The sequence below is a fragment of the Micropterus salmoides genome, unplaced genomic scaffold, assembly GCF_014851395.1.
Source record: "Micropterus salmoides isolate LMB-PRFRI ecotype aquatic unplaced genomic scaffold, ASM1485139v1 Ms_hic_scaffold_6, whole genome shotgun sequence".
Lineage (NCBI taxonomy): Eukaryota > Metazoa > Chordata > Actinopteri > Centrarchiformes > Centrarchidae > Micropterus > Micropterus salmoides.
This window is the reverse complement of record NW_024044348.1, coordinates 13094561-13216456: the sequence shown is the minus strand read 5'-3', so window position 1 is coordinate 13216456 and position 121896 is coordinate 13094561. Positions and strand designations below refer to the sequence as shown.

Genomic DNA, 121896 nt, shown 5'->3' with positions numbered 1-121896 from the left:
CCTTCTCTGTAGTTGTTGTTTTTGTTTTCAACTGTTCTACTTCTAATAGTTTAAAATTACTTAACATGTGTTTACTTGTGAGTGCACAGGGACTTCAACTTATTTTAAGCCATTCAGTGGTCAGACCTTTTCTCGATTGTACACAGAGATCTTCATGGTCTTCCTGTGTTTCACTGTTTGCTGTGAAAACAGAAGTAATAAAGGAAGTCTGAAACATCATATGTAGCCTACATTTGACATCTTTTGAGAGAGTATAGGATTAATGATCTATTGTTCAGACAGGTGTATTCAGGTCAGGTTATATATTTAAATAAAAAAACTTTTAAATAAATAAAATAGTGTATAACATAACCAATAATAAAAAAGAAATAGGCTAACAGTAAAAGAGAATATCGAAATCAACCCACACTAGACAAAAGCCAAGCTAAAAAGGTGTGTTTGTGGCATAACAACATATATTAGCTTTTAAGTTGTTTGCTGAATTAATCCCCGTGCATGAAAATATGACTGATGTATTTATTGATTTTAAATCTAAGCCACACGGGCACGCTGTTTGACTTGTCCTGAAAATGTTTGAGGAGACAAATGTCAAAGTAAGTGCAAGGCATGGTTTCATTTTATCACTGTGTAAAATCTTTTCGGGGTGCAATAATATAACGTTAAATGCTCAAATTTGACTCAGAAAAACATGGTTGAACTATGTGCGTAAGGATAATTCACCTGAAAGCAATCTTGTAAACCACTCCCTCCGAGTCATTGTAGGCTATATCACCTGACCCTGTGTCAACAGCAGTCAACAACACAGACGCCATCGTTCCTGTTGTGCTAAAGCAAGGCGAATCAAAGGTGAGGAAGTAACATTATGCCGACTGTGCATTGAGTTATGAATCTAGTTTATGAAAATTGTTCCTTGGTGCTGGCACTGCATGTCTCAAACACCCAATGTTTCATTTAGCGCATCTGATTAGTTAACGTAAAATGTCAGGACTTCGCAATGCCAGCGTACAATCGGCAAGCTAACCAGCTAGCTTATAGCCAGCTAACTGAGATGTCAACCGCAGTAGCAAACAGCTCTGGCGAGTTGAAGGGAAACAACAGTAGAACTATTCCGTTATCTTATGCGGACGAGGGAGGTATTAAATATTTAATGACAGCTAGCTAGCTTGCAACTGCAAAACGGCGTGTTTTTCCTAATCGATGTTACTAGCTAACATTAGTAACGTTAAATCGCTAAGGTTGTTTTGGGACGTTAGCTAACCGATAGATAACTTTAACGTTACCAAAGACATCCGATTTCATGTGCCACAGGTAACGTTAAGTTTCGACCAGGAACTGTTAACGGGGGAAAAAACGCAAGGGAAATGCTAATAATGCTAAAGTCTTCCGATGTTAATGTTTTACGATGTTCGATGGTTACGTTAGTTAACGTTAACGTTAGCTGTTAACTAACGTTTAACCTTCTTTGCAATTCGGTGGCGAAAAGAAGGCTCGTAAATTATCAATCAGCAAAGGAAGACGAAGCAGGCAAGGTAATGTTACCTCACTTCTAAAACACAAAACGTTAGGTTTTTAAATTCAGAGTGACTAACGTTAAGCTGCCTCTGCTCAGACTTTGTATTTAGTTAAATCAAATGTTAACTTTCCGTTATGGCTAACGTTACTAATGGATCGTGATAGTGAACCATGGGCATTTAATCAGGGTAAGTTAGTTACAGATCTTGTGGTCAGTGTTTTAACGAAGGTCATTTAAACCTAGCACTTTTGCAATATAATGCAATAAATGAACAGCTCTGCAAGACACTTCTCGTGAATGTTCTTTTTAATTGGACGCTTTTTCAAAATATGTTTAAGTTTTATGGTCATTGTGGAGGCTATGTGGTGATGTAGACTTTTTTTAAATTAAGCTCGTTAGATGGCGGTTGGACAAAACCTTAAGGACACCCTTCTGTACAGGTCGATACAATTCATCAACGCCACCACATTGTCAAAAATACCATTTCTCTGAAAGAGTTACAACATAAACTGGACATTATAAACTGTGTGAAGGTGGGATTAATTGCAGGGTTTTTGTTTATTAGAGTACCTTAGTTTTAGAAAGGTGCACTATGTAAACTGAGTGTATATATCCCAGAAGATGTGGCACCTGCAGCTTGCTGCAAAGCATCACAAGCATCAAGTAGTAGTTGACTACATTAAGTTTTGTTTGGCTTTTATTTTTTTATACTTTGGTTCTCTTAAACAGTTTTGTTTATTGTTTAATAATAAAGCATTTGTACTCCACTTAACATGTTGTTATGCAGTTGTGGGTTGCTAAAGGTTTGTATGAAAAGTACGGTGTTGTGGTTTGGAATATTCTTGTTATCTGGGCTTACTGCTGTCTGTTTCTAATGGGCCGCTGGCACGCTGAGCTATCTTTGACCACATGTGCTGTGGCTCATGTCCATGGATCCATATCACTATCAGGGAGTAACTCATACTGTATCACCTTATGTCAGAAACTCTCAACTCTCCCTTTCAGGACCACTGGTACATTTGGCTTTCAGCTAATGCATCAGTAGCACTTGAGAGAACATTACAGTTTAGTTGGCTCAGCACTGTGTTGGATCTAGTAATGAAGCTTAATAAGTGATCTCAGTTTCTCAACTTTTGTGGAGCACTTTGTTTACTTAGACACACACAAGTGCTACTGCTTGCTCCAGTGTCAAGTTCATGTGAAAGAGTTCATAGTCCCAAAAATAGTCACTGATACCAAGTCCAGGAAGCAGCATCGTGGCAAGTTTTTAGTGTTTACAGACATAGTCATGTGCGCCCCATCGGTATATCAGACATGCTCACACACCGCCCTGCCAAGCCTTGTTACTTGCCAGATGAAGAGGTCGCAGGCCCCTTTAAAAGGTGTACACTTCATGCCATATCTTGCCATTGGGTGGGGAATAATTGATGCGTTTGTGAGCAAGTTCTTCCTGCCAGCACATCTTAACTATCGTGTAATCCTCTTTGTATCGCAACAGGCAATCCGTGATGGACTCTAGGTCTCGCAGACTTCCATTTTGTCTGTCCGGCTCGAGGTCGTCCTACACATCAAGTCCAACACTTTCCTCCTCATCACTGGGCTCCAGTAGACTGTACAGTAGGGAGACGGTGCTAAATAATGACCGCTTCCCGAGGGCATCGTCTGCTTACAAAGCAGACCTGGACCAACAGGTAGGCTGACGGCACAGACCTCAGACTTATTGCAAAGAAAAAATGTCTAAAGGCTAGGAACCATGCATATATTTGCTGTTTTATATATAGTGTACATCCTGTCTATACATTTGCCTACAACATGTATAATTCAAATTTACTTCCCCACTGCCTCAGTATTCTCTATCCGTCTTGGTGTACTGCATAAAGTGTTTTAGATTCACAGTAGATTCACTTTACATGCTTGGATAAAACGGTCAAGAGCAACAGTAACAACAACAACTGCACTTCTTGGGCCTGAGTCCACATGATCCTACTGTATCTGTGTTTCTATACCACTTGGGGCTTAGTCATGTGCCTTTCTAGTGTATTCCAGGGGGAGGGCCTTCAAGTAAGCTCTTTTCTTGCAGGTTCCACAGTAGCTAACTACATGTGTCAGTGGCGCAACAGCAGACACTTTGGAGGTCTTTTTATAGGGCAGCCTGGATTCTTTGGCCCATGTTGTGTGTATTTCAGTCCTGCTCCTCATCAAGGCCCGTCTCAAAAGATAGTGTTACTGTTGACCTGGGCCCTGTCTGGTTTCTCCTGTACTTTCCAGAAGAGTCCAATATAGTTGCTGGCCGAGTGAAATGGAGAGGATTTGAGGACATCTACAGGCTGAAGTGTATAGCGTTTTCTTCCTTTGAAAATATCAAGGATGGTTTTTGTTTTGCGTTCAGCTGCCTATTCCACACCTGCGCAGTGTGTACCACAGTCGCTCTCGCGTATCAGTGGTAACGTGTTGGGCAGTAATACTGCAATATTACTTTTCGCAGTAAAGGGTAATGTAACGGAATGCTATTTCCTAAACAGTTACTAATCCAAGCAACACTGCGCTACTGAATGCACCAGCCCTGACGTGAATGCGCGACCGTGCTGCAGCTTAGTGGCACCGGACCTTAAGATCAAGTCAGCTGTTCGCCAAAAAGCTAAAGGAAGACTGGTAACAGGGAGAGGTATTTTCAATAGCTGTAAGTAACGTTATTGCCATTACTATGTCATAGTCTAAGATGCAAAGAACATTGTCGTCCGTTGTAAACTTTGTGCGACCAGTAAAAAGCTTTCAACTGCAAACAGTTCTACATACTTAATTAAAACATCAGCCATCACCCCCCCCCCCCCCCCCCCCCTTAACTATTAAGTAATGGGGGGGGGGTCTCAGTATATTTTCCTGCTTTTTAGCCCTTTGACAATCACATACCTGCACATGCTAGCATACAAAATGGGGAACCATTCATCAAAACATTGTTCCATAGCACCATTGGTGGTTGGTTGTGTAGTGTGGTGTGTTTGTTTTTTTTTTTTTGTAACTTTTTTTTTTTTTTTTTTGAAGAGTTCTCGTCTCCTGCGGCCGTCCAGAGACTACAGCAGCTCTGACAGTCTCTCCACCAGCTGGAAGTTGCCGTCTTCACTGACGTCCTCCAGCAGATCTTATGACCGCCCGTGGGCTGAATCCCCTCTCAGCAGCAGGAGCAAACTGGTACTTTGCAGGCAAAACACAGCCTGAAAATGTATTTTAGGGTAGAGATTAGAGGAGTATTTCTGAATGATGTCATTTGAAATGAGAATTTAATATTTAATTTCTGCCTTCATTTTCCTAGACTGATTCTGATGGGAAGTTGGGGATGCGTTCAGTTCTGTTAAACGCCAGTGATGATGGTGATTCTAAAAGAGCCAAACTGTCATACAGCAACAGAGGACTGTACTCAAGAACAGCCAGCACCTCAGTCGCTGGATCCACCTATTCCAGTAATGGGCTCAGCAGTGGCAGAGGTACATAATACCAGCAGCTTGTGGAGGTCATAAGCAAAGCTGTTCTTGAATTTTGAATGTGTATCCTATTGTTCTGATGTGATGAGGACATGAGAGGATCTGACATTAATTCCAACTGCATACAGTTTGTCCAGAGCGCACCCCTGCTACCTGGCTCGAGCTACACATTGCATTTCTTTCTGTTAGTTGACTCACCTGCAATAGAGGCATCTCCGCACCTCAAAACCTTTTGTGTACTCCTTTTGCTGAACAGTTACAGGTGAAAAACAAAATGACCCGCTGGATTCATCGTGGAGGTCATGCCACTTACTCTCACGGCCATCATCTTCTTCCTCAAAGCCGCTGTTGTCCAGGAGAGAGCTAGAGACAAAGAACGAGCCCAGTCTATCAGGTTTGGAAGAAAGAAGGAGGCCTCCTGGATTGACTTCCTCATTGTGTAGGCATATTTTGTGATGTAAACGCACACACAACCTGTCTAAGTGTTTTATTAAACATAAGCCAATCACACACAAGCTGCTCTTCTATTCCCTCATTTCAGATCAGACAGACCGGGTGACCTCCACATATGCACAAGGAGCTCGGCCTAAAGAGACTGCCTACTCTCCATCCTCCACTGCTAGAGAAGGCTCCCTAAATCGCCACCTCTCATCTTCCACATCTCACCGGCCTTCTCCTCTGGTGCGTGACTTCAGCAGCAGAACCCCAGCCCGTTTCTTGAACAGCTCATCCACCCTTCGCTCATCTCAGGAACAAACGGGAAACCTTAAATCCTCCTCGGATATCTCTTCCTCTTACTCCACCCACACCCCCTGGTACACCACTCCCCTTGCCAGACCAGAGGCCTCGCTCCCTCCAAGGCCAGCCCCTGAGGGTGCAGAGCCAGAGGGCCGTCGCTCCACTCGATGCCTGTTGTCCCGTCTCTTTTCACGGCGCTCCAGCCAAGACTCTTCTAGTGGATCTTCCAGTGTTCGCTCCCTTGATGATGACAGTCCATCAACTGGCGGAGAGTCTGTGGACAGTGACGAGGGAGCCAGGATGCCTAGTGTGGAGCCTGAAGCTGGAGGACCAGAGGTATCTTTAGGTAGCCTCAGGAATCGCAGAGCAGACCTCGCCCCTATCCAGGAAAACAACAGCAACGATGGCTATCGCAGTGGCCTGGCTCGGTCCAGAATGGGATTGTGGAGAGAGCCTGGCGTTGGCAGTAGTAATGGCACCAGCAGTGGAGGAGGCACCGGCTCCTCCTGGCTTTCCTCCTCCCTCCGTGGCCGCTGCCCTCCTCTCCTCTCTCGCCTCAGGAGACATGCAAGGAACGGGAGTGCACACTCAACTGCAGGCTTGGAAGAAGGCTACAGCCATCCGCAGCATTTACTGAGAAGGTGGGATAACCTTGAGCATAAAGCATCACAAGATGATGACGACGAGGAGGAAGAAGAAGAAGAAGAGGAAGAAGGAGCAGTTGGTTTAGAGGTCTTTGGCACAGGCCTTCCCTGCAGACGCGAGGATGAAACATTGCCTGAACTCGAAGATGCCTCAGTTGCATTCTCACCACGCCGCAGAGTCGGCATATATGAGAACATTGCAGTTTCTGTGGGTCCAGTGAGCGGTGTTGAGAGCCAACTGGATGTCCAGAAGGAGAAGCCAGTTTCCAGTAGGGATCAAGAGAAGCTGCGCAAGATCAAGGAGAGGTAATGGATTTTGATCTCCCACAGAATATGCATGCTTGTCCTCCTTTTGAAAATGGGAATGTATTAAACATTTTAATTACAAGATTATCAATTTATGCTGTATTAGTAAAAGTACAGTGAAACTGTCGGTCCAAGATGCGTTTAACCTAGCATAGCGTGTTGTTAACCTAGTTCAGTTAGAGGTGCCTTTCAGAACCTCAAACAGATTCATTTACATGTTGCATCTTGTCCATTAACATTTAATAGAAAACAAGACAAAATGAGGCTGTTGCTGTTCCATTTCAGCCCACTTATTCACAAACTGATAATTCAAAATTTAGCAATACACCTTGGACAATATCATAGTCAAAATTGTACTTGTATCACATCAGTTTTATCAGGCTGTACACAAAAAAAAAAACATGTACCCAATGTAGCACGATCTAAGCCTACAATATTATCTTAAATTAATATTGCTGAGGGAAATGGTCTCGGACTTTTTCTACACTAGTTGTCTTCAGTTGGTCAGATAACCAATAACCTTCTTCAGCTAGGCAAAATGCATCTTGGATTGATGGCATAAAGATGCCATTGATATGTATTGTTGTCCACTTCATCAAATACCCTCAAAAATGGTTGTTTAAGTCTTTTAATTTTTTCTTAAGTAAAAGTAGGAAACGGGAGGGACTGTATCAACAGTAGAGCTAAATATCGTCCTTTCCTGCTATAGACTGCTGCTTGAGGACTCTGATGAGGAAGGCGACCTGTGCAGAATCTGCCAGATGGGGGAGGAATCTGCATCCAACCCTCTGATTCAGCCTTGCCGCTGTACAGGAAGCCTGCAATACGTCCACCAGGACTGCATCAAGAGGTGGCTCCGCTCTAAAATTGGCTCAGGTAAATATGAACCTCTTAACATTTGCTGCAGATTCCACCAAAACGACATCTTGTCAACCAAGTCGATGTGTATTATCGTGTTTTTATTTATTTATTATTTTTTTTTTAGGCACAAACCTTGAGGCCATCACAACATGTGAACTGTGCAAGGAGAAACTGCGTTTGAACATAGACAACTTTGACATTCAAGAGTTATACAGGACACACGTGCAAGTGAGTCAGCATTTTACCAAATGAGGAAATGTATTTTGAAGAGTGGCGTTTGTCCTTCCAAAAGAGTTCCAGAGACTATTGGGTTATATCCTTTATTTTGTCAGTAACCTGCTGTATGTGTGTGGGTTATTTATTTTATTTTTTTCTTCAGTCAGAATATGATGAGTTTATCAGCAGTGGTCTCTATCTGGTGGTGCTGCTGCATTTCTGCGAGCAGAGGTTCTCTGATGTTCTGGGAGCAGTCGATGCAGCTGGGGTGAGAACACGCACACTTTCACAAACACACTTAGCACTACAGTTGATCATATCACATTAATCTTTCTGAACTTTGTCTGACTTTCTATTTTTTGCTGTCAGACTGTAGTGTACACAGCGTTCCTGGTTTTTCTAGACGTGTATACTCCTGTTTGCACTTAGCCTTCTTACACAGTGAACCACAAGTCGGTACTAATTTACACGATTTGAAAATGTTTGAAATGCGGTAGAATGCAAATCTTGAAAAGAGAAACATCTTCCCTTTCTCACCCAGTTATTCAACCTGGTGAGAATTCTTCATGAACACATGGACAATCTTGAAAGTATGTTGCTCAATCATCTCTCCTATGCTTATGTGTTTGTTGAAAGGCAGTCCTGATTTGCTGCAAGCGACCTGTCGTCTGCAATTGCCATGTTTAACACTGCCAGCTTTTTATACTGTAGATCGCTCACTTTTGTATTTTCACTTTTTATATATATTCTGGGGCTACAGAATCTGACTTACTGTCTCTGGATTGCAGTTCCCCATGGGGAAAGTGATGAGGAGATCAGAGACAACAGGCCATCTATTGAGTTTTCTGACCTGGATGACGATCTTGAAGAGGAGTACTAATTACGTGATACTGTTGGAATGCGGTTTAGAAAAGTGGGTCAGAGGATCTAAAGTCACAGGGCTACTCCATGTCATATGGTAGCGTACCCAGTTTTCCCACATGCTTTGACATTGTCTTGATTTAAAATGCAATTTGGTTTCTGTTTCTATGAGTGCACTTTAATCAAAATAAAAATGCAAGGTTTTTTTTTTTTTTGGTTATACCACAAGTGCTTTAATGTTTAAAGGAAAAGCAGACATTTAAATGACAAAGAAGGAAGACATTGAGAAGTGTCAGGTTTGTACTTTGGCTGTGATGGTAAGATGGATGCTTTTGGGAAAGAATATAAAAAGTGGTGGTTATTCCTTTTTTGTCTTTTCCTCAGACTTTTCTCCCACTGAGAATGTTTAAAAAAAAAAAAAAAAAAAAAACTTACCCCATTAACAAATTTTCTTCTTTGTTTCAGTGTTTGAAAATGGCTTTGTGTACAAAACTAGGTTCACGCTTTCAGTTTTGGGAATAAAGATCGAATGCAAACTACATTTTTCGTCTTGTTATATTTGACTCTGTTGAGGTTACAGGCACAAGTAGTTTACAGGGTGGTGCTGCTTGTTAGGACCACACTAACATTTTCAAGAGGGCTTACAGATGTTGATGGCTGAATCTTTGCTCCATTCTCTCCACTAGAGGTAGATTGATGTACACACAACTTGTAAGGTGTGAGCACCTATAGATTAGCCTGGTTCCAGACCTGTGAATTGCCATCGGTGTTCGATTTATTCAGCAGTCGAGTTTCATGCTACCTCTCAATGTTTTTAATAGGACTATTCTAACAGGAAAATATGCTCATTCTAATACATTATACAGACTTGTGAACAGTGATGGCATCTAGCTATAACACTGGTGAATAATGGAAAATGTAAGACACTGATGGCTGAATGACTTGGCTGAAATTAGGTTATTCATATAAGTATGAGTCCATGGAGTGATTGACAGATTTGTATGATGTAATCAGTTCAAGCGCAATCATGATGCCCAGTCCCTTGTCTGTGAATGATAGCAAATACTAGCTCTACTGTTCTCTTCTGTAGTACCATGTACATTCTGTTTTTGGGTGGATTTCCCCTTTTAAAATGCATCTCAAAATTATTTTCTACATGCAATAGTGGTGTATTTAACGTAACTTCAATGTTAGCTTAAGCTGGACTAATTGCATGTAAAGAATATACCAATATTACAGTTTACAATCACATTCACTACTTAAGATTTAAGACAGGAAATTTTATTTGAAGGATGCTGTACCTGATGTAAGCAGATCTATTAAGGAGTGGGTGGAGGGGTAAAAAAATAACCCACTAACATTTGGTTTACAATGGGTTAACAAGCCATATTGAGGCAGTTCCACAGACTGAAAGGAAAGCTCAGACTTTGAACATTCAAATGACTCAGCATCTTTGGTTCATTCTTAGTTATAAAACAAACATCACATATTTACAAAGCATTCCCAGCAAACAACAGTGCAATTTGAACATCTTCAGAAACTCTATATGTCATTGTGCTTAAACATAGGAGCTGTATCTCCGCAACATATTAAAGTGCGCTCTTGCTCAGTAGTTAAGTGCATTGCAAAGTCCAATCTACATAAACAGACAAATGATACAAACAGGCGTCTCATAAATTTTGAGGCTAAGACAGTGTCCTGCACATTTAAAACTAATCAGACTTAAATTTCAGATTTCAAGATGTTTCATTTATATATTGAAAATATAATAACCTAATCTGGTGGCTTAAAAAACATCTTTCTGAAGTAAAGATGTTAAAAGGCACAGTTTTCAATGACAATATCAGCTGCTCAGGCCAATAAAGTGGACCACAAAGTTCCACAAAACTATGTAAAGAGTTTCTTCCTTTTTGGCAGCATTGTGAGTATTTTTAGAGAAAATATCTAGATATATAACATAACTACAAAGTCAAAGAAAAATAAGTTTTACTGTATTTTCAGGTCAACTGGCCTTTTTAGTCTATTAATGTACCGATTAAATTGTTACTGACTTTAAATCACCTTCTGTAGAAATACAACTGGAATAGACTGAGTCATGGTATATACAGTATAAAACAAATGCACATTTAGTTTGTGATAGTTTGGAGTCACTAATACATCAGTGCAATTTAACCCCAGTTATAAGGCTGAATAAGAGTGTTTTGTCACGTTGCATATTTCTGTAAATCAACTCAAAATCTTTTTACTAATCCAAAAAACAAAACAAAAAGAACTCCCAGTCCCACTAATGTCAACGATCAACATTTCCCAGAAACCATCAGCCCATTCATTTAAATTAGATGTAAAACAGGGCTTTTAATAAACATAATTTAAATAACCCATATTAAGAAACAAAATTTGTGGATATTCACAATTCTCTAACAGTATTTACAGTTTTACACATAATTCCTTAAGCGGGCTGGAGCAGGATAAATAAATAATTTTAAAAAAGGGAAGACGGCATGTGCTCTTGCTGAAAAGTATTAAAATGCAAATGAGGCAGGCACTTCAATATTCCCTGAGGCTGATTACTTAAGCAAGCTCAGTCAGCTTCTGTAATAATACTTGTGCTGTCTGATTCATCAAAGGTCCGCTTGTAGCGGACAGTAGAAGAGAAGTGGGATCTTTTCTTCTTATAGATGACAAAGCCGATGGCTAAAAGGAGAGCGAGGACGACCACGATGAAGAGACCTAGTGCCACAGGAGAGCCTGCAGACTCTGAGGAGCAAAAATGAAGTATGTCATAAGTCATTCAGTGAGTTTTTTGAGTTCCCACTGAACAAGATATCATCGTTTAGTTGTTAGCTCAGACTTAATAATTAAAAAAGAATATCTGTTTGGGCTAAAACATGCAAAACCACTCTTGTTGTCAGTGAAGTTATGTAACTTTTGAAAAGGTGTAGCTTTGTGCTGAGATTAATTTAAAAATATGCTTTCTATGTATGTAAAATATGTATCTATCTTCTCATCTAACTCAAGGCAAAAAAGCAAATGTACGGTATGCATATTTCCCAAAATGTTGAACTATTCCTTTAATGCAGTTGTGATACTCACTTGCTTCAGTTTTGCAGACGACACGGCTGTAGCTATCCGTGCAGTTAACAAGATTCCAGATTCCTTTATCTGCTGCCATCATGACGGCACACTGGGGTTTGGGCTTCTTCCCAGTAATCAAGGCCCCAGGCTTCCAGTTAGAAAAAGACAGATCTGAGCCATCCTGCCAGGATACAGGCTTACCTGAGAGGAAGAACAAGGAGATAGTGAAAGAGGAAAAGGGAGCAGGACAATCATCACTGTCTCACAACACGAATCACAATATCCGAGTCAAATGCAATCAAACTGATTTGTTAAAACAACATGACGCCTGTTTACACATCCAGCAAACATGCAGCAACATAAGCATTTGTTTGGAGTCATATTAAATCCAATATTCTCCCGCCTTTAGCTTTCATTTTTGGTCTCTACCTGCTCTACCAGCTGCTTGCTGTGTCTGAAAACAATGCTGATGATGAGGGCAGTGAGGTAAACCCAAACAGTAAAGAGTTGTGGACCATAAAACCAATAACAATGAGCTGAAAGACACTGAAGTGCTAGAGCAGAGCACTGCTCATGGGGTCTGCAGAGGCAGGTGATGATTCTCTCTGTAGTCATTTCAACCCTTGCTAATATTGAGTGTGTCTTGAACAGCAAGCAGTAAAAGATCCTGCTCAAGGTATACAAGTCAATGAACAAAACTGTGGTCATACTCTTTTGAATTTACATTACATAATACAATATAACTTTGTTTTTTGTAGTAAAACAGGCTGTTGGTTATTTGAGGAACACAAAATGCAGTCAAACTCTTGAATTATATGTATGAATATAATCATAATTGAAATAGCTAAAAACTGCAGATTTGACCTTTGATGTTATCAAAATTCTCTGCAACAGTGTTCTGTTGCTTCAATTTCAAATGATGGGATTTACCTTGAGAATCGAAGTCCATGCCGAGCCACACTCGACTGGTGATGAGTGGGTCATCAGACATGTACTTTGACACAAAGTCGTTCTCCTCTGTGGACTTTATGGTCAGTAACTGAGCCTCTGTCAGCAGAAAAAAAGCAATTGGTGGACTACAGTTGCTTCAGATAAATACTAATCACAACCCTTCATACACCAAATAACAACTCACCCATGTTCTGACAGATGCCCCTGGCCTGCTCCATGCTGTAAACTTTGTACTTGTAGAAGCTCATGTTGAAGGCGTAACAGTTATCCTGATTCTGCACCCACAAATACATACCGTTGCTTTCAGGGCAGTGATTGGTCTTTGGGGCAGCCTGCAGTCTGGCTCCTAATTGTAACGCAGAAACAAGATGGTCAGTCTATCTATCCATCTATAGATCTATATTTAGATAAATAGAAACACACACACACACATACATAAAAACAAACACCAGCATCTTACTTTGGGAAGTGGTGGTGATGTTGGTGGTGTAGCAGATGGCTCCGTCTACCGCCATACTGCAGTTGGTCCTCACCCAAGCTCCAGCAGGGGTTACAAAAACACAGCTGGCCTCTGAGCTGGAGCCCTGCTGTGAGTCAGAGATGGTGGCTTTGTAGTCAAATGTGGTTCCATCAGACCACTCATAGACTGAGCCACTAACCTGCATGGAGAGAGAGAGAGAGAGACCATCACGTGAGCCCATCTGGTTTGCAGCTGAAGTGAAATTATGAGCAAAGACCACTATGCGAGAGCAATCCAAAGGGGATGTACTCAAGGTCTCTCAAAAAGATTCTGGTTAAGCATAATTCTTACATCCTGGTTTGATAGGCCAATCCAGAGCGGGAAGCCGTCTATCTTTGCAATGAGCTTCACGTGTGCGCTGTGCTCGATGTCGTGGACACTTGCCAGGTGACCTCCACGTAGACCACACTCTTTCAGAGCCTGGTACCAACTCAACTTTCGGGCTACAACCTCATAAGTTAAGTTGCCGTAATGTTTAAAATCTTCGGATGATTGGTTGTATTTCTGTTTTGGTTCTTGGGAGGGAAGGATTAAAAACATGTAATATAATTTTTAACACTAAATATTTTCAGGAATAATAACAACAGAGGTGGACAGAGAAATATGAATAATGTATGATGATGTAAAGTGTTATACACCAACCATTGTCCAGTTTGCAGGTCACGACAGTCCTTTGTTTGAACTCTGAGAACAACTTTTTGTTTGTAATGAGAATCCAGTTGCTGTCAACAGTGAGACCAGCTAAGAATGGTCCGTCCACATCTGGTCTGCCTCTTGCCCATCTGGAATATTGGACATTTGTGCCATCATACCACTTCATCTGATTGTCTACAGGAGAAAAAAAATACTATTAACCCTGGGATTATGATATACTCACACATACACACACACTAAGGACCAGTGTCGATATACTGTACGTGTTATTGCACAAGCCTTAAAACACTGCACTAGTAACATGAAGCCGTTACTACACAACAGAAGCAAAGAAAATCTTCATTAAACAATTCCACACAGTGAGGTATTCAGATTTTTAAACCATGTTTCAGTCTTCAGACCTTCATCAGGTAAATTGGTATCTGTTGACATATACACTCACCTAAAGGATTATTAGGAACACCATACTAATACTGTGTTTGACCCCCTTTCGCCTTCAGAACTGCCTTAATTCTACGTGGCATTGATTCAACAAGGTGCTGAAAGCATTCTTTAGAAATGTTGGCCCATATTGATAGGATAGCATCTTGCAGTTGATGGAGATTAGTGGGATGCACATCCAGGGCACGAAGCTCCCGTTCCACCACATCCCAAAGATGCTCTATTGGGTTGAGATCTGGTGACTGTGGGGGCCATTTTAGTACAGTGAACTCATTGTCATTTTCAAGAAACCAATTTGAAATGATTCAAGCTTTGTGACATGGTGCATTATCCTGCTGGAAGTAGCCATCAGAGGATGGGTACATGGTGGCCATAAAGGGATGGACATGGTCAGAAACAATGCTCAGGTAGGCTGTGGCATTTAAACGATGCCCAATTGGCACTAAGGGGCCTAAAGTGTGCCAAGAAAACATCCCCCACACCATTACACCACCACCACCAGCCTGCACAGTGGTAACAAGGCATGATGGATCCATGTTCTCATTCTGTTTACGCCAAATTCTGACTCTACCATCTGAATGTCTCAACAGAAATCGAGACTCATCAGACCAGGCAACATTTTTCCAGTCTTCAACTGTCCAATTTTGGTGAGCTCTTGCAAATTGTAGCCTCTTTTTCCTATTTGTAGTGGAGATGAGTGGTACCCGGTGGGGTCTTCTGCTGTTGTAGCCCATCCGCCTCAAGGTTGTGCGTGTTGTGGCTTCACAAATGCTTTGCTGCATACCTCGGTTGTAACGAGTGGTTATTTCAGTCAAAGTTGCTCTTCTATCAGCTTGAATCAGTCGGCCCATTCTCCTCTGACCTCTAGCATCAACAAGGCATTTTCGCCCACAGGACTGCCGCATACTGGATGTTTTTCCCTTTTCACACCATTCTTTGTAAACCCTAGAAATGGTTGTGCGTAAAAATCCCAGTAACTGAGCAGATTGTGAAATACTCAGACCGGCCCGTCTGGCACCAACAACCATGCCACGCTCAAAATTGCTTAAATCACCTTTCTTTCCCATTCTGACATTCAGTTTGGAGTTCAGGAGATTGTCTTCACCAGGACCACACCCCTAAATGCATTGAAGCAACTGCCATGTGATTGGTTGATTAGATAATTGCATTAATGAGAAATTGAACAGGTGTTCCTAATAATCCTTTAGGTGAGTGTATATGATACCAATGACCACCAATCAGAGGGCTCTAGCAGCATCTCCCAGCATCCATAAAAATTACAGTCAATAACCTCTTTGATAGTTCTGGGAATGTTGCATCTGTCTACAAGACTCTGGTGCGCAAGACCTTTGTTCTAAATTAGAAAGGAAAATAGATCTGTGGTACCTGATCTACATTGGACAATACCTCTAGTTTAGGTATCAGGATCTGTATTAGCTGAAAAATGTGTTACACCCCTATTACATATGTACTGTAGCTTGAAAAACAACTGTAAAACTGAGACTGATGTCCCTAAAATTTCCTACATGTACTGAACACATCTAGACATTTTCAGTAAAAAGTAACAAAACACAAACCGTTGACATCTTTGAACAGCCCCAGCCACACAAACTGGACCAAGTTTTGAAACGGTACGAGTTGCTGCCTAATAAACTCGTTCTCCTCAGCATTTCGGATAGTTAGGATGTCTGCATCTGCATCTGCAACATAAATGAATAGTCAATAGCAACTTTAGCAACATCAGTCTGTTATAGAAAGTCTCATGAGCAAACTTCACATAACAACATGTGCCCAATGTTGTAAAATTCTTACGAAGTTTTTTGCAGGTATCGTGAATCTGTCCTTTGTCAAACTGCTCCCATCTGGAGGCAACCAACTGGAAAGTGTAGCAGTTGTTTTTGAAGGGGATCCAGTTTGGACCATTGATCTTATGGGGGCACTTTACTGTGACATCCTCTGGTGTGGTGATGATCTCTTCTGTAATACATAAGTTTACAATTTTATTTAGATTTAAAATATTAGCATTTGCAGAGGGCGAAGAGGTTTTAGACGAGATGAAACTGTAAAGTTTAAATTAACAAGACTGAAAAGAAAAGGACGTACAAGAAGAAGAACAGAATCTACATCCTGTTACCACAGAGGATTTATAAGCCGGGTTGTACATTTAAACCCAGACAGCATTGTAACCATGTGATCAAAACATTTTGAGGCTAGCATAGCTACAAGTCCTTTTCTCCACTGCCATGCTGTACAAAGCCCCCCTATCTAGAAAAAACATTTCATACACCAGTACTTCCACCACTAACAGTAATGAGCTGTACAGTGTGTGGAGGTAAAACTGGCATTATTATTTATCTGTATTCCACATGTCCCACTCACCGTGTGGTTTGTGGCAGATAGCGCCTCCTAGCTCCTCCTCACACTCTGTGGCCTTCCAGAAGCCATCTGTATCCAGGTAGACACACGAGCCACTGGTGACATCAGAAGACCAGCGACTGAATACAGTGTGACTGTGGTCAGTCCAGCGATAGTGGATCCCACCCTGAACACAAAACCAAAGACAAAATAAACATCTTTAAAAAGAATCTTAAATATTGGATTAAAATAAAAGGTAGCCCTTCTTTTGTACACTTACGTCTTCGCTAAAGAGGCCGATCCACATGGGCATGTTCGCACGACTCACGTGTACAGTGAGAGTGGATTGCAGGAAGGCATCGCCCACACTTGCTAGTGTCATGTTATTAATTCTGCACTGCTCTGAAGCCTCTACCCAGGTGAGATTTTTGACAAGCAGCAAGATGGTGTGATTATTGACGCTGAAAGACTCTGTGGGGACGTGGGGCTCCTCTAGTTTATCTGAAATGAGTAAGCCTTGTGTTTAAGGAACATCAGGTCATGTAAGTTGTGCCAGAGACCTTTGTTTCTCCCATACCTTGGATGCAAAAGTATTTATTTATCTGGGCAATTTGTGCTTTTTATTAGAGTGACTACAGTAGGGAGAGAGACAGATGCAGAACAACATGCAAGAAACACCCCTGCCAGATTTAAACCATTGATTTCGGGTTTAATGATCAGCCCATCAACCCCTGGGCCATAAGCCCTAAGAGAGGATGATGTTTAAGCCATGCATTATTTACTGCCCTTTTAAATGTATTTTCCAGGGTTAACATATCAGGCTAAAATGTCTATATTTAACACCATATTAATCAAAATAAATGGTAGATTAAGTAACTTGACACTGAGCTTTGCAGAAAAATCTAGATAATAAAGTAGTATCAAGTAGTGTTGGAAGTGGAGATTTACCTGCATAGTGCTGGCAAATGCCCACATTTTGATACTGTGTGCAGGAAGAATAGTCCCAAGTACCCAGCATGGCAGAGTCGGGGTTATTGATAATAAACACACACAAATTCATACTCTCTGGATCAAATGTCTATAAAAAAAAGAAAGAAAAATTACAATGTGGATTCAAATATGGTTAAGTTCTCCTTTAATGAGAGCTACCATCGGCAAATGCTAACAGTAAAAACATATTGTATCTATCTGCAGTCTGTGGCTGTAATTCAGACTGGATAGTTTGAATAGTTTGCATTAGCACTCCTATAACAGTGCTGGACTCACATATATCAAAATCAATGCAGCAGAACCAGAATTATGTCTTTCTCATTCCACACACTCTTTTTCCTTTCCAAAACCTGGCATCTACATTACCCAAAATGCAACATGGCCACCGGCAGTTCAGTCAAGGATTTGGGTGTGTTATGCTAGTAGCAGCTAATGTGGCAAAGGCAACCATTTTCAAATATGCAGTAGTACCTCAACACCTGGTAATTGACTTTGATGTGTAAAATCCCAGTTGAAGAGAAGATAAGGGGAACTTACATTGACTTGTATAGCCTTGTTCATGCCCAGAAGCAGGGGGTTAAAATTTAAGTAGTTAACCGGGGACTGATCCACCCACTCAGGGTCTTCATGTTTGATTTTCAGACCAATCCATATCCTTTCCATATTTCTCAGGCGTGGCACAAGGGTAGTGATGAAGTCTAAAACACACACACAGTACACAAATGCTTTGTGTTCAATAGTACATATTTCTTATTTGACCAGCTCTTTTTCAAACATAAGAAAACAAAGTATTTAACATCATCTGAGTCACGCGTTAACCATGCTTGTCAGTAGTCCTCACCTTGCTCCACCTGATCTGATATTGTGACCAGGGTTCCCCTCACAGTCTGGCACTCCTCATTTGCATTCTTGAATGACACAGGCTTCATGCTGGCCATCAGTGTGTAGCACTGAAAATAAGACACCAGTAAAATAATCATTTGAGCACAGACATCTCACAAATTGTGTATGTTGGGCCATTTTTTCACGAGAATTGTAAGATTTTTAGTCTGCATTATCATCCAAGTATCAAAAAGTAAAGTGCGATGCAGTTTCTAACATGTTGATGCACTATTAAATGTGTTGAATGATCAGACCTTATTTCTGAAGGACAGAGTGTTATTTTCACAAGGCAGTCCTCCAGGCTGAGGCTCCAGAGGGTTTTTCTCCACTGATGTGATATTGTGTCTCTCACACACAAAGGACAATCGCTGCCAGCAACCGTGATTATGCTCTGCAAGTCAACATATGACAGTAAATCTGTGTATTAGTAACAGAGACCGTAAGAATCCCTATTATCAGTCATGTGCATCAGAAGTGTTTTGCTATCTGAAAGGATAAAGTCAGATTATTTCTTGCTTTTACTGGCTTATTTTGCCAAGTAAGTAGTTTCAAACAAATATTATCTACATATTTTAATTTAGTCCAGGTTAAAAAAAGGGGTCATGTTTGAAAATTAAATATTCATCACTGAATTGAACAAATCAAATTTGATGAAGATTCAAAAAACCCCATAGCTATCTTTTTTATAACATCAACACTACAAAAACACAAGCAAACAAAACCCACGTGTCATCAGATTTAGATAAAAATATTTTTCCATTTTATTTATTTATAATATACTGATTAAATACTATTATAGCAGATGTGTGATACCGATAATTAACAGAGACTTATTTCAAACTGTAAAAACAGCCTGACATAATAAGCACTCTGAGCCAACTGTAACTGTTACCTTCTTTGACTGAGTTATATGTTGTATAATATTATAAGCAATGCTCAAACAACATTGTAAATTAAAATATCTCCTTTGTCATAATTAGTTGTATAGAAACACTATGATGTTAACTCACCTGGAAAGATTTTTTCAGGGCTGATGGAGGTGCATCTGCCCAGAAAACTTGAATGATAAAAGAGCATTTGGTTGTACCTAGAACATAAATTATTTCAGTCATCCTCACATTTTACCACATACATACATACAGGTAGGTATAAACGTTATAAACATCTGCTTGATTGTATAAATGTGTGACTGTACTGGCTTACGTCATGGGGAATATTCGTCCAGGCTCTGTCATACTGACCCACCAGTTTTCCTTGGGAGAACTTGAAATCTGTTCAAAACATGAAAGCTTACCACATAAGTACATAATAATATAAACACATTCGCAACATTAAAACTACTTGTCTTAAACAGAGTTTATAAAGTACTTAACAAAAGACAAAGAAAACTTGTCAGTCAGTAATCAGTCAGTAATAAGGACACCAGGGAAGGAACAACAATCAATTAAAAGAAAATCACTTTAATCTGAAAAAAATGTGGGATTTTTTGTGGTACACATTTTTAGGATGTCTCTATTGATTCAGTATTGCACTTGCATAAAGTTAGAACTTGCAAGTGACACAATAAAAACTGGATGGTCAAAATTGATGCTGCTGATTGGTGAATTTTAATGACTTGTGAAGTAAGCCCTTTTGTGAAAGCTTTTGTGACATTAATATTTTTATTTTTTCAGACTAAAACTGTCCGCTTTCTATGACCAGAGGATAGCAGATACTGGATGTGGTAAAGGGATTGGAGGAAGGATGGTGGTGTCCTTTTTAGCCTTTACAAAACCAAAATACAAACACAAAAGTGTAAGGAATGGAATAAGCTGTGCATGTCTGCTCTAACATAAGCTGCATTCATTAGCATGTCTTACTAACCAGTTCAGCCTCAGTCTTTTAGCACAATATCATGTATGTAGCCATCAAGAACATTATTTAAAGCCCTATCACATTGTTCTTGCTTTAACATGAATTAGCAAGGGACATTAAAAAGTAATCTGGAGATAGTTTTCAACCATCTCAAAGAGTTTTAGCATTAGCTTATCCTTGGTACCTACAGCCGATTAAATCTGACAATGATGTTCTGTATTTGATAGTATTCCTATGAGCCTATCACTACGTGGCCATTTACAGCCTCCTGTCACTTACGTTTTTTAGGAGCTGTAGGATCTGTGCCACAGCATTAAAGCTAAGTGGTGAAGCCAGTTTGCTGCCGTTCGCACTGCAAAAGAGACTTGCCTCCTCAAAATTTAGCTTAGGCTCATTAACAAACCAAAACTCTGCTCCATCTACGAAGATAGACGTCTCATGGTGCCCACCTGAAATACACAACAAACGGATCTAAAATCTTGACAGTTATTTTTAGACAATGACAACAGACAAATTACACACAGCCACAGACTCAAAAGATAACTATACTTTCACAAAACAGACTCTGGAAAGACTTGGTTATTACCGGGATTGTACCAGTCTGGGTTCTTTGGTGTCTTTCCTGTTGAAGCATCCAAACAGAATGAGTTAGGAACAGAATGCAACCACAGACATACAAATAACAAGATCATGTACCATATGTTCTTTTTTTAATCACATATATATTGTGTTATATAAAACTGTACAATTACATCAACTGCTGTGTGGCCACAAAACTCTAGCGACATTACAAATCCCTTTAATTAAGCTTGATGTCTTGATGACAGAGATTAGCTCTTCACAAACAAAAAACTATTTTGCATATGTACACCACACAACAGGTAGTCTTACCGCGGGGTATTTGGCAGACCCACTCTAGCTTGGCATCACAGTGAAATGGTATGGCATAGAAAGGTGTGGGAGGTAAGTCGTGAAGCAGACCCACAATCAGGTATTTCAAAGTGCTCTTCATTGTCTAATGAGGACAAAAATTGTTTGCACAAATATTATCATAAAGGAGATATAGCAGATAAGCAGTTTCATAACTGACATTGCAGATTGCTGTTTCTCCCTGCTGTTCAGTGACAAGTTTAAGAACAGAATGTCTCGCTTTCTGACATCACCATCACTAACTGAGACAAACGAAATGAAAACAAAGGTCAGAGTCTGAGAGGCAAGATAAAAAAGTACTTCTTAAATGTAGGGAAACAGCAAGGGAGAATCAGCTGACACTCCCTCCTGTGTGAAACACAGGAGTCAAATAAACATGGACATATTATCATCACAGCCAATTTGATGTATGGCAAGTCCTCTCGATGTGAAAAAATAGCACGAGAGGAATTACTGTTCTGAACGGCTGTCCTTTCTGGGATTTTGTTTCAAGACAGCATAGTAGGACATGAGTCACTTGGGTCAGATTTCAGCTGTCGCTCTTTTCACGACTCCCGTAATTAGCTGAGCAGATGGCCTTGATTCACAAATCAAGCTGTACAGCATATATAACTAGATCTCACTACAATAAGATAAAACAAATAAATATACAGTAAGAGAAATAAGATAAGACAAAATTGGTTTTGGTAGTGGGGAATAATGGCAAAACAAATATCTATTTCTATCTTAAAGTCTGGATTTAGTTATGTAAATCCACCCAGCCCACCTTGAATGCAGTGCAGTCCCGACGGTATGCATCATCCTCATGGAAATCTTGGTGTAAAACATCCATAGATACCTGTTGTGGATACACTAAATGAACATACTTTGCACTGAGAAATGAAAGTACGGCGGAATACAACTATCCAAACCAGGTTAGTGTGTTTAGATGAAAGGTGTCATTTAAACTGCATGGTTCTACACTATTCACTTTACTGTGGTATCTCGAAATCCCAAACTGCTCGTCTGCAATTGGTGCAAAATGCCGCCGCAAGATTCCTCACAAATAGTCGTAAAAGTGATCATATCACCCCAATTCTGCGGTCTCTTCATTGGTTGCCCGTTAATTTCAGAACTGAGTTTAAAATCCTGTTATTTGTGTACAAAGCTTTATGCAACCAAGCACCTAGCTACCTAACTGAACTGCTACAACCGTATACTCCATCGAGAAGTCTCAGATCAGGCGAACAAAATCTGTTACAAGTTCCTCACTGCAGACTTAAACGCAGAGGGGATCGAGCTTTTTCTGTGGTTGGGCCTCGGCTGTGGAACAATTTGCCCTTAGACGTTAGGATAGCCCCTTCTGTGATCTCTTTTAAGTCACTTTTAAAAACGCACTTGTTTTCTTTGGCCTATAATTAAGGTTGTTTATGTATGTGTATCTTTGTATATACATATATCTATATGTATATGTGTGTGTGTGTATGTTTATACGTCCTTTCTGTTGTTTATTTTTGATAACTCTATGATTGCTTGTGCTTCTCCCGTTCTAAGCTGTTCTTATCTTTGCTGTACTGTTCTATGATGTGCTGCTATGCATGGTGTTAGTGTCTTTTAATTTTGTTGTTCTGTAAAGCACTTTGGTCAGTCATTGGCTGCTATAAAATGTGCTATATAAATAAAATGAACTTGAACTTGAACTACACTAGAGAACACAGTGAATAAATAATTGAATCCTGCACAGATACAAGTCCTATTGTTTTAAATTCACTTTGTGGGTTTTTAAATTTCTTTAAAAAATCAGTCTTAAAACAAAGGAAATATTATCAATATGTTAACTGATGAAATATTTCTTTAAAAATGACATCTTAAGATATGTACCGTAGGTCTTGTGTTAGGGAGGGGTCTAGGGCTAGGTTAATACTCACAGGCCGGTCATCGCTCCACTGCCACGAGCGATCGGCTGGGTTTCTCCTGTTCAGGCCAACCCAGAAGTACCGATTATCACTGCAACAAGAACAGCAGACCACTTTCATTCATGACACTTAATTATTTAAAATAACAAATAATTTTAAATGTAAAGGGGATGTTATGTCTTATTCTATGGTACAGTTTAAAATTCACTCAACTAAACCATTCACTGAACAAGTGTGAAATGTGAGTCAGGAGATGTTCAGTTAAGTGCTGAATGTTTGTGTGAACAATAAGATGAGGTTGAACTCTGAGGTATGCATGAAGAAAAATGCATGAAGAAAAATGCTCATATTTAGCATTCATCTCTCTGTTAAGTGACCAGTAAATGTAAATGCTCTGTATTTGTATAGCGCCTTTCTAGTGTTTTTGACCACTCAAAGCACTTTTACACTACATCTGCATTCACACATATTCATTCACTCAAACAGAAACCAACATTCACACTGGCAGAACCAGAGAAATTCAGGGTTCAGTATCTTGCCCAAGGATACTTCGACATGCAGCCCGGAGGAGCTGGTGATTGAAGCACCAACCTTCCGATTAACGGGTAACCCGCTCTAACTCCTGAGCCACAGCCGCTCACAGTAGTACCAGTCTGATAGGGACTTATTATCACCCATTATAACCCACTCTTCTGCATTAAGTGTGTATACAGGTTGAAGCAACAATCAATTTTGATTTGTTTATGTCTGAATGTTGCAAAATAGACAATGACAAAGTAATGCTAATAATGCTCCAAAAAGGAATACATAAAGTATGTGTGCATGCTTGCATACCTGATGGAATCCCTGATGATGCTGTGCAGCGCCCTCATCTCACCATTATTTGTGAAGCTGGGCAGGTTGGCTCCCAGAGCCTGACAGAACCTCTCAGCTTCCCCCCAGGAGCGTTTCCTGCTCAACCTTTCCTTATGAAACACCTGACAAGGTGAAACAACAATTTACAACAGCTAAAAAAAAAAAAAAACAGTACCAGTAAAGTGACAGACTGGATTGTAAAGAAAGCCACTTCAAGCGTCAGAAGTGACAATCTGTACAATAAGAAAGCCATGGGAAATACACAAGACAGATTATCATTCTGATTGGCCCAAAGCAGCTTCAGTAATAGATACTTAATATTAACATTATACAGTACTTTATAATGAACTACAGACTACTTTATACAAATGGTCATTTGTTTCCAACGATGAGATTTTGAAATGAAGTTTGCTCAACTACTAAACAGAGATAAATTGTTCTGTATGCCCTGGTTGGGTTTGTGTTATGCTTCAAGTGACTGGTGATAATTTCAAAAGGAACTTAAACATTTTTAAATTAAAAGAGTACAGAGAGTACAGAGTACAGAGTCAGAGGCACTAATCTGTAACTCCACTAAGTTTTAGTCTTCAACCCCAACTCCCCAAGGCCTGTGAACAGACTTTGATGTGTAAAATCAATGCAGTTCCCTTTTAACTCCTACCATTATCACCTTTGCTGAACAACTACGGCTCTTAATAGTGGAAAAATTCTACACAACCGCAGGTGTTCAAAGACACAATCACACACATTCGCACACATTCGCACACTCACCTTATAGCAGTATTTGATGTTTGGTCTGGACAACCACCCAACAGGACAGGTTGCATTGGGGTTCGGCTCTGGTTCTGGGGATGGAGGTGGACTGAGGTCTGTTCTACAAATGGTGCCAGCTTTAAAAAAGGTACAGTTCTTCACCTCCCACTTGCCCAGGGGTTTTGCGGTGGAAATCACTGCACAACCTCCATGAAGAGCTGAAATCAACATGTGGATGTAACACAAAGAAGTTAAATCTATTGTGTATAATACAGTTATGTTTAAACATGTATCTTATATGTATTTTAACATATATAATCAACATTCTACAATCTACAATCTAAATTTTGATGACAGGACAATTATATACATTACTGATAGAATCCATAGAAAGACCTTGATACAACGAAGAACTTATTATTTGGTGTAGCGCCACCATGTATTTATTTATATATTTTAAGTTTATGTTAGTGAGTACTAACAAGAGGATGGATATATTTAGACAAGGCTTCAGTATGCTACCTGCATTATTTTTATGACAAAGCAGTTTTTAATGACCAAAATGACCTAAAAGATTAGGGTCTAATCTATTGATACATCTTGTATATTGAATTTTAATATTCATGTATCTAGCAGTCTGTGAAAGTTCTACATACTGCTAGTGTTCTGAAACAGTGAATGGTAAAAGGTTATGGTTTTTATATGCATTAGTAAATCCGAACTTCCACACTAGAGGAAACCATCTTTTTATGGAAAGAGCAGCACATCATAATACTATTCTCTGTCATTAACTATGATACTGTTATGACATGGCTAGTCCTCTAGTTTTGTGCAATTCCTGCATTAGGTACTGAGTGGGGCAGCAGACGTAGTGTGGGTTTTACTAACCTGGTTCGGACCCGCCCCAGTTGGTGTATGTAACCACACCCAGGGACCCATCCTGGCTCATCCACTGGTACTCCCCTGTGTTCTTAATGTTCTGCAGCCCTATCCAAAAATACTGAGGTTCCTTGCTTATCTTCTCTCCAAGTAGATGACTGATAAAGGCCTGCTCAAACCTGCAAAGAAAAGTTAATATGAGTGATTTTTTCCTGCCCAAAATAGAATGAACAGTTAAAATGGATGGGTGTCAGTATGTATTTTTGATCAAGCAGTAGGGTCACCATCTGAACAGACTCCTACCTGTTTCTTATAGTGATGTTACAGCGATCTTTGAAGGATACTTGTCTGGTGTTCACTTTATAACAGGAGTTGCCGTGTCTGCTCCAACCCTGGGGTGTTGACAGGAGTTAAGACTTAAACTACATTCAAATTACAAGCAAACATGGTCCAATCTGTCACTGTCATGCGTAGTCCTAGTTCTGATACACGCCCAGTCCTCGGTGATGGGGCTGTACTGAGAACAGTCAGATCAGTATTCACATTTATTTTCACCATCACCTTAGTTAACTGACTGACCATCTGTTAGTTAACCAAGACAGTTTCGTTTTGATTTCACCCAACTCTTGGTTTCCGTCTGTGCTGCTTGCACAGCTACTCCATTCTTTTTCTGTTTAAGTTTCTATTTTTATTTTCATTTCTATTCATATTTTTAGCTCAAATGCTTCTTCTTATTATTTGATTCATTTGTACTCTCTATTTATCTGTACTTATCTCATTTATATAATTGCTGATGTAAGTATATCACACACAAGATACACATGTGTGGAAGCACAGATTTCACTTGCAAACATGGATGTGAACAAACAAAAAAAATCATATCTCACCAAAAACTGTGAATCTGTGAAAAAATGTTTACTGAGCATTAAGGCCTGTACATGTAGTCAGGACCTTAGTTACATGACGTTATGAGCTGACAGTGTCAGTTGCCGACCAAATAGAAAAGGTTATGCAAAATACTGCAGGCTTCCCTTGAAAAATCAGGTCATTTACACAATACTCACTTCCTCACATCCGGCCTTTGTCGTTGATTCCCTGAACTCTCCTTTCTTCTGACACATAAAAGGTAGCCTCTGTGTGCAGTTCCCAACCTTCCAACCATGATGCTGTAAAGAGCAGACAGAGGTTTGATTTTGCAACAGGGCGTTGCCAGTACACACACTCCCCACACAGGCCCAACACAAAATGACTTGATGCAGTGGGTGGGGTAACACAAAAATGCATGCACACTGATACATACACACCTCTCCAGAGTAGAAGACACAGCTGTTATCCTGAGTGGGCTGAGCTGGCTGGTTTGGGTCCCAGTAGGTGAAAGTGACAGGGGCTTGGTCGATCCACGTGAAGACAGTGGTGTTACTGCCCCAACCCATCAGACCGATCCACACATCCAAAATAAGTCCATCTGATGGACCATAACACACAAATACCTAAACTCAAACTCAAGGCAGCAGTGTGTAAATTAACTTGTTTCATTAACTCCACCGATTCGTGTCAGCACTCCTTCTCTACTTTAAATCAAAATTTTGAAAGAAGCCAAATACCATAAAAAATGTGAAATGTACATTATATTTTCACATAGAAAAGGAAATACTTCAGGACTCATTGCCTAGTAAAATAATATAAGAAATAAGGATGAACAATTCATTGAAATCATAATATGGCCTACTGCAATTTTCAAATGGCATTTTATTCTAAAGACTAGTGTTGTAGTCAAGACTGCCCAAACCAAGACCGGGACAAGACCAAGACTTTTAGGGGCTGAGACCAGTCGAGACTAAGACCGAGGGAGGGCGAGACCGAGTCAAGACCAAGACAAGTTCCCCACATTACATGACACACAATAATATGTGGAACAAGATCATTAGTACTTCTCAAATTGATCTGAAAGATCCATATTCCCATGAAAACACCTACATGCAAACACTAATAGCTGAAATCAACGTAAGCATCGCGGGGAAGGGTGGCAGTTGTTAATGGGAACACATTTTTAATTAGGGTTATTGGTTGCATTTGAAGCAATATGTTTTACTTCCAATAAAAGTTAGGATGTTAATAAATAAATCAGACAATGCAAAAGCAATTTATTGATATTCCCAAAGTTATGGTCTTCATCCCAAGTCTTCAATGTCCGAGACAGAGACAAGACCGATGAGTACAAATGCGGTCGAGACCAGTCTCAAGACCAAGACTGGTCTCAAGTAATGCAACATTACTAAAGACTTAAGAAAACATCTTTGTTTGGTACAGATCCCAGCAAAGATCACACCATAATTCATTTTAATATGCTTTTCTATGAAAATGAGAATAATGATTAAAAATAAACATTTCCTTTAATATCCCAAATCATATCTGATATTGCAATATCAGTCAAAATAATCGCAATTCGATATTTTTTCAAAATCGTTCAGCCCTAATTAGAAATGTGAAAATGAAGAGATTTACCTGCATGGAAATTAGTGCTGATCATCTCTTTGCTGTCAATGGAGTGGAAGCTAGCCAGAAAGCCTCCTTCTGTGTTGTTACAGTGCAGCTTGGCATCTGCCCAAATCCTAGGGTCCTTCACCAACTTGTAACACCAGCCATTCCATGGGACCCAACCGTCTGCACACTTCGTTTCTTTATATACAAAATACTCTGTAGAGAGGGAGCAAGGCAAATAGAGGATGTGAGGTGAAATCAGGTCAATTTTATCTATATATTGTAAAATAACAAATTTGACTCACAGGGCTGTATAATTTGTACAACAAGAAATAGAGAGGAACAGAAGAGCAACCAAGGAGGAATCCCACTTCCAGAACAGACAAACAATTGCTGTCATATGTACAAGAAGACACCTAGTTGCACAGTTAAAAAACAAAAAGAAGACTAAGAAGAAGAAGAACTACAGTATCGCTAGCAAAGCTTCTAAAGCCGTGTTTTTAGCCGTGCAAAGTCAAGGCTCTATGGATGGATGTTGGTCTACCACTGATGTCAGTATACCACTGTTCCAACCTGAAATATCTTGACAACTACTGGATGGATTGCTATTAAATATGATTCAACTTCCCAGGAGGATAAATTCTAATGACTTTGGTGAGCCAGATGTTTAAATGTCTAATACTTTGGTTAATGAACAAATATCTGCAAAATGAATTAAATTCCCATTAGCTTCAACTGTACGTGCAACGTCACATGTTAGCATGCTAACATGCTAAACTAAGATGGTGAACATGGTTAACATTACACATGGTTACATACAACCTCACAGAGCCGCTAGCATGGCTAGACTCTCAGTTTTAGTAAACGTATTGGTCCGAATACAACACGTTTACTTTCTCCTGGAAATTCGTCTTAAAAACTCACCTCGTCTTATTTTCGGGGGCTAGGACGTAAGTGTTAATGTACACCCACAACATGGCGCCAAATATCGGCAAAACGCATGTTGCCCTGATGACTGAAGTGTGTCACCTCTCACTGAAACATGGAGAGACACAAGCGATTGTGTCGAACAAAGTGGCTCAAAAGTAGGTCAAGTTAACCAACAGCTGAGGAGAAGTTATGATGGATCTTTTAAATAAAATAACGTTTTCAATATCTTTTTAAATATCTTTTTTAATGAAATGGTCACATTTAAATACTACATTGTAGGCCTACATTTTATTTTGCAGTAATTTAAATGTGACCATTTCATTTAAAAATTAAAATTAAAATTTTATTTTATTTAAAAGATGTTAAAAACATTCTTTATAAAAACAAGATTTGGCCTTTATAGAGTATTTTTCCAAAAATGAGTCTTTAAAAAGGGGGGGTCATCTTATAATTAGGGTCTTCTAATATTCGGACCAATATGGTATATAATGTGTATATAAATCCTGTTGGGGACTGCCACCCTTTTCCAGGAAAACACCTAAAATAACACATCCAAAATGAACCAGGAATAACTCCTCAACCATTTGTCCTATATGCACAATTCTGGTCTCCTTTGAAAGGTCAGAAGCAAAGGAATATAAATCCATTATAAATTAACATTTATTCCTAGCCTGGTCAAAAAAGCTATATTTTTAATGCAATAAACCATTAAAACCATCATAAGATAGATTATAATGCAACTGTATATACACTCTAATACACATGAAATGCAATTGTAATACTAAATAGTTACAAGGCAAAGGTCCATATTTTGGCAATATTTACTGTTTAAATGTTGACTTTATTGGGAGTTATCTTTAAAACACTATTTCTGTCCATACAACCACATTACAAATAACATAAAGCTTCCAAAACACTGAAATATTTATAAAAACAGTATTATAAACAATATTATTGGATACATTGTGATTAGAGATAACCAGATGCTTATAACTGCAGCCACGTATAGTGATTAGAGAGTGAATTTACCATTTGTATTTTGCGCGAAAATCGCATGCTGCCCCCGATACCGGGGGCGTTGGTGTTCAACAGGTTTTAAGTATGATTCAGAAGAAGTTTAAGAGCAGAGAGTGAAGGCAACCACTAACCTACCTGTTGTTGCTGCGTGAGAGGCATTGACACTCTTCTTGCAGATGTATGGCAACCGTTTGTCACACGACTCCGATTCGTAGTTCTGTTTGGAGTTCAGGACTCCACAATCTGACTCAACAATCTCGGAGGTGGATGGCATTCCTGTCAAACACATTCCCACACACAATACATAAAAATAAAAATTAAACACTGACAGCAGAGCAGAGGAGAGGCATTTACCTTCTATGTTCAGCTTATCAACTGTGTTTCACACAGAGAGGTGAAATAAAATAAACGTTTTATATTGCATTTATTACTCTACATAGTGATGCTAATATCAACATTGACATGTTGTAAATTATAGCAAACACAAAGAGACAAAGGACAGGTGGCTGCAGTATCATTAAGGTTCACACTGCAGTGTAAGAACACCACCAGAAGAAAAAAAAAACAGCAAACATTACCATAGATAGGATTTTTTATAAAGCCTTCCATTCAGTACTATTAAAGGGTTATTCAGCAACACTAACAATCCCAATGCCACACTGTGTCCAAAAACCCGGCACAATGAGCTTCTTTTCAACACTGGCCTCATTGTTTCTCTGACTGACACCAAGTTTCAGTTTATAGAATGGCAGCAACAACAGCAGATCACAACAGAGTGCAGGTTTTGGTGTGCAAGAAGGAGCAGGTGTTTTGGGCAACTGAAACTGGTTTACTGCTGTTCTGCAGAATCTATGCCTATAAAGTTGTTGTTTTTTTAAATCAGAAACTGTTCAACTTCAGCACTCCCCCCCCCCCCCCCAACACTTTCAGGACTGCAGGTCATTTACACAGACACTCTCAGAAATGGGGCAAGTAACACAGATTAAAAATTATATAACCATCATCACCTGTCTCCCAGCGCAGGATGGAGAGAGCGGAGCCATCTGACCACTGCCAGCCCTGAGATGTGTCTAACCGGTGAAGGCCGATCCACATCCTCTCAGGCATTTTGGCAAAGCCGTGTAAAACTGTGCAACAGTGCAACATCTCAGCACACAGGACAAGTAATGAATACATTGTAAAATGGAAACGATAAAGTCTAAGATAATATGAATCATCAACATAATTTGTAACAGTGAAAAGAACATAATAAAACACAAACACAGGGATGCACAGTAAATGTACTAGGAGAAGGTTTAGGAGAAGACTTGTTCAGCCCATGTGTTTGCTTTTAAAGTTACTGGTCACACTTGAGATGTAGTTTTCAATTTTCCAAAACAAGTTGGTGGCGAAAGTGTCACACAAAGAAGCAGTTGCAACTAGGGCTGGGCAATAAAACAATAATGATTCCTCATTAACAATATAATAAATGTTCAATATATAGTCAATAAATATTTGCTTTAATTCATTTGAATCACAAACAAATTAGGATCTAATTTTTCTTTTAAAATATTTATTTTGTTGAAAAAAGGGGCCTGAAAAAAGATTAACTAATCATATTTGTTGAAAAAGATAATAGTTTTAAATTTAAACTCAGACTTGTGAAGTGATCCACTGTTTGGCACCAAGTGTTTGTCACATTCTAACCATAAAGAAAAGTTTAACCACATAATTAACCATCTGGTTTCTTCAATTTTCACTCAGGAGCAAAAATCAGCCATTAAACTTGAAAGAAATAATGATTTGACATATATTGGGATAATTACTGACATTGTATGATATGAAGTGTTTTTATCGTGACAACATTCTTGGCCATATTGCCCAGCCGTAGTTGCAACACCTGCGGTCTCCAAAAGCTAACAGCATTAACTTGAGAACATGAGATATTTTGGATGCTTGCTATGTGACATCCTCAATATATGACAGGTCAGATAATAAATCAAGCAAAGTCCACACATTTGAAATAAAAGACAGAGCTGTATCTATTTTTAATATATCTGAAACAGTGCTTATGACCCACAAAACCAGAGAAGATCCTAAGGGGTGAAATGCATGCTTGAGCCTACAAGTCTGTTTACTTTTTAAAAAGGTTTTCTAGTGGTTCCTGCACTGTAACTGCAATTGAACTGTATTTCTGTTCTACTCTATTTGTATGTTATTCCATTTGATTTTATTCTAATCATTTTCTTTGCCTATGTAAAGCACTTTGAATTGCCTCTTTGTTTGATATGTGCTATATAAATAAAGCCTCGACTTGCCCGTGTCTAAATTGTTTTTTTAGCTGATGTCTTTGTAATAACGTACCACAGGAAACCTTAGCAAACCTTAGTAAACCTTGCAAAAGTCTGCAGACGATTTGCAGAACAAAGTGAAGCACGTATTCAGAGTGAGAAGTAAGTGTTAATGAGGACACTCATGCAAATAAATGGTTCACTCTAGCTTTTTCACTTTTCTTTTCTTTTCACATAAAGAACACTATGTTGGAACAACCAATCGACAAAAATACAACAAAAACCCCACTTCTGTTTCCTGAAATAGTTTGTTACCCAAACAGATGGGGGAAATTCTCACCCTTCAAAGTTCTCAAGCAGTATGAATACTTATTTTTAGTCATTTTTTCTCTTTTATATTCACCAAAAGAGTACTTTTATAGCCTAGCCAACTTCAATATTATTACAGTTTTATCATTTTTATTTATCCAACATATCCAGTTGATGATTTTTTTGTGCGTAAGAAACAAGAATATATGAAGAAGAAGAAGGTGAAAAAGAAATACTTAACAGTTAATCAGTCTTACAGGTTTTGGAGTGGAGATCATTGGGTTCTGACACACTCAGCAGATTAGCTCCCTGACTACGACATGAATCCAAAGCTTCCTGCCAGGTCACCGCGGCACTAGAAACAAACTCATAGCAGGATTCCCCTTCTGACCCAGCAAACAGAGTGTGGCAACCGTTCTCTGCAAAGCCAAATAGACAGTGTGAGTGTGTATTTTCGTATTTTCCGCTGGACTCAGCCTTGTGCACTCTACCAACTGAGTTACCCGTTCCCCATGCCAACATTTTAAAATACGCAGCTGAATTTCTCCATAGCCAATGTCTCATCAAGTAAAACAGCCAAAAATCATGAAACTTCTGATAATATAAAAATGCAACATGCCAGCTGTTAGACAGTGTCCCCTTTTTCCATCTTTCGCATTTTCGGATGAGGTGACACACCAGGACAGTCCAGGGAAATCTGCATCTGGGAGGCATCCGTGATGCCAGCTGCCATTGTGTTTGAAGGGGAACTCACAGGGAGCGCCGGCAGAGTTCCCACCAGTGGTGTAGATAACTGAACAATGAGGAGGGGTGAGCAAAGAGCAAAGTCAAAGACCTATTACAAGTCTCTGGTATTTGATTAATTTCTAAGAAAACACAAAAAACATGTCCTATGTGTCCTGAGGCCTGTGAGTTTTCCAAAACAGTCATGGATAAAGACATCTTTTATATTTTGGCGACAATTCCTTCTGAAATAACAAATGATTTATTTTGTCAAGATAAGTTATTCAATGAGAATCACTGTCACCTAATGCTTCTGTAAGTCGTACAAATGATAGTCAACAACAAATCAGTAGGTAATGCAGTTAAGAACCATGGACCATGAAGGTTAAGGACCTAAAATAATTCAACAGTCAATTAATTTTGAACGTAATATATAGTAACATTAGTGTATTATATGCATTAAATCCCTAACATTTTCTTCATATTTTTAAGGTGTTTTCATTTGATTAAATGTGCATCAGCAGACTCACGCAGTGAGCAATTTCTATGAAACAAAAGTGAAAGCCAGCTTTTATATTGCACTGCAACGCAGACATACTGCATGCACACAACAATAAAGCACACCCTAAAGAATTCCCCGAAAATTCAAGACAGTTTAAAATCTGAGATACTGCAAACCTGGATTTTAACACACCATGTTGTTACCTAGTTTAAAGAATAATGTAATGATAAATAACAATAACTGATAGGAATGAAGAAAACTGTTAGGTTACCTGACTACCTGTCAGGCTTTGTTTAAAATGTACAAGAACCTGTTTGGCCATGTGAAACAAAAGCCGGAGGAGGTAATATCACAAGGTTGGTTCAGTTCAGGAAGTGGATTCCCTTGTGTTGGTTACACTTAGCACAAACTGAATTTAACACCACTTTCATGTCCACACTGATAACTTACTCAAGCATTAGTCCTCAGAGCTCCATAATGGACAGCTTTAAGCACTCTGCAATGCTCAGATCTGCAGCTGGTAAGCAATTCTCTCAGATAAGCTAAAGGAAACCACACTCACCGCGATATGGCTTCTGGCAGATGTCATCCTGGGATCCTCCTATTACCCAAGTATCATTAGTATCACGTTTGGTGGCAACTTTGTTATCGCTGACCGTCAGGCCCATTTGATTAACAGTGTAAACAGCTCCATCCAGGCAATGCCAACTCAGCAGAACGCTGGAGACACAGTCAACCAGGGACAATTCCTTAGAGCTGATGTCCAACGCCAAGCAGCGGGACGTGGCCACATGAAAGAGATGGCGACCAAAACCCCACTTCCAGAGCTGAGACTTGCTGTTTGGGTCGCAGGAGGTGAGAGTCAAGTCTGCTAAATCCCCTGTACCCAGGCACTTCTCTGTGCTTGAGTGCTGTATGGTGAAAGCGTCATCGTCTGTGGTGATGGGACAGACAAAGGAAATACAAAATGACTAACTTTACCTTGACATTACCATCAAGATCTGTACTGGGCTCTACAATGAGTTTCCACTCTAAAATGATTAGTTTTAGTTAGTTTATGTGTTAGTTAGTTATAGAGTTTATGTGAACTCAGTAGACCACAAAGGCAAAATCACAAACAAAAAATTATTCAACAGCAAGGCATAAAGCTATTTCAGCCTCTTTCAAGCCTTGATTGAAGATATGTGAGGCCTGATCAATATTCTCCTGCTCCTCATTGCTACACTTAATGATGGATGTTTCCTGCAGTCATGTAATATACTAGACTCTCGTTTCGTTTTCTCGAGATCTCTAATTAACTCATTATCTATAAAATGTATGGCCTCTTAGGGCTTGAAACTGCATTTAGATCATTAAATTGGGAAAGACATTTTATTGAAGATACACATGTACCTCCAGTTACCTGAATACAGAGAAAGTGGACAGTAAGTAGGGACATATAGTAACTTGGGTAAATATAATTATGAGTGTTTACAGCAAAATATGAAGCAAATAACGTTAGATAAAAACACGCATAGGTAGAGTGCCTAACCACACAGGCTTTCTAAAATAGAAAACAATATCATATTACAGCTTCACTCTATAGTACTGCAGCCATTCAGGCTTATGTTATAACTTGCACTATCCTAAGCATAAATAAACATCAACGTTAGCTAACGTTAGCCTAAATAATTTGAGAGCTGTGGACAGATGCAGCCAGTGCAGCTAACACCTGACACACACGGAGCTACTAGGGGGAGGACGGGTGATTTGATTTGTTTTAACTTATCAATTTAACTAAGAGCTGGGTTTGTATATAAGTTACCACCCCGCCCACCACTTGTTGTAGTCTAACAGGTTTGCAGCTAATGTAACGCTTCTGTTGTCGAAGTTATTTCTCAAGTGAGTCGAGTGTGTATGGCTTAGTCATAGTTGAAAATACGATAAGAGACATAAGTGAAAGCAAAGTGTCGAAGCTTGAGGTAGATACTTACCAAAATCCGTAACGCTAGCTGGTGAACAAGTTCCCAAGAAAACTGTTGTCTCTAACACAGTCAACAAACAAAGGCAAAGTGTCGCTTCGGATAATTTCACCATGATGTCGGCAGAATCTGCCCCCACCCCGGAGTGTTGAGCTAGTCAACCTTTCAAAACTGAACTCCAAACCGATGTGATCAGATAATGAAACCTAACGCTAACCCAGTTCTCTCAACTGCCAGCTATGTCATACGGAGTCGCGCTCCGACATCACCGTCATGTTAGCGCTAACGAGAAGACACGACGAGACTTCCGGTTTAACATACAAAAATAAAATGATGAAAGGTTATGCATGATAAACACAAATATTTATGGTAACGTTAAGGCAAACTAAGTCAAACATCAAATAAAAACAATGCTTAATTAAAAATAAAATTAAATAAAAAATAAGTCAAAAGTATGACCTCAAAATGATAAAATAGGCCTTCACACAAAAATGACAAAGGTCAAAATTATGATAGTATGTTACTTACAAAGTAAGAACAGTATAAAATACTAAATCAGACTTATGACTTACTAAGAGAAGTCGAACATCAAAATGGCTCTTACCAAGTTAACTTAAGAATCACTAGGTCAGGCAAATTACAAGACATTACGTCAAAAGTAATACTAATGTTAAGTCAAAATTATGAAAGGCCTACTAAATAGGCTAACCTATTTCGTAGACTATAGGCTATCTCTAACTTGCATGTGAAATAACTGACACTAGGCTTTACTGACATAGTCAAAAAGGATCAAATGCCTAACTTCCATGTCTTCTTTTTGATTTCTTCCATTTATTTAAATTATTGTTGCTGCTGAAAATGTGTTTTCCTAATTTCCTAATTCCTAAAAGCGAAGAGACCATCACTTGCGTTTTTGTTGCTTATTCGTGTGCAATGAACTAATGGGTGTTTCTTTTTAAACGAGAATTTTTTCTATGATTCATTAAGGTAGGCTATATTGAGGTAATAGAAGTGATATAACAGCGGCATAAAATGGACATTAAACCATCTAGACCAGTGGTCAGCAACAGGCGGCCTGCGGGCCAGAACCAGCCTGCAAGCAATAATAATAATAATAATCATATCTGGCTCGCGGGCAGATTGCTTCATAGCAGAAAAATAAAAAATAAATAAATTCATAGCGGCTGGTGCTGAAATAGATCTCAGTCATGACACCAACAGTTACTTACACAATCACTTCCTCTTAAGTGATTGTGCCTCCAAAATAAAAAGGCGAGAACTTTTTGTGCAGCAATGCTTTATGACAAGTGTATTGAGAGCTTTTACTTTGAAGAGTTCCGAACGACATTCAAAATAGACTCTGGCTTACTTGACACACCTCTGAAAAAGCCGTCAGTAAAGGTGTAGTTTATTCCCCTTTATTTCCTCAGGGAAATGAAAATAAGCACCATAGGAAGCACACAAACTGCAGCACATGCTTTATTGTGAGCATGTGCAAAAGTGTCCTTATAATCAATTTGTTTAGGCTAACAATTAAGAAAGAAATACGCGCAATTAGTGGGAAGAGATCTTACAACCTTCCAAACGCACAAATAACATTAAAAGTTTTAGACTTCATCCTGGCCATGTAACGGCTTGCCGATGCCAGACTTATTTGCCGACCCCTGATCTAGACTATAAAAGAAGGTCTGAAGCATAGACTGTAGCTATATAAGAAAGTTCGAACAGTAAATTTCATGAAACGCTTTGATTTTGAAGGCGAAATTACTCGTCTTCCGATGTTGCCTTTGCATGTTCTTGCTCTTTCAGTGCTCTCCCTTAACATTCCTGATAGCCCGGAAATTTTCTCAAATTACCCACTCACACACCCACTCGGGTTGTTTTTCATCCACCAACTGTAATGCAAGTCAATTTTACAACTGACAGCAATGCAATCATCGTACACTGGCAGTTATGTTATTATTTGTAAACGTAGCAGCTGTTGAGGATATTCTAGGAAGAAATTGGTCATTCTATTGAGAAATGCTGCAGTCCTCCCAAAAAAGTGAAAGAAAAGCAAAACAATTGATAAGACTGAAGGATCATTTGTGGAGGAGTTCACTGAGGATTTCCTCTTTTTCCTTGGCTCTGATATTCACATCACTGTAAAACATTTCAAGTTAGTTTAACTTAGAAAGTAAAGTTCATCTGCTGCCATGAAAATGCAAGTTAACTCAACTTGAAGAGCTAGTTGTGTCATCATTTTTTAGTTGACTGAACTTCTTATGTTGAGTTAAAATAAATAATTATTTTCTCTCTCTCTTTCCTCTCTTAATCGACATACATTTCTGCATTATTCTAACTTTCACTTTTAAGTTAAAACAACTTAACCACATTTATACCACTTTCTATTTCAAGTTAAGAGGATTTAAATCCCAAATTTGTTTCAATTTATGAGGCAGTTGTTAGGTTCCCCCTCCACCGCCGGCACTGGTCCTTTCTTGTTTACCACAAAAGTGTCTATATTTTAGTTGGAATTTGAATACATGACTTATCTGTAGTGTATAATTAGTTGATTGTGTCCATGGTTTAAAGAAGACAGTTTCTCTCAAACTCAAAGTTTTTTTTTTCTCTTGCTCCCATCCCTGCACATCCGCCTTCTTTGGTCAACTGATAACTTGCATATCCAAGTTCAATCAACACATAGATGTCTGACAAGCCTCAAATAGTCAACACACTGAACTAATGCAAGTTTAACTTTCAAAAACTCATACAGTAGAATTCAAAATCCAAAACATGTCAGAGCTCTTTGAGTTAAAAAGAAGTGGACATGACTAAATGGGGAAGTAATGATTTACAGTACACAGAGTTCCTCAGCGACAAAACAGAAGTTGTTACGTCTATCTTGAATTTATTAAAACACAAACAAAATTGTGCTAAATGCATAAATTGTTTTGCATCAGCAGACAAACGTGAACAAAAGAACTAATCCAATCACCAGTTATAGCCTTAGACATTTTCTGTTAGTTTTGAACTTACAAAAAATCTATGGTATCGATAAACAGCTTGTATACTTAAAAATAAAATAAAATAAAATACAAAAGTAATACTGATGACATTGCTGTATCATATGTGCAGCCCCAACAGCTCCATGAAATATATAAAATTACATCAAAAACATCACTATAATTTGCATTTTGTCATCAATCTGCCTTTATGACAATGACAGTTACTTTTGACACTGACAAGTGGAGACTTTCCTTCAATTGTTCAGTTGTTGTGTAAAATCTTTCTTTATTGTCCAAATTATTTTCCAAAAACCTTTCAATTATAATTGATTAACTCCTCATACTAACATACATTAAGTCTCCAGTACCTCTTTTAACAAGTTTAAAGCTCTCTATCATCCCTTCGTCAACATTCTCATTTATGTGATCTGTGTTAGTCTAGAATTCCAAATGTGGGCTCTACAGTGTCAACACAAGAAATATTATATTTGTCTCATTGAAATTATTTGATAAAAAATGAAAACTGTAGGGAGAAACTGGGATCCTTCAAACAGATTCTCAAATTAAAGACAGAAATGTTTGCTGTCATCATCTCACCACTGTCCTGAGGAGTCAGCGTCACAGCTTTGCAGTGTCATGTGGCATTCATACCTGATGGTGAAATGGTGAGACAGACCGAGAAGAGGAGAACAACAGAGACCACAAAAAAAAAGAATGGGAGTCATTGAGTGCTATTCTCCTGAATGAACCTCCAGGTCTGTGATCAGCACATTTCCATCCGACTCTGTTGCCTGTGAGCTGGTTTGTCTGTAATAAGCGCTGCCAAGAGTAGGAAGCCCCCGAAAACGTGACGCGCTCCTCTTGTACGCAAACCACATCGCTCCTGCCAGCAGGGCAAAGATCAGTACAGCCACCAGCACTGCAGCGGGGATGACACCATGATGTAAACCTGAAAAACCCAACATGATAGCTTTTATGTATGTGATATGAAGGCCCCCTCTTTGAATTACATAGGTACAGATATCTATTTGTGACATGCATCACATTATAACACAGATTCTGTAAACAATGTATCATTCTCTGCATGTTTGATCAACGTGAAACAATGTGCTCATGCTTATTGCACCTACTATAAAGCACACATACAATCGTCTAAAGTGTAAATCATTCAAATTAAAGTGCACTTTACCAGTTAGCGGTTCCACTTCCACCTCAGTAATTACATCTGCAAAAGAACACATGCAGTGAAGTTCAATATGACTTATCATGTATCATCTTGGGTATTCAGACCACGTGGTGTGAGCAAAGAACAAAATCTACACTGACATTACATCTCGAAAGATCATCGCCATGAAATGTGATCTTGGTCAAAAATGGTGCAGCCACAGTTATCAAAAGAATCAGAAAGAAAACCTTATTTTGATCTAATTAGTGTTTCCAGCTATTTTTTTCCATCTTGTATCTTGTGACTAAAACTTTGCATACATGACTACTGTACTGTAAATCTTGTTTTTCTGTGGCAAGAACAGACAGTGTTCAGGTTGTAAACAGTAACAAACAGTAACTTTGCGGATATAAGCACTTCTATTATGAATGAATAAATACACATCATTCAGCATACAGTGACGGTCTTCCCATGCAGCAGATACAGAGCAACATAATCAATCCTTTGGATTCATATTTCACTTCGTATAACACTTGGTGACTGTAAATCAGCTTCAACTTCTGAGGAAATATCAAGCTTATCAGCTGCTAAATGCTCCACTGTGTTCACCAGCTAGTTGCTAACTGTCTGCTGTTTGGTGCTGGGTAGGTAGAGTACAGGGGGTTTATCAGTCTCTTTTTCGCTGAAAAACTGATGAGAGAACAAAAACAGTTGAGTTGCGGGCCGGAAAATCAAAACAATGAGATGAAAGAGGCCAAATTGATTGACTGATAATAGCCGCTTTAAATTTTGTGGGTACCAGCACTCAAAAAGCTCCATGCAATTGTGCCTTGGTCTCTAAGGAAAACTCTGCTCTTACTTGCGCTTGTTTTTATGTATTTCACCCTGTGGCATTGTTACCTGTGTAAAAATGTATATATTATACACAGAGAAGGCCAACAATATTCCAATATGCTGGGTATGAGCTCAAGACAGGAGGCCCAATTTTCTTTCAGAAGGCCTCACAGATCCAAGTTACGGCCCCTGATACAACTTACTTGAGACAGTTTTGCAGATGAAACCAAGCCGTTCAGTGCACTTTGACAGGTGCCACACATCGTCAACCACCCTGGTAGTAACACAGGCATCTGCAGTCAGCAGCTTAGAGTCTGGGGCTTTGTTGGGCCAGTTTGTGTAGTCCATAGGCGAACCATCCACCCAGGCCAGGGAATCAGCTAAAAGCAAGGCCACTATTTAATGAAAAGGCATTGCAGGAGATTGTGGTCATCTGATGGTTATGGGAGGGTGATAGATTCTTACTGTCAATGTTGAAGTACATCCCCAACCATACGGCCTGGTGAAGGAACCCCAAAGACCACAGCTGCTCCAGAACAAAACGATTTTCTGTGTCACTCTCAATGGTCAGGACATCTGAGGTGTTGACTGGAAAGTAGGACAACAAAGTCTTCACTTCTGCACAGTTTAAAGAAAATACTTTATTCCCTTTCTTGCCGAAAATTATATGAGATTTTTGATACAACTGTCATGTCTGTACAGTAAATATGTAGCTCCAGGTAGCAGAGAGACTGGAAACAGGGGGAAAACAGCTAGCCTGGCTGATCACCGTGAGGTTACCAGGCAATGAGCAGAGACTCCAGGAAGTGAATGAGGCTGTCAAAGAAATAGTCAGGCACTTAACCTGTAGTCAGCTGTGGCTTCATATTTGCTGTACAGACATGAGAGAGGTACTGATCCTTTCATCTAGCAAGAAAAGCAGCAAAGTGTATTTTTTGTATAAAGTATGTTTCTATTTCATCAAAGTGACATTTATTAGTAAGAACTGAAACATTTTTCTAAAGTCTAGTGCTTTTCAGAACAGCTCTTCTATTTGACCTGTAGGGGGAGTCTGCAATCCATCCTGCAGGTCTTTGTAGTTTTCAATCATATCGTTAAAAATACACATGTATTGGCTACACACCTTATCAATCCATACCTTTCTGTCTGCAGTGCTCTCTTGACTCCTCAAATGTAAGTTTCTGCACCACAGGCTCAAAGTTGTAACAGCCATGTTCAAATTTCACCCACGTTGAGGGACACACAAACTCATATGAGATAAAGGGTTTACTTCCTGTGAGAGAGAGCAGGAGAAAGGCAGAAAATGGTGTATATTTTCATACATGATGAGTAACCCAACAGCTGAAGAGATGCAATGTAGAGCGCTCAGATTTTCAGGTTTCACTGACGTGGTAGGGGAATATGACACAGGGCTCCCGGTAGCTGAGTTTCACAGTCAGCTCTCCGCCAGCCTCCACTCACATCCATGTACACACACTCTCTCATCACAAAGTCTTCATCGTCATCAGCTGCGTCCCAGTGTGTGTACACTGTGTCACTCCCATCTGACCACTGATAATTGATGCCACCCTGTAAGGAAGCACAGTCACCAATGTGTTTGTCAAGGATTGACACTTGTTGCACTATACCAGTAACACTTCACGCTTATTTAGAATGGAAGTTAATGCCGCAGTGGGTGTTAGGGTTAACCCTAACCCTAACCCCCCCATCCCTCTCTCCCTCTTTCTGGCTATCTCTCTCTCTCTTGCCCTTCCTTGCTCTCTCTTTCTTCTCAAACCCTAACCGGTCAAAATAGATGGCCGCCCACCATGAGCCATGGTTCTACTCGAGGTTTTTGCCTCTTAAAAGGAAGTTTTTCCTTGCCTGTGTCGCCTAGTGCTTGCTCTTGGTGGGAATTGTTGGGTTTCTGTAAATAACATCACAGAGTATGGTCTATACCTGCTCTATATGAAAATCGCTATGAGATAACTGTAATTAAATTGAACTGAATCTGTGCATGCACAGTGATTTGATTAACAAGAATTGGGGGTAATATACCCTAAAATGTAGATTGTTTAGTAATAAATATAATTTTTCAATTAGTTTAGATGAACTAATTGAATTTGGTGTTGTCATTGACATTCTCTTACTGTATTGTTCTTTGCTGTGTTGCATCTTTTGCACTTATGCAACCTTTAGTTTATCAAATTATTGTACTTATATAACACCTGTAGGCTGGTGCTGCAAAAAATTGTGTAGTGTCTGAGAAAAAATGTCCCATAAACTGTCACAGGTACTGGGTATCTGCTATTTGTGGACTATGTATTGATTGTTTTTACTTGTATGTTTCATTTCTCATAATTAAGTTTTATTAAACACAAGAAATCTTCACACCATCTTGGTCACAATTATTGGTTGCTTTAGTTAAGGAAATGCATGTTTCTGAGGGGAATTCCAGCTACTGATTTACCAGGAGTGACACACACTCGTGTTGCGTGATGTAACGATCAAGCAACATGATTATTGATTGTGTGTGTGATTACGTGTGGGGTAGGAAATTGACTGCCACACTGTTTAAGAATGCTGATAACATGCTGTCATGCACAAATTATTCTTTGGTAAAGAAAACAAAAAGCTTCTACCAAATTTTAAATGCATCTCATGAAAGCAGATGGGTATAATCTGCAATTCATGGTCATTAACCTGTATTAAATGTAGTTTTGGGAAATATGCTTACACACATTCTTCCTGCGAGTTGGATGAGAACACCACTCTTATGTGTGTCCGACACTTAGCATAGAATTAAAATGAAACTATAATGTGTTGTTTTTACACTTTGATGTTTTGTAAGGATAAAAAAGAAGTTACATGTTAATTAGTTACATTTACAGTTAATTATAGGCAATTGTTTTAACCTTTGGACAGAGCCAGGCTAGCTGTTTTTATGCTAAGCTAACCAACAGCTAACTTTAGCCTAATTTTTACCGCATAGAAATGAGAGTGGAATTGATCCTCTCATCGAACTCTTGGTAAAAAATTGAATACGCATATTCTCCCAAAATGTCAAACTTTAAAAGATACACACATAATGCCACTTCTCCGACAGAAACATATAGGAGACATACACAGTGCAGAGGTATACAGAATATACTGCATGAGGAGATACATACGTCTTGACTATGCAGTCCAATCCAGTGGGGGACTGCCAATCTATTGACAAGAACAGTAAGGAAAGCCTGGTGGTAGGCATCTGTAATGGTCACTAGGTCAGACTCTTTCTCTGTGCACATATGCATCGCGTCATACCAGCTCATGTTGCCAGACACAACCCTGTAGCTGCGGCTCCTGTACTCAATATTGTCAGGGAGGGGGTGGTGATAGGAGTGTGTGGGGGGTTTGGATGTATCTGTAACAAGAAAAAAAGGCAAAAGACATGAGTGTGGGAAGAAGGTAAGATACTGGAAAGCTGGGTCAGAATGATTACTTCAAAGTGTTAATGTTTGGGACATACACAATAAATGCATAGTTGATTAGCTGTCACACATATCAATTAAAAGGAATAGTTTAGCATTTCCTTTCTTGCTTTGATAATGTTTTCATAACTAATTAGTGACTTCCTTGAGTCTTATCTTGCGGAGACTCCAAGACTCTAGGATGAGATATCAAGTGTTTATTTGCTAGCTGCTACACCACGTTTCCAGTCTTTATGCTAAATTAAGCCAACCCTCTCCTGGCTGTAGCTTAATTTTTACTGACAGATATAGGAGTCTTCTAATTCAACTGTGCAAGAAAGGGAAAAAGTGCATTTTCCAAAATTTCTAACTATTCTTTTAAGGTTAACAAATCTATGCCATCAATTTTATTTTAAATCAAATAACGCAAGGTCACATGAAAGGAGGGGCCTGGTGTACTCATAGAAATGTGCCTGGCCACCATCCCTGGTGTCATTGTGTTTTTAGAGTTTATTTCATTAGGTTTGACAGCAAAAGAGAAAGAATGAAAAATGTCCAGAGAGGTAATGAAAAACAAACAGAATAAAATCAAAGATAAAGAAACTGAGGGAATCTTACCTTGAGGCTTTTGACAAACAAAGCCATACCCACTCTCACTGCACCTCTCATCGTACCACTTCCCTGTCAGGTGGAAGTTGTGGTTGTTGGACAGAACAGTACATAATGGCTCATCAGCAAATCCACTGAGCCACTCATCCTCCTGAAGATCCATAAAGTACACACAAACCCATTCTCAAAAGCGCACATGAAGGTGGGCCATGTCAGTTCACACATCTTCAGACTGATTTTACACTTCGTTTACACAGGAGAACTGATGCTTACAACTTTGTGCATAGACAATGTCAGGTGACTTTCACTTTGAGCACCTTCAAGGCTTGGATGTTTGCATAATTCTCCAAGTTAAATGATCTTTTTTTGATAAAACATCAAAAGTTAGAAGCGTGTGCACATAAAAATGTTAGCAATGAATCCATAAGTTATGACTCAGTGATTTGTTTCTGCCCGCTATGACAAAGCTACAGCTCTAAATCACAGCTCGACTGGCTTCTCTATAGGCTAGAGTCGCTGAAGCTTATGGGCTCTGTATCTACCATACCAAAATAACAAAAAAAACAAAATAAGATTTCTCAGAAACAACGCTGAAGTAATCATAGTTGTTTTGTTAAATTATCCAGGAAACTCCAGTGGTTGTATTTTGAGGAACAATGAGGATATTAAATTGGAAAGTCAATGACAAATGATAGCAGTGTGCTGTTCTAATACAGCATAACTGTGATCACTTTGAGAGTCTCAAGCTCTGGCATAGACGCACTGAGCAAAAAGACCTGGAGCTTGTCTTGGCTCGCAGTGCAATGCTCAACATAAATTTAAGAACACAATTACACTGATTTTATTCAGAGTATACAGTGGTGTGAAAAAGTGTTTGCCCCCTTCCTGATTTCTTATTTTTTGGAATGTTTGTCACACTGAAATGTTTCAGATCATCAAACAAATTGAAATATTAGACAAAGATAACAAAAATAAACACAAAATGCAGTTTTTAAATGGAGGTTTTTATATTATTAAGGGAATAAAAATCCAAACCTACATGGCCCTGTGTGAAAAAGTGGTTTCCCCCCTGTTAAAACATAAATCATGTGTGTTTTATCACATCTTTGGATTTCTCTAGCCACACACAGGCCTGATTACTGCCACACCTGTTTTCAATCAAGAAATCACTTAAATAGGATCTGCCTGACAAAGTGAAGTAGACCAAAAGATCCTCAAAAGCTTGACATCATGCTGCGAGCCAAAGAAATTCAGGAACAAATGAGAAACAGTAATTGAGATTTATCAGTCTGGAAAAGGTTATAAAGCCATTTCTACAGCTTTGGGACTCCAGTAAACTACAGTGAAAGCCATTAACCATAAATGGCAAAAACATGGAACTTTGGTGAACCTTCCCAGGAGTGGCCAGCCGACCAAACTTACCCTAAGAGCGCAGCAACGACTCATCCAAGAGGTTACAAAAAAACCCCACAACAACATCCAAAGAACTGCAGGCTTCACTTGCCTCAGTTAAGGTCAGCGTTCATGACTCCACCATAAGAAAGGGACTGGGCAAAAATGGCCTGCATGGCAGAGTTCCAAGACGAAAACCACTGCTGAGCAAAAAGAACATCAAGTCTCGTCTCAGTTTTGCCAGAAAACATATTGATGATTGAAGACATTTGGGAAAATACTCTGGACTGATGAGACAAAAGTTTAACTTTTGGAAAGTGTGTGTCCCATTACATCTGGTGTAAAAGTCACACAACATTTCAGAAAAGGAACCTCATACCAACAGTAAAATATAGTGGTGGTAGTGTGATGGTCTGGGGCTGTTTTGCTGCTTCAGGACCTGGACGACTTGCTGTGGTAAATGGAACCATGAATTCTGCTGTCTACTAAAAAATCCTGAAGGAGACTCTCCGGCCGTCTGTTCCTGACCTCAAGCTGAAGCCCACTTGGTTTCTGCAGCAGGACAATGAACCAAAACACATCAGCCAGTCCACCTCTGAATGGCTTAAGAAACAAAATTAATACTTTAGAGAGGTCTAGTCAAAGTCCTGACCTGAATCCGATTGAGATGTCGTGGCATGACCTTAACAAAGTGTTAAAAGGCTCAAAAACTCTCCAATGTGGCTGAATTACAACATTTCTGCAAAGGTGAGTGGGCCAAAATTCATCCACAGCGCTGTAAAAGACTCATTGCCAGTTATCGCAAACACTTAATTGCAGTTGTTGCTGCTAAGGGTGGCCCAACCAGTTATTAGGTTTAGGGACAATCACTTTTTCACACAGGGCCACGTAGGTTTGGATTTTTCCCCCTTAATAATAAAAACCATCAATAAAAACTGCATTATGTGTTTAATTGTTATCTTTGTCTAATAATTCAATTTGTGTGAAACATTTCAGTGTGACAAACATGCAAAAAAAAGAAATCAGGAAGGGGGCAAACACTTTTCCCACCACTGTATACTGTCATAATAATAATCCACAGTACATCACTCTCATCATCTCACAAGCTGGGACTATTTTAGACACGATTAGAAAAGTCTCCTGTGGAGGGACACATATTCACACGCATAATATAAATAGACAAAAAAATTTCCTCATTTCATGGTTAACATTATAGGTCAACCTGAAGCATTCGCAGGAGCTTACCGTGAGATAGCTCTTTGGTTCGATTGGAGACCAGTTGGTGTAGCTGACTGCTTTCCCATTGGTCCATTTCATGGTGTCTTCATCCCGTAGACCAACCCACACACCTACAGAGCTTCCCTGGAGCAACATGGTGATGTAGGCTGCAGAAATGATGAGACAACATGAAAATCAAAAACTAAAAAAAATGAGCAGTATGCCTTTCTGACATGCCTAACAAGGAACATGCCATAGGAACACAAAAAAAGTAATCTTGTCTAGTGATGCTTGTATTTGAAATTATCCATTCATTTCATAGTAGTACAGCTCGCTTTGCCTTTACCTTGTTCAATCTCGTCTTCTATAGCAACCAGCGAACCTTCAAATGCGGAGCAGATGGACTGGGCATCTTTCCAACTCTTTCCCTCCTTTGGGCTGCCAGGGAGGTGAAGCAGGAGACACTGCCAACACAAACACACATCCCACACAAAACATGAATATCACATTGTGAAATGTAAATCATTATGCCCCTATGACCACCAGGACTGTTGTTTTGAGAGGTCAGGATTCAAACTGAAAAAGAAAAAAAAATCCAAGCAAGTAGTCTCCTTTGATCGACAGAGAAGGATGTAATTTCATATTACTGGTGAAACAAGAAAAAAAGCAAACGTTTGGCAGCTGATTTTATGCACTGACAAGAGCTCTGCTTCTCGTGATTACATTTTAGAGAAATTAGGCACATTACACAGGGCATTGTTTACTGTTCATATCCCATGATGTTTAGCTCGTAAAGTTACTTAAATACACTTTAAAACCAGCTAGATAGGATTGCCCTTGTGGTTTGTTTCATATTGTTCTCATCTTTCTCACTCCTCTCATTTCCTGTCAACCCTCTAATAAAGGCATTAAATGCACCCTAAAAGTGCATAACTGTACATAATACTGTTTGTTCCATAGTTTATGTTCAAGGCGAGAAAAGACAGACTCTGCCACAAGGCTCTCCATTCTGTTGAATATGCAGAAGAATGATTGTCTTGCTAAAGACATCTGCATCTATTCCAAGTCAATGGGTCTCATTTGGTATGACACTATGTTTCAGAAATTTTGTTTTGATGGAAAATATGTTTTTCAGACAAAAAACTATCACCCAATATTGTATTGGGTGATACAATTAGAAAAGACTCCTGTGGAGGGACACATATTCAGATACATAATATAAATAGAACAAACAAAATTGCCACATTTCATGGCTACTAGCAACAGTCTACAGTATTTGAACAATGTAGTAATTTATTTCAAAGAATACTAGATTTTGACATCTAATATCAGTCTAGATGAAGAGATGATTTAAGAGAAGATCAGCTGGTTTTGTTCTTTTTTTGAGGTTGACTCAGCTTGAGCGCCATCAGTGGGGGGTTATTCTGAAGATGTAAACATAAGTCACTCAAGAACAGCGAATATAAACACAAACATCCTGCTTCAACCCCAGAGGCAGCTGGGAATTTAGAGAAGTGACCAAACTGATTTGAGGGGGAGAGATACAATAAAGCATATTTTACAGTTTGCATCATTACAAAAAAATAAATATAATCAATTTTAAACAGTCACATACTACTTTAACGGCCTCTCCCCACACACACATTTTGTATTTATAAGCACTATACAGACTTTAAAAAATGGTTTATAACACACTAAAATGTAGTTGTAAGCAGCTAGAAAGGGTTTAACTTTTTCTATGATGACATATTTTATGTTACTACAACTGTGTTTTTCTACATTGTCATTCCTTATCTGTTAATACTCCAGTCCCCATTTATGGGTGCACAAAGAAGGAGTTAATGTTGCTGACAAATACACCAACACAGGCTTATACTGTATCTGCTTAAAACTACATTATACCAATTTTACTCTGAGGTTTCTTTGCCTTGACTGAGAGGTCTCCATGACAATTACACACATCCATGATGACTGCTGCTGCTCAACCCAGCTAAGTTCCGGATTGTAGCTTGGATTTTTTTTGTCTCCAAACAAAGAAGATGGCAGCAAATTGTAAACTTCAAACTTCTAAATAAACCCATCATATAATCATGGGTAATGACAGACAATACATCCATATTCCTATACTGTTTCTGTTGCATAAGTCTTTAATATGGGAAATTAATCAGTGATTCGAGAGTGTGTGTGTGCATGTGCATGCATGTCTATGTGTGTTTCTGAACCTTGTGTCCAAAGTAGAGCCATTTCTCCGGACATCCTCCGATGTAGTGCGGCTCCCTGGGAGTCTCCACCACAGACACAGTCTTTCTCTTGCAAACATAGCTGTGAAGATCGCTGCATTTCCTCTGTGACCACTTCCCTGCAATATACAATGAAAACCTCAACACACTCTAGCATGTGCAGGTATACATGCATCAGTGTGTGTTTCTGTATGTGCATATGTTTACCTGACGAAGAGGACACGGTGACACACAATCTGTTTTTCCTTGGGACAACACTGGCACTCTCCTCTGCCCAGTTCTGAAAGTCTACCTCTGTCTGGTCACTCCACCTGCAAACAAACATACAATACATTTAACGAATATTCCTAGCTGATGTCCTTGTCCTACCTGTCAGTAGGTTTTTATGTATGTAGCTAATGCTTTGAGAATCCCACCAATTCCAGGACCTGGTCTTTCCTCTCGTCACCTATAATTGGAAAAGCACCCAATCCATGGATCCCATTGTTGCCGCTGTCTTGCTACATATATTCTGCTCAAAATGAAGCTTTGCGTTCGTTTAGGCAGAACACCCAATTCGCTCAATGAAGTCACCAAAGTCACATATCATTAACTTACTCTATCAAGTAATATCCAATTACATTAAGTGTACTAAACAGCTTTGATAAACTGACTGGGCTATGATATTTATCAATTTTCTTTCAAATTTTGCTACAATTTAAACAGGATTTCCAGAAAATTTGGCAAAATAAAATGCATATTTTCATGCATTCCACTACTATTATGCGAATATTAGGAGTCTGACACATAGAGACGCACAGTTACAGTCCAGCTGGGTGCCATTAAATAATTGCAGAAGAGGGCACAACATGATGTCATAATTAAAAGAGCACCAGTCAGGCCTCAAACAAACACAAATGTTGTGGAAAAATGAAAGAAATATGGTATAACTTTTCCTCACTCTGAGTGAACTGAACTTTGAGTGCATGTTACATGCTATACATTAGAATTAAATTTTTAAAGCTCTTTCCATTGCTCTTTGTCATATTTTGCTTTGATTAATGCATCGAATTTTCCGGCTCTGCCAAGCATTAACATTTAAAAAAAATTAAATAATACAAATTTCTGTCGTACCCCCTCAGGGGATTTATATGCACGAATTGAAAATCTGCATAAAAACACATGGATGGAAACACACAAGAGGTGCTCAGATTCTTTGAGCTCCCTCAAATAGCAGAGCATTTTCCACCATTTGCATGAAATAGTAATTTTCCTGTCATAGGTGTCTTGGCTGTTGTTTGAACTTATAATCTGTGGATCTGAGATAGCTGTGGCCTACTCTGAGCCTAGGCCAGAATTAGCACAATTTATCTTTACATAAAAGCTCTTTGCAGTGACACATACTGTAGGTGTTCTATCTGTCTTGTCAGACTAGCCTGTATTGTGCTTTGTTTGGGTAGGTAAGTAGAAGAGCCAGTCAGTTGAAGCTTTATATACAGTAAATGTTTTTGTTTATTTAGACAGGTAGGTAGTTTAAAAAACACATTAAGTTAAGAGTTCCTTTTTGTTATATTTCTTTTTTCACTTGGCAACATCTGTAGGCCCTTTTCCCTTTGTAGCAGGGCTCTATTTCTCATTGTATGTATTCAGTTCAACTTTGTTTAAATGATTTGCCCAAATAATAATTTACTTTATTGACATTCAGTTGGCTTCATTTAGATTGTTCCTACAGACCTGGAGCCCATTTCACCAAATTTTCAACATGCATGAGGATTCGAAAACCCTATAGGATTTGCAAATTCATCTGCCACCGTTTGCAATCTATAAGGAAACTGCTTTGTGAAACAGGCCCCAGGGTTGTAAGTACATTAACATTTCTTTACTCAAGATGTTGGACTAAGTGTTGACAGCTCTAATAAAATCAGTGGCAGCAACAGTAAATGTGTAAACTCCAAAACACACACACACACACACACCTGACCTCCTCTCCAGGCAGCCCAACGGACAAGCCGATCCACCAGTCAGTCGGGCCCAGAGAGAGCTGAGGAAACACAGTGAAAGGAACAGATATGGAAAAGAACTTGCTTCACTTTTACCCTCCTCCTTTGCAATCCAGTCCTCAATGGGCTGGAAAATCAGCTTTTCAGAGCCTCTTTGACATGAGGGGCCATTCATGAGCTCTCCTTGGCCTGGGCTTCGCCTCTTTCATTGCCTTGTTTTGTTCCCTTTATCCCTTCACAAGCCTCAGTACCACAAGAGACTTCTTTAGTGTGGTCCAAAAGGCTGCTGCCGAAAAACAGCCTTTTTCTTGCTCCCTGTGTGTGGGGGCACTCGAGCATGAAAGTGTCCGCATATGAGGTACGTTTCAGCTTGTCGAAGTGTGTCTGTAAACACTTGAGTTTGTATGAGGAACGAGTGTGTCAATTGTGTTCACACGTGTTTGCTTTTTACTGTGTGTGAATTGCCTAGTGGGCCATTGAGTGAATTAGAGCCTCCGTGATTAAGTATACTGCTCTGGCTGTGTACTCCTCTGTGTTTATGTTCAATGTTCCTGGCATCATGTTGGTCACTGCAATTAGATTGTGAGAGTATTTGCACTGAGAAAAAGTAAATCAGTCAGTTGCAAGAGGTGGGATAATTCACTAAAATTCTACAAGGAAAATATTGTTATAATGTGCAGCAAAGTAATTGCAGATGTTGTTTAGTGCAAATTAGGTTTTTGAAATTAAGTGCAACCCATACGTTTTAATTCACTTTGGCAGTAGGAATATTGTTATCACAATACTATCATATACACTTGTGTTTTTACAAAATTTTTATTCTGCCAATTGCCTTAGGGTGTGTGTTTTTGGATAAATTTTGGTTTTAAATGGGAACGATGACATAAATGTATATTCATGTTATGCATTATTCAATTAAATTCAAATGCAATATTCTGGAAACACATTACTACAGTACTGCTGTCTGGTACCACCTCAAAGTCACTATAAAATAGCTGCCATCTTACTGTATGTATATACATATAGTAGTCTGGCCATACTGAAATTCTGTAAATTAATGTATATGAGCAGTGCCAGTAACAAACCCGCCGCAATCGCTCCTTGATGAAGTGCAGCTCCTCTCTGGAGTGAATGGACAGCAGGTATGCTCCCATCATCTGACAGGCCAGTGAGACGGCATCCCAGTCAAAGGGCTGCTTCGCCAGCAGGTACTCAGCTCCACGGTAAAACACCCAGGGCTCGCTCTCTGTAGGGAATCCAGGAGAACAATTAAAATACAGTACATATTTTCAAGTAATACAATTTAAAATTATTGAGGGGTATAACGAATACACAGTTCTTGTTGCTGACTGACTGATGCTGTTTCACATCTAATAATGCCATTCCACATACTGTTCGTAGAAATACAATATTAAGAATTTAAGTATAAATTAAAGTATGATATTAAGTGTGATAAGTTTTTGTTTGCTTTGGGTTGTATGTGGATTCAATGGTCAGTCAGTATTTTCTGTCAGATGATAAATGTTTTCAGTTAAAATGTAGAGAAAATTCAAAAAAGAAAGGCCATTTTTTGCCTGGCTTGCTTTACATCATATAATAGTAGAGACATTAACAATATCTACAGCATCAGCATATATGAAGCTCGCCATACGCAGTGAAGTAAATTAAACTTCTACTTACGCTCTGTGTACCAATAGGGTTTTTTCAGTTTATCACCTGTAATATAAATCAGAGTTTGGTAAATATTACAGTATTTATGTGATATATCTGCAGTGAGTCTGTGTGGAGAGTGGTAGTGTGAGGGTGTTTACCTCTGGAAAGCTTGCAGATCCACTCGTGTTTGGTGTCACAGGGCTGCGGCGTGAGCACGTTGGTCAGGTCACTGTAGACAGCACAATCCCTTCTGTCATCCTCCTCGTTCTTATCCTCTATGAAGGACGTCACCACCTGCGCAAAACAGACACACAAGACAAAACCATGATGGATACAAGCTCTGAATGTGACCTCATGCTACAGCAAGGCATGTGGATACTTGGTGAAGATCACTATGTACTTACAGGAGAACCATCAGACCACTCCCAGGCTCCGGGATGTTCAGGGTCTCTCTTATTTAAACCCACCCAGAACCAGCGACCCTCTGTTCTAAAAAACAGGAACAGAACAAAAAACACACTGCAACACAAGTCCATCAGAGTGAGTTGTAAAACTTTGACTAATGTACTTCACCAGCACACTGTGGGATAAATTTTTCCAGTTGCATGTGAGTAAATATAATATATTATATCCTTTCATTTAGTTGGAAGACTTATAGACCAGACAAATAGGCCATTGATGTGAGACACCATTGTGATCTGGGGGTGGGCAATGTAAATCAAATCGCTTATCACTTTATAGGTTCACTATATATTGATATAGTGTAAACTGTATGTACATTTTGCTTGAATTTCTGAGAATATTTTACTGGAACAAGTACAAAAATGTCTGTTTTTTTGCTAATCCAGTGAATGAAATACCTGACAAATCAAAGTATTTCATCACATTGATACAAAAACATTCAGAGTGCCCCACTACATTTGTAGGACCTCTTATTTTCCTTGTAGAAGCTTCCGCTTGGTCACATCATTTGAGGACATTGTGCTGAATTTCATTGTTATGCAAATATATCCCTCTGTTAAGCCCAATAACCCTGATCTGTTCTGTCTAGTTAGATGTCCAGCAGATGTGAAATATTGGATTTGTCGAATTAATAAAAAAAAAGGAGAGATTCTTGTTATTGGCCCAGAAAACTAGCATGTGCAGATCAAGCAATTCACTGGTACCATTGCCAACAACATCAAGCCTCTGGTAAAATAATTTTGAATCATATCAGTAAGCTTGTCCAGTCCTGTTTTAACCGTCAACAGATTCAAGATTGACTCAAGTTGTTATACATGCCTTTGTTTCCTCACAGTGGGCCTACTGCAATGGTTTTTAACAGGTGAAATCCACTATTGTTTCACAATTACAATTGACAAATTACTGGTTAACTGACTTATTTATGTGTTGCTTTGTTTAATCACTGGAGATATTATTTTTCCCTGCAGGAAAGTAATCATCTGTTTATAAAAAATCCACACACAAATACACCACATTTCATCTTCGAAAGCCAATAATTAGATTCTTGACTCGCTACTCTTTACGCATAACACCTCAACCGATAAAATTATCAGTTCCCATAACATTCCTGCACTAACGAGGCCCAGAGGGCTGTACCAACCCTTCAAACATGGTACTGAGGAGCTGCTTAACAAACACCTGCTCCTCATTGTGGTGGAAGCTGACCAGCTGAGCCCCGAGGGCCTGGCAGAAGAAGTCTGCTTCCACCCAGGAACGCTTCATCAGGACTTTCTCATCGTGGAACACCTAGAAGAGAAACACTTACTGTCGGCTGAGAGTTACAGATAAAATATACAAAACACTGAATATCTTTGAGTTTTGGACTGCTGGTTGGATAAAACAAAACATTTAATGATGTTAACATGGTCTCTTGGAACTTGTGTGGGGCATTTTTCACTTTTTAGAGACTGAATGATTAATTATTAATTATTTGATAAAATAACTGAACAATGAACTGATAATAAATTAAAATAATTGTTATCTGACCTTGTGGAAAATAAATTGCCTGAAGGCGTGAATGTGAATATGTTTGTCTGTTTATGTGTGTTGATATGTCATGTCCAGAATGTGCCCTGTCTGTCACCCAGTGCATATTGGGATAGGTTAAAGTCCCCTATGACCATGAAGGATAGAAATAATATTATATTAAGTGTGATAGTGAGGGTCTACTTAGGACCACTTGATCAATGTTAAATAAGAGAGGTAAAGGGAGAATGATTGATAAGTACATGAGTCAGGACAGGGAAGAGATGAGGAGGAGCCAACCTTAAAACAGTGGAGCAGTCCAGAGTGTGATTCCCACCCTGGAGGACAGGGGGCGTAGGCATCAATGTGATGCTCTGGCAGCTGGACATTGTGGTAACTGCTAATGCTCTGCTTGCACACTGACAAAGCCTTGTGGGACTTGCAGTCTTTCACCTCCCAGTGACCCAAAGCAGGTCCACCTGACATAGCAACACATCCACCAGCACTGACTAAAGAAATAAAAAGTCAAGGAGAAGATGAAGGAGTTGAATTGGAGAAGGTTAAAACGTGTAAGAGATTATTATCATTAAGCCAAATCTCCAACTAAACACACTGACAGTAAACAAAACATTTCCAACAACTGGCTACCTGGCTGGTGTCTATTCCAGTTTGTGAAGGTGAGAGGTAGAGAGGAGCCATTGTGGGGAAGCCATGTGTACTCTCCCTTCTTCTCCTGAACCATGAGGCCAATCCAGAAAGACCTGCTGCTATTGGCCCCACTCTCACTCAGCAAACTGTTGACAAATGCCTGCTCGAATCTGCATGAGGAAGAAAAGAGGAGAGAAGCTCCAATTGCCAAAAACTACAAAAACATTTTTTTCAATACAATAAATAATTTGCTCAATACACCACCTGTTTCCCACAGTAAGGAGAGGAGCCTTGCAGTAATATCCCATCAGTGCATCTTCATAGCTCTGTTCATGGGTAGTCACCATGTAGCAGAAGTGGCCATGTCGCTTCCAGCCCTGCAACATCAGCAACAAAGACTCTACTAATCGAACTCCATTTATGTTCTATTTACAGCTCTTTTTTTACATTCCACAAGACAAAAACATCATCCGATATAGTACCTTCATAGTGGACTTACAATGATAAGAATGTCATGGACTGAATAAACACTACAAAATAGAGCTACAGGAGTGACATTCAGCATATACACTCTATGTATGTACATCTCTATGTACACAAAAGGCCTATTTCTCTTAAATATTGTTCACAAATCTGTCAAAATCCAAGCACCAGTTATCGAAAATTGTCTAGTACTAAAAATTGCCAGATTTGAAATATGTTTTTACCTACAGTGTTCTTTGATCAGATCCTGATTTAAATCCAAAATGTGTGTTTTTATTCAGGCAAAGTTCTTGTACACCTGCTTGCATTTAGACAACATTTCTGAGAACTTTGCTTCTTTTCTTAAACGAAAAAGGGTTTTGAAGTAACAAGAGTAAGACCAGAGGGAGGGAACACATCTTTTATAGGTGTACAAATCACTCCATGGACCCGCGCTTGAATGCTTGTCTAGACTAGACATGCTTTTTATGTATGCTCCCTCTAGATCACTCAGGTCCTCCGAGCACTGGCCTTTTAGTTGTTCCCTGGGTGAGGACAAGGAATATGGGGAGGCAGCAATTAGTGTCTACAGTCCTCGCCTGCCAGATGAGCTAAGGGCATCACAATCTTTTAACACCTTTAAATCTTAACGTAACTTTTTGTCTTAGCATTCCCTTAATCTATTTGAATTTTCTCTATATTATTGTATTTCCATTGTATTTCATTGTAGGCTATTGTTTAGCACATTGTATTGCAATTTTGCATGAAAAGCGCTATATATATAAAATTTGATGTCAACAGTCTACTGCCATGCTAACAGTTCCGTGAGGCTGCACTAAGGTACAGCAGTGCTTTCAGCACAATGCTAACATCGGCATGCTAACATGCTGATACTGAAGTTTTTCCCTGTTTACTCACTGTGTCTGTTAGCAACTACATTTGCTAATTAGCATTAAACACAATTTACAGCTAAGGAGGATGGGAATGTCAGCACTTAGGTATTTGTTCATAACCCAAAGTATTGGGTAAATTCAAATAAAAAGTCAGAGGATCACTAAAGTCATTAGAATTTATCCGCTAGGGACCTTGAATATCTGTAGCAAATTTAATGGCAATCTGTCTAATAGCTATGATGACATTTCACTCAAAACCCGAAAAATTAACTAGAGAAAATGTCAGGAGATCACCAAATTCTGCATGCTTCTTCCTCCGGGAACAATGAATGCCTGTACAAAAAACACAGCCACACTATTGCTAAAAATGTTTATTACTCAAGGTAAGGTAAAAGTTGCCTTTTTGCATCATTACCAAACCTCAGGTATCATATTGGAAATACTATTTAAAACTTGTGCAATTATATGAAGGTATGTGTGTGTATGCAAATCTGTGTGTTAGGTTGTGGGGAGGGGGTGTTTTGACAAGTGGTGTCAATTTGCCGCCCCCCTTCACCCCTATATCCCATCTACCACCCTATACTTGTGTAGAGGCCTACACTAACACTGACATGAAAATTCAAAGCTTTCTTTAAAACGAAAGTTTCTGGAGTTATTTTTAAAACGCAATTACAATCACACACTCCATGGTAAACATTAAACATGGTTACATTTGTTACCTGATTGTACAATACAGACAGTGAAAAGACTAAACTGGAAGATATAGTTTTGTCTGCTAAAACCGTGGCAGGAATGAGACTGCTCAAGCATGTCCACTGATATTGTTCCTTCAGGGCTCTTTGGCCTCATGAACCGGGGTATGAAGAAGCCTGGTGACTCAGGAGTCTGATATTCTTGTAAACAGAGTCAAGGAGCAACACGAATGCCAGACAATACGTCAGCAGCAGTCCAGTGAATCAGCTCATTGTGCTTCTGAAGGGTTGCCCCTTGCTCTGAAGCTAAACTGCAGCAGGCGTGTGGCTCCGCCTGGTGCATGTCCTGATCTGTATGGAGTGATTGTAGAGCTATTATAACGCTGCACAGCACTATTCTGCCTGACGAGGTTAAAAATAAGTCACTTCAATTTCGGTCAGAAATAGACCATTCGTCTTGCAATTTATTTAGTTATGTAAGAATCTATGAGGTAATTTTTTACTGTACTTAACTAGTGCTTTTTGATTTTAAGACACAACTGTTCTTGCAAAGGGAGGCCCCCAAAAAGGAATACATACGTTAAAAGAAAATCATTACAACCTGAAACCAAACATCTTATGCTTGTGGAAGTTACCATTGCTTTTTTAAACCAGAGTTTTGCCACATTATGAGTAAAGTCTTATCAGAGGTAAATTAAGAATATTAAGTGTTATGTAATAATGTAATGTGAGGTTATTGCAGGTCAGGGCAAAGTTACTGCACAAAACAGTGCTTGACAGAGCGTTCTTGTCTTGCTCCAAGACACGTCAGCCACCGAGTACATGTTGACTTGGATATATGTACTTGTGTGTTCATGTTCCTACCTCAGGACAACCCTCATCCCAGCTTCCAAGATGATGAACGGGATTCTGGCTTTCTCTTCTACACAAAGCAGGCAGTCGCTCATCGCATGGCGCTAAAAGCCAGTTACCTTCCTGAGAAAGACGTTTACATTTTGAGCAACACCCGATGAATGCATAGAAACATTACAGCATACACAATAAATTCATTCATTTGTAAAACTACTATTTTGATAAGTGATTAATCATTATTCGATTAAAGTTGTTTGATGGTTCTTGCTACTCAAATAAGAAATGTGGTACTTTTCCTTGTCTTAAAATATAGTACATTTCTTTGGGTTGAACTATTGATCACCTGTCATCACCTTAGGCTGTAATGTGCATATAGGCCATCCAATTATCAATGAATCAAAAAATATCTTTAATATTGAGCTTCAAGATTGTTTTTACATAAAAAAGCACCAACACAGGGTTTCCCACCTTCCTGTCTGCTTTGGCACAGAGTGTTGCATCCGTCAGGTTGTGAGAGGGATGATATTGGTGCCAGAGAGTGAGAGTTACTGGTGAGCCATCAGACCACTCTACAGTTGGCGACAATGCCTGTTTCCAGAGACCAATCCACACCTCCATACTCTCCCCAGAAACTGCACGCACCAAGGTATTCACACAAAGAAAACAGTATTTAGTATTCCCATGGTATATCCTCAGAGTGTCTGTAACAAACAAAACTTCATGTATTGCATGATGCTCCTTACAGTTAGCCATAAGGTTGAGCAGCATTTCCACCTCCGACAGCGAGTGGAGGCTGGTAAGGTTTGCCCCTTGAGAGCCACAGGCCCGGGAAGACTCCTCCCAGCTTCCTGCTTCTGCTTCTGACAGTATCCGATAGCAGAAACTATTATGAGGCCACCATCCATTAGCACACTCCGTGTGGATATACTGCCAATCCTCTGTAAGAGAAAGTAGAATCAGGATGGGAGGAGAAATCAGAACAGGACAGACCAGAAGAGCAAATTTTTGTAACACAGATTCACAGCAGGCACTGTTCATGTCTAGCCGCCAACAGCGCGATAGTTCAAAAGTTCACACCCCAGGTGCATTGCAGCTGTTGAGGCCTGAGCTACAAGAACTAAATAAGCTTCTTGTGGCATTTCCATATACAGTCTATGGGCATTTTGCACTGACTCATAATTTATCCCTGCCATAGTCTAAGAAGATGCAGGGAAGCAGTCAGCATGGCAGGTGTTCATGCGATGTGTGTGCATATGCTCTCACCTAATCGCTCAGCTCTCCGGGTGTCATTAGGTGTCTTCTTGCAGATGTAAGGCAGAGCAGATTCACAGGAAAGACTCTGCCAGTGTCCCTCAAAGGCTGAGTTGTAAACTCCACACTGCCGGTTGTCCTGTAGCGGGCTGGCAGGCAGAACTGATGGGAACACAGTGATGGGAGCAGCTTTATTTTTAACCTTTGTTTTTTGTTGACATTTGTGTAAATATATTATATTATATATACACATTTTTATTTTTTTTATTTTTTGCTGATGTTATTAAAAAGCGTTTAAGTGGTAACACTTCCCTTTGCCACAAACTAATCTTGCACATTTGATGAAGGTGACAAAATATACAAATTACTACTAAGCCTTGTGATTACGCCAAAGAAAGATATTATTAATGTTACGTTATATGGACTATGAAAATATATGTATTTTGTATATTTTTGTTCAATTAATCAAGTTTAAAATGTAATTATTTATGTATTTTCCTTCCTTTGGTTTATATAAAACTTACATCAAATAATATTTTATATGAAGAGGGAGATACTAGATATCCTATGCAAAACAATGGCAAGTTAGATCTGGTAAAATGTTTTCACAGCGGTCCATAATTTTAGTATTTCACATTTGTTGGCTGCAGCCATTGTTAGAGGAATTTTTAATTTGAATCAATGAAGTCTAACAATCTTTATTGTTAAAACTACAACAAACACCATTTATTCCAAATACAAATACAAATTCCAGTACATGCATTGAATAAATAGCATATTGAGGTAATTGAGATCACATTTCTCATTAAATTACATAAGGTATATTGAACTAACAGCTGAGAATGACTGCGGTACACTGGATGTGAAATTATTGCATTATGCATTTCTGAGCTAATGAGCCATCATCAAATGCATTCCACACAATTTAACTACAATATAATCCTGCTGTTTGCAAATACCTTTGACAAACAAAAAAATCATGAATGTACTGTAAGTATTACACACTTGGTATATTCATGTTAAAATCTCATGAAACAGACACTGTCCTCTCACTGGCCCTGGAGTAAACAAATGATCAGTACCTGTGGTGAAATTGACCAATGATAGAGGCGCTCCATCAGACCACTGCCACCCCTGCCCATCCTTCAGGTGGTTCAGCCCAATCCACACCATCGCTCCAACACTTGCAAGTCGATCTACCACAAGATACAATCACAAATGTATGAGTTGTCAACAAATCTTATCTAATTCCACTGGAAAATAGGTAATTGGTTAATAGTCCGCCAGTCTCACACATCACTGTGTGATTTATAAATAATCTGGACAGCAGAATGATAAAAAAAAACACAGAGTGATAGAACAATAACAGAACAATAACTGAAAAGGAGGGAGGGCAAGGCCGCAACCTGATGTGAAGCTGTATGAATGAAGAATCGGTATAGTCCTCCTGTCCCAATGAGCAAGAAAAATATAAACATCAGATTCTAGCACTAGTGCAGTGTAGTTCTAGTGGATGCAATACAGGGACAATTACATGGTGGATGTTTCATTCAGCAGTTTTATTGTCCCTATGTGTTTTCTACCAGATGCCTACCTCTGATGTACCTGTGCTCTGCCATGCTGGTGATGCTGAGCAGATTTCCACCTTGTGCCTGACAGGTTGAGAGCGCCTGACTCCAGGTTAGGATGGTGTACAAGTTGAACTGGTAACATGCCCGCAGCTCCTGGTTTGACTCCCAGAAATGCTCACAACTGGAATCTATGAATAAGGCCATGAATAAAAAGGAAACTGATAAGGAAAGAGGTGAAATGAGTCACTATGAACAAGACTCCAGGTGTGGGTAGAAGTGTATGCATCTTGGTCAACAATGTTGAGAAGACAGCAAAATGTCACTGAAAAATAAGAACACGTTTTCGCATTATATTGTGTTTTTATTTTATTTGTTTAATATGATAAAAATGCCAAGAATTTCACTGTGGTCTGATTGAGAAAATTTGAGCTGATTATTTGGCATTTTGTCATTATTGGATAAGTCACAGTATAGATATGAGAGAGAATGAGAAATATACTTTAAACATCTTAAAATGTATGGTTTATTTGAGGACAGTAAAAAGACACTATCACACCCTTATGTGATTCAAGCACATTTCCTTTCAAAACCATGATGCTGTAATAGCTCGCATTCTTCTGGAAAGATTTTGGAACCTGGCTGCAGGGATTTCCCCTTATTCATCCACAGGAGGACTACTGAAGTTGAGCACTGATGTTAGGTGATAAGGACTGACTCACAGTTCCATCCCGAAGGTGTTGGACAGGGATGAGTTTAGGGCTCTGCGTAGGTAAGTCAAGTCCTTCCACACCAAACTAACCATTTCAATATGGACCTCACTTTGGGGCATTATGACGTTGAAACAGGAGGTGTCCACATACTTCAGTTCCTTTCTTACTCTGGTGTGTCCTTGTGTTCATTTTACCTTGCACAGGACAGAAGCCCCATCTTTCAGTCTCATCATAGCGGGTGGTGGTAGCACACCACGGCAAATGGTCCTCACGCCCCTCAGTCGTGCACTCAAAGTACCATTTGTTGTTGTATTTAAAGGGAAAAGCACAGGGCATGCCATGTGCATTTCCCAACAAAGTGTGGATATCTGCAAATAAAAACACAGCAGGTATAATTTGAAATGACAAAGGTCCTGTGCAGACAAGTCAGAGAGTAACTAAAATGATTGCTGTGGTGACATTTATCGTGATAATTATCGATATCGAATGATATTAATTTTTCTTTTATCGTGATAACCTTTTTACCCATATCTCTCAGCCCTAAAACATGCAGGATATTTTAGGTGTTTACCTTCATATGGATATGAGCAAGGCCCCTCGCTGGGCGTGTTGTACCTTTTCCACTCATGATAAGAGTTTTTCTTTACCACCACCAAACGTCCGGCCACAGCCACCCTCCACTGGGATGCCCCATACAGCATGTTTCCACTGCAACGCCACCACAGCACAGGGAGGGTTGTGTCACACTCGAACGTGCCAAGAGGCTGCGTTGTGTCCGAGATGTTGAGGCCCAGGCACATGCTGGTGCCCAAATTGAACAGGCGATGTCGGGAGACCCACTTCCACAGCATGCGTCGCGTGGGCCGCTCGCAGTCCTCCAGCACCAGGTTAGAGCGATCCACGGTGATGCAGCGTTTCAGCGGCTCACTCTCCAGGATGAACATACCCTTTTCTGGAAACACATGGGGGAGGAAGTTAGGGAGTGAATGTGTATCATAGAGACTGGACAGTGGACTTTTTTTTTTAGATGTTTCACCACCAAAATGGAGCAACATTCAAGCTAGATAAAGGCGTGAAGGAACCTGTTATCTTCCAAAACAAATAACAGTTTGTATAACCCGCATGAGATGATCTTGAAGGCCTGGGATCAAAACTGTTGCATGTGGGGCTGTTTTTTCAGTGTCTGGATATTCTTCTGTATTTACTAGAATGGACTATACTAATACACTAATTTACACACACAACATTATATTGTGTATTTGAGGCCTGATCTGATGTGGACAATGTGAGTATCATGATAATGGTGACATGCAATTTGAAAGCTATTTATTTTCATTTTGAATGATCTTTTGATCATATATTTAATTAATCAGCTAAGATTTAAACAAATAAGTATATATATACAGTTTTTTTCTCACACTGTCAGCACACTCAAATTGCTTGTTTTGTCTAAAACCCAAAAGTATTCAATTTACAATTATACTGAACAGATAAAACCAGCTTGAACCAGTTCATCTGAGCCTTTTTTTGATTGACTGAACAACTGTAACAATCCATTATTATCAGAATTGTTGCTGATTAATTTTCTATCCCTTTGACTAATCATATCATAATTGGCATCAACTCTAATGCAATAATAAAAACAGAATCAGCAAAATATCCTTATCCATGAGAAGCTGGAAAATGAATGTTATTTATTGATAAATTAACAGATTTTTATAATTGTCATTAACTAGATTACTAATTGACTAATCATTTAAGCCATACTGCAGACATAATTATGTGTTAACCAGACTGCTGTTCAGTATGAGATGCATGATAAATAACATCTGAATTTTCCTTATTCAAATTTCGCTTGAAGTTTAATAATGTTTATTTTCAAGAATGAGATTATCTAGGAGACAAACAACCTTGACAGCTTCAAAATTAACTTGCACACAATGGAAAAGCTTCCATTCAGCTTCTGGGTGTTCCTTCATTACAGATAATGAAAGTCACTTTTGGTAATGTGAGCCAGGCTACAGCAGTGGCTCAAACTGTGGTTCTGAGGACACTAGGGGACTTGAAGGTAGTTTTGGTGGATACACACTGGAGAATAGTGGAACCTCAATGACCTTCGCTTCACACGCAAGACAGCAAATCAGCACAATGAGAACATGTTAATAATTAAAGCTGCAAGCAGCGTTGGGCGGGCCCTCGCACTTGTAAGCGCGTCCGCGCGTGAGCCGGCCGAGTTGCACATTCTGGAGTTCTGCCGGTGCGGCTGTGAATTTCCTACGCGTTTCCGACGCCGCATGAATGTACTATATGTCACTTCCTGTGTCCCCTATGTGGAGCTACATAGCACTTGCCGCTATGAATATAAATCGGTATTGACGTGTAGATGTCTGCGGGGTGGGAGAGTTATCAAGCACGTAAAGTTTGTTTCAGATGTGAACATGTACACTGAACAATAATGTACCCAAACAATAAAATAAATTCCTTTTATATTTCCCTGCCTTGTTGTTTATGTGTACATACAGAGGAAGAATGTGAGAACAGCACACATTTCATCGTTACTGTGTGTTAGAGCATGGGAGAACAGTGGATACTTTTAATACAGCCCACACCCCTAATACTGTGTAACTATAACAAGTAGAGAACAGAAGAAAAAGATGTTCTTTCTTTACAACTGTCTGCATAGCTTATTCATATTGTGTAATGAATGAAAATAAATAGGCCTACTAGGCTCCTCTCCACTTTGACATTTAAGATTAGCTCTTTTGATCCACCTTCATACACATGTGACATTACTGTACAACTTGAGAAAGGTGAGTTGTTTTCTGCTCCAGCCTGCCTAAAAGAAAAGCGTTTTGGGGATTAAATGGACTTTATTAGCTGCTGCAGTGCAGGATGAACTCAGAACAGACCCATTTCTCACCTTATTATTCTAAACCATGCAACGAAGAAGAAGAAATGCATAATAAATCCTGGGACAAAATCTGTCCACAAATACTGTACAGCATGTAGTCTAATGAACAAGACTCGTGTTATAGCTGACTTGGGCAGTGAAATGTTTAATTTTTTTAATTCATGTGGTCATAGTTGTCCACAACTCAAATCAGAATATATGAAGAAATGTTTTATACCACCTCAAGAAGGCTTCCTATCAGAAAGGTAGGAAGGTATTTCAAATGTACAACTGCAGTCCTGAAATCTAAGTAAAGTAATTTCCCTGACATTTTTGTGTTACTTTACTTTTAATAGACGCATGTAACAGGTTTTATACTTCCTGTGAGTATAATCCAATCAATCTTATTTTCATACTGTATATCCGATGTGTAATTTGATAAATTGTGTTGTATGTCAGAGAAGACTCTGACTGCAACATGCGTCTTTGTAAAGAGAGAAACGGACAGAAAAAGTCTCTAACTCTGCCTGTCAGCTCGCTCTGCTCCGTTAAAACTGAATTTACCATACAGAATTGAATACGAGTGCACTCCAGATTTAGCTGCAGCCAGCTGACCGTGTGCTTCTCCCTATACCGCAGTTCTGTGTCCATGCATGCAGCAAACTGAAAGCACTGTCTGTCGGAGCGTCTACGTGAAAAGAGAAGGAAGAAATTGCTGGTAGTATTGTCTTCAGAGTTGTTAAACACCTCAGCGCACTGAAGGAAGCCATCTGACTGTGTGAGGGGCAAGATCGTTGATTTCTGCAGGTAGAGTAGGAGCTCTCCTGTCTGACTGGTCCACCAATAGCAGAGAAGATGACCCCTTGAGACACAGCCCCTCCTCATTTGCATAATGAGACAGAAATTTAAAAAGGACAGGCAGAAATAAATACCATGGGTGAAAATAAATAAGGTAGAAAAATACAAAGGAAGAATAAAACAGACAAAAATATTAAAACACACACATAAATAAATACATTAAAAAAATTAGTAATAAATAAAGTTGAAGATTATAACAGAGAATAAATAAATAATGTAATTATAACAAAGGTGAATAAGTAAAGGAACTAATTAAATATATACATTTATGTCTCCTTGTATAATTTAATTACTGCCAACATTTATTTATTTACTTTATTTTTTTGTGTATTTAATTGGAAGCTTATTTGTTTATTGAGCATTTATTTATTTCTGTATTTATTTCTGACTGTGTCAGGATCGGTCCTCCATAGAGGGGTGGGAGAGTTATCAAGCACGTAAAGTTTGGTTCAGATGTGAGCATGTACACTGAAGTTACAACAACTTCCTGTGTCATGGCGAAGACTTGATCTCTGACGCCACGCCACGGACACACCCATTGACGAAAACTCGCAAATAGCACAACTTTTCATCTTCAATGCCTTTAGAAGGCACAGCACAAATTTGAAGTCGGTCGGACTAAATCCCTAGGAGGAGTTCGTTAAAGTACGAAGTGTGTAAATCATCCAAAATTTGACGTAAAATTCAAAATGGCCGACTTCCTGTTGATTTTAGGGCATCGCTCCAAGAGGCTTTTTTGTGCGTCTGGACAAGATACACGTACCACAGAAAATTCGTGCACGTAGGTAAAACGTGCGGCGGGGGCTGCTTCGTTAAAAGTCACTTCCTGTTGCCAGTAGGTGGCGCTATGACTGTCTGTGAATGTGAGCATGTACATGTGTTCAGGGCGGGACTCTCATCCTACATGTACAGTTTGGTCCAGATGTGAGCATGTACACTGAAGTTACGACAACTTCCGTGTCATGGCGAAGAGCTGATCTTTGACGCCACGTCACGGACACGCCCATTGACGAAAACTTGCAAATAGCACAACTTTTCATCTTCAATGCCTTTAGAAGGCACAGCACAAATTTGAGGTCGGTCGGACTAAATCCCTAGGAGGAGTTCGTTAAAGTACGAAGTGTGTAAATCATCCAAAATTTGACGTAAAATTCAAAATGGCCGACTTCCTGTTGATTTTAGGGCATCGCTCCAAGAGGCTTTTTTGTGCGTCTGGACAAGATACACGTACCACAGAAAATTCGTGCACGTAGGTAAAACGTGCGGCGGGGGCTGCTTCGTTAAAAGTCACTTCCTGTTGCCAGCAGGTGGCGCTATGACTGTCTGTGAATGTCAGCATGTACATGTGTTCAGGGCGGGACTCTCATCCTACATGTACAGTTTGGTCCAGATGTGAGCATGTACACTGAAGTTACGACAACTTCCGTGTCATGGCGAAGAGCTGATCTTTGACGCCACGCCACGGACACGCCCATTGACGAAAACTTGCAAATAGCACAACTTTTCATCTTCAATGCCTTTAGAAGGCACAGCACAAATTTGAGGTCGGTCGGACTAAATCCCTAGGAGGAGTTCGTTAAAGTACGAAGTGTGTAAATCATCCAAAATTTGACGTAAAATTCAAAATGGCCGACTTCCTGTTGGGTTTAGGCTATGGCTCCAAGAGACTTTTTTGTGCGTCTGGACAAGATACACGTACCACAGAAAATTCGTGCACGTAGGTGAAACGTGCGGCGGGGGCTGCTTCGTTAAAGGTCACTTTCTGTTGCCAGCAGGTGGCGCTATGACTGTGGGTGAATGTCGGCATGTACATGTGTTCAGGGCGGGACTCTCATCCTACATGTACAGTTTGGTCTGGATGTGAGCATGTACACTGAAGTTACAACAACTTCCTGTTTCATTGCGAATCATCGACGCCACGGACACGCCCATTGACGAAAACGCGCAAATAGCACAACTTTTCATCGTCAATGCCTTTAGAAGGCACAGCAGAAATTTGACGTCGATCCGACTAAATCCCTAGGAGGAGTTCGTTAAAGTACGAAGTATGTAAATCATCCAAAAATGGCCATAAAATTCAAAATGGCCGACTTCCTGTTGACTTTAGGCTATGGGTTCTTGAGGCTTTTTTGTGCGTCTTGATACGATACATGTCCCCAGAAAATTTCGTACATGTAGGTTGAACGTGAACGAGGGGCTAATCATTTCCAATTTTCTAGGTGGCGCTAGCGAGTCATTTTGCCACGCCCATGTGCGAAACTTGTAGAATACGAAATTTTTCACCGGTTCTGACATGTTTGCAAATTTTGGTGAGTTTTCGAGTATGTTTAGGCCATGTCATTTGGGCCTACTTTGCAGAAAAAAAAAAAAAAAAAAAAAAAAAAAAAATAATCCGAGCAATTTCAATAGGGACCTCGCACGGTCGTGCTCGGGCCCTAATTATTCTCATCTCCCCACACACTATCCAGTAGTTAACGTTAGAACAAGTACAAGAACATCCTATAAAGATGTAAGGCGTATTTTGCTGGAGGTCTTTCACATTATAGAAAGGACCACCGAGCAGCAGATGCATCCAGATGAATGGACTTACTGTGAAACTCCATGAGCTGGGTTTTCTCCAGGACCTCATCGTCCTCCTCGGTGACACACAGGCAGCTTTTTGCCAACAACATTGCTGCACAAATAGTCGCCACAACAGCCAGGGAGTCGACGAAACGAAACAACTGTCTTAACATTTCTACGGCGGGATGCAATGTTGAAGTGCAAATGTCCGCACATTCCGAGTCTCCTGGTCTGAGAGAGTATTTTTGTGGCTCGTTGTTTTTCCTACATAGAAAACTTCGGCCGAGTGAAGTTTTTCAGCGGGGGACCAGCGACGTCACGTCTGACGGAGGAGCTGCTGTTGCTGTTGCTCTCCGGTCTGCGAGCTGCATACCGCGTACTGTTTTCACTGGGACGGTGCCACAAAACGTTTTTTAGACTGAACAAAAGGGCTCCAATAAATAAACAAAAAAACACATCGTTAGTGGTGGAATGTCAGTAAGTACATTTACTCAATTACTGTGATATGTGACGTGAAAATATGCATATGACCTCAGTTTAACTTTGCTATAAGCTGCATTTCTTATTATCTTATTTCTGTCTACCTTCTATCTGAGAAAATAGTAACGAAACCTGACAGAATGATCTTGTAGCTGAGGACTTAACAGAACACACACACCCCTACATTCAGTATCTGCCTGATAGGCCTAGGTGAAGTCTACCTTCACTGAAAGAATAAAGGTCAGACTCACACATAGTATGTTGTTCTGCTTTGTTTGATGCTTGATGAACCCAAATGCATTTGTAATAAACTGAGGCTTTAGACTACAGTTGTCTCCAACTACTTGATAAAGCAAGTTTATCTAACAACATGTTCTTTACATTTCATGCTACTTTCCTACTCCACTACATATTGGAAGCCAGTATTCTACTTTTTACTCCACTACATATAATTTGTCATCAGTTACTACTTCAGATTTAGATTATTAATACACAATATAAATCAACTAAATGATGATGCATTATCATGGATTAAGCTACCCAGTTTTAAAGTAATCAGAATTCCACCTTTAGCTGCCACATTATAGTGAGGAACACATGAATGCATCACTAATTAACTTTAAGTAGCCTATATTATGAGGTTAGCCTTAGATAGATAGATAGATAGATAGATAGATAGATAGATAGATAGATTCCCGCCCAGCTAATCTTGTACTTTAGTAGTGCCATGTGGTGAACCTGGTATTTTCAGGTCCCTGGGAAGTTTGTCCAGTTTATAATCTAGCCTTGAGTGGAGTGGGAGAAAATGGAAACGCTCTAGTACAAGTACCTAAAGTAAATGCACTTTCCTACTTTTCCATCACTGGCCAGAAAAGAGAGAATAATGGAATGTCCCACTGTAAACAAAATAGTAATAAGCAAATGTAATCAATATATTTGCCAGGGGATTTGGGAACTATAATGTTAATATCATTCCACAGTAAGTCAAAATTCAACTTTATTAATGTGCCATGCCACTAAAAAAACCTCATTTATCAACATCAAAGGCTCAGCCTTGCTTTACAATAAAACAACAAACAAATACAATATTTTAAAAAATTCATAATCATCCACCTGTATATTTACATTCATTAGAATAAAACAAATATTTATTTCAGTAGTAGACCACTCGTAGTGTAGACTCCTCCTTTCCAAGCTGCATGTTACAGTGGACAAACATTTGTTTAAGTTTGTAAAATCATGCATCATGAAAGTGCAGTGTTTAACAGTACATTGGCAGTGCACTTCTACAGCAGCAAATTCATCATGTAGTGTTTCTCTGTTCACAGTGTAAACACTGTTCTAACATCTCTGAATCAACACATAGATTCATACAAAAACACATTAGTACAACATTTTCTCTCTCTCTGTCTCTCACTCAAATACATACACACAAACTTAAGTGCACTCAGATGTTGGTTTGCTTTGCCTCCAGTCAGTAGAGATCCAGTGTAATAATCTTTTCTCTCTCTGTGTTCTTATAAGTTACATTTTTGAATGTAGACGTTGAGCTTTTGAATAGAGGATTGGTCCCCTGAAGAAAGACAATGAAAAAATACAAACATATGAAGCAGTTAACATTCATAATCACTTTGAATTAACAAGCTGGAACAACAGATCATTAGAATATTGTCACCAGGACATTAAAGCTAGGATATTCTATATTATATATTTTATATATATTATATTTGTTACACGGAACGAGGAAAAAACCAAAACCAACAATGTGTTATTCCTTCCCTAAATACCAGCCTGTCTGTGGCTTTTAGCCCATTCGTTCCTACTTACTACATAAAGCCTAAATCAGCTGGACATTCTGGGTTTTAGCAAACGTAACTCAAAAAGAAGTTAATAGTGCTTTTGTTGGCGACTATTTACAACAGCAGGACGGTGTAAGTGGGATTGACTCAAAATAAAACATATATACTCTCACATATTGGAACAAATCTACTATCCCTACTGTTAAAATGTGGTTTGATGACCTAATTAACAATGTTAAGAGAAAATTCAGTGTCTCTTAATTGGATAATATGTGGCAATGAGACCATACATTTTACACCTGTAACATACGTAGATATGTGAAAGAATGTGGGTGACACTGTGAACTTCTGCATCCTTTTTGGATGGGTTAGGGCAGAGCTGTTCTCACTGGGAGGCGCTTAAGAGTTGATACTGCCTGAGGTGAAAGCCCGATCGCTGCCGTTTGTGTGGAGTCATAACTTAGTAAAATCTGCACGCACGTAGTTCCAAAACTTATCCCCCTAACCTATAATAATAATAGGAGCATTGATAATTTTTCATGTTGCATTATGTAAATATATGCATTTATTTAACAGTGGAGCAGACAGGTGGAGCAGACAGGTGTTGTAGGCCTTGTCTCAATCTTCTCTGAGGGGGGCCCACAGTGTCAGACTTTGAAAACTCCTGACCTAGACTAATTGTTTTCTCCCCCTTTTTTCCCTTTGTGTGTGGATACACGATTAATAGGTCTTTTGACTTTATAATTGTTAAACTGAGCAACAACGGATTGCCATTGTTTCTGTATGTGAACCAAACTACTGAATAAAAATATGTATGAAGTTTTTGGACCAATATTGGAGGTCTATGATGACTTTTAAGGTCTCACCGTCTGCCATTTTGCCTTTGATCTCTCAGCCTCAAACTTCGCCACCTCTTTACGGTCGTGGACCGACACCAGCACCTTCCACACACCCAGCAGGATCATGCCGATACACACAACAGAAAGGGAGACCCCCAGAATAATCATGGGGATGTTGGGTGGCTCCGGGCAACCTGGGGCAAGACAGAGGATTAGATGAGACTCACCCCAGAGCTCCCTTTTGTTTTAAATGTTTTGTATGTTGTTGTAAAACATACCATACATCTGGAGATTGTAGGCAGTCGTCCCCTTCTCACCTCCTACCACATTAAATGAGATCCAGCATTCATTCTCCGTCATCATCGTGCATTGCATAGAAGGGCTCTTGTCATAATCTGAGTGAAAATGAGAACATACATATCCATAAGGAAGGCATGAATACATCGTATATCATCTTCCCTTTTGACATTGTACTGAGAATGTAAAAGGATATACTCGCCTCTGTTGTGCTGTCAGTGTGATTTCCATATCAAAGACTACAATCTGGTGTATGTGCATGTGTGTGTGTGGACCATGCCATTGTATTTCACATCTGAAGCCTGAAAATCCTCTGTGATAATCAGATATACTTCTCAGCTTGCACAAGTATAGCGGGTTTAAAATAATCTCTTGTATAAAGGAAGACGAGACTATTCACATGCACTACAATTGCTCTGCCTGTACGACAAGGTAAATAATATGTTCCCCATTGTCCAGGTCTGCCTGAATAGACATGGATGGTGTTGTATTAGAGAAGGGGGGTACAGGCTTCAGAGGGATACCCGAGTCGAAGCAGGTCAGCATTCCTAAAAATCTCTGACCCGTGGGGAAACTTAGCATGGCCCTATGTTGATACCACTATCAAAAACACTGCACTCAAAGAACAACACAGGTAAGTGATCCCACTAGGAGGCCAGTCTTTGTTATGGTACATTTATATAGTGTTTATGTCACTGCACATCCTGTAAAAATCTTTAATTCTGTAGGTATAGAGGTTCCTTATCATTGAAAGCTGTTTAATAAAAAAAAATAAAAACATTTTAACTTCAAGAGGCTTAGCTTACCTTTTGTTTTAGTTCATTAAAGACCTTTCCTGCTGATTTTTCAAATCATGTCATAAGTTATTTACTTCCAGGTATCCAGTGATTTCATTTCATGCCAGTGCCAATATCAATTTTCATAGACTTGAAACCTGGCAGAGATCCAGCTTGGTGATCCATCAGAGAGCAGATTTAGGGGGCTTTTGTTTTGTTTATCAATGTCAAGGACTTTTGCCTTCAATGCTAATTTCTTCCAAGAAACCCTGACATCTGAGTTTGGCTGGCAAAAAGCTATGCATGCTTAGCTATTGCATGTTATCAAAAGATCAAACCTGGGTGACAAGCAATAAGTAAACATGGATGCTGTGAAAAAGATGATGCACTCTTTTTAACAATGGTCGCTATGTGGCAGACATTTCTTAAGTTTCAGATTTTGAAGGTTCCCACCAGCTCTTGAAGGCAGCAACACATAAAAAAAAAACAAACAAAAAAAAAAACAGTCCCCACCCAAATGTACATTAGATGTTCATGAAAGGGAACAAAATATTCCCTGAGATACATGGACTATCTGTTGTGAGTTTCAAGTATCATTTCACATCACTCATTTTCACACTGATGTGAACTGTAATACGTGGCTGCGTGCAAAGTATAAATCGATGTAAAAACATATGGTATGCTTTACAAAACAGATCAGTAATATCAAATTCATGCTCATTGTAGTAACGGGCTAAAAAACGCAAAAAACAACACGGTATTGTCCTTTAATTTGAATGCCAGCATCCTTCATCAACGGTTTAATAAATTATTTAACTTTTTAGTTTATCAGACCTTTTTAAAATCCACTACAAACCATCTGAAGTTGACAATTCTGACATATATTTGACAAGAGCTTTGCAATAATTTATTGTTATTGTCAAATCTCTGCAAAATCCTATCATATGATTCAGACCAAGCCTCAGTTAAAAATAGACACAATTGGTGATTAATTCTTTTTTCATGCATTAACATATTGTGAAATATATCCATGTTAGAAAATATCTATATTAATGTCTTGTTAATGCTTTGAACCACAATATTCAGCCCTACACCTGACATAACCAATAAGATTAGTGCAGAAAAGAAGGAGAAACTGTAATAATGACATTATTTAAAGCTGTTCTGGTGGTTCTCAGATACAGAATGAGTCTTTTGGGGCGTACGCTACCTGCTGTTGTGTTGATGGAAATTTTCGGGACGCTGCACCTTTGATCACACTCCTCAGCATCTTTCTTATCTTCCAGATGGCACTCTACACAGGTCCTGGTGTTAAAACAAGTAGAAAAACAAAAGGTCAGGTTTTCCTTAGCGACGATACAATACCCCTTGGGAAGCTAATGTTTAATGAGGCTTCAATCACTGACACAGTGAGCACAAAGAAACCCCAGTGTCGGTCACTTATCACAGTTTTCCCAAGGCTTCACTCACTCTCCATCACCCGTCTCCCTAATAACAGTGGTATCAAATGGCACCATCCCTGACAGCTGCTTTACAATGGAGAAAGGAAATCTCTTGCTTTCTTGAGGACATTAATTGTCTTTTGATGTCATATGGAAGGTGTAGACACATGTGAACAAGGGGACAAAAACCTGATATGCCTGTACTCAAAAGAACAGACAGATCATGTGGCATAAGGAGACAAAAAAAAAAATCTTTCACATAAAGAAACAACAATTAAAAGAGGAAAAGTCGACAATAACCTCTACATTACGACCTTTTGCAGGTCAAAGAGCTAATGGCACGAATCTGTTCTCACCTTGCAGAGGTACAGGCATCTCCACATGTTGGGCACCTCTCACACTTGTCCCCAGATGCTCCAGGTACAGAGCAGACACACTGGCCACACTCGCATCTTCCCCGGCCGGTGCAGAGAGAGCCATCTTCTGACGTGCACGCCTCAACGCTAGTGCTGCAGTTACAATACTCCCCTGTCCACCCACTTTCACAGCGACAGTCCCCGCAGTCACACACTCCGTGGCCTACAAACACAAAACCACTAAAGTCACAGGCTCAACACAAAAACAAGTGACTGATTTCATATGTATCACTCACCTCCACAGAGCTCCCCACGGAAGCGAACACAGGAGTAATTGTCACACTGGCAGTATGGTCCATAGATGCGTCCAAAGCTGGATGCATGACACACACACTGTCCGCAGTAGCACTCCCCCTGACCACTGCATATCTCTGACTCGTTGTTTGCAAGGCAGTTATTCAACAAAGCACTTTCCTCATTGCATTCGCACTGCGCTCCCAGGAACCCCGGCTGACACACGCATATGCCACATTGGAAATGCCCTTGGCCCTCGGTGCACTGGCTGCTGTTTGCTTCAGGAGGCTGCCGGCAGTCACACGAGCAAAGAGACTCCAGTTCCACCTCCAAACTGTCCTGTAAACCCACCGGTTTGAGGGAGAAGTGCCGAACTCCTGACAGGCATCCTGGGAGCTCCACAGACACGTTGAATACTACCTAAGGAGCAAAGAATAAGTCTTGAGAAAACTATAAATTGATCATAACAAGTTCTGCCTGTATAACCAACGCCTAATAGAATGTATTCCTTTGTGTAGTACAGCTCTGTTGTCCAAAATCTATTAAAGACAAATCACTTAGCATCACTGGTACGCATGGTGACATTTTCCTTTCTTTAATGAAAAGCATGGGCACTGTTATTCATTTTGAATCCATTCCTATCAATAATCTGCCTCTCAAAATATTACCCAACAAATGCACTGTTTGCTCCTCTTTGAGTAACATTTTGCTAAAAACAAACTACAGTGCCCAGCTGTTTTAGCAAATGTTTTATCCTATTTAAAAAATGTGTGTTTGTATGTTTGACCCAATTTTTAAATAAGATTTATTTTAGAGAAGAGAGCCACAGACACACACGTGGCCTACAAACACAAAATCACAAATTTTCTTGCTATTATAAATTCCCACAGCTTCAGTAGATCAAATAGATTTTTTATTCAAAAGTTGAAATTCCAGATTAGACAAAGAACCCAGGCAAATCATCACATATGACAAGTTAGAACTAGAGAACATTTGACATTTTGCATGAAAAATGAAAAACCATAAAACTAGATCAATTTCAATCCATTTTCTGAGAGTGCATACTGTACAGCTTTATGTGGTGGTGTGTCCTGATCATACAGGAAACCATACAGAACCAAATGATGCTCTTTTACTTCTTAAAAAGAATAAAGCTCCAGGACTCACAGCTAGAAAACACACAAGAAACATTGGTTTCGTCTTTGAACTTTTTTTTACAGTTGTCTTCAAATTTGCCTTTTTATCATCTGAAAAACATACCTAAAGTGTGACAATTTCTGTCTCTGAGAAACACAGACTAGTAGGCTTGACTACTATAATTCACTCATATCTGGTCTACCCAAACACATCATCATGAAGCCAGAATATATTCAGCACTCTACCAGCCTAGGACCAGAAGGAGACCACACATTACACCTATTAACTAGTCCATAAATAAGCACATGGTCTCACAGTAGTCTTCTCTGAAATGCCTTTAATGTATGAACCATGAAGGCCCTGCAAGTCCTCTGTCACAAAGCTTTTGGTTCATGCACAGTGTTTCACTTTTATGCTCAAATGGGATCTGAGAGTAACCGGAAGATGTATTTAAACATAACCTTAAAACCTACATAAGTTCACTTATTAGTACATCTTTTATCTCTAAGTATTTTACTTTTGTCCAATGATTTAACTGTTCTTATCTTTTTGCTGAATTTAAACTCATTAGTTTGCCAGTCTATAAATCATATTTAACTGCCTGTATGAAAGGCACTATAGAAATACAGAAAAAGAATAATTTAGAGCAAAACAACCGACCGTCTCTCCAGGTTTGATGTTGGAGCAGCGTTTTAGATCAGGGAGGATGGTCCCATTTGGGCAAATGGCTGTAAACGACATCTGGAGGTCTTCTGTGTCTCCAAGGATCTCCAGTTCAATCTCTGAACGCAGTTCCTGGAAAACAGTACATATTTCAGCACCTTGTATGTAAATGCAATTGGCAGTCCAGACCTGGTGCTCTCTAAGATAGCAAAAATCACCAAGACGCAATTATCAATGTACTGACTTCTATTAGCATGAAGTGGCATTACACTTTAGCCCTGCTCTGACCTGTAGCGTGCTGAGAGTTTGAAACTTCCTATTTAGTTCTTTCTTTTTGGTGATTCATCATCCCAGGTGTGCTGGGCTATACAAAAACACCTGAGGAAAAAGTGACAGTTAACTTCAGAAGGAGGAAATACTATGTTTGACTGACTAATGGACTCTGTGACGGACTGTCTGGGTGCTAACAGAGGGTTAATTGTGTGTTTCCTGTAGGCCTGTAATTGTACTGTCTTCAGTGTTGCCAAGGAGGGTAAGACATTTATGGGATTCACCCAATTTGAAGGTGGATTCAAGTTAAGTAGGTAAAACAGATTCAAAAGACTTATCTGTCATTCAATAAACACGTTGCATGGTATTTAAAGTGGGGTGGCTAACATATCTATCCATTAAGAAACAAACATTAATTCAAAATTGCAGGGAAGTATAAATACTTATCTTCTGTCACTAAATATCCCTCTGTTTGTTTTTTATTTCCCTTAAGAACCACAACTATCCATAATCAGTGCGATAAGAAGGACCCCTCTCTTCAGCATTGTTAACGTGGCAGAGACTAAAAGTGGGTGTCAACGGCGTAACTGGTGAAGTAATTAGAGGACTGCAGATCTGCCACCGCTCACCGCCGCCAGGTGGGATTTAAAAAAGGACACCAAGTGCAAGAGGTAGACAGACAGAGAAATATAGAGAAAGAGTGGGGAAGAAGGAATAAGTCAGAGTCAGAGAGGTGAGGAGATCAAACAGCTGGGACAAGCAGAGACTTGCTGTCAAACATGCTGATGCAAAGCAGCGGGTGGAAGAGAAAAAACCTAATAGAAGAAGGAATGACAGAGGAAAAGCAAGAGTATAAGAAGGAATGGAGAAGAAAAAGCTACTGTTTGTTAGCTGTGAACAGAAGTAAATTGTACGGAGAGTTGATTCATGCATTTGTTTATATGTATGTGTTTTGATTAAAACTCTGTCTCAAACTAAAAACATTGATTTTTTAAAATGTTTTATAACGGCAGGTGTTTTCTGTCTCATTTTGTAATACCACTGCCTTCACACAAAGCCTACTCGCACTTCCAGATCACCATGACTGTTTATTTACTTTGTATGCTGTTACAATCAGTTCCAGGATGTTCCGCGAATCTGTCGCCAGGACTCCAACTGTGGCGCCAGGTATGAGATTTGCATAGTTCTACAAGAAAAAAAACACAAACAGAAAGACAGCAAAGTCACTGTTACAAATGTGGGCAGGCTTGGCACGTTGTTCCAGTATGAAAAAGAGGACTAGTTCTAACTGGTTGAATGAGAATGCGGCTCTATGAATAAATATGCAAACCTCACTAAGCATTGCGCTCACACAAACATTTGCAATTTTCAATTTTCTAGTTTAGACCTATTCTACTAGAAAATAAATTAATACATCTATGGAAAGAAGCTGTTACCTTATAGTTATGTTTCTGTTCGGCTGTCACAGCAAATATCAGTAAGATATTGTTCTCCACAACCTTATCAATCAACTGACCAAGAGTTGGATACTCCTGGGAAAGAAATGGTGAAATGTCAATAAATGTCAATGAACTGTAAGGCAGTGACAATTCATTCACAGCTGACTAATGAAATGAAAGTCATGACGTCATATAACAGGATGCATAATCCAAAAGGTAAATAAAAGAACTTCTGTGGACTTACTTGCACTGTGGACATGGAGTATTCATTGTTGACATCCAGGTGACACTGCCCATCGTTGGGAATCACGATGCCTGCCATCTTACTGTCCATCCCAAAGTGTGAGTCAGCATCACTGACAAACACCAGCAAACGCATCGAGTCATTCCTCCAGCCTATCTTGTCCTATCAGGAGACACATATATGTTGCGCATTCTACTTTTTACATCATCAGTGAATAGCTCAACTGACCAATCAAACAAACTAATATCTTAGTTCATATCTTTTCGAAATTGAATGTAAAAAATCTTACCCCACAAACAGCTGCCTGCATGACGGCGTCAAAGCCACACTCAGGCACATCAATATTTGCAGATACACGCTGCATTTTGATGATCTCATTGAACTTGTCAGTGCTGTTTGTCAGAGACAAGACATGTTTGTAGCCAAACGTTGGCAGGCAGGTTGAGCTTACCCCGCTGCAACACAGCAGAAGCCAAAAACAAGGATTTAAAAAATGAGATTCTTTGAGATACCAAATGACATTTCTGAAATTTCCAGCCTCAAAACAAACATCAAAAAAGAGGTCATTGCTTTAGTCTCTGGTTGTGTTTTATATTCATTGTGTACCTGCAGGGGTTAGCCAGATCTTGTTCTGTGATCTTGATGAAGGGCAGTACTGGTTTCTCCACAAAAGAGCCAAAGCCCATTCGAAATTTACTGGTGAGGCTGGACATCTCTTTAGACAAAGAGGAGCCTAGGTCTTTGATCATCTTCAGATCATCAATCATGGACGCTGACAGGTCCATCAGGTAGTAGATGTCCACAGGATAGTCCTCTGTGTGCTGAATCTTGACCTGGAAAGTAACCTGACTGCCTGTGCAAAAACAAAATCAACACCTTATTTCCGTCTGAAACTTAGGAACCACTTCTGGAGGCAAATCATCAAATCAAAATGTACTGGTTTGCGTACTAGGTCGCAGCTTGAGTGCCATTTTCTGTGGGGAGATCTGAGTACTGTTAGCGCCGTCGGTCTTCCTCCCGAGTGGGCGATCCTGCAGAATTTGGCCTTCGGAAACAGGGAACTCCAGCTGGTCCCGGACACATCCCTTTTCTAATAAGATATCCAGTGTGTCACATCTTTCACTGACTGAAAACCAGTCTGTGAAATTCTGAGAGATGAAGAAAAAAGTCACTTCTTGTGCTGTTTGCAGATGGTAGATTGATGTTGTTTTATTGTATGCCATAAAATAAAAAACATAAAAACATAAAAAAAGTTTTATTATCAGGCGCAAAAACACCCAAACAAGCCATGTCATAATATATGTCTTAATACATGCAACCCCCGCTGTTTACCTCCTGTGTGCACCAGGCACAGTGAGAACTGAGCTGCAGACACTCATCACAAGTCACAGCGCTGCCGGCTGAACATGATCCTGCAGTACACATGAACCCAGAGCACAGAGTCAGCATGTCAAATAGAGTTTCTTGCAACATTTAAAAGTCTCACCAGGAAATACATTTGGATTTTTAAAAGTAGGCATGGTGTTTTGGGATTTGATAAAATGAAGGAAAATAAAGAGTTACATTTAAGGTGTAATAAAGGATATTAACATGTATAACTCTTTTAAATATTAAGAGTGCAGTTAAAAATAATAAAACACTTAAATAAAAAAGTCATTTTACATTAAAACATATTAAGTGGTCATAAAAACCAACACATGATTTATGGTTGAGTTTGCACATTATAGGCTAAACGTGTTGCCCTTGATTTTCAAGGCGACCAACGGTCCTACTTACCCTCCACGGTGTTGATCCAGTACCGAAGAATCAGGCTCAATAATATAATCCCCATTAGTCCGTGAGGTTACTGGTTATGAGGAAACAGAAGAGGAATATTTCAAGTTGTCTCATATTTACAAGAGTGAAACATATCCAGCGTCATGCCTCCTCTCCTCGAGCGAAAGTGGACTAGAGAGGAGCGCGTTGCCGTCCCGCACTACCTGGATAGAGGAGGAGGAGGAGGAGGAGTGGCTGCCTTTACCTGCGCAGCCTTTTATGTTCACTTCCGTCAAGGTGAGAAAGCGAGGAGGGCGCGAGGCGAAAATAAACCCATGCTGAAGTTCTGACCGCTCACTCATGTTTTCCATCCTTAATTTTGAAAGTCTGATTATGAATCAGGTTTGTTCCCATGACCTTTAGTCATGGTCAGAGATAAGAAACATTTATTCAGATTAAAAAATTTTAACACCAAAACAAATACCAGAAAAATATAATACAACGAATATTAATATACCTAAATATGTTAATCAGGTGTAGAACTAGTGCACTGGTGGAAAGTAACCAAATAGACTACATTTATTGTGCCATATTATACCACTTTACCCCTCTACACCTCAGAGGGAAATATTGTTCTTTTTACTTCACTACCTTTATTTAACAATACTTTCCAGATTCAGATTTTTCATGTTAAAACATATAGCTTGTAGTTTATATAAATAGAGGGAATTAAAATTTGAATCAGTGGGTCCCTTTTTGGAGTATGACCAGTCACATTTCCCCTCTAAACCTCTCAAGTGGTTTCATTTAAATAACAGATGAGTCGCAAATAGGTAAAACTATCCAGTATTTCACAAAAACGCACATATTTGAGAAAAACCAACACAAATGTATGATGTAGAACAATATTTCTCACCCTCTTTGACCATCTAACGCCCCTCAAATTTAACCATGACCCATGGGGCCTAAACCCAAGGTTGGAAACCACTGGACTTAACTACTCAACTGTATGTAAAGTAGTAAAGTAAAGGATCTAAAAACTTCTGCCACCACTGAACAAGTGAGCCTGTATTAGACAGATAGAAAAGTGTAGTCGAAAAGTAATAATATTAGCCACAATATTTCCATAGTACAAATCTCTGTATTGGGTGGTATTTATATAACTATAGAAATTAAGTTTACTTACTGTACTTGTACTTGTATTGTTGTGGTGCCCACATTACTAGAGTTTATACCCTCACTACATCGATGTAATAGGCTTGGATTAAGCTACACGCTAATAAAACCACTTAATCATTGAACTGTGGCCGAAGAGGAACCATAAAGTCACAGGCGACGCCATGAGCAAATATAGCCTGTATATCCCTATTACCCAGACACCATAATAGGAGATATGTTAATCTTTAACACAAGAACGTGAATCATTGTCATTGTCTCACAAGAAGTGTGTCTCACAAATATGACCGTGTGTGTGTGTGTATAATTTGAGGGGGAGGAGGGTGGAGCTGCGTAGGTGTTGAGCTATTGACAGCTGCAGTGCAAATATCCCTGCTTGTCCCAACTCACAGGAATCTCACAATTCATCACCACACCCCTCTGGATCTGGGTGAGTCCCATCTGTCACCCCAAACCCCACCCCACCTCCACTCTTCTTGTACTAATCTCTCTCACCCCCCTCTTCTTCTCCTTCTTTCTTCTTTCAGTGGCATCTCCTCAGCTCTCTGTATTTTGATCCACCTTACCCAGTAGCCTTCTTGAAGTGTTGGTTTGTTAAATTGCCATTTCATTTATACCTCTTTTGGCTCAATTCATTCCATTTTCTGTCTGCCAATCTACCTGTGATTTGATTCACTCCTCTTCTTCTCCTTACTCGTTACTTCTCAAGAAATATCTTAGCATGATGCAATCACACACCTTTTTTTCGTAATGTCTTATTTCTATGGTCATTTTATGTCCTTTATGAGAGTAAGATTAAGTAAATTAGATGCTCAAGGTGTCACAGTTGTGCCATACCATTACTCACACCTTAGCCTGGCTTCCCAAATTTCAAACCTGTTGCCTTTCAGTTTGGATCCCGGGACACTCTGAAAACACATCTGACAGTAGTGTTTGAAGCATCTCATGACATGATTTTTAAAGAGTATCAGTCTCATCAAAACTCAGCAATGCATAAATTAGTCTCCCACATGTCTCTCTCTCAGCACCGCACATTCACTTTGCATAGAAATGGAGGTATATGTTAACCCTGCTATGAGCCAACTCACCTTCAGGGGCGTCCTCTGATAACATGCTGTCCCGTCTCAGTCTGTCTTCCTTGTCATCAAGTGAAAAATGAAGAGGAAAGGAGAAGCAACAGGCTAGTACATTCAGTCCTATTGTATCCAGGCAGTGGTCAGAGTAACAGTAAACCTATTGTAACGGCGCCCTTTATGAAGCATGGCGCTAGGGTGACCCGGCTGCCCATGCTCCTTGGCTCATGCCTTTGTGTGTGTGTGCATTTGAAAGTGAGTGAGTGTGTGTGCATGCATACTGTGGTCATGTGTGGGTACTTGTACAGGCTCCAACTTGCTCGTGTGTGTGTGTGTGTGTGTGTGCAGGGGGAGCCTGTGATGATAATGAGTGACAGTAACAACTGCTGAATGTGAGACCTCCACAAGAGCCAGCTTCTTTATTAACAAACAACCTGACTGATGTGCTAGTGTTGCGCTCTAGAGGCAAAAGTGTGTGTGAACAGGAACACGCCTGATTGAGTAATGGTCTTTTTGATTCGTTAGGATTGTGAGCATGTGTGCATTTTTGTGCAAGTTCAATTATTGCCTGCAGGGAGGAGGAGGAAGCAAAGAGAAGGAGTGCTGTAATACAGCCTCCTTCTTACATTGGTATGGCTGGAATTCAGGTTTAAATGCTTAGTTAGTGGAACAAGATAATAGAGTTTAGGCCTACACTATAAAATAATTTCAAAAATATCTATATTTTTATATCAGAGTGCTTTACAATTCATACATAATGAAACCCTCTATATCCCAAGACTTGGTTTAGACAAAAAAACAGTGCTCATAGTCATAATGATTGCATGTTATATGATATTTACCAGGTATAATGTTTACCATTTTCACAGTGTTGGTTTAGAGTGTTAGAATGCTAACATTTGCTAAGTAGCACACAAAGTACAGCTGACGCTGAAGGGAATGTCACTAATTTTGCTGGTATTTCGGGGTTAAGTTGTATTTATTTACACTCACCTAAAGGATTATTAGGAACACCTGTTCAATTTCTCATTAATGCAATTATCTAATCAACCAATCACATGGCAGTTGCTTCAATGCATTTAGGGGTGTGGTCCTGGTCAAGACAATCTCCTGAACTCCAAACTGAATGTCAGAATGGGAAAGAAAGGTGATTTAAGCAATTTTGAGCGTGGCATGGTTGTTGGTGCCAGACGGGCCGGTCTGAGTATTTCACAATCTGCTCAGTTACTGGGATTTTCACGCACAACCATTTCTAGGGTTTACAAAGAATGGTGTGAAAAGGGAAAAACATCCAGTATGTGGCAGTCCTGTGGGCGAAAATGCCTTGTTGATGCTAGAGGTCAGAGGAGAATGGGCCGACTGATTCAAGCTGATAGAAGAGCAACTTTGACTGAAATAACCACTCGTTACAACCGAGGTATGCAGCAAAGCATTTGTGAAGCCACAACACGCACAACCTTGAGGCGGATGGGCTACAACAGCAGAAGACCCCACCGGGTACCACTCATCTCCACTACAAATAGGAAAAAGAGGCTACAATTTGCAAGAGCTCACCAAAATTGGACAGTTGAAGACTGGAAAAATGTTGTCTGGTCTGATGAGTCTCGATTTCTGTTGAGACATTCAGATGGTAGAGTCAGAATTTGGCGTAAACAGAATGAGAACATGGATCCATCATGCCTCGTTACCACTGTGCAGGCTGGTGGTGGTGGTGTAATGGTGTGGGGGATGTTTTCTTGGCACACTTTAGGCCCCTTAGTGCCAATTGGGCATCGTTTAAATGCCACAGCCTACCTGAGCATTGTTTCTGACCATGTCCATCCCTTTATGGCCACCATGTACCCATCCTCTGATGGCTACTTCCAGCAGGATGCACCATGTCACAAAGCTCCAATCATTTCAAATTGTTTTCTTGAACATGACAATGAGTTCACTGTACTAAAATGGGGTCAAACACAGTATTAGCATGGTGTCCCTAATAATCCTTTAGGTGAGTGTATAATTTCACTTTTATGACTGTACAATGAAATAGAATCTGTAGTAAATGCTCCGTATTTGTATAGCGCCTTTCTAGTCTTTTCGACTTTTTACACTACATCTACATTCACCAGTCATACACATTCATACACTGGCGGAATAGCCGCCAGGGGCAATTCGGGGTTCAGTATCTTGCTCAAGGACACTTCGACAAGCAACCAGGGGGAGCCAGGGATCGAGCCACCGATCTTCCGATTAACGGACAACCCGCTCTACCACCTGAGCCCACACACACACACACACACACACACACACACACACACACACACACACACACACACACACACACACACACACACACACACACACACACACACACACACAGAAAACTAACAAACAAAAACCCAGAGCACTATTATTTGTGGAGTGCAGGGGATGACTTGAGGAATCTCATAACTTGAGGAAAGAAGCTGCTCTGAAGTCTGGTGGTACGACAGCAGATACTTCAGTATCTCTTGCCAGACGGTAGCAGGGTGAACAGGCTGTGGCTGGGGTAGGAACCATCTTTTAGTATCCTTTGGGCTTTCACCAGATGCTGGATGAAAAGTGAGATAAAAGTTATTACAATTCAGCCTCTGGGGACCATGAATGTGTGTACCAAGTTTCACAGCAATTCGCCTAATTGTTGTTAAGATATCACAATAAATAAATAAAGTCCTATATGGTGGAGCTAAAACAAAAGTTAGATCACCAACATCATTACAATGTATCTTCTGGGGTCCTTGAATATCTGTTGAAAATTTTATGACAATCCATTTAATAGTTGTTAAGATATTGAGATATTTTCCCAAAAGCCAGAAAAGTCAACCTCATGGCGACCCTTGAGGAAAAGTTAAGGGTTCACCAGAGTCTGCAGGATTCCTCCTCGGGCGACCATCAGTGTTTGTACATAATTTTACAGCAATCCATCCAATTCAGTTTTAAGTATAGCGCCAAATCATAACAGAAGTTTTCTCAAAGCACTTTCCATATAGAGCAGGTCTAGACCGTTCTCTTTAAAAGTTGTTAAGATATTTCAGTCTGGAACAAAGTGGAGGACCGACCAACTGACCAACAGACTGGCATTGCCAACCCGAAAAAAAACTCCACACAAAAAGAACCTCGGGAGGAATAATGGGAGGAGGTGTCCCTCTCCCTGTGTCAAAGATAATATCATCACTGTCCCTTGAAAACCATGTGTCAACTTTTCATGAGCCAAGTAAGAAAAACAACCTTTTTCAGCAATGTGACAATACCATTTTTAGATAATCCTTCAGGTTCTTAAAGAGTTTGTTTTGCTTAAGAAGTGGGAGAATTATATTCACTCATAAAGGAACATTTAATACTTCAATTTACCACATTTGCAGATACATGATTTTATTGGACAGCAATGATAGGAAATTTAAATCAAGTACAGAGTGTACAAGAAGAAGATAAGTACACAGAACTAACTAAAGCTGCTGTAAATTAATTGTAGTGAAGTAAAAAGTATAATATTCTTTTTTGAAATGTAGTGGAGCAGAACTATAAAGTAACATGAAAAGCTGAAATAAAGTACAAGCCCCTCAAGTACTGTACTTTAGTAAAGCTACTTATCACCACTGGTATTTAGCCAGGCAGTGAGATAACGACACTGGGCCTGGACATGTAAGAAGATAAGTGCAGCACAATGTATTAGAGCTGAAATTATTCATTGATTAGTCTGTCAACAGAAATGTAATTGGCAACTTTTTTGTTAATATATTACTCATTGTAAGTTAAAAAAACAAATCAAGAAACATTCTCTGGTGCAAATGTCTTAGTTGTAAGGATTTTCTTCTTTACTTCATCTTATGTAATTGTAAACTGAATATCTGTAGGTCAAACAAACCAATCTGAAGGTGCTATTTTATAGACCAAACAATTAAACAAGAATAATAATCTGCAAATTAATTAATAATCAAAATAATGATTAGTTGCTGGCCTACACTGTATATTAAATTGTAGTATAGTGTCTTTTTAACCATTCCCTTTTAGTCAGTAGCTTTTCAACATACCTTAAAACACTATAGTTGAAGTATTGAGAGTAACAAGCATTGACAGTATGCATCTTTAGGAAGCATCCCATGTGTTAAACTGACATGTGTCACACTAAATTAATGATACTGGATACTGAAGCAGGCCTCCCCTCTTAACATCTGTGTCCCCAGTCTGACCTTGGGCTTCCTCAAGGGATCAGTGCCATGTGTCCCCTCAGCTGTGGAGAATTAAAAGAGAGACAGAAAGCGGATAAGAGGAAAGGGAGTGAGAGTCTACTTGGCATGTATCTTATGTTCAAAGGCTTAATTCCCTTACAATAGGCATGTGATTGACATTTGTGTCTGCATGGGGTAAATGGGACATATATGTATATTCCTGGAGTTGGAGTTGGGTGGGAGGTGTGTGTGTGTTGGGGGTTGATAGTGGGTGTGATGGCTAATCTTGCATCCCGGCGGTTTTGATCCTTTTGACTGGTAAGAGATGAGGGCATGGTGCCTTTATGTCTCTGGCATCAGCTGCTCTAAGTCTGAGCTTAAGAAGGGAGATCCGGTATAAGAGTGAAACTTCAAAGACTGTGTGCCTGAAATAGCGCAGGAAAATGGCTGGCGCATGAGCACACACATGTTGTACTTGTTGCTCATCTGATCCTCCATAAGGTGCATTTATGACATCAGAAATAGTCATACAAAACATATCCAAACTTGAAAATTTGTTCTAGTTTCAAAAATGCTGAACAGCTTTGGCTCACATTGCCCTCTGCTGCTAGACAATCAGAACAGCCCAATTCTCACTGAAGATACTGGACAGTAGCCTTGACCAGACTTGTTTACTTGATATGTATTGTATTCTCAGATGATTTTAAGTTGTTGGGGCCCGGTATCTCTTTATTTATGTTTATTTGTTATGTTTGCTCTGCTATTAATTGTGTGTATCAATTTTCTTGTTGAGCACAGTAATACTCAGCATCTGAGCTCTGGATATAGCTTTCCATATATATTAAAAAGTCATGCTATCTCAGCCTCTGCTGCATCAGTTTGGACTATTTGATGATAAATCTGCCTCTCGGAGTCCCCTCCCCCAGTGTAAGAAAGTGCATAACTAAATAGCTGGAGTAAACTTTTAAGTCTCTAAACCTTTAAACATGCCTGTGATTAAGGCCAGAAAATTAATTAGCTTGATATTTATTTTCAACAAACAACCTGAAAACTTTTTAATTTAAACATTTAATTTTTACTACTAACAAATATTGTCTGTGTTGCAAAAACCTTATATTTCTAATTCCTCTGTGCCACAGACATCCATTTTTGTCCAGAATCTATTAAAAACAAATCAATCAGCCACACCATTGTGCTCGATTACATATCCCTATATTACAATGAACATGGGCACAGTCCTTTATTTTGAGCTAATCCCACATACACTTAAATACTCATTACAGCACCAAATGAGTATTAATCCATAGTCAAAAATAGTCCCCCAAAATGTAGTATTTACTCCTGTTGAAGAAACAATACATTTGTGACCAGTTTCTTGTTTAAAGTAGGAACAAATGTGCAAGGGGCAGGATAGGAAGGATAGTTTGGGAAGTATAAGAGGGATGGATTAATGCATTATTGGTATTTTAATGGGATTTGTTAACAATAATAACAATGTAGAATAATATCAGAATTATCCTTTAAATGTTCAAACACACATTACAAATGTGCAACAGCAAGTAAATATAGAAGCAAAACGACCAGTCAATTGAAGACACAGAAGTCGTATGTGAGAAAGAGCAGACCTTTATTCAGCACTGTTTTTATTCCAATGTTTTCAAAGGAGAGAGCAAGGAGAAGATTGTTTCAGTTCAGAGAATCAGTTGAAGGTGAAAAGGGAAGGAATGAGGATAACATGTACAAGAATATTTTTTTGTTGTCATTTTTAATTTTTTTTCTAGCAACAAATGTTCATAATAGGAAAGTACACTCAGTAAAAGCTGGTTACTGCTTGTATTTTCCGATGGTGAGCATTTTGTGCTACAGTACTATTGATCGGGGAAAAGCACCGCGACCATACAGCTTTGACCATTTTTCTTGTCTCATATTAATGTAAGTAAGCTCTTACATCAGAAATCATCTGTTTAAAGAAAAAATCTAAGCAAACAATAAAACTTACTTATCTTTCACTTTTGGCCCTGAATGCATATAATTTACAAGTCTTATTCTGAACAAGCCATCTTTTGAAATACATACTGTTAGTCATGTGATTTCAACTTCTATCCCACTCTCATGAAATACTGTTGTTTTAAGTACTTCATACATGATTGATTTATTTAGCATGAGGCAAGATTTTAAATTTACTTTTCCACTCATTCCAGTTGTTGGGCATGTACACTATCACGCTGCTGTATAACAAAATGACCAAAATCTGGCTAAATCCTAGCATTACTTTTGGAGAGCTTCACAGCAGCAGTGTAACCCAAGATATTGACTTTAAGTCCTTTTTAAAGGAAAAAGAGAAAAGGTCAGGGAAAGTGGTAAGTCATCTAAGATCTGTCTACAATGGCAAAGGCAGAGGACTGCACCAAATGAATGCATGTAGCCTGCATTCATTTGTTTCAAGCACAACTATTTTAAGAAGAAGCTAGTAGCTGTCATACTTTAAATCTCTAAAAATGGAGCCTCACAACTGAACAACACTCACTGTTTTGAGAAAAAAAAACACCAGAACAGAAGCAATGACAAATAAAGATGAGGCAAAGCACAATGTTTCTTTGCAGATCAGGAAGTGAAACGCTGCATGTGGGAGACAAACGGCAGAAGTCCTATTCAGCCAGCTCCTGAGCGTGGCTTTTGTTCTGCTTCGTCCACTCTGTTGAAAAACGGGGCTTTACCTGCAAACCCCACAACACCAGCAGACTCCAGCAGAACCATGAGGTAGATCACTGGTCAAACTGACCACAAGAGAAAATAAAAAACCCTCCTAAACGATGTCCACTGGGTGTAAAACTTGTAATTTCATAAAAGTACGGCTCTTGTGTTGTCACGTCTTGAAGTTAAAAAACAAAAAAGAAGAGGGAAAATAAGCAATTACCTTGCTCTGAGTTTGTCACTGTTCTTTTCTCTCAGTATTGCCGTGGGACTCTCATTGTCTTTATTGCTACCAGAAGACTAGATAGCGAAACACTCAATGAAATCTCATGATTTCACACACACTTTTGATCAATCAGAAATATGACACCTGATCAAGTTTGATGAAAATGTTGAAGTGACGTAAGGAAGGCACCTTTTCCAATATTAAATTCATTCATTTCCTGATGAAATGGTCAACTGTATCAGCTGTCAAGTGCAGCTGAACATTAATTGATTTTGTAAGCTATTTTGTAACAACTTTGATAAACAAAATTAAGCCATTCTGAAACTTTAAACTTCAGTGCAAACAATGTTTTGCAAGGTTTTTTATATATCTCAAATAAAGGAACTATAAAATCATAGAAACCTTGAAGGGGGAAATATCTCAATCTCATGCATTTTAATATCACATCATACTGGGGGGTGGAGAGTGGAGGGATGGGCTGTCCTCTGGCATTTGTTTGAGAATCCTTAAAAATAGAGAAAAAGAAGAACATGTGGTTTCTTATCAAAATAAACCTTGTTTTTTTTCTCTGTGATTAGCCAACTGCTCAAGTCCATTTACACTGTCCTCATTTTCCACCACAAATGTCGGGGCTGTGCAAAAAAGTTCATGTATCTGGTCCAATAAGAGAAGGCGGCGACTGTTATTGTGATGTCATCAGCAACCTCCCACCTGCCCTCTGGCTCACAAAGCAGTAATCTAGCCTAAAAATAATGACACAAAAAACAGAAGCATTGATTTAAAAGCATTTACTAATGTGAACAGCAATATTAGGATTTTTTTTTTTTAAATCTGATTTGTTTCGAAAATCTGATCAGACTATTATTATTAGTAATATTTGTATATGTCTCACAACTTGTTTGGAAGGGATTTCTAAGAATTAGAAATTAGAATAAAGGTTTTATAAACTGTAACTTTCTACAACCTGGTAATTCTTAATGGATTACAACTGATCTATAAAGGCTTAGTAACTGATTCATTAACCTTTAACTAAAGAAATAAATTAAAACATATAAACCCTTGGTGTCTTGCTAGAAAGTAGTACCATTACGTCTATCATGTGGCAGTAAAGTTGCTGAAATAAACAGCTTGCTGGTGTTCACGTCAGACGGTTTACATTTAGAAACTATTGCATACCTGTGATTACTTGCTGAGTTGACTGTAAGGAGATGAGTTGTTGGAAGAATCCACTTGCTGCGGTGCGCCGTTTTCCTGAAAAGCAAAACAGCATCTCTCATTTAGAACGTGATAATAACTATCTTCACTGTGTTTGCACTGAGATAATTGATAGTTTCAGAGGAGGAACACTTCAAAAACAATTCAAGGCTTTATGAATGGAAGATGATTGGATTGGCATAGGCTATTGTAATCTTCTAAAACAATTATTGTTTTAAGATAGATAGACAGTTAAATGGCCACCAGGCAGAAGCTGAATGTCTTGAATGAAGAGTTGAATGAGACTACAATACAATAAACTTACAGGTGCTGTCTGCATGGGAGGATACTGATGCATGTAAGCTCCCTGGACACCAGGGGTAGCTGAAATATACTGTAAAATAAGAAAACAATCAAATTCAAGTAACTGAATGGTATATTGATTTATTGTACTAAAACTTGATGCCCTTAAATCACCATAAACATGAAATGGACTTCGTCTCACCTAAATAACATAGCAAACAAAGTCATTTTTATCTTTAGGGAGACCAGTGAACCTGCCTGTTTCTACAGCTAATGCTAATGTACCTGAACTTAACTGTGCACACAGAAGTATTCAGCTTTTATTTGAATTCTGTTCTGTTTTTCATCATCATCATTTGTATCAGGAACAATTTGTGCTGGGTGTCATGAATATTACAAAATAAAACAGTCAATCAATCATACGTCCATGCAAAATGTTCCAATTAAAGAACTCACATTCGCAAGTCTATGTGTCAGCATTGTCATACTACAGACTGTATAAACTGAAACTAAGATCTCTCTATCATACTATACAGATTTAATTCAATTCAATGCTGTGTGTGTGATGTAGGATATCCCAGAATTCCACTCACTGCTCCAGTGTTCCCCAGTGACAGCTGACCCATCTGCTGAGTAATCATGGCTGAGGGGTGCAGTGACATGGATGGATCCACAGAGGGAGACATCACAGCACCCTGTAATACAAGGCAGCTGAGTTTTTACCACATATCACGTGATTTTACACACAACTAATTCTGATAAAATACCAAATATATGCTGCAACAACTGGCAGGCAGTTATTGTTGGATGTGTGTATGTATGTAGGACAGACCATACGAAAGATTAGATGGAGGGGGGAGAGATTTTTTGTGGCTTTGAGGTTTGACAAAATGTAAAATAATAAATTTGCAGCATCAGCTCTGTGATAATATGTTACTCTGAGGTAAGCATTAAGTATTCTATGGTTCTGGGTAATGTTAAGGGCTGAAAATATGTAAAAGGTATGACATTGCCAGCTCTAGTCTGTTTTCAGATGGAGTATATTCCTTTAAACATGACGCCTTTAGGGAATTTCCTAGTAAAAAGTGGGGGAAGGGGCAGATCAGCAGAGACACTTGTTCCACTGGAAACCATCTGTTGGAAGAGTCAAAGAGTCACAAGACTGTCTCTGCTCCAGGCATTTCCTGCTGGATCCACAGGGAGGGTGAGGGGGTGGGGCCAAATGTCTTTTTAGTTGTTCCATTTCTGTTTTATGCACACTCTGAGACACACATACACACACTTACAATATGTAAATATGCTGTGGCTATTTCCCAGAACTTGTCTCAGCTCTGTGCTACTCCTACATTTGGGGAAGTTTTGGACGCTGTTGATTGTGTCAGCAGAACAAGCTGATTAAAGTAACACACTGAGCAACTGTGAGCTCAGAGCTTTAGCTGCAGCGGCGCCACACACCCATTTCCTGTACACAGAATAGGAGGGTATGAGCCTATGAATAAAAAAAAAACGAAGCAAATGCTGGTTTTCCCTTACCGGGTGTTGCATGATATACGGCTGATGTGCCACCCAAGAATGACTCTGTACCTGATGGAAGGGACAGAGAGGGAGAGGCAGAACAAGAGACAGATGGAAAGAGAGAGTTACTGACGTGTCGTGAATGGAAATTTTATGTTCAAAACTAACTTAACAATTGCAATACGCATTGTTTTTAAATAGAAATACAAGGATGTTATCAATCTACAATAAATAATAATGCAACCGCAATTCACTGTATCTGTTTTGGAGCCACTATTCCTGCTCGGAGACCTTGGTTCACCATGACAGCCCAATAAAGATTTTTAGGGCCAATTTGGTTCCCTCTCTGTTGGTATGGCACTAAGGTGCTTCTAAACTACCACAATGACCCTAGCGGTTACAATGGCTTGCAAACCCCATGGATCTTACAGTTCTATCTCCTATTCTGAGAGTCTGATTGTCTGTCTGATTAGGCGTTAAATAAATGTGTACCTCTCAACAATAGCCACAGATTAGGTGAGCAATTTGACAACGAACCCTCCTGAGGTTCTCAATAGTTCCTTGTAGGGATATACTGTCAGCCTTTTACGAGCATGTCCGTTACTCTGGTTTTTGCAACTATAATAGCTGCAACCTTTTTCACTTAGGTCCACCACCTGTGCCAACCAAGTTTTGAAAGCTTCCCTTTTGTAGCTCTAGGTCTTCCCTCAGTGCTGCTGTCTACCAAAGGGCTCTTGGGATGGCTATGTGCAAAAGGTAGTTACCAGGTGCAATGGGCAGGACAAGGGAAGATGTAGGGGTTATGGATGTTTGCAGCACAAATTGGACAGTAGAATGAAGTAGAGGAGCTAGAGTTGGGAGATACAAAATCGATATGGTTGGACTCACTTCTCATAAAGCATTGCCTCTTAAACCAAACTCCTCCATAAACACGATGGATGTGACTGCTAGCTGCAGTCTGACTGGTGTCTGGGAGTGTGCGCTTAAATTATAAGCAAGTTTGGTCTTTGAGAAAACTTCCCCTGCTCTATAATCTAACAGGAACTCTTCAGTGTTCATACTGGCAATGAATAGGACACCTGGAGGGGAGTGCCTGAGAGGAACTGCCACCCCTCTCTGATTGAAAAGGTGAGCCTTTGTTAGAGTTTAATAATAGTTATAGATTGGTAAAAGAAAACCTCCTCATTCAAACACAAGAAAGCTCATACAGGAAGTGTTCACAGTACCAGAGCCCTTAAGGTGCCAGGTCGATGATCGACTTTGCAGTTGTTTCATCAAAGGTAAGCTCTCTACATGATGGTGATGTCTACCAGACAGACCTGGAAGACCCATGTTGTGGGTTCATCTGAAGAACATCTGGCAGAGGGCTATATTCATAAATCCTATTGTGTGTTGTAACCCTGCTAAACCAGACCCCTCAGATTCATCCCTCAAGTGCAAATTAATTTTAAGCTACAGCTCTCATTAGGGGGTGGTGCAGTGGTTAGCACTGTCGCCTCACAGCAAGAAGGTCATGAGTTCAAACCCCAGTTGCTCCGGCCTTTGCATGTTCTCCCTGTGTCTGTGTGGGTTCTCTCCAGGTGCTCTGGCTTCCTCCTAAAAGACATGCAGACTAGGTTGATTGGTGACCCTAAATTGTCCTTAGGTGTGAGTGGTTGTTTGTCTATGTGTGGCCCTTGCGATGGACTGGTGACCAGTCCAGGGTGTACCCTGCCTTTTGCCCAATGTCAGCTGGGATTGGCTCCAGCCCCCCACAACGCTATACGCATGATAAGTGGTTGACGATGGATGGATCTCATCAGGGGTCAGAAGCGTTTCTAGTCCACAGAAAGTACTGAATCAAAACTTATGAGTGTAATATTACAAAACAATGACCAAGAACCTGACTCAGAGAAGATTACTGTACCTGCTGAAAAGAGCAGGGGGGTTTTCTTCACTCCTGTGACCAACTAAGGCTACTGTCATGTTACATGATTTATGGTTGACCAAGCTCTTAAAACACTAAAACATTCAAAAGATTATCCACTGCCACGTGCAGCTGACAAAGCGTGAAGTGGCTCAGGGCAGCTTTAAAGCCTATTCTTACATCTGTAGCACCTGTACAATCCAAATACATACATGCAAAAATATACCCAAACCCACATATATACCCTATAACCTCAAATGCAGCATATAGGGGGAGAGAGATTTAAACTGTTAGAAAAGTTTATATTGGGGATCTTCTGCGGTACCTGGTAAGCAGAGACTGGAGACATGTAGGGAGACATTGTAGGCTGCACAGTCATAATCCTGTTGGTCACTGGATACGGAGAAGGATAGTACCTAGGAAAGAGACATCATTTCAAAATAAAGCTCAAGAATGACTGTAGTTAAAAGTAAAATGGTGTCATGACCTGCTATAACCTGAGTACAACTTACCCATTCTGTATGGCTGCTGAGGAGGGGTCATAGGTAAGAGTCATTGCACCCTAAGGTGAGGAAATAGGCAAAAATGTGGAATTACATATTTGCATCTCACGTGTCTTATAACAACTAAAATTACATATGAAAATGATCACTGAATCAGTTATAATGGGTTTATTTAACAAAAGACATACTGGAATGGTTGTAATTTTGATACGTTTAACTTAAAGCCTGGAAAAGAGAGCAAGGTGGACTATTTAATTAGTATTTACACTGATTTCTTCAGTATTATATAGTGCATGTGTTAAATATAACTAATAATAATAATAACTGATATCCATAATTTATTAATTCTGAATTCTGGTCTGAAGATTTGATTGGGAAAGTTATTGTGGTTCTGGCTTATATGACTTTAATGATGTTTTGTATGCATGAGAAAATAATAAAAACATAATTAATTCTCATCACATTAACAAGACGCATGGAGGGGGCAATACATTACAACACATGTAAGATGATAAGCAGATACATACTAGTCTGAGATCTCCTGTCTGTCCATTGGGAAGAAATCCGCCATGAGCATGTTTCTTCCTTTGACTGTCTGCAAACTTACACAGCAAGGGCTGAGAGGGAGCTGAGGGCAAAGAATAAAACAGTCACTCAGCAATCAATCAATCACCACCTCCACAGTTTTCATCACCAGGGAAGTGTATAGAATTATTTCTTACCCAGAGCTCCAGAAGATATCTTGATAAACTTCCCATTGAAGTGGGAGATGACAGCATTGCACTGCTCTGTTGTGTCCATCCTGTCAGGGAAGAAGATAAAACAACAGTGACTCATCATTAAATCACACAGAGACATTCTACATTACCATTTTGTTTAACACAAAATGGTATTGTGAGGCGTGACGCAAATTGGGACAACTCCTGAACGTACGTCTCAGCAAGTCGTCCCTGGTCTGTTTGCAAATGGTCCAAAAAGTTGCAAGGCTGTTGACGAGTCACATAACACCAATCCCTTCTTCATTGCACTGCCTCCATGTCATGTTCAAGGTTTAGTTTAAGGTGCTCGTTTTTACATATAGAGCCCTGCATGGTGAGTCCCCTGGGTACATCCCAGACCTGCTTCACCTGTATTCCACTACTAGGCCACTTAGGCCATCAAACCAGGGCTTAGTACTAGTTGTACTGTGTGCTCGACTGACTTGCTCTTTCCCCAGACCTACAGTATGCTCTGTGGTTTCTGCTGAAGCCTTTAAAAAACAACTGAAGACTCTTTTATTTAAGCTGTCTCACCATGTACTATTTAATGTGTGCAAATTATTCAGCTGTTATGTTGTTACTTATGTTTTGTTGATTGATTATTATTTATTACTACTTTACATTGTTGTTGTTTTTGTATTACTGGTATCTCTTATTAGGAGCTCTATTTTTAGGGATCCAAGCAGCGAAGCTGCTGGAGCCCTATTGTCTCATTATTCTTTCTTTCTTTCTTCTTTTTCTCTGCTAAAAGTGTTTGCAGCAAAAACTGCTGCACCAAAACTCACCAAAATTGGCAGGTGAGTTGCAAATTCCACCCACTACTCAGCCAAAAAAAATTGGCACTCATAGACCACATGGTGGCGCTATAACATGGTGGCCGTTTTAATTATGTGCAATTAAAACGGCTTTGTAGAGAGTATTTCATTCATCATTTTAATCTCTGGATTCATCTGCATCTTTGCTCCAAACATCTTCTGCTCTAAAACTATGCAACTTTTTATCACTTTTCTCTAAAACCTATTTTTGTGAACTCAGTTTCAGTTTCGCCAATCGACCTGAAACTTTGGCAGAATCATCTAAGGACATCGTTGATCAAAGGTTATCAAAATTTTGATACGTCAATCTGTTTTTTAAAATAATTTTTTACTTTTGTGTCTTTATGTACAATTTTTCATTAATACCTGTAAATCAAAATTCGCTTAAGCAATTACTAACTTAGTAACCAAACTTGACCCTTCTGTTCAAATGCTTGGACCGAGCTTCACTGAGCAGTCCTGGGATATTCTTTCACTAGGGGGCACTACTCTTGCAAAAAGTTTATACCTCATAATTCGCGGCATGGATTTGTACAAAATTCGGTTTGTACGATCAAGGGTCACTACTCAGTTGATGCATAAAATTTGGTAATGATTGCTCAAAGTGGGCGTGGCTTATTACAACAAATGTAAATTTCCAGACATTTCTCATTCCAAACTTCAATAAATCTAAGAAAATCACCCGTATGTATGACATTTTTTCAGCACATCCACTGATATGTGACAACGTTTGCCTCCTGCAACCTATGGTCAATTCAGAAGTCAGTCACTGTATATTTTTCATAATGTGCTAATTCTATTAACATCTGTATCTCCACAAGTCTTTCTTTAAACGTTACCAAAATCGACACAGATATTCTCTAGATGGCCGATATCAACTGTATCAAAGGGTTTTTAAATTGATCAAACAGTGAGTCTGTAGTGATATTCAGCCTAAACAGCTTCTCACCAGTGGCTCAGTCTGTAAGTCACCTACTCTGGAGATCTGAAGTTTGAGGGTTTAAATCCCCAGTTGAACAAGTCAGAATTGTTGACATACAGGGTGTTCAGATCATAGTGAGTTTAAGTTCTCTATTTTATTTGGATCCAGTGCTTCTTATTCTTCTCTGCTAAAAAATGTTTGTGCAACGTAAACTTTAAAACTTTGAAACACAAAATGTCACAGGTGGGTTGAACATTTCAACCCGTAGTCCGGTACATATAATGACACTCTCTGATCTCAAGGTAATGCTGTAAAAATCAAGTTTGCGTTTCTGCAATTATCTCAAAGTGCAAATTCTTTCATCACTTTAATCTCTTAAGTCATCTGCATCTGTTCTTCTCCTCTGAAAATGTCATATGTTGCATTTTTCATGACTTGCTTGGATCCCGATCATTGCCATTTTTTATATATGGTTTTATTATTTGACTTCGGTAAAGCACTTTGTGACTTGCTCTGTGAAAGATGCTATATTAAATAAATGTTACTTACTTACTTATTGTACAGACAACATGACTGACTCAAGTTAATACATCTGACAGTCAACTGAAAGATTGAGTGTGAAGTGTGAACTTGGTTGCTTTAAAATTGCAATAAAACTCAACCTCTGGCGATTTTTTTGTGTTATATGATGCCAAAAACCATAATAATAAAGAATTGGTGGCACTTTTTCACAACATTTTATTTTTAATAAATCTTCACTGCATTTTAGTTTACCAATGATTGCGCTTGAACAGTAACTACACTAAAATGATTTGAATGGTAATTTGGTGTTTGTTTATTATTGATCATCATAGGTTTGTGATGAAAGCTGTAGGTTTATTCTACAACTTCTTTAAAGGTGATTCAACAGAGAAGAAATGAGCGCTCCTTTCTGTCAATCTTCTGTGACTGACCTGGCGAAGCCCACGCCTCGGCTATTGCCACTGTAGTCTCGAAGGATCCGTGTGGAGACGACCTGGCCGAAGGGCTGCAGCATGTTCTCCAACTCTTTCTCATCCACAGAGAGAGGCAAGTTGGAAATGTACAGGTTTGTGGGGTCCTGCTCCTGTTGCTGCTCACATGAAAGATGAAGTAAAATGAGAAGTATATTGAATGCCAGGTGCTTTATAGTATATTTTACATGTGACATGTCACCTGAGAGAGAGCCACATGCTAAAATGTATTAATAATTTCCTATTAATCAGGCACAATTTGTATTGAACCACTATAACCATTAAAACAGTGTTGAGCTATTTTGGCACTGAAAAATGAAAGACTGACACAGTAGATTTTTCTCTGCAATGAAACTTGTCTGTGTGGATCAAGATTTGAGGCTCAGCTTAAGTGTGGTTAAGGGTCAGAGCAAAACATTTGGTTAAACAAACATTAATAAGCTCTCCCGCACATACACATGACCACATACACAAACACACTTCAACAGTGCTGTGCAGCAGCTCAGCGCCTCTATGGTCTTCCATAGAAACAGCAGGCGAGCAACGTAGCCTAGCTACCACAACACACAAACTGTGTTCTGCCATGTTTGTTCCAAACAGAACAGCTACATGCAGGTCTCCAGAGAGTAAACCTTCATCAATGAACTCTCACCATCAATTTAAGCACAGCGACACAGGCCAGGCTGAGAAAGGGAAGCGACTCAAAGAAATGTAATGAGCTAGGCAATTTCCACTGCCCGCTACAAGATAAGATGCACAAACACTGTGTTTGTTAAAAAATATTTTTGAAAAATGAAAAACTGGACTACTTTACTTTAAATTAGTCACAGAGGGTCAAGAATGGCTTAAAGCAGCAGTACTGTTGCTATAGTGCTTCGGTGGAGATCTGCCTACATTAGTTTGCATGAATGATAATTGTTAACACTCAGTGACATAGTAATAATACTGGTAAAAAATCTGTACAATCTATACAGTGCAACACAATCAAGATGTTGTGTGTGGGCTGCTGGTCCTGTGTGTAATGTGTCACTCTGACTGACAGGTTATTTGGCAGAGAGAGACATGACATCTGGTTTCTACAGTGAAAGTAAATGGGGTCACAGGAAGAACAGCTTGTCAGCTGAGGTCATGTGACCAGTCTAATGTCTCTCCAACACACACAGGACAAATGCACTCATTAAAGAAGCACAAGCCCACAGAGATGTTCACAAGCAAGACAAATACGGGCACACACACACATGCCTGCATCAAACTCACCTTGGCCATCTGGGCCTGTATGCCGCTGGTTTTCAGAGCATGTACTGCCTTTAAAGCAGCCGCTGGGCTGTCAAAGTCCACAAAGCCGTAACCTGTAGTTGGCGGAACAGTATTTACTTGAACAGTCATTAATAATAAGAACAACCACCTATTTTAAATTTTGTACTATCACTAATACTGTGGGATGGGTAATATATATTGGTCTATATTATTTATTACTGTAAACATATCACAATATCTTTTGTCAACCAATCATGACAATATTTTAAAAATCAGATGTCTCACTGTGTGATTGCTGAAATATTTTACAGGTATAGTTCAAGTTATCATGTGTCTGTGTGGTAATTATGTAGCTGGAGCTAGCAGCGAGTTAGCTTAGCTTAGCATTATGACTGGAAACTGGTGGAAACAGCTAGCCTGGCTCTGTCTAAAGGTTAAAAGATCTGCTTACCTGCACCTTTATTGCACATCAATTAACACATAATATGTTGTAGGTTTAATCTGTGCAAAACCAAAAGTATATAAATGACAACTTGACAACTGCACTATTTATTTCAAGTCTTGACCTCAACATGTTAAACTATTCATTTAAGAAACAAATCAACATCTATCTCTAACTTGATTTGTGACAAAATACACATACTTTGCATGCCTTTTCCCATCAACCAGTCACTCACTGGTTTTCATTCATTTACATAAGGTGCTAAAAACCAGTTTGTAGAGACTCTAAACCTGCTTGAGTCAGATAATCCATTAATATCTGCTTTTGTTTTTGTCAGATTTTTATTAGCGTTGCATTGGAATGCGGTGAAGACTTCATCCATCTGCGTCTTCAGCTTCAATGTCATACAACAACATAATACATTTCACAAAAATAAAAGCAGACACATTCACTGTTCATGTTCACGGTGATGGAGTACCCAGCCCGAGCAAGTATCAAGTCGCTTTGAATGGATTTTCATACACTTTGGAAATGACTGAAAAGTAGGAGCCTGGAAAGTATGGAAATTCATTCAAAAATCTAAAACAACATAGTATGTTTTCATAACTTCTGCATGCATGTTATATAAGTATGCCTAAAATATAGCACAACATGCAATCACACTTTATAATGTCAGCTGAACACAAGAGCTACGTTGATGGCCCAACTAAACAATTTATCAGGTGAGTCTCAATACTCCAACATGCAGCAGAGATATGTCCCAGTGCTGGATGAGGATTTCAGTTATATTGTTAAATATACTTTCTTTTTCCTAATCGTGCATCCCAGATAAATGATTGGTAAGTTAATAACCTTACTGACCTTTACATTTGTTGGTTGTCTTGTCCAGGATTGCCTTTGCTGACTGAATCTTGCCATACCTGAACATCAACATGCAGATTAGTGTCTGATAACTGATAACTGATGATAAGTGTATGAAAAAGATGCATCAACTGGTGATCTTTTTTTTGTCAAAATGTCTTGGACTACTCAATATTTTCTCAAATTTCTCTGTTTCCATTTCTACAGGAATTTGTACAGAGCACCTTCACTCATCCTGACAGTCTAGTGAGATCAAAACTAAACTTAAACACAAGCAGAAAGCACAATTTATGAAAATAATAAATACTCGTCATATTCATGGTGATACTTGGTAAATTTCAGAGGCACATACTGTACATCACTACTCTCTCCTACATGTTTCCAAACACTATGGATTCAATTTCCGTGTTTCAGGCTTTGCTTTATCTCTGACTATATACTCAAGTTGAACTGTGGCACAAGCTGTGAGCTGCTATCTGAGTGCACACATCATACAGACTGAATGCCTAGCTTACATCACCATTCAGACCTTGTTGCTATGAAAAGCGCTTTCATTTCTGCTTTGTGCTGGCAAACACCACTGGGAACATGAACAAAACACAAGCAAACAGGACACAAACAGCTGCTGCTGCTGCTGGTTACATGGGTGAATGCCTTTTTCCATATGCTTGTGATTCAGAGGGAAAGAGAGGAGACAAAACTCCACTAATTATGGCATCAACCACACTAAGCACTCAGAATGAAGCCTCAGTCAAGCCTAGTATCAAGTATCGTAACATGTTCAGTGGGCTGCTTTACATGACTCTGATTTTTTCTTTTTTAGAAACCAATAATTTTTATAGTGTGCTTAATATACCATAGTTGAGCTATGACTTTTCCATGTGTGTGTCTGTTTATAGAGGTATGGTGGTTAGAGCTTTTTATATGTCAGCGCACAGTTAAACCAGTGTTTTTGAATGATAACACTGATATGTTTGCATTCATAGAGCAGACACTCAGTATACATCTTTATCTATGCAAACTATTTCCTTTTATTTAGTACGTTTTCTCAAAGTCTCTTCTTATCAAGAAGGAAGCCCATCAGAAACAAACTTTTTTGAGTTACTTAAACCGTGTTGAAACCCAGAGTAATGACTTTGTTTGCATTAAAAACTTTTTTTTGACATTTTGGGAAATAAGTTTTTTTATTTTCTTGCCAAGTTTTGGAAAAAAGGTACAACTCTCATATCTGTACGGTAATCATGAGGATTAGCATGGTTCTGTCAGCTAGCATAACTATGCCTAATTTTACCAGCCCTTGAAAATTTGTAAATTAACATTACAAAAACTGAACCTAAGCTAAGCTAACAATCTCCTGGCTGTAGCTTCATATTTATCATACAGACAAGAAAACTGCATCAATCTTCTCATCTAACTCTTGTCATGAAAACAAATAAGCGTATTTCACAAAATGTTGAAATTTTCCTTTAAATTAAAAATGAATTTACATTTACTTTTTTTGTAATTTGATACACTATGTGCCTGTGGTCAGGGTGAGACCTTCATCAAATGTGTACTCACTGGTGACAGAGTTTGACTAGGTCGAGGTCTGTAGTAGCAGGAGGCAGGCCGCGGATGTAAAGGTTGGTTTTGCTGAGCTGCTCCAGACCTGTGGTGCTGCTGTTGCTGCTGCTGCTGGGACTGGACGGAGTCATGGGGTAGGACTGCACACAGGAAGCCCACTGTTAGGTAGTGTGTGGTTGCTAAATAATCTAATTTAAATCCAGGTCAACAGCAATCACAAGAATATCAGCATATCCATAATATCCAGAACAGAAGGTAAAATTGGACTTTATTATTTCATTTGTTAAATACAAAGTTAACAGTTGTACTCTGCTAAAGATGATAAGCGCTTCTAATTGGTGATCCATATAGCAGTCAACACGGCTCAGGTTTTTCTACAATGTGTAGAAAAGACAACATCAGGGTCCAGTGCTGGAAGTACAATTACTGATGTACTGTACTGAAGTGCAATTTTGAAGTACTTTACTTGAGTATTTTCATTTTATGCTACTCTACACTTCTACTCCAATACATTTCAGAGGGAAATACATTTTACTCCACTACATGTATATGACACTCATATAAACCCATATAAAGTATCTAAAATTAGCTATGACAAATGAAGTAATTAGATTATATCCAACAATATAATATAATATAATATAATATAACACTCAATGGAGAATTCCTTCATTATGAATACATTTTGTTGATAATACTGTACTTTTACTTTAGGCACATGTTCAATGTGGGAGTTTTAATTGTATTTGAGTATTTTTAGATGATAGTATTTCTATCTTTACTTAAGTAAATTATGTGAATACTTCATCCGACACTAAGTGGCAGGTTGGTTTGACCTTTAAGTTTCGGGTTGTTGTAAAAAAGGTCAAAATATAATGTCCATTATTAATCTGGTATGGGGGTCTTTATGCCACAGTGTGTTCAAGTCTTCTATCCTGCTGTATCAGAAACCTACTGTCTTCTTCATACTTGTGAGCAAAACCACGCAGCGCGGCCCTGCAAAGCATTTCCTTCCCCTTACTCATTCATTAAAATAGCTCCCAGCCACCCCAAACTCTCTCCAGATCAGATCAAAGACGAAGCATGGCAGAATTGCACCATCTGTCCATAACCAAAGGACAATCCACTCCAAGAGCCAAAGCCAATGGATACAACTATAGCCATGCCAACAAGAATCACTGAGATATTCTTCTACCGTCATGTGGTAGTGAAATGTTTATGGTAGCTATTTTTCCTTTCCAGGCAAACAATTGATCACGGTGGTAGGATCATCTGTTAGGTCTTCAAGTACAGGCCTTTCATTTTTGTTGGTGTGCAATTACCACGCTAACTTTTTTGTAGATCTATCAAGAGTTCACATCAGGCCTCTGCTCTGAAAAGGTATGCATACTCCATTAGAGGTCATCTACGGTGGTACACTTCACTGAGGCATCAACGCATCTTATAGCAGACTAAACTTGTGTTACACCTACGCTGAAAACTCATTCACTCCTTCCCTGCAGGGATTCATATGTGGTTGCTTTCAGATTCCTGTCCTCAAAGTAATGTACAGTGCCTTCTGATGAATAAATATTACGGTTTAAATCTGAAAGGTGGATATTTGGGGTCTTATAGACTGGAGGCTCAAACCTGGACCCACGATCCACTTCATCTGACACAAAGCTCACATTTCCATCATCAGAGGTTATAACAGCCGCCTCTCACCGCTGTGCCCGCTTTCGATTCCCATTTTCCATCTAAATCAAAAAAGGTGTGATGGGAAAGCAAAGGGGCATGGCCTTCAATTACCTTTTTGTTCACCTGAGAGGTCAAAATGAAAGATGCAGGCAGCTCAGTTCACTCCAGCACACTGACATACATTACATTACACTGAGCTCGCTCTCTCGCTCTCTCTCTCTCTCTCTCTCTCTCTCTGTGGATTCACCCAGAATGCATTAATCTATAAAATGGACTACAATAACCGCCATGAATATTGACCAGAGTGGGCGAGTGACTGGGCAAACAAGGTTATATGGACATAATAATTAAGGTATCGGCTGTGGAGCTATAGATCGGGACAGCAGCTGGCGTTATTTCTCCATGTAGCCTATCAGAGGATCAGCTTCCCCTTTGATAAGTCGTCTGAGAGGTTGATCTATTTTTTTGATATATAAATATATATATGTATATATAGGCTATATATATAATTCAATTTATTTAGTGTTAAAAAGATCAGAGATAAATTCATAGGCCTACATTGCACATGAAAACAAGAAAGGGCTTTCCAATGTCATTTGTGGCTGTTATTATTCAGCCTGTTTGTCTAAATGCTGCCTTTAATGGGAGCAATAAAGCAGACACAAATAGCAATAATAATTATTAAAAAAACAATGTGTTTGATTTTGGCCTACCTGCTTACGATTGCCTGTCTTCAGTGGGTTGCCTGTGTTTGCAAAGATCATCCTGGAGGTTACAGATAGGCTAAATTTTATTTCTCAAAAAAAAATATATATATATATATATCGCAACGACGAGAAACTAGAGACGGATTTCCAAGCGGTGAAAGGAGCCTATAAAATGTTGCCGGTCGGGTTAAAACATCCGCATACTGAACGGGCTGGTTAACAGAAATAAAACCTCGGTCCTGCATAGATATGACACATCTAAACAGTCAGATGCACACCAGGCGATGGACCAACCCTCCGCTCCGGTTCATTGATCTACGACGTCCTGCTGCAGACCGCTCGGCAGTCCCACCTACTACAGACCAAACCATCTCCGCCTCTGCAGGGTGTTTGACATCAAATAAACTGCGTGGCCGCCTCATAAAAACTCGTACTGGCGGTTTGTTTTGTAACAAAGGCACGTCGAGACATCTGGTGTGGGTGGCTCAATTTTTAATCGGATACAAAATGCTTTGTGGTTTGATTTGCAGGCGAACAATCAGTTGGGCTGAACACTCGTCGCCTTTCATGTTGTTGCCGTCCGCACATACCAAGCATTCTTCACCCCCACCTCCTCCAACCACACACACGAACACACACACACACACACACACACACACCCTCTTCCTCTTCCTACCCTTCCCCCCTTCTAACACGCTACATGTCAGAGAATAAGGATGCAATGAAATGTAAGCAGGGACTGGCCTGGGCTGGAGGTCACAGCCTCCCTATATACGCCCAACTATGGGAGAGAGCGGATAAATGAACAAGGACTGAAAATAAATATCTGGAAACAACATACATATATGCTATATAAAATAAACTTTCTTTCTGAAATGCAGTCATGTCATGTCAGTGTAGGCTCTAGAAGGCCAAGTTACTATATGTGGATTAAGTCACAGAATATTGACTCCTACATGAACTTATAAATCAAGAGAACCTTTAATTTTTTCACTTTTGAAAAGATTGATTTGCTTACATGCAGTTTATAAAAGTGTAAACTAAGCATTTTCACATGTGGCACACAAATAACTCTGAATGGTGAAAAATAAGGAACTGTGGTTTTATAGCTCATGTTCAAATGCTTCCAGTGTTTGTTGTCAAAGTAAAATAGTTAAAATAATAATTTGGCCTCTTTCTACATTTTTGAGCTCCTGCGTTTGACCTGTAGGACCCTTTACGTTCATCAGGCATGGGCTTTAATAAAGCTTTGAGCTGTGGCATCCAGATTTAGGAACAGCCTCCCTCATTACACCAGGTCCACCCCCTCAATGGAGTCAATCAAAAGCCAAACCACCTCTGTTCTTTGTGTTTTACTTGGCTCTGTTTAAGTTTAACTTTGTAAGTTTTTCGGTCTTTTTCTTGGTTGTTTTGATTATTGAACCATAGCAACTATTGAGGACATTGAGATCATGTCTTCTGATTTTTTATTTATTTTTTTAGATTAGACTACAATGAATTGTGACTATTTTACAGATTGACCAATATGTTTAGACTTGATATACCTTTATTTGAATATACAATAATAATAATATGTAATGGCCAACACAAATAAATTAATCAAGGATATTAGTATCTACACAAAACCTTACTCTGCCGAATATAACCATCTTTTGATCTTTTGACCCATGAAAGATAAAAGTGAACACGCCTATGAATCTGACCAAAGATTTGATACCAACTTTCTAGACCTGACAGTTTTCAGTACTACAGACACGTTTGAGTTGGTAAATCAGAAGTCCTACAAAGACCCGGTTTCTCTACACCAGAAACATATTCCTGGCTGTGTGCAAATGGATTTGAAAGTATTTTGAATTTAAAATGTACAGAAAATATTATTTAACAGTGAAATAAATGAATAATTATAAAATATGCTAAATGTGCAATGGAGGGACATTGACTCAGGCCCTGACTGTGTGCACTTTTGTGCAATTATGTGTCTTTTTAAAAATGCAAATAAAATTTACTTGGCATAATATGTTACTATAAAGTAACACAACATTATCATACAATTCATTAACCCCTCAAATGTCACTAAGCCACTCTTCTGTAAGTGTGCTGTGCAGCCAAACTTTTCTCAAACACTTTATTTTAGACTGTAGTGGAGATTACAATATATCCAAATATACTAAATATGTTGTCTGTATTTTGTGGGAAGCTTGTTTCAAACGATGCATGGGTCACGTTGAAGAGTTCCATTTGATGGACATCTACATACAAAATATACATACATATATAAAATAAAATATGGCATCTTGACTATGAATATTTCCCTAAACATTATAAAGCTTCAATGTAGAGCTCGAACACACAGGTTCAAGAAATGTGTGATACCGTCAGACAGAGTGGAGTAAGATGATATTTCCAGCCTTAAATCTACTCAGGAGAAAAAACTATTTGTTACCATAAGGGGTAACAAATATGAATGAATAAAAGTGTCATTGTAAGCCTTTGTTTTACCTTTTGTATCTAAAGTATTTGACCTGGATCTTTTTGTCATGTATTTTCCATGTAAAAGCCTCTGGGAAACAGACATAAAATTAAGTGTGATGTTATACATTCCTTTTTGAAGTATTTTTGGTGCATGGGGTGGGGGTGATGTGCAACAAAGGTGCCCAGGAAAATTAAACCACAGACTTCAAAGTATTGTATGATGTGCATCTTAACAACTATAAACAACATGTATATAAATTCAGACAACTCAAGTGGACAGATTTGTAAAGATGCAGCAAATAAACAACATATGTTGACCCACAGGTGTTGGAACTAGCTGTCTAGGTACACATTTGCCTTTCACATGTATCTAATTGCTCTCAATTTATATTCACATACTTAACGGCACATAGCAGTGCTTGCCACTAGCAGCCATCCTGCTGCAGGTCCTGCTGGAGATTTATAAAGCGAAGCTAAATCCAAATCCCATCAGGGTGCAGGGAAGCTCTTAAAGCATCAAATTTCTCTCCCTTATTTCCTCTGCTGGTAGGATTAAGGTTTCATGCTGGTGTCGTGTTACAAGCTACATCTGATGTTCCTTGAAAAGTCCAATCATTGCCATCTGAATGATCAGCTGCGATACTGTTTGTAGTTGATTTTGTTATTCTTTCTTGTTGTTAGTTTGGTAGTTATTAATCTATTAATTCATTACATCAAATGTGCTATAAACTGGCCTTTTGGTGACAGGTGAGATTTCATACAGGATTTAAATCTAAATCAACTATACTTACTTACAACTTTTTTATTTTTGACCTGCTCTGCTTCAAATATATCAAATATCCAAGTGCTCAATTAATCTGTAGCCTTTGTCTCATTTATCCATCATTTTTCTGGGTAATTTATCGCAGAGCTTTAGATGTGAATTCTGCCTGTTTGGGGTTTCAAATTGAACTACTGGAAAGTTGTCAATCAATCGCAAGCAAAGGTGAAGTCAATGAGATAACTTGGCCCACTTCGAAGGGAAAAAATGGTTTGTTTCCTGTATTGTCTTGACTGGTCAAGCTTATTTCAGATTCTTTAATGGTGAATGTATACCTGCTAACGTGCCATTATTGTGCCATTATAGAAGATTGCATTCAAACTGTTTAAGATAAAAACTGAAGCAACAACATAAGGGATTTATACCTTACTAGCATAGATTAACTCAGGCTGCATCTCAAAGGCTTTTTAACTCATCATAAGGATGCACATCCTGGTTAAGACTGCTGAGTGTATTGAATTGTGTCGAGGTAGCAAGAGGTCCTGAGGGGGTGGAGAAGGAGGGAGTGAAGAATGTGGATGATTATCTGGCCCTTCCTCATCCACTGAGGAATTAAGGAATTTGAGATTTTGATGGCCTCAGCATGACACCGACCTGCCTGGCTGCCCAGCGTGGCCAGTAACATTGCTGGGTGAGATTGTGTGAGTCGTTCTGCTGGACTGATTGTCCAGCACGAATACATGAAACCAAACAGAGAAGCTTTTTCACAACCCCAGTGTTGGTGTGGTTTGGGTCAGAGTTTGTGGCTCCTCAGGGAATAATGAAATGCTTGGATGTTGAAATATGAGAAACCACACAAATATCACGGTCACTTTCATTCTTTTTAGTATTAAAAGAGAAGATGTAGTGTGTCAGTGTTGTGTTTTTATCAAGATGACGCCAGTGTTGTATGTGCTAAAAGGCAAGGTCAGGGTGCATCTTTACATTCAATTTAATTTGAAAATAAATAACTAATTACCTAAATTATATGATTTAAAAATTATGATGACATGTAACGTTAGTTTTACCACCAGTCTCTTAAAAATCCACTTACACACTTTTGAAAAGAAAGCAAATTTTATGTATCTATATACTGTATAAAGGTGTTTTCACTTTAGACATGCAGTACATACTCTCAATAGCAGGTACAAAGATGAAAGCATGTTTGGCAAAAAGAAGTAAATTAGCAGACATAAACCCAACATAAGCATACAACCTTAAGGGAAGGTCCAGATTTGATATTTTCCAAGAACACCAATATAAATATGAAGATAAAATGTAAACAGCACAGACTATTTTACTTTCAGAAGCTGTTTATGTAAAAACACTTTCATTTCTTAAAAAAACATCATCCATTTAAAAATATTCCCACAGTCAAAATTGTAAATATTGCTCAGCTCAATGATATGAAACTGTACTTTTTAAAAACACTTTTTTTTTTATTTAACCTTTATTCAACCAGGGGAGGATCCAGTGAGATAAATTTCTTTTTCAAGCGTGCCCTGGTCAAGAAAGGCAGCAGGACAGCAAGTCTGACAGTACAGACATAAAACGACAATAATACAATCAAAACATCTACCATTTTACATATGCAACAGCAACAGCACCTGTAAAAACCAGCCTTCATGCAAATATAATACTCTATGGAATGCCCGCTCATTTAAAACATTTACATTCATCTTTAAAAACCTCTGTAATAAAGAATTTGTACTTCACAAGCGCCTATTTGCAGAGAACTGACAGGCAGAAGCAGTGATATAATAATTCACTGGGGTGGTGATAGTGCAGTGGATAAGATGCCTGCCTTTGGAGTGCGAGACCCAGGTTCAATCCCCCACTGTGATACATCTATCAATGTGTCCCTCACCAAGACACTTAACCCCTAGTTGCTCCAGAGCTCTGATGCAATTGTAAGTTGCTTTGGATAAAAGCGTCAACTAAATTAATAAATGTAAGTAGCTTAGTGTTAATCTTTCAAATAGAATTTGGTATAATTTTACTGTAGATTAGACATACAAGGGTCAGTTACATCAATTACATACCCAAGAGAGGTATGCATATTTATTATTATTATTATTATTTGTAGTAGTAGTAGTATAAGTAGTAGTAGTAGGCCAGTTTTGTTAGTAATAGGAGGTCACTAGCAGTGTACTATGACTATAGCGCCCTCTTGTGTCTCAATTGAAATTCAACTTGCCTGTCGGGCTGCAGTCTATGGCTACAACAAAAGACGTCATCAGTGCGACGGAAGTTGTTTAAAAAAAAAGACAATTCTGGCTGATTCATTGTAGCCTGTCGGTGTCTTTCGATTGCACAGAAAAAAAACAGGGTTTTCTGAACATACGAAATATTTGACAACAGGTACGTACACTGACAGCTTCAACACAGACAGTAACTTAGCGTTCATAACATACGCGGAGATGGAGTCGGTGGTAATTTTGTGTTGGTGCTTTTCTTTTGCGAGTCTTAGCATGAGTAAGCTAACAGCACGCTAACGGTTCGGTAACGTTAACTTGTAGTTAATAGATTAATGTATGTGAATGCAAACGTTGATTTCCCTTTCGTTATTATATCTAAAACACGGTAAATGTTAATGAATGAAAGATCGATGCGTGTTTGGTTATCCGGCTCTTTATGCTGTGTTTAACGTTACGTGACTAGGGTAAATAAGCTAGCTGAGGGTAACTAGCGATGCCGTTGCTAACTTACATTTTATTTAGGTTTTCATGGGGTCCTCAAATACACCCATAATGTCCTAAACTGAACACAAAATACACGAAATTAACATAATTTTCAGTATGTTAGTGTAGGTCATATTTTCAGCACAGATTTAGGTCAGTCTGCTTCTAAAGCAGAACATGTTAAATGTTAAATTAATGCTTCCTTAACTTTAAACCTAAAAGTTGTTAATCCATTAACAGTTAACCAGTGTTTGTGCTACCCTTACTAGCTGGGGAAAGGACCTGTTTTAGGTCAACACAGCTGTCAAGCTTACCTGTAAAGAGAAATCAAAACACATCATAGCATGTAACTTAAGTTACACATACAAATCCTGAGCACCGTGTATTACAAGAACACAAGCTTGTCAATCATGTCATTAAGCAACATACTTAAAGTTTTTCTTATCTTAAAGGAAAGTGATTGGCATTTATTGAGCTTAATGATCTTGAAGAAGTTTGCGCAAGTGAAAGGGTTCCAGTTGGCTTCTTGACAGATTAAAAGGCTCCACGTCCCGAAAGAAAACTGTGAAGCTCACTACTTGTGTTACTTGTGCCATAAGTATTTGTTTTATTTTTAGACTTTGTACTGAATTTGTCCAAAAATTGTCGCAAATGTATGTGATTCTGATCTTATAAAGGACTTTATAAATTAAATATATCAGTCTGATAGCTATAGAGGTTGCTGGTTAGGTGTGTAATTTGAAGTAAGATAATGATATTATTACATCTGTTTTAACAGATCCTGATATGGACCGGCTGCTGAGGCTCGGAGGTGGAATGCCAGGGCTTGGCCAGGTAACACAGAGATTGAATTGTCCATTGATAAAGAACATAAACAATGGTTTTCTAATGGTCCCTAGCATCCCTGGAGGTAGAAATGAAAGTCCCTCCTAGATTCTTACCCTAAACTTATTCACACCAAACCCCTTACACAAAACCACTCGCCTTTTACCTACACCAAACTGTTTTCAAGTTTATATCCTACAATCTATTTAAACTTATAAATAGATCTATGTGAATACTTTTAAAATCCTATTAGATATAAGATTTAAAAAAATATTTGGTTGGTTGAAATCTCATGTCAAGCCCAGAGTCTTAATGTAGCATACCATGGGATTAAAAGTTGGATTGTAATGGTAAACCTGAGTGCTTGAAAGGCCTGAACTAATAAACTGCTTTGACTCCTCAGGGCCCCCCAACAGATGCACCTGCTGTGGACACAGCAGAGCAGGTGTACATCTCCTCTCTGGCCCTGCTCAAGGTGATCACACATCATCTGCACTGAACATCTCCTTTCAATGTGGTTAAAATCATTTTTTAAATTTAAAGTAACACTTAACGCTGTGAATTCTCTCTCATGTATTTGCTGTTCATTAGATGCTGAAGCATGGCCGTGCTGGTGTACCAATGGAGGTCATGGGATTGATGCTGGGAGAATTTGTTGATGACTACACAGTGCGAGTGATCGATGTGTTTGCCATGCCCCAGTCAGGAACAGTATGTATTTCACGTAATATCACAAATGCACCTAGAACATTATTAATAAAGCTGACTAGTAGTATACTTGTAGTAAATGCATTGTATGTATTCTGATTTTGACAATTTTACAAAAATATATATAGCAAGTTTTTGCCCATTATTAAATGACAATTTTCTACCTCACAGGGTGTAAGTGTTGAAGCAGTGGACCCCGTATTCCAGGCCAAGATGTTGGACATGCTGAAGCAGACCGGCAGGTAAAACTTTAATATATATCCGTAGTTGCAACATTTTAAATAGCTGGTCAGTGTTTGTCTATGTTGACCAATAGATTCTTGAAACTCAACGTATATAAAAGTAATTCTGCCAATTTTCGTGTTAGCTAACAATATATGTGTAAATTCAGGGCTGAGTTTCTGATGACTGAACTACACATTTCTAGGCCAAATTGAGACTTTCTTCTTCACCCATATTTCTTATCAGACCAGAGATGGTGGTGGGATGGTACCACAGTCACCCTGGTTTTGGCTGTTGGTTGTCTGGCGTGGACATCAACACACAGCAGAGCTTTGAGGCCCTGTCAGAGCGTGCCGTCGCAGTGGTGGTTGATCCTATTCAGAGCGTCAAAGGAAAGGTAAAAATGTGTGGCTGCCTCAGAAGAATGTTGTGTCTCGGTAGCTCTCATTTTAAGAGAATTATACACAATCTGCTATTAATTGTGAATCCAAAGTGAATTAGAAATAACTTGAAATTTAGTAGAATGATTTCATGTGTCCCCCTGTCTTCTACAGGTTGTTATTGATGCCTTCAGACTGATCAACGCCAACATGATGGTGTTGGGTCATGAACCAAGACAAACCACATCCAACCTGGGTCATCTGAACAAACCCTCAATCCAGGTAACACACTGTACACATGTCTACTTGTGTTCCCATGAAAATGAACAAAAGTTTCATCCTAATTGTTGTTTGAGAATCTGCAGAAATTGACTAGCTGTTAGTTGTCAAATTGTACCAGAGGCCATTTTTTATAATGAGAGAAAACGCACAATTTTCTTATTATGAAAACCATGTTAATGTGACTCAATTCTGTTATACTCGTAATATTAATTCTAATGGTTGGGATTTTGCTCTACAGTTTGTGCATGTTATTACTTCATTTATGTAACTTTAGGTTTCTCATTATTTCAGGCTCTGATCCATGGACTTAACAGACACTACTACTCCATCACTATCAATTACAGGAAAAACGAGCTGGAGCAAAAGGTTTGAGAATGCTTTTATCACGGAATTATTTTATTTGGGTGTATTTAATAGAAAATGAGAAACATAACTTTTATTAATAATAATTTTCAGATGCTTTTGAACCTACATAAGAAGAGCTGGATGGAGGGTCTGACCCTGCAGGACTACAGTGAGCACTGCAAGCTCAATGAGACCATTGTCAAGGAAATGCTGGAGCTGGCTAAGAACTACAATAAGGTTTGTACAACTTTTTAGAACTCCTCCTCCTTTTTTTTAAGTATTCTTACTTTAAAAAACAGTTGTAACCAACAAAATCCCTGTATTGTACAAATACTAAGACTCTGTGTTTCCACATCAGGCTGTTGAAGAAGAGGACAAAATGACCCCAGAGCAGCTGGCAATCAAGAATGTTGGAAAGCAGGTAAAAATGAAATGTCACGCTTCAGATAAAAACACTTCTGTGTACAGATTGTTTTATTTTTATAAGATGCAAATTGTTTACATGGAGGTTAGTGTTCATCATAGGTGTTGATTAGAGGTAAACGGAGTACATTTGATTAGAGTCAGATTGTGCAGAAGCAGATAATGTATACAAGTAGAGATTTGGGTAACTTGGCATTAAAGTTTCCAAAGACTTTTTTGTTGCAATACGTCTGCACAAGTCAAACCTATTTATATATATATATCTAAATTTATTTATGTACACTGTATGTTTGTCTACATGTAGCACCTGATCACCAAAGCAAATTCCTTGTACGTGCAAAAACTACTTGGCAATAAAGCTCTTTCTGATTTTGTGAAAACAGAAATTGCATTTGTTTAAAGCGTCTTCATTACATATCATTATTGATGTTTTTTTTTTGTCACATTCTCTAATTTTCTGTTCTTCAAACAGGATCCCAAGAGGCACTTGGAGGAGCACGTAGATGTTTTAATGACATCCAACATTGTTCAGTGCCTAGCTGCCATGTTGGATACCGTAGTTTTCCAGTGATGGCCCTGTGTGTATAACTGTGAATATTGCAACCCTTGTTTTCTTTTATATAAAATAAATGTATGTATGAAATGAAAACATTGGCTTGGTTTGAGTTGGACAGCATGGGCGGTACTGTATGCAGCAGTGCATGTAACTTTGTGGCTCTTTGAGTATTGTATTTCTACATTTTGTTTTACACTTTTCTCCTGTGTTAATATTCTAGATATGCCTCATTAACAAATATCCGTTTTACTAAACATTTATATATAGTGTTTTTTTAAGGGGGGAAATTGCTTTATTTTGCTGTTTTTCTGTTCTAATAAATGCAAAATAATAGGGCAGGTCATTTTAAAGAGGTGGTTTTATGCTCATTATTTAGGTGTTGTACCAGAACAGGTTTACATGGTTTAATTTTCAAAAAATACCATATTTTTGTTATACTGCACATAACTGCGGGTCCTTTTTTCAACATGTGTTCAACGCTTCGTTTTAGCTAAGCAATGATGCATCTTGTTTTCTAGCTTGGGAGTTGCACATGCGCAGTTCCTAGTTAAGGACTACTAGCCAGTCAGCAGCAGAGAAGGGCGAGTCAGTGAGAAGCCGGTAAACAAGGCTTAGGTTCAACTGTAAATCCCCTGTTAAGCAACATGGACTGGAGCAAGAGTTTCAGAGTGGTGAGTAATTAATCTATCCATAAAGTTTTAACTGAGCTCTGTCTCTACATCACAGTAACGACTTTATGGCCATTGACTGCCTGAGGGTAGTAGTAGTGTTTGGAAGGGAGAGGAGAGGTGTGTGGTGGTTTTGAGGGCGTGTCGGACTAGCCGCTTGGCGCATTAAGGGAAGCTGCTGGACTCTGGAGTTCAGAGCAGTTTTCTGTGGGAGATGGGAACTCCGTTTTGGGTGGACTTTGGGCTTTTTCATATTGCAAACCTGCACAAAATGCACAAAAAAGGTATATAACTCGATAAAGGAGAGAGGAAAAGCCAAAATGCACAATACTACGTCTTTAAAGGTGATTGAAGGTGCTGCATTAGTGTAGCCTTTAGTTATATTGATGTAATACTCAATTTAAACACTAGATGGTGGAAGAGTTACAGGTTTCAGACCACCTAAAAGTTGTGGTCAAGATGGACGACATCAAATCACAGTAACTTACTTCATTCTCACACAACAGCCTTGGTCTCAGTTGAAGATTTTATACATTTCAACCCAGGCATTGTTAAAGCATCATAGTTAAACTGACTTTTTAGGATTGACAGTGTTGTAGATATTGGCAACAGTTTTCAAGGCATGCTGCAAGGGCAATCAACACTGCCAAAATATAAAACAACAAACTTGATATCCTCTCAGCTGTGTCCACTGTAAACTCCACCTTGAAACCACTGCTGACTCACTGTATGAAGACACCTTTTGACCTGTTTGAGTTTAAAAAAAAAAAAAAAAAAAGGCTGATGAGCAAGAGTGAACTCTGGTTTAGCTATTCTTAAGTTTGCATCTGTAATAGACAATAGACAGACATCAAGTTCAGAAGTGATTCATATGCAGTGAGGACATGAAAGAGGAATTAAATTAAATATTATTAAATATTATATATTAAATATTTCCACGGAATTGCAGCTTTTGTAATCTTTTGCTTTCAGAAAGGATGAGCAAGTGGAATGGGAAGGACATGAACCCGAGATGGACATCTGGATCTGTTCAGTCTGAACAGAAGATGCTGCACTAACAGTGTAGTTTACAAATTACCTGGATGAACACTTTGATTGAAAAGGATATACACATCCATATGGAGCATTTACAGATTATCAGCAATAGCTTTTCCAACTGAGCATTTTCTTCATGTTCTCATCGTAGGAGCTGAGCCTAATAGCCAATATCTATCTTAGTTTAGTACAGATTGAGGGAAGAAAGTTTCCATAATGGGTTCTGAGGATCTCAGCCAGAGATACAGCTCATCTTGCAGTAACTCCAGTGACAGCAGAGAACACAGAGCATATGGTCTTTCTCCACCCTGTCCAGTATATACGAACTAGACAGAGAGTTATGACAGATGTGGCCCCCTGCCATTAAAGGGTCTTCTGGTTACAGCATTTTTGTTCCTGACTGAAATCTATGCAACTCACAAAGGAGGAAATTGGCTTTCTCTTTGAGCTCACTCTGAAAAATGTGAAAATTCAGGGCTATGAAATGAAACACCTCTCCTAAGGCCATTTGGGAATGACAAAGTGGGCCCCACGTAGCCCATAAGGTAAATTCATAAACTGAAAGTTGAGAAATTATTTTAACTCTAAAAGATGAAATTCCAACATATATTAGATGTATGCTACAGCTTGTCTGGTTGTATAGATTTTACAGAAGGACTATCAAGATGCTTTCAAAAGCATCTTTTTGAGAAAACAAAAATGAAAAAAAGGTCCGTGTAGGCTCCTGTTATTGATTGATGATGCCTCTCTGTATGTTCAAGCCTCACAACTTTAGCTTTGCATGTATTTTGAAGTATCAATAACACAAGGTGAAAGTACTCCGTTAGAAGTAGGCTTACATGTCCTCCACAAAAGTATCAAGAAATTGTACTTAAGCATCAAAAGTACAAATATTCATTATTCAGAATTGCACCTTTTGCAGTATTAGTTATATTGTGACATTGGATTTCTTAGATGATACATTACTGTATAGGCAGCATTTTAATGTTATAGCTGGTTGAAGTGGATCTAATTTAACTGCATTCTGTTGTGTAATTTAATCTATAACAATTCATCTACTGTATTAACTGCTCAGATTTCTAATATAAAATCTTAATCTGCAAATTCACTAATGACTATAGCTGTGAGTTAAAGCTAGTGACTTCCGGTCTGAGACGCCCCAGAGTGTCTCATACAGACGCATCCGGGAGCGTCTCATAGAGACACTTATCACTTTTTCTGAAGTCGGTATTGGACTTACCTAATATGAGAACAGGCTCAATGTACCTGTATGTGGTGTTTTTAAGATTCCCTCCAGATATGATTGAAGATACCTAAAATACTCAGTAATTTCTATCTATCATTTTTCCACAAAAAATTTAAATTATCCTGTAAAAAATAATCTTCAAATTACATCCACTCCTTTCCTTTCGTAATTTTTTTTTTTTAACTGGACACAAGAAGTCTTCTTCCATATACTTATATATTCTTATATACAGATGCTTCCACTCCACTGAAAAGAAAAAAAACATCCAAGTTAAGTAACAATAAGCCAAACACATTTTTCTAAATGGAGGGGGGCATAAGTAACCACACTTGTGTCCGTTATTGTGTGAAGCCTATAAAAGAAAAAAGTAGTTTTTTTATTTGCAGGTGAAACCTTTATATAATATCAAAATGTATGTAAAGCTAATGGAAGCTATCGGTTTTAGGCTTACTGTTTAGGTTATATGATGCCTTTGCATTGAAGCTAGATGAAAAGGCAACTTAAATGAAAATAGTAATTCTCAGTGATTGCATATATGGTAATGGAGATTACCTCCAAAATGAAGCTCTGAAAGGCCAAGTCGTTTAAAGCTTGTCTGTATGTACACATCAGTTAGTGCACTCACGTGTCACCTCCATGGTGTGTTTAAAATGCTGAATCACCATACAGTATTTTCATTCTAGCCAGCTGAAATCATGGAGACATTTTGAGACAAGGCCTGTCCCTGTTGGAAATGTCAGACGATGTCTCACTGAGATTACAGCCACAAATGAAACCAGCGTGCGTCCTGCATAGAAGCTATACGAGACAGCAACATCAACACAATGTTATCTTTCTGGGGCCGTGATAAGAGACTTCCCCGAGACACAAGTCTGTTCTAGCCATTTTTTGTGCCCTCTCTCTTTTTCTCTCTGAAAGTAGGATAAGATAAGCCTCAACTATGTTTTTTCTGCTTAAATGAGTCTGGAAGTTTGCTGCCACTCTTACAGTTGTGAGTGTATAGCCAGCTGACCCTTTGGGTTTTGACTGGAAACTCACTAATTCTTAGGTCATGGTTAGACATCTTTCCTCCACCGGTACAAATCTACCAGTCTTTTCTCCAACTTTTTGCATGACGGCCTGTAAGGAGAACCAATTTATCTCATGGTCCTTAGTTAATTTAAAATGCGTGTTTTGCTCCCTGCTTTCCTCTTCTGGCAAACCACTTTCAAGCAGATGACTTAAAGGGGGAGGCTGTAAACAAGACAGGGGCTTTAATAAACGCTGGTGCTGGTTGGTGTGGTTTAAGAGGACAGATCATTCCCATGAGGCCCCGACCATGTACACAACACTCTGCCCCACCTTAGTGGATACGAGCCAGAGTATGACGGAGTTAAGGCTTCTGAAGTGTGTGCTCTCACAGATGAACAGTTTAGAGTTTTAAATCTGAACAATCACAGCATGAAGAGTACAGATAAGCCAATTTGTGTTTTTTTTTTAATTCTTTGTTGCTGAGTCAGTGTAATGAGGCACAGTGTGCTTTCATATCCAAAATCATTTGTTTGAGAACCGTCTCTCTTTGAGTTCCTTCTTGACCTTGGAAACTGCTGTTGAGAAAACAGTCTCCCCTTGTGGTCCATTTTTTGGCTGTTCAGGAGTTTTTTATCATATTGCGTGATCTAAGCAGCAGATGGTGTTTTTAACCTAGCTGTGTGGCTCTTGGCATGGTGGTTGGTCGGTCCACCACTTTGAGTTTCAGTCCAGACTGAAAAACTTTGAAAACCTCTGGATACATTGCCATCACATTTTGTACAGAGATTCATGGTCATTATTTAGTGCTACATAAGAAAAAAATCTTTTCTTTTTATTTGGCCTTTAGCTCAAAGTGTCACTGTGCCTAAGGACAGTCTCAGAGCTGGTAGCTTGTCTGTAGACTCTTTGTCTTGTTAAACCAACATGGCTGAGAGGTACTTAAAATGCTCAGGAAAAAAAACATGCAAATTTTCTACATTTCCATGACATGACTCTGTCAGGTAAAGAACATCGTGTGATTTGATACAAAGCGCCACAACCGCTAATAAATGGAGCTTTAGATGAGATTGTTTTGTGATCTTCCTTCTGCTCACAAATTTTGGGTGGAGGGTGCATATCTGACTGCACAAATGTGAGTCTTTCGACTTGTTCATCATGATTTTTTTGCATGTGTTCATGGTGCACATCTGGAGGAGCATCTCTTTGGGGTGATGAAACACTAATCCATCAACCCAGAACTGCTTTCACACTGTGGAGCACTTTCTCCATTCCAACTGTATTCACCTTTCCACACTGCCCATTAAAAGTGACCAAAAAAAGTTCACATGGACCATTTGGGCATTTTAGTGTAATGCAATCTGCCAGACAGCTGTGTTATATCAGCACAGAGTCAGACTCCCTTCTTGTGTACCCTGCCCCATCAGTCAGAGTGCCGTTAACCTGCAAACATCTTCACTCTCTTGACACATCTGTTCAGCCAGGAAATAAACAGATCTGCACTCTCTACCTAGCTCTGCTCAGGGCTGGAGGGCGGTTTATACCTGCAGAGTTTTCTGGCAAATACTAATGGATACAACAATGAAAAATGGTGCCTGCCACTAAGAGAGGGCATGAGATCTGGGATACAGGGAATGTGAACTGTATCTAGCTCTGATTCAAACTCCAGACAAAAGACTTAGATCACAGTTTGAACAATCAGTAATCGTCTGCAGAGCTAGCCTGGCCACACACAACAAAACCCAAATGAAAGCATAAATGAATGGCAGAGATGGCAAAACAGTCACGCTGCCTCTAGCATACCTTTTCAATTGCTTTTCGCCTCAGGAATACTTGTGGTATGTGTTCTGTGACTGTATTTTGCTCCTTAAAAGGGGTGAATGAAAGAAAGTGGATTTACTGGGCCACTGTTACCAGGCTGAATAGGGCCAAGTTAGATGTCAAATGAAGAACAAAATGAGAAGGAAACAGATGTGGTGTGGTGGTATGAAAAGGTTAAAAACATCGCCAAGGAATCATTAAAAACAAAATCAAAAGTTTCCAACTGGGTGCTAAACACTCCCAGTAGCCGAAAATGTTCTCCCTTATTCTTCTTCCTCTTCTCAAACAAGTTATGGGAGCCTCTGATCTCTATTTAGCAAAGCAGTGTAAGGTAAAAATGGACCATTTCCCTGACCAGAAGGGTGTAAAGGTCATAGTACAGCGAGAGAAAGAGAGAGTGTGTTGGTCTCTTTTGTTGTGGCCTTATAAGAGAGAGTGACCTACTCTGACCTCCACCCATTAGCACGGAAATTAATGAATTCTGTTGTCTGCTGAAGAGCGTCTTCTGTCAGAGTACAGAAAAGAGAAACATAGTGACGTAGTGCATATTTTGTCCTGTTTAATTATCCGTGTGTGCCTCTGAACTATGCCACATTTGGGGACTGGCATTCCCGTTAATAATCAATACAGTTGGTGTCATCACTTCTCTGCAGTTGCATTCAGTGTCCAATTCTTCATTCTTCATTGGAAATATATAAAAGACCTTGTTATTTGCCATATAAATAACTGTAAACTCCCGAGTTAAATTTCTACACTGAATATGGGCACAACAGAAACAGCATTAGAAAACATAGGAAAGGTAGTTCACAAAACAATCTCAAGGTCCACTTACCCGTTTGTTCTGGAGCTTTCAATCTTATCACTTGGTCTTCGTAGTCTTGACAACATGAGTTGAGATTGTTTTGTCAGCTGGTGTTTCCAAGGTAAAGAAAAGAACTGTCATGCTCAAAATTAGTAAAGGTTTGTCATTGATGGATGAGGCTTAGTGAGAATACAGATGCCAAGGCGAGAGAGGCTTTGCAGCGCTCATTTTGGGTTGACAGTTATGCTGACATTTTATACTTTTATTGAAAGCATGTCAGCCTTGTCATTGGTTTTCTGGTTTACACTTTACCACACTTTATTTTCCAGAAGCCATTAATGAATGTGC

The 121896-nt window shown here is 39.2% G+C and overlaps 6 protein-coding genes across 11 annotated transcripts; 2 read left to right on the top strand and 4 right to left on the bottom strand.

The window, feature by feature from the left end:
- The first annotated feature begins 709 nt into the window (after positions 1–709).
- marchf7 (membrane-associated ring finger (C3HC4) 7) lies at positions 710–9048 on the top strand. 2 transcript variants are annotated; one of them, XM_038701495.1, is made up of 10 exons: positions 710–846; positions 3012–3204; positions 4556–4702; positions 4824–4995; positions 5249–5431; positions 5534–6680; positions 7390–7556; positions 7666–7769; positions 7921–8025; positions 8546–9048. In XM_038701495.1, exons 2-10 carry the CDS (start codon positions 3022–3024, stop codon positions 8717–8719), a joined length of 2382 nt encoding a protein of 793 aa, XP_038557423.1. In that variant the 5' UTR covers positions 710–846; positions 3012–3021; the 3' UTR covers positions 8720–9048. The 2 variants fall into 2 exon arrangements, with proteins under 2 accessions (XP_038557423.1, XP_038557422.1); XM_038701494.1 differs by lacking the exon at positions 710–846 and adding an exon at positions 8299–8347.
- ly75 (lymphocyte antigen 75) lies at positions 8820–35960 on the bottom strand. 2 transcript variants are annotated; one of them, XM_038701490.1, is made up of 35 exons: positions 35858–35960; positions 34447–34818; positions 33279–33452; positions 32917–33078; positions 31088–31207; positions 30216–30356; positions 28158–28349; positions 26957–27117; positions 26717–26818; positions 25956–26044; positions 25662–25831; positions 24792–24991; positions 24000–24142; positions 23178–23256; positions 22037–22108; positions 21232–21355; positions 20927–20962; positions 20620–20789; positions 19690–19757; positions 19497–19573; positions 18741–18877; positions 18446–18554; positions 18142–18302; positions 17563–17692; positions 16895–17115; positions 16639–16801; positions 16072–16236; positions 15837–15959; positions 13807–13992; positions 13456–13679; positions 13105–13303; positions 12829–12990; positions 12624–12740; positions 11712–11894; positions 8820–11375 (listed from the first exon to the last, which is right to left on the bottom strand). In XM_038701490.1, exons 1-35 carry the CDS (start codon positions 35958–35960, stop codon positions 11200–11202), a joined length of 5211 nt encoding a protein of 1736 aa, XP_038557418.1. In that variant the 3' UTR covers positions 8820–11199. The 2 variants fall into 2 exon arrangements, with proteins under 2 accessions (XP_038557418.1, XP_038557419.1); XM_038701491.1 differs by lacking the exons at positions 33279–33452; positions 34447–34818; positions 35858–35960 and having other exon boundaries at positions 11200–11375; positions 31088–31226; positions 32917–33072.
- Positions 35961–38693: 2733 nt separating this feature from the next.
- pla2r1 (phospholipase A2 receptor 1) lies at positions 38694–69453 on the bottom strand. Of its 2 annotated transcripts, XM_038701492.1 has the most exons (30): positions 68739–69453; positions 62972–63352; positions 62595–62768; positions 61714–61878; positions 61202–61315; positions 60132–60281; positions 59612–59806; positions 59337–59500; positions 58881–58991; positions 56234–56346; positions 55970–56139; positions 55622–55830; positions 54957–55102; positions 53758–53842; positions 53512–53647; positions 53381–53416; positions 52786–52946; positions 51677–51741; positions 49929–50032; positions 49704–49840; positions 47828–47945; positions 47509–47648; positions 44881–45022; positions 43981–44216; positions 42220–42400; positions 41970–42104; positions 41297–41419; positions 41035–41211; positions 40022–40057; positions 38694–39781 (listed from the first exon to the last, which is right to left on the bottom strand). In XM_038701492.1, the coding sequence occupies exons 1-30, from the start codon at positions 68881–68883 to the stop codon at positions 39564–39566; spliced, it is 4467 nt and encodes a 1488-aa protein (XP_038557420.1). In that variant the 5' UTR covers positions 68884–69453; the 3' UTR covers positions 38694–39563. The 2 variants fall into 2 exon arrangements, with proteins under 2 accessions (XP_038557420.1, XP_038557421.1); XM_038701493.1 differs by lacking the exons at positions 62595–62768; positions 62972–63352; positions 68739–69453 and having other exon boundaries at positions 61725–61863.
- Positions 69454–70169: 716 nt separating this feature from the next.
- On the bottom strand, positions 70170–82937 carry itgb6 (integrin, beta 6). 3 transcript variants are annotated; one of them, XM_038702155.1, is made up of 16 exons: positions 82766–82937; positions 80523–80592; positions 80079–80158; positions 79696–79894; positions 79353–79599; positions 79036–79201; positions 78747–78908; positions 78500–78595; positions 78160–78249; positions 76791–76925; positions 74996–75413; positions 74700–74922; positions 74112–74206; positions 72107–72223; positions 71856–72022; positions 70665–70763 (listed from the first exon to the last, which is right to left on the bottom strand). In XM_038702155.1, the coding sequence occupies exons 2-16, from the start codon at positions 80575–80577 to the stop codon at positions 70665–70667; spliced, it is 2349 nt and encodes a 782-aa protein (XP_038558083.1). In that variant the 5' UTR covers positions 80578–80592; positions 82766–82937. The 3 variants fall into 3 exon arrangements, with proteins under 3 accessions (XP_038558081.1, XP_038558084.1, XP_038558083.1); XM_038702153.1 differs by lacking the exon at positions 82766–82937 and having other exon boundaries at positions 70170–70763; positions 80523–80722; XM_038702156.1 differs by lacking the exon at positions 82766–82937 and having other exon boundaries at positions 70170–70763; positions 79696–79926; positions 80523–80539.
- A 5606-nt stretch (positions 82938–88543) lies between these two features.
- Positions 88544–105597, bottom strand: rbms1a (RNA binding motif, single stranded interacting protein 1a). The gene is made up of 14 exons (XM_038701517.1): positions 105282–105597; positions 102889–103031; positions 101329–101387; positions 100026–100117; positions 98730–98887; positions 96004–96083; positions 95809–95909; positions 95291–95340; positions 95104–95194; positions 92891–92941; positions 91951–92052; positions 91380–91448; positions 91037–91111; positions 88544–90603 (listed from the first exon to the last, which is right to left on the bottom strand). Exons 1-13 carry the CDS (start codon positions 105330–105332, stop codon positions 91043–91045), a joined length of 1116 nt encoding a protein of 371 aa, XP_038557445.1. The 5' UTR covers positions 105333–105597; the 3' UTR covers positions 88544–90603; positions 91037–91042.
- Positions 105598–110759: 5162 nt separating this feature from the next.
- On the top strand, positions 110760–115061 carry psmd14 (proteasome 26S subunit, non-ATPase 14). The gene is made up of 11 exons (XM_038702027.1): positions 110760–110907; positions 112006–112061; positions 112456–112527; positions 112644–112763; positions 112932–113002; positions 113229–113379; positions 113537–113644; positions 113936–114010; positions 114101–114226; positions 114348–114410; positions 114885–115061. Exons 2-11 carry the CDS (start codon positions 112014–112016, stop codon positions 114981–114983), a joined length of 933 nt encoding a protein of 310 aa, XP_038557955.1. The 5' UTR covers positions 110760–110907; positions 112006–112013; the 3' UTR covers positions 114984–115061.
- The last annotated feature ends 6835 nt before the right edge of the window (positions 115062–121896 follow it).

Coding starts and splice junctions, on each gene's coding strand:
- marchf7 (XM_038701495.1), top strand. CDS start 3,022: ATGGACTCTAGGTCTCGCAGACTTCCATTTTGTCTGTCCGGCTCGAGG. Junction 4,996..5,248: donor TGGGCTCAGCAGTGGCAGAG/GTACATAATACC, acceptor TTTGCTGAACAG/TTACAGGTGAAAAACAAAAT. Junction 7,557..7,665: donor CCGCTCTAAAATTGGCTCAG/GTAAATATGAAC, acceptor TTTTTTTTTTAG/GCACAAACCTTGAGGCCATC.
- ly75 (XM_038701490.1), bottom strand. CDS start 35,960: ATGGTGAAATTATCCGAAGCGACACTTTGCCTTTGTTTGTTGACTGTG. Junction 33,453..34,446: donor CTGCCAGAAGCCATATCGCG/GTGAGTGTGGTT, acceptor CTCATTGTTCAG/TTATCTACACCACTGGTGGG. Junction 30,357..31,087: donor CATCCTGCGCTGGGAGACAG/GTGATGATGGTT, acceptor TGTGTTTGACAG/GAATGCCATCCACCTCCGAG.
- pla2r1 (XM_038701492.1), bottom strand. CDS start 68,883: ATGTTAAGACAGTTGTTTCGTTTCGTCGACTCCCTGGCTGTTGTGGCG. Junction 59,807..60,131: donor CCGGAGAGCTGAGCGATTAG/GTGAGAGCATAT, acceptor TTTCTCTTACAG/AGGATTGGCAGTATATCCAC. Junction 39,782..40,021: donor GGAAGTGGAACCGCTAACTG/GTAAAGTGCACT, acceptor TGGGTTTTTCAG/GTTTACATCATGGTGTCATC.
- itgb6 (XM_038702155.1), bottom strand. CDS start 80,577: ATGGGGATTATATTATTGAGCCTGATTCTTCGGTACTGGATCAACACC. Junction 79,202..79,352: donor GATCTGGCTAACCCCTGCAG/GTACACAATGAA, acceptor GCTGTGTTGCAG/CGGGGTAAGCTCAACCTGCC. Junction 72,224..74,111: donor TTCCATCAACACAACAGCAG/GTAGCGTACGCC, acceptor ATTTTCACTCAG/ATTATGACAAGAGCCCTTCT.
- rbms1a (XM_038701517.1), bottom strand. CDS start 105,332: ATGATCTTTGCAAACACAGGCAACCCACTGAAGACAGGCAATCGTAAG. Junction 100,118..101,328: donor GACAACCAACAAATGTAAAG/GTCAGTAAGGTT, acceptor CGCCAACTACAG/GTTACGGCTTTGTGGACTTT. Junction 92,942..95,103: donor CTCCAGTCTCTGCTTACCAG/GTACCGCAGAAG, acceptor CCCTTCCATCAG/GTACAGAGTCATTCTTGGGT.
- psmd14 (XM_038702027.1), top strand. CDS start 112,014: ATGGACCGGCTGCTGAGGCTCGGAGGTGGAATGCCAGGGCTTGGCCAG. Junction 112,062..112,455: donor GAATGCCAGGGCTTGGCCAG/GTAACACAGAGA, acceptor TTGACTCCTCAG/GGCCCCCCAACAGATGCACC. Junction 113,003..113,228: donor ATGCTGAAGCAGACCGGCAG/GTAAAACTTTAA, acceptor ATTTCTTATCAG/ACCAGAGATGGTGGTGGGAT.